The following is a 144,179-nucleotide window of genomic DNA, read 5'->3' as shown; positions in this document are numbered from 1 at the left end:
TAGTTTCCCTTTTTATCAGGTAGATAGGTTACATTTGTGGTTTTGGCTCCCTCCCTCTCAAAGACTTTGAAACCTCCTGCATTTGTTAAATTGTTCTTGATTAAAGTTGTATAGTGGGTTTTCTTTTCGAGTTTTTGGGGTTAAGGGTTGATCCTCACTACACACACACACACACACACACACACACATATACATATATAGCATCACAGCTTTTGAACCCAGAATTAATTGTTAACCCTAAGTAAATAGTGAGGAATGTGAAAAAAGGAAACCCAGGATTTTGTTTACCCGGGGTTTAGAGCGGCCCAGAGTGATTTATGTATTTATTTTTTTATAAATAAGTGAGTGAGTAAATATTAACATATATGTATACATAATTCATACAAGTCAAAGAATGAGTATATTATACATGAATATAATGTTACAGATTTGGTGTTCATAAAATGCCAATTTTGTTGAACTTCACGTTTCCTCATTGCCTTCTATTTTATCTGTGAGTTTTAAGGTGCAAAACACATTTTTAAATATTCATTTTCATGCTCATAGTACCTGCTTAATTGTTATCATCCAAAACCTCTGTGGCTTAAATTTGCGACCGCAAAGATTAACAAGAAAAAATGTGCTAATGCCACAAGATTTTTTTTTTTTAGGTCTGGCAGCTCAATGTCTCCGCCTCCTTCAGACTATATGTATACAGTGTTTTGTTGTGAGAGCTCACTGATTGTCTTCATGATGACCATCATCTCTCTGCTCCTGCTGGCCTCTCTGCTGCCACACCTGACCCTTCACTGGTGAGACTGACCAAAGTACTGAATTGATTAATCTGCTGAAAATTAGAACTAAACAGCACTCTCTTGTTCCCAGCTCAAGTGGATGTGGGTATAGTGAATGGCAGGGAAGCAAAACCCCACTCCAGACCTTACATGGTTTCTCTTCAATTGAATGGGCGACACATCTGTGGTGGATTCCCTCATTTCTAATCAGTGGGTCTTGACTGCTGCACATTGCTGGAAAGGGTAATAGTTTTGATTACTTTTAACTGAAACATTAAGTTAAAATCAGTTCTCACAGACAAAACACCTGCAGTGCAGCATACAAGGTTCATATGTAATAAATGAGCATCATGACTTCACAAATAATTTTTTCAAATACATTCTTTCAACAGAAATGTGATTTTGACGGTTGTTGTTGGTGCTCATGACTTAAGCAATAGTAAGAGTTCGGATTGAATCAGTGTAAAGAAGAACATACCGCATCCAGAATACAAAAGTTTAAGGAATGACATCATGCTTTTGATGGTAACCAACTCTGCTCATATTACTTTTTCAGACAATATCTGTACAGGAACAGATTTGAATAAATCTGTATGACTTTCTTGAGCATGAAAAAAATTCTTGCTAAAACATACAATACAACACAAGGGACTTACTTTCTAACCTATTGAAAATAACAAGTGCCTCTTTGAGTCTTTTTGCTACGTTATTTATTTATTACATATTGTAGAAAGAAAAATTGGCCAAAACCTAAGAAAATATAAAAAAGATAATTGGGAAATTTCTTGTGGTGTTATAAAAAACTGTCAAAAATCTAAAGTGCAGGAAATATACTTTAAGAGGCACAATAAAACATTTTTAATTCACCTTGGTTTTTGGGGCTTCTGTCCTAACCACAAGTACAGCAATAAAATCAGCCTTAAAAAAGATTATGTTTGTTATTAAAGGTTGTGCTTTTGTATTACAGCTACAAAAAAAAGTCAGACTAAACAAAAATTTTGGACTGATATCATTGCAAATGGGGATCCAGCTACTCGGCCTTAAAGATGATCTGTGTACATGGCGGTGGTGGATCCTGCAAAGTATGTAGAAAAACAAAACAATTCACAGACTTTATGATAATGTATGAACTGATTTTACTAGTGATGTGCTGATCTGTGTTTCTTAACAGGGAGATTCAGGAGGTCCTTTGGTTTGTGGAGACACTGCAGCTGGTGTCACATCTTTTGGTTACTCTAAACTCTGTAATTCAGCTGAGCGTCCTAATGTGTATACTAAGATTTCAGCATATGTTCCATGGATCCACCAAATCATTAGAAATGTTAAGTAACTTCATGGAAAACAAGGAAGAATTTGTATTTATTTTTTCTTGAATTCTTTCATGAACCTTCTGTCAATAAACGTACCACATGGAAAGCATCAATCAGTCGTAGTGTACTCATTGTCACCACAGATAATTATAGTAATACATATGAAAAATGTCCAAAGTCATTTCACATTAGTTACTTAGTTTCCATCTTAGTAATACACTCAATTTCCAGTCAACACCAAAAGGTAAATAAATCAATAATGTATCATAAATTACTGTTTTTAACTAAAATTTGTCAAACAGATAAAAATAAAATAAAACAAAATAAGGCCAGAAAACCCTGCAGGATTTAATATAAAAAAAAAAAAAAAAAAAAAAATTCATAATAAAAAAAAAAAAAAGAATAATAATAAAGAATAATTAGTTTAACATACTTAGAAGAAGAAGAATTAGAAGAAGAAGAAGATTTCCTTTAAAAGTATTTTAGTTCAGTTTTAACAAATTCATTTTAAGTGAAATATACTGGGTGTCTGTCTATAAAAACGCTCAACTTTAAGTTGTCAGGTGACTAATGTAAGGTTTTCGGAAACTTCTCAGTTGTATCAAACATGCAAACCACATTAAAAAGACCATTTAAGTGATTCTCCAGTTGAGTAAGTGTTACAATTATCAGGCTCACATGCATGTGCTGACATAACCAGAGAGACCACCACCGCATCAATAACTGCAATTACTGCAATAAAGCACTGAACAGTCTTAACGTTTCTAGACCAATCTTCAACCAAACCACAGGCTCTGCTCTCCATCACAATGCTAACACCCTCAAGATGTGGCGATAACAGAGACCCTTTTAAAACCAAACATAACAACATAAAAAATTAACAGCTCACTCTCTACGTTAACCTTAAGCAAAAACATATATAACAACTCCAAATTCACTCCTAGAGTCTGAAGCAAAGCATTCTGGGAACTAGAACTTTACAGAACTGTATACAAATCAAATAGTTTTCTGAGTAACAAAAGTGTAGTACACAAATATTACAGATTATTATTATTATTAAAATAGCATTAGATTATAATCAATAAATTGTTGTACATTAAGTAAAGTAAACTAAAAAGTGTGAGTTAGGACGTAGACCAATACCAAGATCCAGCCAAGTACAGGACGTCACTTCTCAGACATTTCAAGACCAGACAAACAGTTTGGTGCAATGTAACATTCATCATGTTCAGTTGATTAAAACAAGCACCGACCAATGCCAACAGATGTTACACACTTATCAGAAAAAACACAACAAACCTGTCTGTTACTCTTTTTTAGTGTCACTAAGTGAAGTGTTAATCAGCCTTAAGAGATCTAACCACATAGACACGGTGATTCAGTTCTTCTAACCTCTTGATCTCCCACATCTAATTTGACAAGAAACAATAGGAATAGATTACATTATACATGGGGTAGAATATTCTCTCTCATTAACCATGATAAGGCCTATCTTTTCTACTTCAGTGCAAAATGAAAGCCACATCAAGGTGCGATAAAGAAAGCATGATCTCTATTGGGTAGCTAAACCAGCCCATTTTGAATTAAATACCACCATCAACACTGAGGAGATTGTGGCATTTGGACCAATCAGATACATACTGCTATAAAAATCGACTCTTCTCTAATTAATTCATAGAAAAACCTTACTTTGAATGAACACACACATACTTCAAGTAATTGTGTATGCTGTTGCTGTTCTTGTACATTGTCTTTTTGTATTGTGTACTGTTTTATGCATGCTTATGATATGAACCACTTTTTCATGTAATCTTACCATGTTTAGTATCTATGAATTAATCTTCTGATTAACTAAATGAGAGTGTATATTATATTTTGTTACCTATGCAACATATCAGTGTTCTAAGAATCCTTGTTAGTTTGTATATCAACTTCTGATCCAGTTACTTATGCAAATTACCAGGCTTTCATACAAAGGGGTTGTAAAACTCCCCAGTATTTCCAAACTCCTGCTTGGAATTTCAGCCTTTCTCAATGGACAAGCCCTTCCTAAGAAGTGTGAACCGTCTTAGTGTAACCCCTCTGTCCTGGGTCCTCTCTGACGCTCCTCGCACTCGTCTGTCGCTAGTGCGTCTCTTGAGATCGGGGAGTGAGGTTTACCTGCACAGCACTACTCGCTGGCCTCCGTTACATTAGACTGCTTAGTCTTAGTCTTAAAAGGCTCACACTCAGTTACGCCCTATCTTCGATCTCGTTTCCTTTCTTCTGCTAATAGAATGTGAGCTAGAACTCTCTTGGACCCCTAAGTTTGTGCCAGGCCTCGTGCCTTGACTTTCCATTCACCAAAGATCTTAGGATCTCAGCTGATGTCTCTTTCAGCTCTTTTCACTTTCCACTGGGAAGGAACTCACAATCACCATAGAGTTAGAACATCTTTGGAATGCATCACTCTTCAAAACCGGAAGAACGTGATTGCGACTCCTACACCACCGAACCTCCATTTCATCAAGATGTCATCAGAATCTTGTGCACACATAACATGAGTTACTGTTAATGTCCCTTTATGATTCCGATTTTGCTAAATGCATGAAAATATTTTCTGTGGCCACAGAAATATCCTTTCTTAGAGTTGATATGAAATGACGCTAAGGGTTCGCTGGACGAACCGATTAGTCGATGGCAATTTAATTCTGCTACAGTTAGATACTACTGGCAGCTCATATAAATAAATGTAATTAATAATAATTAATTGTAATTATTTATATGCATTTCCCTTTTGAGCTTAATTTGCTACAAGATATTCAGCACTCCAGAGAAACCTGCCAGGAACAGCATCTATTGCATTATGTCTTTTATATGTATGAAAACTGTGTAATTTTAATGTTCATATTATGGACTGTTTGCTCTATAAGTTGATCTGAAAGAACATTTAGTAGAGTCTACTTTTAATTTAACCAACCTACACTAATTTTTATCTTTCCTTTCTTAGCATCTGTGCAAGGGGGTATAGGAAATGGTACAGAAGCCAAACCTCATTCCAGACCAGACATGGTTTAAATAAAAAAAAATAAAAAAATAAAAACACAAATGCGGTGGCTTCCTTGTATCTGAACAGCTTGTCATGACTGCTGCGCACTGCTTTGAATAATACGTTTTTTTTTTTTGCTTATTGGGGTGGGGGGTGGTAGTCTGAGCCAAAGATAGACCCATACTGCTGCAAAAGGGTCTTAACTTTGTAAATGGCACAATCTATAACAGTATGCAAACAAATGGGTCCACGACTCCAAAAATCAAAAAAAAAAAAAAAAAAAAAAAGATCCTTATTGGCATTGATATGGAACATTTCTTTGCACAGAAGGTTTCTTTAGATTATTAAAAAAGTCTTCACAAGAAAAAAATATCTATTTTAAAACTGTACACTGAAGGGTTCTTTGGGGAACCAAAAATGGCTCTTCAAATGCAACGCTTTTGAAATCAAGTTTAGGGAATCTGACAAAAGTTTTTGAACACAAAATGTGCTTTAACTTAAGCCAAAGTTACGAGCTAAAGTTGAGCTTTGAGCATGAGCTAAAGCTTGTGGCTTTGCAATGGAAGCATCATAGCAAAATATAAACTTACATTAGCATGATTTCAAATACATATTGTTTTCAAACCTAAAATGTCTTCATTTATGCATGTTTTCTTCCTTATCTTGACAGAGGAGAGAAGCTGACAGTTGTGGTTGGTTTCTATCACATCCACCCTGGGTATGAGTCTAAAAGTCTGCTAAATTACATCATGCTACTTCAGGTAAATGACTCAGCTAGGCTTTGCAGAGCAAACAGAAATAAAACAATGGTTTTCATATCATTAAGCAAAACTAAATTATTAGGAACCGAAAAGTATCATGAATGTCATACTCCCTTGGGCTTTGTTAACATTGTGCACACAATGATGATTTAGTTTCACATATGATAATAACGACTGACAGGTCAGTTCATTTTGCAAGTGATAAAATACTTTAATTCAATCAGTGCTGTCAGTATCTGGTGTACATTGTCTCCCACACTAACAAAGTGATTCAAAAGCTACTTGAAACCTGATTTGACTGTTCAGACTGAGATACATTGTGGATTTTATTTGGATTTCGCAACGCATACGGGTGCTTCTCAATGAAATAGAATGTCGAGGAAAAATTCATTTATTTCAGTAATTCAACTCAAATTGTGAAATAAATTAAATGCACACAGACTGAAGTAGCTTTGGTACTTTTAATTGTGATGATTTTGGCTCACATTTAACAAAAACACAACAATTCACTTTCTCAACAAATTAGAATACATGATAAGACCAATAATAAAATAATTGTAAAAAAAAAATTAGTGAATTGATGGTCTTCTGGAAAGTATGTTAGATTACTGTACATGTACTCAATACTTGGTAGGGGCTCATTTTGCTTTAATTACTGCCTCAATTCAGCGTGGCTTGGAGGTGATCAGTTTGTGCACTGCTGAGGTGGTATGAAGACCAGGTTTCTTTGATAGTGGCCTTCAGCTCATCTGCGTTTTGTGGTTTCTCATTTTCCTCTTGACCATACCCCATAGATTATCTATGGGGTTCAGGTCTGGTGAGTTTGTTGGCCAGTCAAAGCCAACTTTTGATGGTTTTGGCAGTGTGGGAAGGTGCCAAATCATGCTGGAAAATGAAATCAGCACCTTCAAAAAGCTGTTCAGCAGAAGGAAACGTGAAGTGCTCCAAAATTTCTTATAAACAGGTGCTGTGGCTTTGGTTTTTCATAAAACACAATGGACCAACACCAGCAGATGACATTGCACCCCAAATCATTACAGACTGTGAAAACTAAACACTGGACTTCAAGCAACTTGAGTTTCAACTCCACCCTTCACCAGACTCTAGGATTTGGTTTCCAAAAGAAATGCAAAACTTGCCATCATCTGAATAAAGAACTTTGGACCAATGGCAACAGTCCATTTGTTCTCCTTAGCCCAGGTAAGATGTCATCAACTGGATCTCTATGCCAAAGAAAAATAAGGACATCAAAACCAAGGTAAAATGCAGTATTGCAGGTAGGAAACCACCAAATGTGCAGCAAGTGCTAAGCTTATGAAAGTGGATGTCACCATCATTAATGTAATTGAGTGAAGTGTCCGATGGTGACCCATACTCAGAATTTGTGCACTGTACATGCACTCCCCCCACCTACAATTCCTGCCAGCTCGAGACTCGAACTCACAACCCTTGGATTGCAAGTCCAACTCTCTAACCATAAGAACACATTGTTCTTACTTCCCACGTAAGAAGTACTGATGTGTGCAGGTTGCAGCGGAGGATTTTGTCAGGTGGAAAGAATGTTCTGGACAGATCAAAACATTTCATTCATAGCCTGTAACTTTTAGAACTTTTGTCAGGTAGATTCTGGAGGACCCTTGGTGTGCAATAATGTCGGTGTCATTTTAATTCAACAAGCTAAACAACTGTAACTTACCTAAACGACCAAATGTCTACACCAAGATTTCCACATTTCTAAGTTGGTTTAAAGCTATTCTTGAAGATGTGAAGCAAGAACTTGATTAATAAACATTTTATCTAAACTATGTAGTCTGTTGATCATATGTGTGGTTTCATTATGAATTTATTGAAAAGATTAAGAAAGATGGTTTTGTTCCTTCTCTGCAGCCTTGGTTTCCTGTGGGGGCTGAGCTCATCACACGTGGTCAGAGACCCTGTGAGAAACGGTCTGGTTTGCAGAGACATTTTAAATAAAATTATGATGCAAGTTTATGAGATTCATCACAGCCTCTCTTCATATGCCATTGGTCAGCCAGCTCTGTCCAAACTCACACCATTGGTTGAACCACTGTTGCTATGCCCAGCTGGTCAGGGTTTTCAAAGCAAGTGAGCAATGTTTTAGAAAAACAAAACAAAAGTGTGTGTACCTTCCAGATAAATCCACCTAAAAATGTACCATTTATAGAATTGAATGGAAAATTCACTAAATAAATGTAATTTACTGACCCTTGTGACTTTTTCTTTCTGTGGAAATTGTCTATACAATGGACAATGGGGGCAGTCATGGCCCAATGGTTAGGGAGCCGGATTTGTAACCCAAAGGTAAAAAAAAATAACCCTTTTTTGTTACATAAAATAAAAAAGTTATACAGGTTTGGAACAACTTGAGGGATAGTAAAAGATGACCTTTTTCATTTTAGGGTAAATGACTAGGAAACCACATTTTAATATAATAACATTCACATTTTACATTTAATGAGCAGAAGAAACATCCAGAAAATGTTGTGGTTTTCTCTGAAGGGAGGCCTGCTCTGTTACTTTGAGTAGTTTAAAAGTCAGTGACACATTTTCAATGTTCCAGTAACACAATGACACACTTCACGATTCTGCTCACCACAGCCGTGACCACACTGCTCATCACAGGTAGCTTCTTTCATTAGCAATCCTTAATCCTTAATGCAATGAATTTGGAGGATTTCTGATATCTCCTCAATATGTTCTTACAGCTGGACATTTGACAAGGTAAGTTGTTATAAATAAAAAAGTAGCCATAGCCATCTTGTAGCCATATTCATCACTGAATGAAATATACAGGAGGACAAGCTAAATGGGCATTACCGCCGCGGCAGTGACAATGATGGTTTTTAAACGAAGATGAAAGGACAAGTAAAACATCAAACATCAATAGCATTATATTATAACATGTTAACATCCTTAAAAACCATTTTAAAATTTAGACCTTTACACAAAGTCTTACTCCATGCTATTGTCATTAAACAGTCATTACTAGGTGTATGTACATATATATATACATATATATAAACAACCCAGAAATTTTTTTTTACGTTCTAATCCGTGTGTGTGTGTGTGTGTGTGTGTGTGTGTTCCTATATATACATGAGCAGCGGTCTACTGTGGCATATTCTTACTCATTATAATATTTTTCCATCGATACTGAAACATGTGAACCACAAAGCCTATTTTACCTAATAAATAATAGTGTAGCTGCTAATACGCAACATCACGAATATGGAAACGTTTGGATGTGTCCAGAATAAGAGGAACCAAGGTAAGGATATTTATTTATTTACTTATTTATTTCGTATTTATCCAATTTTTTTCATTGCATATGAAAATTTAAGAATAAAATAATCCTCCTACGGTGACGATCGTGCACCAGGAAAACACGAGGAGAGGGAGAGATCCAATAGCAGGTACGTTTATTTGACAAAAAGGGTAATCCAACATAAACAGTCCAAGGAGACAAACAAAACAAAAGAGGGAACCGGATGGAACGGAACGGGAACTCGGAGGACGAGAAGGCAAGGGTAAGTCTCGGGAGATGAGAACATTAGTAACACGAAGGGTAAGGACTCCATACAAACAACAGGGAAAGACAGGTATTTATAAGGAGACTAATGACAATAGATTGCCTGGACCTGGTGCAATTAATTGGAGTGCAATTACTGTGAAGACAGGAGCAGACTAGAGGAATTATAGTGCCTATGGTGAAGTGCCTAAGGAGAAGTGAGCTCACTAGTGGACACCCAGGAAAACAGAGACTGACAGCGTGACATTACCCCCTCCTCCACGGAGCAGCTGCCAGATGCTCCACCTAAAACCAAGGGAAAACCAACAGATAAAGACACTAGGAGGGAGGTGGAGTGGCGGAGGACTAGGGGGAGGGACGGAGGGCCAGAAAACATGATACACAGAGACAGGAGAACCAGGTAGAATGGGGAAACAGAGACAAAACAACCAGGTAAAATGGGGATGTTAGAGAAAATATAAGCACAGGCTCAGGCACAGGCTTGACATTTATCCTGCTTGAATTTGTTCTAACAAATGGACATAACTTCATAAATACCAAACTTTCGTCTGTGGATATTAAATATTAAATATATTAATATTTTAACTACAGTGTTTTTCTTTCATTTTCCCTGACTGAAGCCATCAAATCTAACACATCAGAGAAAAATGTGCTCTGATGCGCTTGTTTGATAACTTGTGTATAAAGCGCCACTCATCGGTCAAAGGCTGCAAATGCACTTTATACGGTACGTGGTATGTGCGGCGGTAAAAAGGGCCTTTTGAATGTCTACCTGTTGTATAAGCTGTTGTTCCACCGGAGGAAAAAAAAAAGTCTGACTGGAATGAGTTAATAATGATTGATGATTGAACAATTCAGGGAAATTAGTTCGACTCCCCTAAAAATCTAAAAAGATATGATGTGATTCACAAATTTATACTAAAAACATAAAAAATGCGGCAATGACATAATGCTTCTAAAGGTAAAGAAACACCTGTTTAGTTGTGGAAAAAAAGCATCACAACACTTCCACCAGTGCTGGATGATATAAACTGAATGTAGGAGTGTGTTTGGTAATAAATGTACAAAAGAGACACGGGCAGGTTGTCACAATTTCTTAAGTGCATAAACTATAAGAGGTTTTATGACAATTGAGAAATATAGTGTGTGACAACTAGCTCCAGTCTCATCTTCATATAAACATAGTTTTGTTTATTTTTATTAGGGATGTTCCATTGTTCTATTAAACCTCATATTTACATATATTCTTGCAGGGTGATTCTGGAGGTCCGCTGGTGTGCGATTCAATAGCGTTGGGCATCGTCTGCTTCAGCACAAAGTGGTGTAAATATCATGATGTACCAAATATAAGAGTTTTGTGTTCACAGCACTTGCAAATTATGCTTAAACATATTAAACATTAAACAATACGGACCAAATAAAATGGTTTTGATGAAGACTTGTGTCTGTATTTTCACAATGACCCTTTCTGGATGCATGCAGATTGTTGTTTTTGAGAAAAACTACCTCAAAATGTCCATGATTTTGTGTAAATTATGAGTTACAATAATAATGCATTAATTCAAGGACACAATACAATATCAGTCCCTGGCTCGGTTGGAAGAGGTGAGCAAGAGCGGGGTTCAGTTATATATAGATCAGTGAGTGTGAGCGCTAACCGCTCCAGAGTGCAGATCCTAAACGTCCTATACGAGCTTATTGCGTTCTTTTCTGTTAAAAATAACAGTGGACAGTGGTTTATGAAAGCTGATGCTTAGCCTAAATAATTTGTCTGTTTGTGTATTCAGAGCCAGTGAGCAATGGACTTTCATAATAATAATAATAACAATAAACTGTGTTAAAATAATTAGAGGCATTAATTAATGCTTTAACGTGATAATAATGCATATATTTACATATACATCTATGCACTTAACAAAATCGTAAAGGCAACACTTTTTTATTCCCAATTTTTCATGTGCTCAACGCACAGATCAACGCATATTAGCCCTGTTCTGTCTACAGTGCACTGGCTCCCTATTAAACATTGTATAAATGTTTCATACGAAGACTTCCATAGGAACTATGTTTTTTTGACAGGAAAATACAACAAAGAATATTGTTTAAATGTAGCACGTAAATTCTCTCTCTCTCTCTGTCTGTGTGAGAGAGAAAGCGACGGCGATTTGTGCGCCTTCACACTAGAGTTTACGGTACATCAAATACAGGTGCGCTGCGCATCCACGGAGATGAACTGAGAAATATCACAGATTGCTTGAGAGAGAATGAACTCTGAAGCGTTCAATCAGAGAGTGTTTGTGAGTGAAAATATATCTGTGCTAAACTTACACTTAGCCTCCAAATTAACACACTGGCGAGATAAATCTACATCATTAGAAGAATGGCATCTACGTTAATATTAGTCTGTTTTACTCTTATTCCTTGCAGTCACCTGGATCAAGTACATTTCCAGACCAGATGGTGGATCAGCACCTAGAAAGGACCTCTACATCCCCGAAAGACAGCGGAGACCAGGACAACTAGAGCCCCAGATACAGATCCTCTGTAAAGACCTTGTCTCAGACGACTACAAGGACAAGACCACAGGAAACAGATGATTCTTCTGCACAATCTGACTTTGCTGCAGCCTGGACTTGAACTGCTGGTTTCGTCTGGTCAGAAGAGAACTGGCCCCCCAACTGAGCTTGGTTTTTCCCACTCCCATTTTTTTCTCCATTGTGTCACCGATGGAGTTTTGGTTCCTTGCCGCTGTCGCCTCTGGCTTGCTAAGTTGGGGTCACTTTACAGCGATATCATTGACTTGATTGCAAATGACTGCACAGATACTATTTAAACTGAATTCAATGATGGACAGTGATGGGAATAACGGCGTTATAAATAACGGCGTTACTAACGGCATTACTTTTTCCAGTAACGAGTAATCTAATTGATTACTCTTCTCATCTTAATAACGCCGTTACCGTTACTGCCAAAAAATGCGGCGCGTTACTATAACTGATGATGAAGCTGTTCTTTTTTTTCATCAGACCAACTAGATCTCTGAGCGAGAGGCAAATACTTTTTTTTTTACTGTTCTTCCTTGGTTAGTGGGCAGAGCACGAGACAAGCGCATAAATACTGACGATTGGCTGAGGTAGAGTAAAATTTCATTGTAAGCCAATCAGAGGTAGAGTTGGGCGGGTGTTCGAAAGCACGCATAGTAGTGATGGGAATTCGGCTCTTTTGACTCAGCTCACTGAAAAGAGCCAGCTCTTTGGCTCACAAACGGCTCTTTAAATGACTTTGACTATAATATTTCCATTTTTATTACATAATTATTTAATTTCTATAGGCTAAATTTGAAAAAATAGAGTCTGCTCTTCAGATATGCGAGCCAGCTCCCGAAGTTCAACTAAAAGAGCCGGCTCTTAGAGTCGGCTCATTCGCGAATCGCGAACGACTCATCAAAAGCTCATTCGCGAACGAGTCGATCCATCATCACTAACGCTCATTCGCGAACGACCCATCATCACTAACGCTCATGAATTACGAACAACCCATCATAACTCATAGTCGGACAGGACAGGACACACAAGGAACAACACAAGCCAGTCAGTCAACGAGAGACAGGTATGGCGACGAGCCCAAATAATCCAACAGTAGCCTTCTCTAAATAGAAGTATACATTACTTTTTCCTTCAAGAAATTAAAGAAACAATAAAAGGAAATATCAAAAGTTCCCAAAAATCTATCGTGTTATTTGCATTGATCCACTATATAAACATAATATCTACATCCATGGCATTTGATTGGAGGCTAGTCTCACTTCAGATGTGTGTACAATGTTTCATGTTTCTGTTAATAATGTATTGTATTAAGTGTCCATTTCATTATACTATTCAGATTTATCATAAATAATTGAACATGCACATGTATTTTAAGTTCCTTTAAAGAGGGGTAGAGGTGGGGTCACATTTGAGCATTTTAGGGGTGCTCCGATCATGATCGGCCGATCGTTAATGCGCATCTTGTCAGTAAAGCCGGTTTTCTAATCAGCGGTTAATTCCATCAGGTGCGTGATTTCACATAGAGCAGCTGTTACTACACAGAGCCGTTGTTAACTGAGAAGATGCGCCAATAAACACTGAAAATGAAGTGGATTTGTGCATCTTCTCTATTAACAACGGCTCTGTGTAGTAACAGCTGCTCTATGTGAAATCAGGCACCTGATGGAATTAACCGCTGATTAAATAACCGGCTTTACTGACGAGATGCGCATAACGATCGGCCGATCACGATCGGAGCACCCCTAGAGCATTTAAAATTTAATTTTACTTGAAAGTAACGCAATAGTTACTTTCTTAAGTAACTAGTTACTTTTAAAATTTGTAACTGAGTAACTAATTTAGTTACTTTTTGGAAGAAGTAACTAGTAACTGTAACTAATTACTTTTTAAAAGTAACTTGCCCAACACTGATGATGGACTGCCTTTAACTGTCATTTTGCATTATTGACACACTGTTTTTTTCTAATTAATGTTGTTCAGTTGCTTTGACGCAATCCTTTGTTTGAAATTTGTTAAAAGCGCTATAAAAATAAAGGTGACTTGCCTTGACTTTTTCTATGTACATAAAAGGCCTATTGCTCTCAAATATTGTTCACAAATCTGTCTAAATCTTTGTTAGTGAGCAATTCTTCTTTGCCGAGATAATCCTTCCACCTCACAGGTGTGACATATCAAGATGCTGATTACACAGTATGAATATTGCTCTGGTAGACACTGGACATTCCTGCCATCAGCATGCAAATTGCATGTTTCCTCAAAACTTGAGACATCTGTGGCATTGTACTATGAGATAAAACTGCACATTTTAGAGTGACCTTTGATGTGGCCAGCCTAATGGGGCACTCACACTGCACTTTTCTCTCCATTGACTTCCATTCATAAGCATGCGAATGCGTCAGACCGGAAACGCAAGCTTATGCGGAAAATTTCGCATTTCGCTGCGTTCCAAAGTTCAAGTTTGGTGAACTCTGACCTGCAAATTCGCATCACGTGAAGATGTGGGACCAGTAGAAGATCGATACATCACTGCGTGACCTCTCTGTACAGAAATTCAAAAATGAAGGAAGCGCTATATAACTTAAGCTGTAGAGCAGCGTCCTATTTATATAATACATATTTAAAAGATGATATATATATATATATATATATATATATATATATATATATATATATATATATATATATATATAAGAAGATGCATGGTTTGTAGTGTCAACAGGAACTGTTGATACATTTGAATGAGGACGTTTTATACATTTTTATTGCTTAGGGTGTATATATTTATATAGAGAGAGATACAGAGAGTACAATATAAGACGCTTTCGACGCCGTCCCAAAAGACACAGTACAAGCACATATTAATCCATGTTGTGATAATTGAGGAGAGACCGTTTTATCTTGCTCCCGCCCATATTCGCAGCGGCGTCCGAAATAATTACGCACATTTAAAGTCTAGTGTGACCGCGCCTTAAGGCACACCTGTGCAATAATCATGCTGTCTAATCAGCATCTTGATATGCCACACCTGTGAGGTGGGTGGATTATCTCGGCAAAGGAGAAGTGCTCACTAACACAGATTTAGACAGATTTGTGAACAGTATTTGAGAGAAATAGGCCTGTAACGTAGAAAAAGTCTTAGATCTTAGTATAGTGTGTGTATATATATATATATATATATATATATATATATATATATATATATATATATATATACACCAATATATGCTGGAGAAGATCTTGTATTGAAAGAATATAGTGTTCCTGTAGCTCAACTGGTAGAGCACTGCGCTAGCAAGCAAGCGCAAGGTTGGGGGTTCGATTCCCCAGGAACATGATATGTAAAAATTGATAGCCTGAATGCACTGTAAGTCGCTTTGGATAAAAGCGTCTGCTAAATGCATAAATTTAAAGAAAGTAAAGTAGCAAGTTCTGCATCTTGCGTCATCACTGAATGTCAGGATGTGTCTTGTGGTAGAGAGCTGTATAAATGACTGGTGGTCGTAACAGCAGCGTGTTATGAAGATGAGTGCGGCGCATGGCCTGTTGCTCTCAGTTGCACTGACGAGCTTTATACTGACTGGTTAGTAAAATCATGCTTAACTAATTATAAAATGATAACTGAATTGATTTCTTGTTATCTCAAACATGCATCTTTATTTGCTTAGGCACATTTGGAGCTGATATCATCAATGGCAAAAAAGCCAAGAAGAACTCCATGCTGTACATGGCATCAGTGCAGATTAATAAAACACACACATGTGGAGGATTCCTGATCAACCCAAGCTATGTGCTCACAGCCGCACACTGCGATAAAAGGTAAAGCCAACTGTTAACCTGGAATATGTGGTGTTCAACTAAATGGTTTACTAATATGCAATTATGTTCATGCTATGAATAAAGTGGTAACATGACTGTGATCCTGGGCACCCACAACATCAGTCCACAAGGAGCAAATCTGAAAAGATATCCAGTGCAAAATAGACATAAGCACCCATCCTACGAAACTGCCAAAACTGGGAATGACATCATGCTTCTGAAGGTACACTGTTCATCCATAAATTGTAATGTATTATAAAATATAACAATCTTATTATTTACATATAAATGTATGATTAAATACTAGCATTTTACTTTAAAATGTAATAATACATAGTTACATTTTAATTATAAATTAAGTAATTAGATTAAACAAACCATTAACGGTAAACACAAAAACAGCACTTTTCATTTGTGAAATTTTAGCTGTTCAAGAAACTGAAAACCGGCAAAGGTGTGAAAACCATCAAAATACCGAGCAAAGACAAACCCCTGAAGTCAAAGACCAAGTGCCAAGTTGCAGGATGGGGTCAAACTGAACAGGAAAATGTGGTGAACGATCTGCTGGTGACAGATGTGTCACCTATCAACTCCTCCACCTGCCAGACAATGTGGAAAAACAGTAATCTCCCCAACAATGTCCTGTGTGCTGGGGGTTACAAGACCAAAAGCGGTGGTTGTCATGTACGTCTAAAGCAATATTTTAGAGAAAGTTCCTATTCTGTGAATCTATATTGTTCTGAACTCAATAAAAATGTGCCTGGAATCAATCTCAAATTGTTTGTCATTACAGGGTGATATGGGTGGACCGTTGGTGTGCAGTGGGACAGCAGTGGGAATTTTCTCTTTCGACAAAGGACGCTGTGACTACCCACATATTCTCAATGTTTACACTGAAATTTCTAAATTCAGAGGCTGGATCAAGGAGGTGATTAAAGGAGGTGCTTGATGCTATGAAAATGCATTGTTTTGTTGTGCAGTATGTCAAGCTCAGCTTTTAAGATGTCTTGTAAATGCTAGCTGTCAGACCTTTCAATAAAATGGAGAAAAGAAAAACAAAAAAACAATAAGCAATGGCATTTATTTCTTTCTAAAGCGCCACTTTAGATAGAGTGAAACCTGTTAAAGGGGCAGTTTAATTCGCGACCAGTGCTAAAGTTCACCATCACATCCAAGTTAGACAACAAAATTATAAAAATCCAGAGCAAACGCAAACCCCTGAAGACAAAAATCAAGTGCCAGTTTGCAGGATGGGTTCAAACTGAACACCACATCCTAAGTTACACAACAAAAATATACGTAGCACTGCGGGGGGGGGGGGGATTACGTGAGAGAGAGAAGAAATACATTTCTTCATAAAGAGCATCTGCCATCACATTAGTTACTCTACAATAAAAGGTCTCATTGTGGGTGACGATTTCATTGTGTCTCATTGTGGGTGAAGATCTCAATCGATCTTTAAGACGTCTACAACCTACTTTTCAGATGAATCATAGAGATAGTGACCTTTTATGTCCTATAAATGTGTCCTGTTTATTTTTGAGTGTAAATATATCTGGTCAGCTTTCAAAGGCACCTTTTTCAAAGACAGCACAATCCAGAATCATAGATAAATAAGAAACTAAAGAGTTTCTTCTTTCTGTGCGCGAGCTCCGAGCAGAACTGGGACTTGCAAAGTATATTTTGGACTTCAGGTGCATCCGTAAATGGTCAAACACACAATAAAATATTTTTAAATATTTTTGTCATCACAAGTCAGTTATGTCTTTGTGAATGTAAACAGTTGGCAGAAAATAAGAGGTGTGTCAGTATATTAGACAGGTGCCCTCTTGTAAACTTGAGAAACTTTTTACTTGTAGCAGTTATGCTAGTGGGGCATACTAGTTTTAGCTGCTCGGTAACTTGCAAAACGTTCTGCAAAACCAACAGGAAATGCACAAAACAAAATATGTTTCCAAGCACATACATGTTCTTTAATTAACATGTTCTGGTAAGATGACACGTGGCCACTGCAAAACTTTCAAAATGAGTCAAGACATGCAGAAAAGTGTTTGGGGTCTATCTTGACATGAAAACAGCACTGCTCTGTGGTAAAGCTGAAAAGTGTTACTAAGTAAAGCTTTCATGTGGTTAGACTGACTCCAAGCGTTATCTAGTCTTAACAAGCTTTAAACAAATAGTAGTTGTTAGCAAACACATTCACGCAGAAGGACTTCATCAAATATTTGACATGATTTATTTTACATTAGACAGAGCTACATGGGACTCTAAACTATACAAAACTCAGTTGCAGTCCTTTTGTGTCTATATAAAAAGGGTGAATTTTTGGATGGATCGAGGGGAAGATCAATGACAAAACAGAACATTTCCAGAAAGAGATTTATCAGATAAATAAAAGAGCTGAATAACAATATACATATAGAACACACTTCTGTTATGATCTTCAAAATATTTTTGATTCATCTCAATGCTTTACAACTGTATTTTTCTGTTACCAAAAAAAAAATTTGGTTTGCACCATCACTATCCTCATAATAATTCAATTTTTTGTTCCACAATGGAATTTAGTCTATGATATAAATGCAAGGGAAAAGTTTCTCCAAGTGTGTTAGTATTATCATCCACTGAAATATTTCAAGAGCATCTTGTACTAACTTTAAAGTTCTAAATGCTCATTTTGTGAGGTCTTTAACATATTGGAGGCCTTGTTTGGTGTAGTCACTAACTGTAGACGGGGCGATCGATAGGGCATGGATAGACTTCTGGACCCCTGAGTGAAAAAAAAAAAAAAACGGAGCGATCACAAAACTACATTATATTCATACGATATATATATTTTATTCACATCATCGAACAGATAATATACAAGAATTTTCACCAAATATACTTTACCTGAGTTCCATGCATCCAGTGGTGAAAACTCAATTTTGGGTGTGGCAGGAAGCTAAAATATAGTACCAAACCACAACAAAAACACTTTATGATAAACTGACTTGAAACAACACAGGAAAATACTACACGGACACCACCATAAGAAGTATTCTGGTCAGCATTACACATCAGTCACAAAATTACACATTCAAAAGTTTGTGGTCGGTACGATTTTTATTACGCTTTTAAAGTCTATTTCGGTCACCAAGGCCGCATTTACAAAATACGGTAAGAATTATTGTGGATGTGTTTATAATTTAACTATATAATTATAATTTAACTGTTTTCCTATCTGTTTGTATTATAAAATGTCATTTATTCCTGTGATGCTAATATGCTGATTTGCTGCTCAAGAAACATTTCTGCTGCTACATTTTATTTATGTATTTTTTGTATGTTTTTTACACGGTCATATATTTTTCATGATTCCTTGATAAAAAGTTCAAAAGAATTTTGAAAAAGAAATCTTTTTTTATCATTTTAAATGATTTTCCTCTCAATTTTGATCAATTTAACACATCCTTGCTGAATAAAAGTATCAATTTATAATTTAATTGTAACTTTTGAATTGTAATGTACTCATTTCTCACAGCTTTTTAAATAAATGTAATGTATGGTTTGGTTGATGACTTAAGTGATGTCATCTATCTTTTTTTAAATAGCAGTCACAGAGTCACAGGTTCTACTTTTGGTTATATTAATACTCCCAGTTTTAGGACTTTTCATACCTCAAAGCCAAAGTACTTCACCCACTCCTCCACAGCAGGTGGGATGGCAGCTTTAGCTCGACCCAGTGTGACAGATCCCTCTTTGCCATCTCCAAGAAGACCTGAATCATACGCGACATATATAGCGCCACCTGCGATGGTCACTTTTGTTGCAAGCCTGAAACACACATCAACACAAATACAGCCATTCAAAGTCAAAAGACCACATTGAGATAAACAGCAGTTATTTACAAAATACTTGGCTTATAATGACAAACGATTATCATTTTAATTAAACTTAGATTCGAAACACAAAGCCAATATTTCATATTTACGTTACACAGCTAGCAAATTAAGTTAGCTCCTCTTAATCTAGCATGAAGATAGCAATTCAAAAACATGATAATTTAATTTATAACTAATATAAAAATTATGAAGCTGCACAAATATGTCATTCAGCATAACTCCCAAGTCCAAACAGACAACTGTAAGCTAACTGCTAATTAGCTCCAACGCAAAAACATTTTACGTACTTCACTACAGGCAAAATCTTGGCAGCCATGGTCCTAAAAGCAATAGTATGCTATTAAGCACAAAACTGTGAAATAAAACCCTACTTTACAATAGGTTTTTGCCCTAACTTGACAGCGAACTTCACTGACAAGGGCATTAGCGCCTGCAGGACGAGCTGAAAGCAATAAAGCTCGTTTTGAATGCGGTAAGTTAATAGTTTCAGAATCCGCACTTTCGACAAATAAACGTCGGAAATATAAGGTTTTTTTATATGTGTTATATGTAGTTTAAAAATTCAGAATAATTAAAAGTAAACGATTGCAAGTGTTACTTTAATAGAAAGTTGGTATTATTTATTCGATGAATGTGCCGCCATAATTACTCATTGCTGTCAGTCGTTTGTGGTTTGTTTCAGTATCATCAAAGTCCATCTAAGTATTCTATAATCTTTGGTATTATTAATTGTATTCATCAATAAAAATACTAAATTTAATGTAACGTAATACTGAGTAAACAGGATATCTTTTTAACTAAAATAACAAGTCACTCACCCATTTGATCGTTTAAATTAATCTAATAACCATGACTTATTTATTTATTTATTTATTTTTCTAGCCATCATGTCATTGTGTGACACACATACACACACACGACAGAAAAATCCCAACCTTATTAAAACATAATTTGAAATAAAACAAAAACGACTGCTAATACCCAGGACAGAGCGTATTTATTGCTCCACATAAATCGGATTGTACTTTGATATGGCTCCGCCTTTTTCACACACATGATTCGGTTCTGCTGGTTCTGTAGTTGATCAGTTCAACTTCGTATTTCTGTAAGCTGTGCTTCTTCGTCTTCAACAGATTTCCTCAAATGAATCTTTTTGGCAAGTTCTTGTTGCTGTGCAGCATAAGCGTCGCTTTTATCGCGGTTCGATGGAGCGCTCCGTCATTTAATGAAGGTGAGTAAGACCTCCTTTCTGTTTATCCACGTGTGCTGTAATGAAAATCTATATTAATATTATCTATAATACCACATAAAGACACGTGCAATTCCGATGATTAGTCAAACCAGGATTTAGGGGAAGACTAAAATAAAATAAAATTATATATATATATATATATATATATATATATATATATATATATATACACACACACACATACATATATATATATATATATATATATATATATATATATATATATATATATATATATATATATATATATGTATGTGTGTGTGTGTGTGTGTGTGTGTGTATGTGTGTGTCTTCAAATGCATAATACTACTTAAAATAGTTTTTGAAGTAAACTTTAAATTCTACGCTTATACATTTCATCACTTTAATAGGATCAATATATATATATATATATATATATATATATATATATATATATATATATATATATATATATATATATATATATATATATTTTTAAAAAAAACACACAAACTGACCTCCATGAATTGGTCCATTCATAAGTCTTAAAATAGAGTTGATTTTTGCACTTCATCTCTCATTAAGGTCATTGGAAATTGATTTTCTGCATTTGGCAATGTGATCGAAAATCCTTGATGTCTAACATGAACTTGCAAGTTGCAAGATGATTATCACCACATATTTGTTCATGTACAGTATGTATAAATACTGAATATTGTTGCCAAAACCCCCACCAAGAATCAGTCAAGGTTTTAATTTATCACGCCACAATGGCATTTATGCAATTAAGTAAGTCTGACGAGCAAAAAGAGCATCTCTGCCCTGCAGTAGTTGTACTACAAACCTTGTTTTAACCTCAAATAATTACTGTCACCGCAGAGCCTTTGGTGGTGTACAGAGATACAGTTTAATATGACTTTCTACCCACAATGGATGTGACTAATGGGAGAAGGCCATACATAAAATGTTTTTACAAACTGGTAAATTGGGACAACCCTAGAAAGCTTAAAATACAGGATTTGTCATATGACCTTTATGAACATTAAAAACACCATTATAGCATTGTGAGACACTTTTATGCAATAACTAGGCTAGACTCCATTGCAGCTTTCAATGGCCAAGGATTTCCCAAGAGGCTACCTGAACCTTTTGTTCAGCATCATGTTAAGTGGCATTAAAATGTTAGTCGTGTCCCTACAATGAACTTCACATACTTTTGAAAATCCAGCTTTAGTTGATCCTACAAGCACTCGTTTTTACAGTTGTAAACAGAATGGCTTTGTTCCTCCACAAGGAGGTTTGTAGTCACAACGACTTTGTTTCCAGGCCATTAAAGATACACACATCTCTTGGAAATCCTGTAGAATTCAACCAATAAGATGACTTTCGATTTTTGGGCATGATACTGCATTCTAAAAATGTGGTGCTCAACTTGAGACCTTTTTTCCCCCCGTTCTGGGTGAATGGCCTCATAGTCAACATCATACTATGAATTGTGTCTCTTTTAGAGTCCTTGAAAGGTGCCAGGGTGCTGGTGACCGGTGCCAGTACTGGCATAGGTGAGCAGTTGGCGTATCACTATGCCCGTTTAGGAGCCCAACTGGTTATCACAGCGAGGAGAGGAAATGTCCTAGAACAGGTCAGTTGGGTTTCTCTTCTTTCATTCATCATTCACATGATTCGAGGATATATGAGTGCTTCACATGAGTCATCTCAATTCAGGTTGTGAGCAAGTGCTTGGAAATGGGGGCTCAAAGGGCATTGTTCGTCCCTGCGGACATGGCAAGACCGTCCGATGCTGACCATGTGGTGCAGTACGCCATCGAACAGCTTGGGGGTCTGGATTACCTGGTTCTGAACCACATCGGGCCCAGTCCATACGGAATGTGGGATGGAAATGTTGAGCACACACGATGGCTGCTAGAGGTACCGAATCACAATGAAAACCATTTGTATTGACAATAGGATATTTGATCCAAAATCAACATTCTGTCGTCCTTTCAAAACTTTTATCTTTTACACTTGTAGCCTATTTCCAAAAATGACACATCAAGATTTTACAGATTTATTCCAATTTTTGGGTGAACTATACCTGCTAGTTTTGATGCCATATGGTGTAAAACCCAAAAATATATATATAACTGATGAATCACTCATTCGTTTCTCCTATAGGTGAATTTTCTCAGTTATGCAGAGATGACGCAAAAAGCTTTGCCAGCCCTTGAAAAGAGTAAAGGGTCAATAGTTGTTGTTTCCTCCCTGCTGGGTGATTTAAAATCTGACACCTTCCACACAATTGTCACTGGTTTAACAGATGCTGGAATAACACTTAACTGTTTTCCACAGGAAAAATATGTGGGCCCTTTGCTTTGCCGTATGCCGCAACTAAGTTTGCACTGAACGGTTTCTTTGGAGGCCTCCAGCATGAGCTAGCAATGCAAAAAAGCAATGTGTCCATAACCATCTGCACACTGGGCCTGATCGACACAGATAGCGCCATGGAGAAAATCAAGTAAGAGCAAGCTAACATCAAGATCTTTGGTTGTTTATGCTGTAGAATGCACTACAAATCAATTAAAAGTGGACTCGGTTTCTGCTAATGAAATGCTTTGACAGAAAGAAATGAACAGCAGGTCTGAGAAATATAGAGGAGGGGTCATTTAATGGGATTTAATATAAAAATGTTATTTTATGAGTGACACAGTTGAAAAGGAATACAACGAGATAATGAAGCGACAGAAATTAATGAATAAACTTCATTCCTCCAGGCCAAAAGATGTCAGTAAGTGCATACATACCTATAAACAAACATGTGAAATGTGAAAAAAAAACAGACTGCATTATCAAATTTAGTAGTGTTTAAAACTGTAAAGTTTAAGTTTTTGTCTAGTGGAACTAGCTCAGCGCTAGTCTCTAAAGAGCATAATGTCAGACAAAGTCTAATTTGTGGTCATAAACAGCACTTATGCAACTCAAACATTCCATATCACTCATGACCTCTCAAGTTGCAGATAAAAGGCTGTTTCTTCATATCTCTGATGTGCTTAATGCAGAGATTACATCAACATAACCGCCTACCCTGCACACGAAGCCGCCTGGCACATTATCAAAGCTGGAGCGTCTCGCCAGTCTGAGGCCTTTTACCCCTGGTACACATTCTACGCCTGTCTCTTCAGGGATTGGTTCCCATACTTCAGGGATCAAGCGATTCAAAACTCCTACACATATGATCCTCAAGTTAATAAGGATGTAGTTACTGGAAGCTGAAAGTTTCATGGATCTATGTGTTGAGCAGAGCATTAGCGGTTAAAGCATGTGCTCTGACACACCAAACCCTGGTGCTCGGAGTGAGAGTTCTCACCAAAAATAAAGCTTTATAATGAAACAGGTTAACATTCAACCTGCTGAGAAACATTTTATGGAGCACTTTATCAATACCATTTGCTGATCTCAAGAATTAAAGAGTTTAAACACTTTGTATTTTATGTCTGTTCACAAACAACCAGCACGTTTTTTGGCAGAAACTGTTTGCAAAGTGTGTTAAAACAATGGTTCATGTTATTATTTAGTATGTGAAACAGCAGATGTCTTGTCTGTGTAGACTAAACTACCTCTGTAAAGCACTGTGAACTTACCTCATGTTTTCTTATCAGTGACTAGCGCTAACGATATTTCTACGCGACCTGTTGTCAGACTCACTCAACAATAAAGATGTTCAGATAAAAGCTTGTCTCTTGAGTTTTATTGATGATAAAATCTAACATTTACAGCGTTAGATAATGTGAGGTTTCAAGACATTTTAATGATTTAGACAGAGTTCTGTTTAGCGTAAGCGTCTGAGTTGTAGCACTAAAGGAATTCTGCAAATCATGTACCTGAAGAACACAAAATCTGTGCTGATTAACAAACTACTATCACACTTCTTAGTGTATTATCACAATCCCTAAGTTAAGTTTAACCTCTAAAGAATATGACTATTTGCACCAAACTGAATAAATTTGGATGTTGTAACACAACATGTCCGACAGAGGGCAGCAGTCTCTTGATAGTAGCGACAACAAACCCTTTCACCGTCTCAAAAGTTTGACCAGTAGGTGGTTTTGATAATATGACCGCCAAGATTAAGAATTTTCTCATCTGAGTGAGTCCTTCATTAGAGAGATACTCCACATTAATTCTCTGAAATTATCATGGGTGGGTCATAATATACCAAATTCACTGGAGAGCTACATGAACTGAAATCACGCCAGGCTGTATCAATTCCCATGTACTTGACTGGATTTAAGAGGAGAAATCCAAGCCAGAACCTCCTCCTGCTTGACAAGGACTGCCTTACACATTACACTTACACTATCTCTTTTTACTCACACTTTCCCCTTCTCTCAGACACAGACACACACCCACACATACCCGCATACACTCTCGTGATGGGGCCTCCACGGGGAAGGAACGGGCCCGTCTGGCTGGGATAGCAGCCAGGAACACCTGCAACAGATTAGAGCTCCTAATGCTGAGCAATAAATCCCCCACACTCTCCAGCATCACCATGAACATGAACTGAACTGAACTATCTATCTATCTATCTATCTATCTATCTATCTATCTATCTATCTATCTATCTATCCAGCAATGACTGATTTGAGGAATAATTGTTCTTATGAGTCAGATCTTGTAATGAATCACTCGATCCAGGTCATGAAAACAATCTGAACAGTATAATGATTCATTCACAAATCATATTAAACCATTCTTGATTCAACACACCATCTAACTAGGCATCGATTTAGTTAGATTTGTTAGACAAAAACATTTCCATGTTATCCAAAAGTCTTCAAAATAAAATCGTAAGAAAAAACTTTGAAAGGGTGATACGTGCCCTTTTTTTCCAGACACATCCTGGCAAGGATTTCTATATTGACTAAAATACCCAGGTTTTGGCTTAGTTTGCACTGCACAGACCGATCAGTGTTATGACATCAAAGTACCATGATCACACCTTCTCACGTGCCACGATTGGCCGATCATGTACAATGGCTGCACGTTATTGGTCAAACTGCTTTTCGATCAGTATTCGAACATTAAGTATGAAAACTAGAAAAATAACCAGTGGGTCTGGACCCAGATTTCCTGTTCACTGCATGTGAGAAAGCACTAGTCAAGCGATTATATGCTGGAGGGTGTGTGTGCAGTTAGATGAAAAGGGTGTGTTAGCCCACCCTCTAGCCTCCTAACCTCCCTCTCTCCATGCTTTTCAAAAAGCACACAATGGTTGACACCTGTGTCCTTTCAGAGCGGCCACTGTTATTGTTTGCCCACACAGAGGGGAGGAAGAGGCCACAAGAGCTGCGAAGCGGACCAATGTCGCAGCCATTTACCTCCCTCCTACTAATTAGGACAATTCACCCAGACCCACCCACACACACACACGGAGCAGTGGGCAGCCATTTATGCTGCGGCGCCCGGGGAGCAGTTGGGGATTCGGTGCCTTGCTCAAAGACACCTCAGTCAATGCATTGAAGGTGGAGAGAGAGTGCTGTACATTCCTTCGCCCCACCTACAATTCCCGCCAGCCTGAGACTCGAACTCATAACCCTTGGATTGCAAGTCCAACACTCTAACCGTTAAGCCACGACTTCCCCATCCACCCTATACAACAAAACTATTGTTGTAATGAGTCTTTACAAAGAATCATTTGAACCAGTTCACAAAAACATTCCGAATGAGGCATTAATTGTCTATTCATCCATCCATCTATTTACCTATCTATCTATGTGGACATAATATTTGGGTTTATTGGTTTTGTTTAGGTTTCCTGCTTGCTACATGAATCATTTGTTTGGCTGTCTGTTGGCTTGTATTTGTGGTGATGTATTGATTAAATAATTAGGGGGCATCTGCCCTGAGTCTGAATGTGTTTGTGGGCATTATTTCGGCATGTTTTCTCCCTGTTTCTGAGCTTAATGAAGACCCATGAAAAAAGACAAATCTTTTTGTACCCTAGCCCTTCTCTTTCCCCCCTGTTTTGGAGGTAAATGGGTGGCAGGGTGGGGGTTAGATGAATTCTTCTTTCTCTCCTCGTCTCTTTTTCTCTATAAAGGAGAAAGACCAATTAACAAAGGATAAGAAATGAACCGTAAATACCCTCAACAAGGCCCAGCAAGAACAAGAACTGGCTTTCTCTCTTTATCTCTCTCTCTTTTCCCCCATCTCCTATCCCCTCCACCTTTCACAAAGGGAAGGCTCGGAGCTTACAAAGTGCCAATTAACACTGAATGTTTGGCCCTTGCGCTTCCCTTTCAAAGCCGCTGACAGCGATGGTGTCTGGGTTAATACCGAAGGCCTGCAAAGAATTATAATTCTCCTCTTTTGCCCCCCAACCTGCCCTCTCCTCCCATCCTCAATCCTTTTATTTTGTTTCCAGTGGGGTGGTTTTACAGTTCAATGCACGTTCAAAAGGTGATATAAGATGACTTTTCAAAGAATTTTGTTTGGAGCAGAAGAGAGGGGAAGAGTAGGGGTTGCCATTGCAGTGGGGTGATTGGTTAAATGATGACGTTCAAAATGTTTTCCAGTAAATGTTTTGCAGTAAATTACCATTAAGAGATCATGTGTAATCTGGACATTAAAAAAATAGAGGTAAATTTGTTGTAACATGACAAATGTTCCAGTGCACTGGAAGGATTTTACGATAGAGACAGGCCTTAAATTGGCCGACTACCTGATCAGTGCCCTGACTACAGAGCTAGGGAGCTGATTGAAACACACCCGAGATGAGCACCGGTATGAGCACATGAGTTCAGAATGCTCTGACGTAAGACATTTAACATTTAACCATACCATTTAACAGACGTTTTACCATAACATTCTGATGCAGATGACGCATTTACACAGAGGTGTGCAGTTCGGTTTGAAGTCGTCTATGGCCCTGTCCAAAATGGTACACTTCATGTGCACTATATATATATATATATATATATCTTTTTACCAATGTATATATATATATTCAGTAGCACATATCTGATGCAGGCTTCCATGGGCGTGACCCTGGTTTGGGTCATTTTGGTCTGGGTCGCATAGCAGTGGCATGGCTGTTTCTCTTCTTTGCCTGGTCTCATAAATCAACAGGCTAAATAAAAGAGAGGGCAAATGGGGTTAAACCCTTAAACATGCCCACGTCTCCAGTCTGGACATCCTTCGCAGTCAATGTGGGATCAGTTGATCATCAATGAAGATCACAGTATAAAAGAAAAGTGTGACCTTAAATCAACCTAGTCTAGTCTTGGTTCTAAACGCATTACGTTTTTGACACTGACAGTGAACTGCAGAGTCTGTAATTGTGGTGATCATGACCAAAATGAAAAGGCAATTGCTTTAGGTTATACTTTATCGGGTGAATACTTATAATGTAGAACACCTAAAAGGATTTTTCAGAGATACTCATACTTTTAAAATATTAAACTTGAAAGCTTGTGCTCAGTGAATAAATGTAAATATCTCATTATATACTCTATATTTTTAAAACTAGCATTCTTAACATATGACAGGGACGACTAGGTCTTCAGTGCTGGCTTCAAAGAGACAAAATGTGCATTTTTCCCTCCTCTTGCATCTGTTTTTGTCCCAGGGTGGAATTTCCCAAGTGTGTGTTGTGTGAAGAGCTGTGTCTGCTTGTCTGGGGCCTAGCTGACCTCTTCAGGAAGGTGACGAGAAGACAGAAAGAGGCTGAGAGAAAGACAAAGCTACAGCCAGACAAAGAGGTTGGCCGACAAGTGTAGTTTGGTGTAGTGAATCATGAGACAGTATAAAAGGGTGATGTGAAGGTCAGGCAGAGAAGAAAACTCACGAAGATTGTGAAGAATGGGTCGCTAATTTATTTACTCAATACATAACTAATCTATCAAAGTATTCTCATAGTTCTACATAGCTTTATCTTCACATATGATTTAGAGGCAGACAAAGAGATGGTCGGTTGAAGACAGCGTGTCAGATCACACAGCGCGAGAGGGGACCAAAGGAAATGATTAATGGAAATATTCAACATCTGGGAGCGATTCCCCCCAGAAGACGAATTTCAAAGTCTATGCAAACGACAGCGTAAAAAGCAATTGCACAGGATCTATCAATTCGGTATCTTATTCACATCTTGTTCCATGACTTCTGACCGCATGTATTCATACATTTATGCATGAAAGCACTGTGACCCACACACACACACTCAAACCTTTCACGGGCAACCTGTTGTTTTCCTAAAGATGAGCCTGAAATTGTTTAGACTGCAGTGGATCCACTGCCATTGGATTTGGACTTGTACAAAAGGCAGCTGTGAACTGATTTATGATGATGTGCGAGATAATTATGCGAACATTTTGGGAGTAAAACCTTAGACGAAAAACAGCAGAACATATGTAAGTTAAGCTCGAACATGTCGTTGATTACAACCTAAAAATAATCGAGGGAGAAAGGCATTGCAAAATTTTAGGCACATGACTTAAACATAATATTTTACCATGGAATAATCTCATAAATAAGCTTACTGACCTTATAAGTTCATGTTTCCATAAATATCCACTTTTTATCAAACATTTTAAGATTGCCTCCTACTGATGAGCATAACAAAACTTTAAAAAGCACTTCCATGCAGAGTCCACTTCTTATAGGGAAAGTGAACCAAAAATTGAAGATATTTCGAAAAACAACAAAAACTAATTTACACAACAATGATGTACTAAAAAGAGAAAGGATTTTCCATTGCGTTTTTGAAAAGTTTTGCTTACAGATGACAATGTTTCAAATGTTACGTGAAAATGTATAAAACGTAGTATTATGCATGACAGGACAGAAGTTAGCGATGTTACCTTATAAGGAAACACTACGCGAATACAAAACGTTATACACACAAATATTAGCAAATTTGCATTTTTTTTAGTCAACACAGAGATGATAACAGTATCGTTTTCAAAACCTTGCACTCTGAAATTTGTTCTCAAAAGTTTGCGCATTCTGGCCCCCAAAAGGTATAAAACGTTTTTTTCATTTTTAGTTAAAAATGGTGTTGTGTAAATGCATCAATGTTGTTTGGTTACCAGTGTTCTTCAAAATATGGTAGAAAGAAAATCCTACGAGTTTGGATCGACATGTATGTTGTTTTCATTATAATTAGCATATTTGCTAATATATAACAATAGGAATTTCCAAAAATGGATTCTTCACGAAGAAAATTTAATGAGCATTTTAGAATTTCCAGTTCCATTGTCTAGCAAATAATTGGTCCTTTTTTATTTTTATTTATTTTTATTTATTTTTTTGAATGGGTTTGTAGTTAAATGTTCACAAAAGCTCAAGATATTTTCATGTTTAATTCTATAACACAAAATACATCAGTAATAACCCCTTTTGAGTCAGAAGGGTTTCCTTTAATATGTGGAATCTGAAGTACTGCAAATAACTATTACAAAACAAAAACAATCTGATCACCAACTTCTTTACCAATGATATGACATATATACACTCCATCTCTGCTGTGGCTTTGATGGCGGCACAGTAGCAGGGTAATCTCTCTACACAGTAGCTACTGTTCCGCTCCATCCACCCCCTCTCTATGCCCCAATCTCCCCCACCTCTGGTCTCCCCTTCACAGCTTGCTGTGACCCATCTTGCACCTCCCGGAGTCCACAACAGACGCTTGGTGTGTGAAGAGGGTCAGGAGTTCAGTGCACGTCTCCGTCCGTCCCCCATCTCTGTACAGTGACCCCTTACAAGGTTTATAATTATCTGCTGCTGGCATCCAGGGCAGGTTCAAGCACAGTGCAGTGCTGGAGAGAGAGAGAGAGAGAGAGAGAGAGAGATGTGTCTTAATAAACAGTCACGGATTAGATGACTAATTGACAGGGCCTTGTTTTTACTCTTCTTTTCCCAGCTTTATCTTCCTTCCTTCCTTTCCAACAGACATAAACACACCTCCGTCTGTTCAGTGTGTCCTTGTTATTCATCCTCTCTTCCCAGAATATGACAATTCACATTGCTGTTGCTGAACGGTATATTTATACATTAATTAAGGTGTATCTTTATATGTTGGTTGTCAATTGGCTTGTTAAATGTTCACCTGTAACCATCATCTAAATAAAGACTTCAGATGCAAAAACCTCCAAGACAGTCTAAAATTTTGGTTTAGTAATTTCACTTTCATGACAAAGAAAAGGTTATAAAACCTTTTAAGGTTAGACAAATCTTAGACTGGCTTAAAGGGTTTTGCATCAGAAGTTCATCAGAAGTGCATCATCAAGACGTATATTTTCATAAACGTATCTGAAATATAAAAATGCAAAAAACTTGTTATTATTATTATTATTATCATTATTATTATTATTTTATTTCAGCATTCATTTTGTGATCACATTTATATATGGATATTTAACAAATAACATTTTAACATTTTTTTTTTATTAGTTTTTTAGGAGCAAACAATGACATTTGAAAGTTATAGTTAATATATATATATATATATATATATATATATATATATATATATATATATATATATATATATATATATATATATATATATATTATTTTGTGACCCCATTTATATTTGGATATTAAATAAATAAAAATTAAACAAAACAATAAAAAAATTATCATTTGAAATATTTAGGTAATTGAGGGTGCAAAAATTATGATATTTGAAATTCTACATTTAATGTCAATATTTTTATAAAGCTTTTGGCAAAAAAATATGATGGTTTTTTGTAATGTTGTATGTCGAAATTATTGGTCATATTAAAGTGAATTATTATACATATTGTAGAGAAATATGCCAAATCAGTTGAGAAACAATTTCTTCTACGTACAGCATCAGGAGAAAATTAACAATTAATTTTGCTATTTGTAAAAAAAAAAAGGTCAAAATTAGTTAAGTAATCATTTATGTTTTGTTGCAATGCATTTGACTTCCTGACATTTCAGTTGAACTTCCCATGGGGCGTGGCCAATTTGTTTTAAATTACAACATCTCTGGGTAAAATCTGGGCATAATTGGGATTATTGACATCGACATTAGAGAGAAGGTAAGAAAAGTGGAGTGATTGCTGTTCTGAAATGTATAAAAAATACTGGTTTTTATACGCAAGTCTTAAGAAAAAGTAAAGTAATAGTGGCCTACAACTTCAAAGACAGAAATATAAGAAGTGAACAAAAAAAAAAAACTATATCCATAAGGCATTCTCAAACTTATTACATGAACCATTTTTATCCTGCCATCTACCTAACTGAATCAGGAAATGAAAGAATGCCATGGTTCAATTCTAATCCATAGGCAACGTGTCATTAGTGTCTCGCAAGCCTGAAAAAGAGTGTGCACACGCTGCAAAAAACGAGAGCGGTAAGTGTAAAAATACAAGAGAGAGAAGTGTAACAGCAGTACAGCAGATGTGGCTGGAGTGCAGCCAAATTCATCCTCTCTGTAGTCCATAACCCTCATCTCAGGAGAACGCTGTGGAGACAATAAGAGCCAACCAAAGGATCAGAGAGAAAGCCCAAATCTTTCATCTCCTTCCATACTTGTTCCGTCACCCGAGCGTGTCCTGATGAACTCGTTGTTTATAAAACTCGCATATATTTCTTAGAGCAACCTTATTCACAGACAAAACTTTTTTTGTCGTCGCTTTTGAGTCACTGACTTTCGGCATGACCTAGTTTTCCTGCAAGCAGTCGGTTCGGACTGATTGCTAAATCAATAAATCAACCAAAGAATGAGTTTCCACATTTAACGCTTTCAGATGAACGGCAAGGAGATGACACAATTGGGCAGCTGCCATGTTCTGATGTGGACTTTCTCAGGCGAGTGTTTGGTCTTTGGAGAGCGGCCGTGAACATCCATCTGCAGATGGCCAACACATTGCATTCCAGACAGGCCCTTGTGTCTGGACTGGACCAGGAATGGCGTAAATCCGGCTTCATGGCTCTCTGGGGCCACATGGAGCGGTATCTCCCTCTTAAGCAACACTCGCAAGATCTTGTGTGTGTCACAGCGCAGTTTTTCCATCACTCTAGAACAGGGCCGTGAACATCAGGTCGCACCTTCTCGGTGCATGTGAGCACGTGCTTCATCATGTTGCCTAAAAAAACAACAGTCACAAAGTCATAAAATATTGTAACATGAAAACGCCACTCAGCAAAATTCTGGTTTGGCATGTACTTGTTAAAAATGCGGTGATGGCTAGCAGACGACCTCTATGAGTAAGGCTCAGCTGTGCAACCAAGAGATCATAGTATATGTTTTGGCTAGTTAGACCTTGTCTAACCAAAATATGACCTTTCAAAAGTTGTCAGGAAGAGGTCCATCAGCCAAACCAATCCTTCAAAACTCCTCCTTGGTATAATTTTAATGAACAGATTGCACCAAAAGAATGAAGGCATATTGGATTTGAAGACATATTGGATTTTTGCCATGTATATGCTGAGAACTTTCACAGCATTCCAGCCAGTTTACACGAAAAGACACTGGGAACTTGAGATTTGCCAGTCAGAGTCACAATTTGCTCGATTCGTTCCAGATTATATTCCTGTTGACACATCTCGGTCCAAATGCTCTGACGATGAGACCATTTGAAGAAAAAGAGATCTTTGTTACATGCGCCATATTCTTTCGTTGAGATGGAGATGGTTCCAAGTAGCATCTGCACGGCTTAAACGGACCAGATGTGTCTCTGGCTCCACGGCCAAGTCTTTAAGCAGAAGGGAACCATGCCTGCTGCCTCCCTGGGGTGCGTGGAATAAAAGCACAACTTTTAACAGGTAGCCCCGTCCATGCCTGACGCCCCTTATAGACTGCACATGTGAACAGACGGAATTGTTGAGGTCTGCCGAAATAAACAAAGAAGCAGATGAGAAGAATCGTCAGCTTCCTGACAAAAAGATTCACTCAATCCTTCTACTCCAGACGTAGACTCCGCCAGCCCAGCCCCCTCAACTTCGACGAGTTATTTTCATAACCTCTTTTTAATGCAAATAAAACTCCCGGGGAAAAGGATCTGGACCAAATTTGTCTTTTACACCAAGAGAGATCGCCGGAGGGGGATCACAGGGATTGGAATGTTTGACTCCCATCCTCCCAAAGATCAAGGGGGGTCTTAAGCTACTCAACCAGAACTGTAAGGATTATTGGCTTTTTACGAGGAGGCCACTTGTGTTATCTGAAAGACTGAGCTCGTTAGCTTCCCTTTCTGCTCTCAAGTCCAAAAAGTCACACTTTCCAAGCATTCTGAGAGAACTTGGGTCACTGATGTGATGTCTTATGATTTATTAAAAATGCATTTAAAAAGCATTCATACAAACGATGACTTGAATACACTTCTTCTATAATAAACATTCTTTTAAAATTGGCATGACATTCAAATCCGCTCTTCACCCATCTATTTTGTAAATGCAGGTTATCCATCTTATTGTGAACGATTCATCCATGTATATGTTTTGCTTCAGCAAACAGCTCCCCCCTTTTCGCCCATTTTCGATTATCATGACGTGCGGTGCCAAGATGCCGATGGCCCCCTCCGCCCACTTTGAGCTTCAAAACCGCTCTTCAGAAACCTATGTGTGACGTGACGGACATTATGTCTATGTTTTTATACGTGTATGACCCTCATGATTGTGTGTCAGTCTTAAAATATTAGATTTTTTATGACCTTTTTATGACGAACCAATGTTAGCTGTAAAATGTCAAGTGGTACATCCCCTCCAAAAAACAATACTAATTACGATTTATGCTAATTAATTCATGACATTAAATAATGTTTATATTTAAATACATACATATTTTTTAAATATTAAAATGTAAATGCATGTTTACTTGATGGTTACACCACATGACATTTTTAGAACTACATTAAAACTATTCTGGGAATAAACGTTTTTCAAAACCACAACTTGTCGCGTTTTTTAAACTAGGTTTTCCTTCATTTTCGTTATCACAGACACTCTTTTACATCACTGACCTGCTAAACAAAAATTAACATTAAATACAGACCATTGGAACAAACATTTCATACTCCATCATGACACTTTAATCCTTTGGTGGAGAACTAGCACTTATAAATAAAGCAGCGCAAAGAGATAATTAGCAATTTAGTTCAAACGCATACCAGTTTGAGAACAAAAACTGTCATGAAATCCAAGAGGTGAGAGAAAGCTCAGTTTAGCGTTGAAAGAACACAAGTCATCATTCAACTGCCCGTGTTTTCAAAGAAAAGGCCTTTGAAAAACATGCTAGAAGCTAGTGAAAGACATGTCATACTGTTACAACACCAAACAGTGCTTAGGCTCCCCACCTTGGCTGCTGGCAGTCGGCCTTTTATCGACTATACACACCTGATGATGCGGAACATGTATTTTATAACTCAAAAGGAGATGACACAGCAGCTTAAAAACAAAAAGCGCAAAAACAACTGTATAGAAAGTGAACAGGCATGAAAATACACATGTAATGAATGTCTTTCACCTCTGATGGCCCGTCATGCATTTCTGTTTAAAAAAGCCAGGGCAGTGAGAGGCCAGTTTATATGTGTTGTTCTTTCTTTCCTTCCTTCTTTGTTTTGGTTTCCTCCTCCCAAGCTGCAAGTCTTTAGTCAAAGTCTTGCTTTGACAGGTGAAGATCAACCGTCACTATTGGCAACCATGTGGGACTGAAGGGAAAAGGTCGTAGTGGGGTCACCGGAGGCTCAGTCATTCTATACCTTTTCAATAATAGTCCCCACCCCCACCAGGTCAAAGGTCCCACACAACATACCTTACCCAAAGTTCTCCAATTAGCCCTGGATCACAATGTTAGAGGGGATTGGAGAAATGCATGCTGGTCTTTTTTTATTATTCATCCATCATTACTGAGAGAGAGAGATAAAGCTTATTGAGCTGATGTTTAAAATGCATTTAAGTGCTTAAGAAGTTATTTGTCATAATCCAGAAGATACAAAATGGAAAATACAGTAGATTGAAATGGATTCTGACACTATTCTAATAATATCAACAAATGGAAACTTTGAAAAGAAAAAACAACAAATCTGAGGCAATTTCCAGAGGAATTACAATGAGGCCCATTTCACCTGTCAAAGATGAAAAATTTCATTGGAAAAAGTAAAGTATACTTAACAAGGCTGTACTAAACACTGGCAATTTAGCAGCAATTAACATTTAATGCCTAGCACATGGGTTTTAGCAACTTTTTTTTTTTTTCAATTTACTCCTTTTCACAATGTACGCTTCACTACAGTCTGAATGAATTTTTTGTAACTGCATTTTGGATTCTATAAACTCTGGTGGAGACTTATTAAACGTGTATTATGTAAAGAATCACATACAAACCTGCCTAATCATTCAGTGCTTCTTTAAGAGTGATTGGTTGATTAATCAATATCGCAATCCCTAACTTAACTCACAAGATATAATATAATACAATAAAACATTAGAACACATTAAAATTGAACTGAATTTGGAAATCAACACCAACTATGATTTCAAGTATAAAGTCGTTACATTTTGAGAATTCATTCTACTTCAATATCGCAATTTTGACATTATTCTCGTAATAATATAACTTAATCTTGTAATTCTACAATTTTATTCTCAAAAAAGGGTCTATTATGAGATTGTTTTAACGTCATGACTTTTACTTGGCCCTAAAACATGGCCTTTATAAATTAGAGATTGTGTTTATGTCAAAAACTAGATTCAAGACATGGCAGCAGACAACTTGCATTCAAGTAAACCTGAATTCGACCAACGCAACAAACTTTCCATCAAGGCACAATATGGGAAAGGCGTTAAAGAAAAGGGGGGCTTCACAACCCAAGAAATCCCACCATCTTTGCTTTCTTTATGCCAAACTCTTCACCTCCCCCAATCGTAGTGTTTTTCAAAAAGTGCCCTGGAATTCCACTTGAGGGACAGACACAGATAATTGGTCGCGATTCTTTATTGGCAGGATACAAAGGGACTCCTATCCTCCCCAACGCAGCTGTCCCATTCACACCCTGCAACCGACCTCTCATGCATCTTCTCCCCCACAGGGTCTACACAAACTAGGCCTCGAACACGACCCCTTTCCTTGGCATAATGAAGGCCTCGGATGCATCCTGACCCTGACCCTCAGACCCTTCCTCTACCACCCCACAGATCTATCAACTCGAGCGAAATGCCCCAAGCTACTATTTGTCCAGCCTTTGATATTGTGAGAGCCATCAATTAGAGATCCCATGGTGCGCTTTGGAGATGCACCTGTTGGATGAGTTGCAATTCGATCTATGACTGTTGGTGACGAGGGTCGTGTTGACCTGATTATATTTGCAGTTGTAGCATGACTTCTTTGATGGAAAGAGACCTCCTGCGATTTTTGTAACCTTTGGAATGCTGCTGTCTGTTTTTCTCGAAGAACTCTGATCTAGATACTTGACATCAATTTTGAGGTCATCTAGAACACACCAAGAGCTGAGTGGCCATCTGTTGGATTAGTTGATTGATAGGACAAAGAAGACATCAAGAATCTGTTCATTTTTGTTTATCTTTCAATTAGAAAATGCTATTTCGCAATTAATTCATACTGTAGGTACTATTCTAACAGGAGTTGTAATATATGACATTGCAATGTTTTTTCAGATTAATTTTGTTTTTTTAAGAATTTGAAAGAAAATATTAAATTACACAGTTACATGGTTTTGAGAGTTTAAAGTGGGAAAAAGTGTAAGTCACCTGTGAAAAGTGATACATTTCCAGTAGGAATCTGCGCAGTCAAGAATTTTGGTTAAGAGTGAAACATTTCCTCACACAGATTTCGCATCGGGTTCAAGTTCTTCACGAAAAATGTGAAACACAGACCAACTGAATGCTGGTTGGTTTAAAAGTAACTTCTGTATGAGTGATGTTTCAAGAAATAGACCTTTTTGCCTGCAAAGTTGCATTTAAAATTTGTTGAGGTGAACAGAATTTTTTCGAACATTTATCTAACCTATTCACAATAGTACTATGTACTATTTACTAAACTTTTTAGTTACCATCCCTTACGAAAAATAACCATGGTTTTATTATAGTAAAACTGTAGTAACCCATGGTTTTTTGGCGTATTGACTGCCATTTGTAAAACCACAGATTTACTACAAATACCATGGTAAAACTATGGTTAATATAGCAAAACCATGGTTAATTTGTGGTTACCATGGTTTAACTACAGTAACCATGGTTTTTTGGTTTTATTTGTAGTAAAACCATGGTTAATTTTCGTAAGGGATTGACACTACAAAAGCATACACTTCTCGTTATTTATATTAAATAATCATTTAAGAAAATAGCGGACAACAAAAACAGTTGCTAAGGCAGAATTTGTCCATAATGTCTTTTAGGGCAGGGTTTAAGTAACCTCTTTTTTTTTTTATGTAAGAGCAAAGACGGCCATTTCTAACTTTATGTGGGAGTCTTCCTGTGTCATGTGCTTCCAGTTATTTTACTTGTACAAAAACAGTCTGTTATGCTGCTATATATTGCAAATTGGTAATTTATTATTTTATTTATAAACACACTGGTTTGTAGTGCAAATAGTTTTACCCTTTATTGCATACATTTATTTCCATTTTGCGGCCAATAAATCAGAAATCTCACACATTTAGGGGTGTTTAAACAGAAAACCTTTTATATGTTTGGGCCATTTTGACCAACGGTATTTTGGGGGCCTGAAAGTGCAATAAAAAAAAAAAAAAAGGTTTCAAAATGCAAGTTTTTGTAAACCTTTATCGTCTCTGCGTAAACTACACAACTGTGAATTTGTGAAAATGGAGACGTCATGCGCATGCGTAACCTGTTCAATCTAGTGATGTGCACAGGCGCATAGTGTTTTGTTTTATTTACAAAGTGGCATCGCCAACTACTGGCCTGGCATGAATAATACAGCAATTTCAGTTGTTTTCACAGATCTGCATGAACGGGAATCGTTTTAACAAAGCTGTTGTCTGTACGCAAAACTTTTCAAAAACGTAAAGGATAAACTTTTCAGTTGTTTAGTACATCGCTGTTGTGTAAACATACCCTTAAAGAAAACAGATTACTTTGGGAATGGAAAATAAAATGAATAGAGAACAGGATTTCAATTCTTCACCCATTTGTCCACTATCAGTGGTTGACTGATGCAGTGCCTTATTCAAAATCCTATAACTGAAGTATGATTTGTATCACTAGGAAGTACAATCTAATCGACAGGCGATCTGATGGGACCACAAAAGATTCTAGTACAACTAGAGCAATTTGAAATCACTGAATGCATGATGTGTTTATATGAAAATAAAAGCAGAAGGCATTCATCTGTCCCTGTCATTACTTGACATCCAAAACGTGTTTTATATATATGCTCAAAAATCATACTGTGAGGAAGTAGTTGGGGTCAGTGGGGACACTCTGCCTCTGGAAACAGTTGAAAAGGGGGTAACACGTTTTCAGAAAGACTGTTTCCTGTGCTTTCTCCTGGCTCTACCTTAATGGATCACATGTGTTGAAATAATGTATTGCACAGAGAAACAAAGCGTCGCAAAACTACACAAGGACTACAAATGGCAGAAAAGATCCCTCTTTGCGAAAGTCATGAAGACAATGGGTGGAATTTTCGGGGGAAATGTAAGATGGAAAGTGATTGTTATACCAGTCACAGAGAGTCTGGCTGTGCGCTGTGAAGTTAGATCTCTTTTGCAGCCTGACTTGGCCGTCTCAAGAGACTTTCGAGAGGCCGGAGGTCAACCACCCCTTTCCCGACGTGCCATATGTTAAAGGAATTTGCCAGTGCATTGTGGGAGTTAGACCCCCACAACTTTAAAATTACTAACACATACAGCCCCATGCCTTCCCAGCCAATCTCTCTTTTCTGCCAAAAATAAAAAATCCCTTCTTTATAGTCGTCCAGAGCTCAGCTGCTCTGAACAGCTTAATTATTACTGGCAGTGAATACTAATACCAGTACTAACATTAGTATCCATATTAATATAAGAGTGTTTCATTTATAATAGATACAATTTATATAAAAGTGATTTATAAAATAAAATGAGAGGTTTAAAAATCAAAATGTATATATATATATATATATATATATATATATATATATATATATTATAAATACTAATATTAATAAACTAATATAATGAATAAACATAATATATTTTATACATATTTAAAATATATATTTTATATATATTTTATACAATATATAAATTATATTTAAATAATTCATGATGTTTAATATATTTACATATTTTATCTTAGGCCATTTCTAGGTACATATGTGCATGGCATATTCCCATAAATATGAATAGAATGTTTCCATTATTCAGAGACATCATGCAGAAAGTAAAGGAAAGTAAAGTGAAGGAATCCAGTGAAGTTAGATCCAGTAAAAGAGTAGAGAAGACTTCAGCCATAGTGGGTCTTTTGTTTCCTTGACTGTTCCCTCCCCCTTCCTGTTTTTCAGAGAAACTCTCTGACAAGCCTAATTAACTGTTATTAGTAATCATACCCTCTCGTTATAGGTGGCGGCTGTCGGTTACGCTAGTCAGCGTGAGAGGCGGAGGCCGAGAAGCTAATACAGACGAGGTGGTTGTGCTGCTAATAAGATAAATCACAGAGAAATTACATGGTAATATGTTGTTACTCAAGATAAGGCTAGTTTAGCAGTAAATTAGATAAACTGGAAAACAACATATAGGCTGCTCCCCTCAAAACATCTTTTTACAAATGGCCGTAAAATATTTTGAAATGACGTAAACCGGCTAAGATGATATATGTCTGTCAGCCAGCATGTGGAAACAAACCTTTGGAGGTTATAGACCAACCAATTCACGTTAAGATTCGGGACGTCTATTGACAAGGACATGCCAGGCCATAATTTAAAATCATTTGCCATTGCGACAGTGACGACAGCCTTGAAAACAGTCTAAGATGGGCGAAGTGGTGAATGGGATAAGTGGGCAATTAGACGGGCCTTGAAGCAACAGTGGCTAGCGGGAATCTCATGCCACAGATGGTACACGTCATCTGCTCTCGGCCCTCATGGACACAGTGGTATGCAAACTCAAACAAATGAAGGTATGTTCTTCACATTCTGCCCAGTGTTTACCCGCAAGGACGCATGACCACACACATCTTATGAAGTCATGCTTGGCCAACACCTACAGACACAAGTTCTTTTGTCTGTGAAACACAAAGCCTGTCTATGCATGTCCAGGATCAACAGTGCAAGGATGGCCAAAACAAAGTCCCTCAGTCAGAAGTGAGCTATGGACTCAAAGTACACCGAAAACATTCCTTATGGTATAAACATGAACAACTTTGTGGAAAAAGGTTGTAGGACTTATTCTCACACTTACTCAATCCCTGGTACAACCTACTGCATTTACAGTGCAATAAATCCAGTGAAAGCACATATTATAAAGAATATGAGGTGTAGCGCGGGGTATTTTCATGATCAGAAATTTCATTTAGTATGCATATTCAAACTGCATTTATAGCACATGACCACACAGCAAACAGTTACACAGGACACAAAAATGAAACCTTGTTACTTTGAACTTGGAACTGCTTTGCCAAAAGATTTGATATATTTTTTCAAATTACACATTTTTAACATTGATAACACCAATGACTTTAAAAAAGTTAATAATAATAATCTGTTAATAATTTATCAGTAATTTATTGTGGTTTTCTTTTTAACATACTAAAGTTTTTACAATAATAATAATAATAAAAATAAAAAGAATTTAATAACATAATTCATTTAAAAAATACAACAAATCATGAAACGAAATAAAAACACAATACAATGTTACGATTTCATTATTTATTTTTTTCACATACGTAAAGGCTTTATGATTATGATTCACCAGAAAAAAAGAAAAAACTATGAAACAACAAACAGGACAAAATATTGCCTCTTTTTGCTCATTCACCTGACAATGTGGGAATTATAGACCAAAGTTACATTTCTTGAAAATAATTTTGTGGACTGATTATGTAAGCAGTGGAATATAGTGAGCGTGTGTGGCAAAAATCCTTTAAAGGCCAAAAATTTGAGGCTGGATTTACGACGTGCCAGCAGAGGGATTAACTTGCTGTCGCTCATGTTTATTTATTCAAATGTTTGTTTTGGTTCAAGGCTTTTTTTCTTTTTTCTTTTTTTTTTTTCTTTTTTTTTTTTTGCGCGAATGTGCCCTGTGATGGATTTAAAGCGTGTGAAGACTGTGCAGATTTCAACATCTTCACTCCACCGGGACACAGACCGAGGGAAAAGATGATGAATATTTGAGATTATGCAGGCTCAATGATTCACTTCATGGCCTTGTCTTGTCACTGAATGAGCAACTGGGCAGCAGATTGGCTCTCCGGGGGGTGCCGGAGTGTTTCAAATTATTGCATGGGCGTGGATTTTATTTGTCTATCAGGTGGTATTGGGGGTGAACCCTTAAATCTGACAAATTGCTGAAAATTGCAGACATGCACTCATTCCTGTTTGGACGCTCTTGGCACCATCTGGTTGTGATCTTGGCACAAAGGCTCTTCTGCAGAAGCCCCCATAAGCCCCACCTTCCTTCACAGCTCATTGCCATACTTTCCCCCCAACCCTTGAGAGAAGAAAGAAGATGCTCTCCGTTTTCTCACCATTTTGAGATGGGGGTTTCGTGCCCTCTCCGATGTGATGTTTGCAGATGTTCCACAGTGAGCATTCCTCTTCGTTCCTCTCAGCTTATGAGCAGTGGGTTTTAATTGAGAACTCGGGAGATGAATGAAGCACTGTGACACCGCGGCACATTTCAAAGGGTCTCCGAATCTGGCGGCTGTAAACAGAGCAGATAAAAAGATAAATTGTATTGCGCTGGGCCCATGCACAAATGATTAGTTGCCTACTTCAAAAGCGCCAAGTTGGGGGGCTCCAAATGCTTTGCATGGCCCATTGGGTATTAGGCTTTACCGAATGTGCTAGTTTACTTAATTTCCTGTGCTCCTACAGCTCATATACTGTAGCTTTTAAGAGTGAACTACCCTTATGCATAGATAATGATTTTTTAAGTGCAGTTGGAATTAAACAAAGAGGCTTGAAAGCAGTTTCGTATGTTTTTTCTTAAGCCTCCATGGAGGCGGTTTAAGTTTAATAGACTGTTCTTTCTAGTAACTGAAAAAAAACACCTAGCCACAGCAATTTATATGTGGTTCTTTATAGTACTTGTATTTTGGGGGGGACAAAAAATGGAGTTTGACAAGATTCCAAACAAATACACAATATTAAATGAGATGTGCAGGTCACTTCCAGCTCCACATTGTTCGCTAAATCTTTCGAACATAGCTGCTGAGTTCCTGAGCTCTCAAATTCCTTCTTTCTCGGTTTCCTGCCCTGGAACCAGCTGACCCCCTAACAGACCCCACCAACAACCCCCTCCCGAATGAGCCCGTTTGCAAAATGATGATGTCACCACTGCTCAGTTTTCCTTAATTCTTGCACTTCCATTGTTTTTAAATATTAACAGGTGCTTGCAGGGTCCTTTTTTCCCAGCCGCCTCGGATCCTATCACATCTGCTTCAGTTTGGACTGTCCCTTTGTGTATTTGTTAACATGCATTTGTGTTTCTTCTACCCACAGATTGAGACATAATTAGACATTAATGCCTTTGGCCCTTGCTTTGTTTCCTGAGCATTTAGACCAGTGTTTTTTTGCATTGGGGTAGGGGGGTTGGCTGGGTTCCCTTTAGACTCAAGCAGATAAGCCTATTAAATATTGAGTTTTCCCTTAAACGTTGCAATTTAATGTAGTTTCTGGATGGATGGATGATAAGTACGTAAATATAGATGGATGGATAACACAAAAAGAGTATGTTTTTGATTACTTTCCATTGAATGTTGTAAAATGCAACTGATAAACTTTGGAAACCATGTTGGGGGGCTTGAATCACTCTGCTTTAACTTAAGAGCGCAGAATTCAACAAGTGTTGAAAAGACATGAAGCTCAAAACTGCTGGACGGGTCCCAATGGGGTTTAACAAGCCAGAGGAAACAAATAAGGCATTATCTAGAATTGTCATGAACGCTTTGTTTTGCAGCTGTGGCCTAGCATTACACAAAGCAGAAAGAACAAGATACAAATTTCCAGTCACATCGTAGGAGGGAGCACATAGCTCTAACAATAGCAATTCTGTTCTCTGAAAAAGCCACGCCCACTCCAACCCTGTCCCTCAAGGTCCACCCTACACCTGCTGCTTGCAGTGAGGGCAAAGAACAGCTGGGGGCACGTTGGGTGTGCATGCGTGCGAATGCATATGTTTGTGCTGATGTATGTGCATGTGTTACGCTTTACGTGTACGTTTTTCTGTTATTGCATGTAGACATGCCCATGTGGAGATCGGCATGAAGCGCTTTCTGTCGCCACAGAGGCTTTGGTCGGATGGATTCTTCTCATACAGAGAGATATGGAAAAAATGTGTTGCGAGTGAGAGATTACATGGCTCCTAGAAGCTTCTCCGTCCAACAGCATCTCAAATCCAATGGTGCCATGATGCTGCTGTTTAGGCCCCTTTAGTCTGTAGAAGTGTGATGCATTGGCGCTATAACATGCATCAAATTTCGTCATTGGATTCATCAATGGATAAGACCGCTCGAGGCTGTTTTTGTGCACAGGAACATGTGCATGATACCAAGGATTACTTGTTGAAACAGCAATGGATCAACTCGAAGACAACACTGGTTTGATTTGTAATCACTGCCGTCTGAATGAAAGGCCTGAGCAGCTGTCTGTTAGAACAGCTGCTTGTGCAAAACATTTTTTTTTTACCGAAACGAAAAAGTTAAATCCTTGGTAAAAGTTGGACAAAGTTAAAAACAGTGACGCAGTTTGACTTGTATGGTGTTAAACTACACGTTTATAGAAGCACATTGCATATAGTGGATATTCGAAAGCCATTAATAAGAACTTTGATTAAACTGATCAAATCTAATGTAATTTATAATATATATATATATATATATATATATATATATATATATATATATATATATATATATATATATATATATATATATATATATATTATTAAATAATATATAATATAAATAATATAATATAAAAAAATAACTGTATTTGATTGCAGATCAGATTGATTGCAGATTTGATTGCAGATATTTTTCATCTAATGAAAATCATTTTAAGTTGTGACTAAAATGTCCAAATAGTTTTTGGACCCGCTATACATTTGCTGTAAGCCTCTTGCCTTACTACAGACCGCACTGTGTGAATGACCATTGTAGAATATGGGATACTGGCCAAAGACGACATATGTTGTCAAATCCGTTGAATGCGTATAATTGTGTATGTGTGTGTGTGTGCGTGCTAGTGTGTTCTGGATTTTCTTGTCTTTTTTCCTACCCGCCCTTCTCTGATATGTAGGAATTAGCGATCATTGCTTAACTATAAACCAACCCTAATCAAAGTGCCGAATCCTTAAAAAGACAGCTGTTGTCATGTGCTTTAATTCACAGCTATCTCCCTTTGTCAAGCAAAGCTGGACACAGTTGTCTGGTAGAGACAGCTAGGGAACAGGGGTTAACAGACTTCTCTCAGTGAAATGGTCTTTTACACATCCATGCCACATGCCCATCAGTCACAAAAATCAGAGGTAAGTTCCATTTCATCTTTCTGCCATTCGCTTTGGGCCTAGCAATGCCATTACTCATGTCATTTGATACTTACTGACCCTTAAAGTGAACTCTCGGTTGTTAAAACTAAAAGTACTACAGTAAAGCCGGTTTGCTTGGTGCTGCTTTGTGGTTTTAAGCCTCAAATGTCTCTATTATGCATTTTTAAGTTTAGACAACAAACAGTTTGAATGTAATGTTAATTTTGATTGCTTGTAGAGGAGTTTATGCAGTTTTAAGAGTTTATGCAGTTAGAGTATGGAGCTAATGTGGTTTCCTGCGATCTTACAGTCATAACCTTACTGATTTATGATCAGTAATGTGAAATTACAAGCGGATATTAAAAAATGTACTATAATAATGAATATTACTATAATTAAAGATTTAAAGTAAAAAAAAAAATGTACAAATCTTCAATAAACATTTAGAGTTATATCATGTTATAGTAATATGTTTACCCCCAAATTACAATTCTGTTTTTATCTTACATGGTCGCTCTTTTCAATATAATGAAATGAGGACTAAAGCTGTTAGGCTTCAAAACATCAAAAAGCATCATTAATGTATCACACGTAGTCTGCATGATGTGTGTGATATATTAACGCTTTTCTGAAGTCATATGATAACTCGTAAAACATATTGAATTTTTCACTAAAACTTGTATATGTTCATAAGAGCAGCTATGTCAGATTTGTGAACTAGATGTTCTCCTGTGTTCAAATTTTTCAATGAATCAGTTTTTTATGACTGATTCAATTCTTGAATTGACCTAACTGAATTGCTATTTGGTTGCAATGGTTAACAGCTCAATGGAGGAGACAATTATCGGTAAATAACTACTTAAACTGATTCTTACTGTCCACAGAACCACAGAAAACTTGGAATATAGAGTTGTACCACTTTTTAAAGTTGGAAAAAAAAGGTCATGTAAATGTTAGCAATGTTATTTTTAGGGTGAACTACAAAAATACATTTTGCAGCATCAAAGGCTACAAGTCTACAGTTATATGTCACAGAAGGGAGGTTTGTCCATTTTCAAACATTGTGAATGGAGGACACAGCTGGCATCCAATGAGATGACGCTGATCAGGGTGTAAAACTGCATTTCAGGCTATTGAAAAATCATCGGTAGAGGCCAAAATTCTCAAAAGATTACTAGTAAGCTCAGGGCGATAGGCTTTGTTGCACTCTACTGAATGTATTGTTTTCCTGATGGCTTGAGCTCGGACTGGCTGGACTTGGAGGTCTGGGAGCGGTTGTCACGTTTGATTCCACAGATGTATTTGCTCGTAGAATGCTCCCACAGCTGAGAGGTTTGAAACGAGAGCCTGAGCAGGTGTTGTTGTGTGAGCGAGAGAGAGAGCGGGAGAACTTTGGGAGTTTTCATTGCTTCTCTCTCGCATTCTTCCCTTCTCACATCAGTTATTGTGCGGTGTATACTTCAGCAAAAATGTTTGAAAAGACAATATGCATCTCCTTTTTTTTTTTAGTCATTTTCGCAATTCCAAATGAATCAAATAGGTGGACATTTTTAGAATGGTTACTACTTTTAGCGGTTATTTCAGTCATACGACTTGACCATGGTAACGTTATACAGTATATTATGAGACTACACTCTATGTTTACATGCACCCAAATAATCTGTTAGCAGCTGGATTGATAATCCTTCATGTAAACACCTGAATCCAAGTTAAATTTCAATAGGATAGACCTGAAGTAATCCAATCGTAGTAAAAAGCTAAGCATGTAGTTTGAACACCTGAATTAAACTATTTTCTCAATTTCATTCAAAAATACTTTGCACAAAACATGCAGCTCATGACTGTCATTGTACGGACAAAAATGGTTCTGCAAAATATTTTCTTTAAATCAAGAGACCTTACATCTTATACGATTAAATACTGTTTGAAAATAGGACACATATCAGACCACACCTTCTAGTAAGTTGCTTGAACTTACACCAAAACGTGTTTGAGTTAGATAAAACATCTTGATCGGAGTCACTTTGAAATGTTTTACGCTGTGTATGTTCCTGTTAATCGGAAACCTTAAGTTCAACAACAAAGTCTCTTGGATTCACCTTTTGTCAGGTATGGATGGCAGCAGCTCGACGTTGATCTCACGGATTGCTTTTGCTTAAGCTTAGCCTTTCTTAGTGAGGAGATCTAAGGCTTCTCCTCATTATGCCTTTGTTTACTTCCATTATCTTTCTTCACCAAAATGAGAAGACCCCATGACCCTGAATCTAAGGTTACTTGTGTGTTTATCTTTTTAAAAAGGACTGAGCTTGACACTATGTCAACGGCATCTCTTGAGTAGAAGGAAATAGATCTAAGGAGCAGTGAGGAAAAAAGCATTTTGTGTTTGCAAACCAATTACCTGAAGAAGCAGACAATGCTAGCATCTAAAATTAGGCGTAAATGCTTACTATATTCAGTTGATCAAATCTATTAAGCCCAACAATGTCTGTACACAGAATCTCTTTCCAAATGCAACTTCGTTTTCCAATGCAATTTAACGTTCCTCATGTGCAATCATTACAAATGAATACCTAACAACTCTCAAGATAGAAAGCAATCTACTTAGATCGTCTCTTTTTGTACCCTGAGTTCAGTTGGGCATCAATCAAGGTAGTTAAGTGGGATCCTTGAGCAGAGATGGTATCAGTGGCAGTCTCTTACAAGCACACACTTCTGTCCCTGTTATGTATGGTGATTGCTCTGAGTCTCTGTCACCAGGGAAGTAAATCTCTCATCTCTGACTCAAATGCACTACTAAGAAAAGTTTCGTTTTAGCTCGGCAGTGTGGGGGTAAACACATTTTAAGCCCTCATTTCTCACAGTTAAATTTAAGGACACTTTACTTAAAAGCTATAGGGCTTGTAAAGAAGCAAAATCAGTGATATTTGTATACTATTATAGTATTTATTAATATTTAGAAATAGTTTTTATTTTAAAATTTTGATTAAATTTTTTTTTTTTAACATTAAGCTTTATTTTTTTATTTTTATGTAGTTAAATTTTTTTGTCTAGTTTTAGTTATTTTAGAACTTATTTTATTGCAGTTAGCTGACAAGGCATTTTTCATCTGACATTTATCATTTATTTTTATTTAAATGAGCAAAAACTGTTATTTTTAGATATATACACACACATACATATATATAAACAAAAACAGCACTGACTGAGAACCACTGGGCAAGACCTGTCAGAGGCCCAATATTCCAGTGCCCTCCATACCGAAATGTGATGGGCCTAATAACAAAAACAAGCAGCACGGTGTGGAGCTGCTCCCACAGAGTAAGCACCTTAATGAGGACCATATGGAGCTGCCCAGACATACAGTCAGTGGAAACCCAATTCCTCTTCCTTTTTTTTTTTCTTCCCTCTCTTACTCTCCTTTAGTCACTTCCCTGCTTCTCTGTCTCTCACTCTTGCATCCACCTTTGAATTTATAGCATGAATAAAACTTCAGGCGATTGTTTTCCTAAAGCTGAAGTGTGTGTCGTTTTTTTTCGCTGGTAACTTAATATGCAGAGACAACTGAAAGTTTCTACGTTCATTCCCCCCCGAGGAGTGAAAACATTCTGTGGGATTACAAAAACATTGTTTGAGCATTGCGACCGGCCTGACAACAGCAACAGCAGCTCAACAAATGGCATGAGCCTGAGGTGTCGTCAGATGAGAGGAGTCTGCAGGAAACCTGTTTGAAAACAATCATTATTCCAATATTCAGTTCGTTTTTTTTTCTTTCTTTACTTTTCTGGACTTTTAGCAATGAAACTTTTAGCAAATCTATTCTCTTCACTTCATCGCTGTCAAAAAAAAAAAAAAAAAATGTAGGCTAGTCTCTTTATTTCTTGTTCCTCAGATGGCGACTCTGTCCCCTCTCACTGGCCTGGCATTCAGTCCTGCCATGAAGCGGATGGCTAATTTTACCAGACTGACCTCATTCCACTATTGTATAAGAACAAGCGAGTCAGTGTCGGGAGAAATGTACTGGCTTATCCCTTCGTTTCCGTTCTTTCTCTTCTCTCTTTTTTTGAACCTGATTCTTCTCTGTAATTGACTCGCTCCCTTCTTGTTTCGACCAGAGTTATATGTATATTCACCGGGTCATGCAATGTAATATGCTCACAAATGTGGGGCGAAATAAAGAACCCTTTCTGCGCCCATCAGCCTTGTCAAGTCGTCTCCTGCAGGAGGTGCTTGTAAGGGGCTCACTGATCCATCCACCCGAGTGAATGAAGTATTTGCTCCAGTGGCCAGATTCTGAATGATGCCTCTGTGGTATCAGTACCACTATGGGGGCAGCCGGCTTTCCAATAGTATTTAGGTAATTACTATTACCATTGACTACATTAGTGCACATATTATTGTGCAGGAGAATGAAAAGTAGTTTTAAGTCAAGTGATCAACCAATGTGTGATGATACAAGGACACAATATGATCATATATCTATATATTAATAGTAATTATATAATATCTATGTTTTTTATTATATATTGTATTATATACCAATGTGTGTGAGTGTGTGTGTGTGTGTGTATTATGTATTGAAATTAATGCATACATTTTGTGTTTACCCCAAGGATACAGTCTCCATGGATCCACAAAATAATTTTGATCGGTAAGCATTATCTTGTTCTTTTCCGCCAAAAAGATGCAATTTATGACAGTTTGTTCCCATGTTTGTTTTGGCACGTTCAATTTAGCACTTCATGTCGCGGTCAAAAATGCAAAAGTAGTTGGAATTTACGGCAGAAAACTACTAAAAACGACTAAAGACTAATCAAATATGAACAAAACAACATTCATGCAACCTAAAAAATGTCCCTTCATAGACAGAATCGTTTATTATTTATGTGCAATAATTTTGCTCTGTACAACTTAAAGAAGTGACTGATCACTTGCCGTTATTCATGGGAAGGGCTGGCGAATAGAAGCTCCTCCCATGCAAAGCTTTTCAGCACTTTTGGTTTGAATGACAGTGGCTGGGGAAGGGAATGAAAAAGTTGTGTGATTTCTCTCAGCACCAACAGCGATGAGCAGCAGTTGGAGAACTGCAATCGAACTGAATGGATTGGCATGGGGAGAAGCGACACTTTCAACCTGGCTAAGCGGCAGCTTTGGAACTGGATCTGTCTTTTAGTGGTTTCTACGTGCCTGTTACTCCGACCAGGTAAATCGTTTTGCTCGTATTCATCGCTCGTATTTGCATGCACCCATCCCGGAGAGAGAGATAGAGCTGCCTGGAAAACATATACGTTAACGTTACCCTGTCGTTTGGAGAGAAGTTTTCAATCAAAATCTCTAAAAAGTGTTTTAAAACATTAAACGTACTACAATTGCCAATCGCTCACATTAATGTGCTGTCAATTTAATACGCATTTAGTTCTTCTGTAGGCCAGAGTTGTGCAGCTAGCTCGCTAGCAAATTAGCACCGTGTTTGCGAAAAGATTTAAACCCAGTAACGTTACGTTATATTCCTTTTAAAGGATTGTAGTGGTAACCATGTATTATACTTACATTCTGAAATTATGTTTGAAGTTAATACTCACTGTTTGATGTTATTGCTTAGTTTAGTAAGGTATTTTATTAGTTTGGCAAAACTTTCTCTAACCTGACTAACGTTAGCCGTTCACTTCGAAAGCCCCTGACTGTTGAAGAAGAAAGTGGGACTTTAAATGTAACTCATCATTTGTGTTAACTAAATATAAATAAATAAACTTTTTTTTAGTTAAAATGCGTAAAGTCTTTGCTGCGTGTTCTGAATATGATTGAAAATGTTTTTTTGTGTTTTTTCAACAGATTGATAATTTTTATGTCATTATCCTATACAGGGTGCATAGTGAATATTTTAATTTTGTAATTAATATTTAAACGTATTCATATATGTATATATATATATATATATATATATATATATATATATATATATATATATATATGAAGTAAACTCCTAAACAAGTATCGTTAAAATCCATTTGAAACTCCTCTCGTTATTTGAACAGTTAAGGTATTGTTTATATTTCCGTATGATAACCCACAAATTCACTAAATACCCATACTTTGTGAGGAAAGCGACATCAAATACTCCAGCTGATCTGAACTATTAACGTTTTCATAACATGTCACTAATTGCATATTGGCAGGCCATTCTTTTACCATGTTTTTACCATGTGCAATACATGTGTCCCACAAATATGTCTGTTAGGCTCTGTCTTATCACAGATGTCACATTCTGAGTTGTCATATAGAACGGTTTATGAAAAATAGTATGTTATTCTAAAAAAGTACATATTAATCCCATATTATTATTATTATCATCAACTAAGTATTAAATAACTTAATTTACCTTTGTACGCCGCTGCTTCCATGCCATTGTGCAGTATTTTGAGTCATTACTCTTACACCACTCATGGAAATGCATTGGTCAGAATTTGTGGAAACCCTGTAAAATACAATTGCCATGTCCTGGCAACTGAGTTTTTTTTTTATATCTTGTGCTTGCCAAATTCAGTCACATTTGTTATTGTTGGGCCTGTGTTCAAAACAGTTAAAAGCCATCATATCCAATATCTCCTGTGTGAACTTGAATTTTGAACATCTCCATCACCAACTAACCAATAAATGGTGATTCTCTCACAGTTTTAAATGCATCTCAATAATGCCTGATTCTTCTTGATTCTAAACAGTGTGCTGCCAGAAATGTCGAATTCAGCGCTGTAATGCGGAGTACGTGGCCTCGTTCTCACCCTCCGGTGGCTTGCAAGAGGAGGTGCTTCCAGAAGTAGACTACTGCATCGCTCTGAGGGCCTACTCGTTGTGTACGCGCCGCACAGCTCATGGATGTAGAGGGGACTTGGTGTACCACTCCGCTGTATTCCGTATTAAAGAGCTCTTTGCACAACACAACTGCTCCAGTGATGGCCCAACATCATCGGCCAAAGCACCCAGCACTTCCAAGCCGCCAGTAGTGGACGTCTGCAACTATGAAAGCACGGTGCTCGCATTGGGCCCGGCGGCCCAACAGAAAAAGTACGGACATTGTGGATTATTCGGTGATCCTCACTTACGGACCTTTCGGGATGAGTTCCAGACATGTAGGGTTGAAGGGGCCTGGCCACTCATCCACAACCGATACCTTTCAGTTCAAGTCACAAATGTACCAGTGGTCGAAGGATCCAGTGCTACAGCAACCAACAAGGTTAGTTGTACAAATTGCATATGTGTTAAGAATATTTTTGATATTTTAACTTTTTGTCTATACAATGAGTCAATGGTGTCCACAACCAAACATTTGTATCCAATGACTTTGTAAAGACAAAAACGCAGGCATTTAAAAATATATTCAAAGAAAGTTGGTATTGGACCCTATTAACTTTCAATGTATGGACAAAAATTCTTCAAAATATAAGCTGTTTATTTGTTCTTTGCAGAAGAGTGAAAGTCACATAGGTTTGGATGACATTTTTTGGTGAACTTTTCCTTTGATACTGTATAAAACTGTTTGACAAAGTATATGGATTTTATTATATAATATTAAAATAAACTACCACATAAATTTAACTGAAACTAAGGATTTGGGGGGGGGGGGGAAATGGACCATGTTTTATGTTCTCGCAAGAAACCAATCAAAACAAGGTCTTGAGAGACAGCAGTCAGCCCAAACACTGATGTCATTAGTGGTGACATTTTTTCTCTTCTATTAAGGGATGTGGATATAAACTTTTGAGCCGTGGTAACAATGCAGGACCAAAAGACTATAATAGATTAATCTAGCTGTTTCACAAAGAGTGGGGGAGACACAAAAAGAAGGAATGGAAAATAAATTATTCAAACTATAGTTACGAACTGGTTGATTTCTGGAAGGTTACCGGACATGAAGTATGACTGAAACATGGAATAACAATGTCTGTGGAATTTTTTCAAAGGAGGGAAAGTAATATAATACCTGAGGACATAAAACTCAAGTATTAATGAGAATACTTGTTTAAAGATTTCTCATTAATTTCTCATTTTGTCCAAGAAGAGCTCGTGATAATGTTTCTAAATTCACACAAAACATTGCATCAGTGCTACATATTTAGCTTTAAATGTAGTGGATGTGCTTGGATTAATCATTAAGAATATGAGCTAATTTTACTGAAAGTTGATGGTTAACAGCTGCATGGTTTGATCAGAGTTTGATAAAAATGTGCCATTGGATGTTCCATTGATTAGTCATCGAGTTTGGTTTAGATTAGATATTAGGAGCTCCCAAGTGGTCCATTCTGGTTTTTCTCTGGTCCTCTACTGCCATCAAGTGCTGACACCTGTTATTTATTTATTTTCTCAGGCTCTATGTTAGGGTTCCTCGAATCTTGTCCTGGAGGGCCAATGTGCTGCAGAGTTTAGCTCCAACCTGTGATTTTCTAATGATCCTCAAGACATTGATTAGCATGCTCAGGTGTGTTTGATTAGGGTTAGAGCTAAACTCTGCAGGAAAATGGATCTCGTGGGCCAGATTTGAGGATACCTGCCCTAGGTGTTTGGCCCTAGCATGCTCTCTTCCAGTTTTATTTTAGTATTAGTTTGTTTTTATTCATACTTTTAATTTGTTGATATTTTTGGCAATTTTACTATGTGCTTTTGTCTCTTTTTTTTGTCTTGTTTTTTTTTTGTTGTTTTTTCCTGTAGTTATTGTATTGATTCAAATTAAACTTATTTCAGTCATTTGCCAACATTTTTTATTTAATCTGTTTATATTATTATATATATATTATATTATATGTTTTCAGTTATTTTCTTATCCACATTACATAATTTTCCTCATCATATTTAGTTAATATATTTGGCCTTTAAGAAAGAATTAATAAGAAATAATAATTAAAACTGAAATAATAATAATTAACAAATAATTTGTCTGTCCACCACTGATGGGTAAAAGGTGCACGCTGTGAGACAACCACATCCAATCAGAACATTTTTGATGTTTAAAATAGTTATATTGCAAAATGTAATAATGTGATGGAGGATTTTGTACCAGTGAGAATCTTGTTGATTTGGTTCAATGTTATTAATGTTGACCGGAAAAAATAAATAAAATAAAAATATTCGATAACTGAAATAAAATGTAAATAGTATGTACAAAACTAAAACAAAAATTAAATTTGTGCCTTGCCAGCTAACTGAAATACGTTTCAGTACTAAAACTGAAATGAAAATAAAGCAAAATAGAAATATTGCAAAGAAAACCCATGACAAAAGCACATAACAAAATGACTAAAACCTAACCTAAAATTCAAATAAAAGCAAAAAATATACATTAAATTAAAAAATTAAATTTAAGCATTTAGCAGACGCTTTTTATCCAAAGCATTCAGGCTAACATTTTTGACCTAACATATGTTCCCTGGGAAGCGAACCCACAACCTTCTGCGCTGCTAATGCAATGCTCTACCACTGAGCCACAGGAACACTATAAATATATAAAAACAGAAAATAAATATTATTACAGTATCTAAATGATACTAAAACACCACTGACCTGTTGGTTAAGACACGTTCCGACATATAGTTTTTAAAGCAAAAATCAGGCTGCACAAAAACACAATGTTGAAACGATCCTCTAGTCAATTGAAAGCAATTTCACTTATTATTGATTTTCAGTGTGAGCTATTACTCACCGTTTCCCGTTTGATCTTCCCTTTAGATAACCGTCATCTTCAAGTCCTACCATGACTGCACCGAGCAGAAGGTGTACCAGGCCACCACCGAGGACCTGCCGTCGGCATTCCAGGACGGCACACGAAGCGGTGGGAAAGGAGAGAGCCTGTGGATCGTGGAGGGTAGTGGAGGTCTAGGTATACGGCAAGTGAAGATCCACGCTCGCTACCTAGGCACGTCCATCATTGTGCGACAAGTGGGTCGCTACCTTACGTTTGCCATCCGCATGCCTGAGGACTTAGCAGAGGAGAACGGGGGCCTGCAGCTGTGTCTGCACGGCTGCCCGAGCAGTGAGGTCATCAAAGCCCACGTGCTCAACCGGCAGCAGACCCTGCGTCCGCCTCGACTCGTGGCCGGCTGGTACGGGGAGAACGACGGCGGCGGCGGCGAGCTGCAGCAAGGCCTCTCATCGCACGTGGACATGCTGGAACATGCGACCACAAAGTGTCGAGAGATGCTCCAGGTGGAGGACGTTTATTTCCAGTCGTGCGTGTTCGATCTCCTCACGACGGGAGATCCGGAGTTCTCCATGGCTGCGTATGGAGCCCTGGAGGACCTTAAGGCGCTTCCGCCAAGCACTCTGAAACAAAGCTCACCCAGGACTCCACACACTTATAGCAGAGGAACAGTAGTTACACCGTCTGTTTTCACAGCTCTGGTTCTTATGCTGCTTTTGAACTGAAGGAGCTGGTCTAGACGCCAGCTTGAGAATGGATCCCCACCAGCCAGACTGTTCTTCAAGCATGAAACCCTCCTGGAAAAACAATCAAACTGACTTCAAACCGTCTGCAAGTGAGAGACGGATCCAAACGGACTCATTTCCATTGAAACCTGCAGTGTTTTACACTCCAGGCTCTCCGAACGTGAAATCGACAATCGCTCGAATCTGGAAACGATGAAGGCAGCTAATCGGCAGAGCTTCAAGGGTGTCACCGATTAAAGAATGGAGACTGTTGATACAGACGTGACATTATTGGATGAAATTAGCGTAAAAAGACACATAGAATGTCCTCACTTCTTCCTGAATCCCACAAGTTCAAACTTTCTACTCCAATATCAAAAGATATGTTATCTACACAGGATCCAACAACTACATGAAATGCTACCTATCCATATTCATTTGATTCTGGGCCCATACATCCACACACTAAGCTGCTTATTAAGGAAAAAAGAAAACAAATTCTTTATATAATAATATATTGAAAGAGTGTATATATGTGTGTGTGTTTTATATGTGTACATTAATTTGTGTATAGATGTTTTAAATGTGATGTTTTGAAGCCGTTTCATCTAGTTAGATATCTTTCTTAGTTTGTATATAACTAATATTTGCTGTATTGCGTAGTCTGTTGTTTTCCATATTAAAAAAAAGTTGACTATCTCAAGTAATTTTTTTTTCCTGACTTCTAAAGCTTTGTCTCGCAATCGAGGGTGCTATAGAGTTGCAGGTTTGAGTAATTCGACATTGGTCTTTTGTCTCCATTTCATTATACCAGGTGATTTGCGGGACTGTGTTTTTAGCTGCAGTTATGTAAGTGTAGTACAGTCTACATACCTGACAAGGTGATTAGTGCCTTGCTTATTACACCGCTACTTACCAAATAAACAAATAACTTGGCATTATTTATTCATAAATTTCCTTACGTGAGAAGAAAATGGCAGCAGACTAATGCGAGAGACTACCCTATTTGCACGCATACATCAAGAAGACATCTATTTGACGTCTGCATTTACACCTGCAAGATATATTTTTTAGTGTTTGCTCATCATCAAATAGACTTTTAGAAAATCTAAATCTTAAAGACGTCTATTAGATGTTTGTACACAGCAGATGCTTTCCAGATGAAGCGATCTTTAGACATCTTGCAGATGTACCTGTTCTATTTAGAAACATTTTAGGAAATAAGTTGCTTATGAAGGTTATAATACAGACTGAATGCTTCAATTGACCAATCAGAATCAAGTAATAAATTGACTGACACATTGCCAACCAATCAGAAGGCACGATTTCAACAGTTGAGCAGTAAAAGCATAAATAGTACAAAAGTCAACCTCCAGTATAAAGTTTTTGGCCATTTTTAGGTGATAGACTGAATATTGTTTTTATTTATTTTTTTGTACACACAAAAAATCGAGTTCTGACCGCTTAGCCATGAAAGCAGTTGACGTTTGCCCTTCACTTTCTCCAGCAGTGTTGTTTGTACGTCCTCGGGTGGCAACTGCTCTGATATGACGGGTGTCGCGTGACAGAGATTAAAATGTCGCCAGTTTTACCACATTCATCATGCTAAACTGAGCATTTTCCAACACTGCCCTTCTCTTGCACTTTGCAGCTCTCGGCACTCCGTCACTCTCAAGTTTACACTGTGTCCGATGTGAAGGGAAGAAAAAAGGCAAGTTCATCATGCTAAGAGCTGTCAGAAATCATCTTGTACATATAGCGCTGGCCTGTAGTTAACCTGCTGACAGATATATGCTTCCCTTACTCCAGTACAGCGCCTGGTTTTATAGCACTTTTTATGCGTTTTGTCTCGCTACCGTCCTTCCGCGTTCCAGACGTTTAATTGGAGCTATTATGCTCTTGGCCAACTCTGTTCTAGATATGTAGCCTATATAATGAGGTATATAAACAAATTTGTTAAAAAGGACAATCCGCTTTGTTCCTTGTTCACTTTGATCTAATAAACAAGGACAATTATTAGGGTAATGAATTGAAATAAGCCTCTAGACTGATTAATATTCACAGTGGAAATCTTAATTTGACATTAATAGGGTATTTGGGAAGATAAATAGACAGCGTTGGACATCTCCGTGCGTTGATTGATAAATTGATAGATGGATGGCTCTATTTAAACAAATGCCTTTTTAATTAATTAATCAATTAGAAACCATATCCACAAGCAGTTATAGTTTTACTGGATACATTAAAGCTGTTAATTGATTTTTATTTGGCATACCTTGCATAAAATGCCAAGATTAAATGACGTATATTGCTAAGGGAGGTACCTGAGGTGTTAAAAGACTTTGCAAACAGCAAATAAGAATTTGACCGACACGCTCGATTCAGCCAATCAGAAAATTCGGCTTGGGTTTGGGGCGGGGCTTCATTTATGTATTGTTTGGGAAACCATTTAAATAATTTTCAGTGACTTTCAAGTCAACACAGAATAAAACTGACCATGTTAATAACTTTTTTTCTCGTTGAAATTGTAGCTTCATCTGGAAATATCTTTTTACTCAAATAAAATTTGCTACATAGGCCTATGCAGTTCCATATTGATTTATTCCTTTTTTTTCTTTATTGCATTAGCAAGTTCTTAACTATTTTACTCTGTAGACAAAATCTAGCATTCGCACAGGTCATGTCTACACTCTCAGATCTACAAACCTGCATCTTTCATACGCAATGCGCTGCATTTAGGTTCCGCATTGTATATTCGTTAATAAGTCTTGCGCTATAGAACTTTTTAACGAATGGCCCCTCTACACCTCCAAGCCTGGAAATTAGGCATCTGTATCATAAATCTTGGAAAGTTATGATAATTTGCAATTCACTCCCTAATCAAATGCAATATTACCCTAATTTATTATCTTCCTGCGTGTGAGGCGCTCAGAGGCCGTGGAGATAAGAGTCTATCAGGAGGAGGATTGATTTTCATTAACAGATTGTAATAAAGATGAACTGCTCGGCCCGCACACTGACCAAGAGCCACACTTTATTATAATTGGGCCAATTTATTTCATGAGCCACTGCCTCCACTTTTTTTCGGCTCTCCCCTTTCTTTTCTCCCTCGGTACAGGACACAAACAGGCTGGATATCGTGAACTGGTATTTGTTATCATATTATTTTAATCAATTATCATAATCATAAAACACTGGTTGGATGTGCTAATAGTTTTACTATTTACTGCAGTTAGATTTTCAATGCGTCACTTATAGCAATTGGACGTTTTGCACATTTAAAGAAAATAGATTATTTCCATGTTTCAAAATAAGGTGGGTAAAACCCAAAGAATTCCACTGAAGGACTCAAATTGGGGAATCCTTTTTTACATATGAGAACCATTCAGGACGAGCCGATTGTTTAGATAAATCCAACATATTCAGCATCAGTTTCAGTGTCATGTTAAAAAGAGCACTTTGTACTTACCTTTTCACAGCACCACAGGTTTCATGCTCACTACAGTTAGTTAAGAACCAAAGACAAACGGACTTCATATTTAAATGTAAAATTTTATTGTAAAATTGAAAAAAAGAGAGAGAAAGAGAGAAGCCCATTAAGCGTTTCTTTTCGATGCATACATTTCTCTAAACATAACCAATAAATAGGCGATTCATCAACAGATTTTTGTCAGGAATAAATAAATAAATAAATAAACATGTTCATAAATTAACTGGCAAATCATTAGATGAGTAGGCATAACCGTAAAACAATGTAAGCAGCAAGTATTTGAGAAATGTCAACAGGATGCTTGGTTTCTCAGGCATTTATCTTAGACATATCTTCTCTGTCTCAAAAAAAGAAAGAAAAGAAAAGAAAATTAATTAACAGGAACACTGTCCATTTCAGTTGTTCATGCCACACCAATCGCATCGCAGAGATAGATGTTGCACCTCTTGTCTTCTTTTCTCAAAAAATATCAAACGAAAAAAAATAAATAAATAACAAGAAAACCAAAAAACAACTGTAAACAGCATTGTCTCATCCAGGCTTTAAGAACAGTGCAGGGAGTGCCTGGCTCTCCCACTGCACATTTCACACAGCAAAAACAATACTCTTGATATATATTTCCTTACACTTTGTGCTGAGAAAACCAAAACTTAAACATGATCTTTATAAAGCAAAAAAAAAACCCACCCCACCCTGAAACCCACCCGCCCACCGACTACTTTCCCCATAGAATCTGAGAAATGTGCTGCTGTTCCCTAATATACAGATTTCATATCTATAATAAGCTACTTTCCTTAGCATACAAACCATAGTTAAAGAATCATATTGTTAATATGAGTAGTACCTTTATAACACTTTAACCCCCCCGAAAGTTTCCCACCTTTTCCCCCCTTGAGCATGCTCACAGATCAAAGTTCGGCATGAAGATCTTGAGGAACGAAACGTGAACGTGGTGTGAATGAGAAGAAAGCAAGTATGAAATGCTGGTGGTCTGGTTTCTTTAGAAATACCTGTTGTGCAAAACACTCCTCCCCACCCCGCCATTTCTGATGCAAATGCAATTTGTGTTAACACCGTCGATTCATCTTTCAACACAACACGTTTCATTTTATATGCTTTTCCAATCATTTTTTTTTCTTCTCAAGCTGTAATGATATCATCCTTCAAACTTATTAAACTTCAGGCACTAGTTGCCATTTTTAATTTGTATTACACTTGCTTTTACATGTAGGCCCAATTTAATTTGATTTGAATAATTCACATCTGGCATGGAGAGATTCTGTGAGGAAGGCAACATGAGGTTATTAGAGCGCCGATGCCCGAGGGCTTGCGTGTCTGTATATCACCACGTTCTGATATGTCACCACAGGACAGGAGAGAGAAGATGAAATGGAGAGAGTTCCCGCAGAAAAAGGCCATTAGAACCTGTGAATCGAATGCGATCCGTTTCAGCACGACCTGAGGCTTATAAAACAGCTGTTATATACGTGTGACGTTTATGTTTTTCGTCGAAACTTATTTCTGACGTCTGCAAGATTAAACATCCACAGTGGAAATCAAATGAGGTCAAAACATGTGCTTTTCTTTCCTATCTAGTGTAGATTCTAGAGCTCTGTTTTTTTTTTTACTATTTCTGTTTATTTGTGCACTCTGGAGGACCTGAACTTCTTGTACTTAGATGTGTAGTTTTGGTATTTCTATGAAAGCGGTGTGGAATTGGCATGTTGGTAAATGGCAAAAGGAGTGTAACGGAAATGTAGATAGAACGTAAAGTAACAAGCTCAATTGGTAGAGCATTGCGCTATCAAGCGCAAGGTTAGGGGTTCGATTCCCCGGTAAAAATTGATAGCCTGAATGCACTGTAAGTCGCTTTGGATAAAAGCGTCTGCTAAATGCATAAATGTAATTTAATTTAATTTAACGTAAAAACGTTTGAAAAACTTTCACCGCAAACAACCTGCTTCAAGAATACTGTCCGTTTAACAGTTAAAGTCCCTGCGAAATCATTTGATGAGTTTTGTGTTGATGCATTTCCTCTTGAAACAGGAATCTGGTGCATGACAACTTATTTTAAATAACAAAAAACCTTTATATTATAATACTGCCTACTCTTAGCATTGTGTCTAGATTTCCATTTAAAATATCTAAAAATAAATATTTGATGAGTGTTACGGCCTAAGCCTTCTGAGTGTTGTATCTGTGTTTGTTTGTGATCTAATTAGTCTTTTCTCTTCTGAGTGTTAGGCTCCGCCCCTGCACACCTGTGTCCTGTTGCTCTGATGGCTCAACTAGAGTATATAAGAGAAGTGTGAACCAGAATGAAGCATGCAGCAGTGAATTCCATGCAGTGGTGAATTTTGCGTGCATCATGCTGTCCAGCCAGCCTCCGAAGAAAGCTGTGTTCTATTTGATGTTTATTTGGTTTGATCTATTTGTCAGTGTCTGTTAAGTATATTCTTTGACTTTGGTATAGTTTAATTGTTATTGTTACATGTGGAGAGTTGAGGTGAATGAGAGATGTGAGATTGCGTAATCGTTTATTAGTCCAAAAATAAATGGTTAAATTGCTGTTGGCCTCATGTCTCCTCTTATGTTGTGGACCCCTTTCTCAATGAGCATTTTTATAACAGGGGTTCGTAACATAAATGGGGGCTCGTCCCGGATTTTGTCCTGATTTTTCTTTTAAGGTTGATTTGATCCTGAATTGGATTCTGTGGAGCAGATTGGGGGTGATCCTGCGTATTCTCCGGTTAGAAAGAGTGAGCCAGCAGGGCTGTGTCTAGCGCCAGTCCTGACGACGGTTTGCTGTTTATTGTTTTCTTTATTATTTTAGTTTGTTGTTTTTGGAGGTATTCCGGGGGAGAGAGTAATCTCTTAATCGGTACCCTCTGAAGACTAGTTAGGTTATAGTTAGCTTGATGGTTAGGTAAGTAGGACCGGAGTGCGTTGGTTTATTCCTTATACATTGGGTTTTCTTTTGTCTTTTCGTAAAGATGGCAACCTTTGAGTTGAGTAAATTTATAGATCAACCTAGTGTTGAAGTATTAGAGACATGTCGGAAAAATGATTTGTTTCTCATTGCTCAACATTATGAGATTTCTATCTCTAGAACACTGCGTAAAGAAGCGTTAAAAGCTTGTTTGGTGGCTAGTTTGACTAATAAGGGGGTATTTCCTTCTATGGAAACTGTTTCTGTTGCAGCAGCGGAGTTGGCGGCACCGGCTGCAGGAAGTCCTCCCTTACGTGTGTTGACTGGTGATCCAGTCACTCCATTGATTGAGGTTGGTGTGGAGGTAGGTCCGTCGTCTTCAATGCCTAAATTTGAACCTCTTTCACTTTCTACACAGTCGTCACCAGTAGTTAGTTCAGATTCACGTTTAAAGTTACGTTTAGCACGGTTACAATGGGAGACTCAGGATAGAGCTCAGGCGAGACAAGATGATTTGAAGCGTCAGATCGAGATGTATCGAATTGATGCAGATACAAAAGTGCGACTGCGGGAGTTGGAGTTGCAGGCTGTAGCAGAGGTACCTAAAAAATCTACTTTTAAAACATCTAGTTTGAAGGGTAATTCTGAGACACCAGCAGGTCCATCAAATTCGAGTATTAATTCTGTCTCAACTGATACCGCATCGGAATCTGTAGTAGCGCCGTTTTCAACTCATTTTGATGTTGTTAAAAATATCTCTATTGTTCCACCCTTCCGTGAGAAGGAAGTTGAAGCGTATTTTCAAGCTTTTGAACGAGTTGCAGTTGCTTTAAGATGGCCAAACGAAGTTTGGGCACTAATGTTACAGTGTAAACTATCGGGTAAGGCGCAAGAGGTGTGTGCATCTCTCTCGTTAGAGGAAAGCGTACAGTACGATGCCGTGAAAACCGCAATTCTACGGGCATATGAATTGGTGCCTGAGCATTATCGACAGCGATTTCGTACCACAAAGAAGGCAGTGTCTCAAACTTATGTCGAGTTTGTTCGTGAAAAGGGAATTTTATTTGATCGGTGGATCAAGCGAGAGGGTAAGACACAGAAAGAAATTCTGGGCTGTTCCCAGAGTGCTGTATCAAGGCACCTCAATGGGAAGTCTGTGGGAAGGTGTTGATTTTATCATGGGCAACGACATAGCTGGAGGTAAGGTAATGCCGGTAGTGCAAGTGACTGATGTTCCGTGTAATGATTCGCAGGCTGATGTACTTGCTGAAAAATTGCCAGATGTGTTTAGTGCTGTTGTGACGCGAGCACAAGCGAAGCATGATTATCAAGAAAGTAATATTCTCTGCGATTCTGTCTTCTCAAAGATTTTGAGAGATGATCTTATTTCTGAATCCTCAGAAGCGTCCAAAGTGACTTTGAATTCATCCTTCTGCTTTGATCTGGCTGCTGATTTGCCCGTCTCGCGGGAAACTCTGATTGAAGCTCAGAGAAATGATTCCTCATTAAACAAATGTCGTGCGAGTGTTGAAAATAAGACCACGTCGTTACGTAACCAACAGTATTACTGGAATGATAATGTGCTCATGCGTAAATGGAGTAGATCGCTAAATCCTGAGCAGCGGGAAGACTGGAATTCGGTGCAACAAATTGTGGTACCTTTGAGATTTCGACTACATGTTTTAAGTCTGGCCCATGACCATCCTTGGTCTGGACACCTTGGGATAACTAAGACCTATAACCGGGTGCTCCAACATTTCTTTTGGCCAGGGTTGAAATCTGATGTTGCAAAGCACTGTAAGACATGCCATATTTGTCAGGTCAGTGGAAAACCTAATCAGGTAGTACCGCTTGCTCCTCTCTGCCCTATTCCTGCAGTCGGCGAACCATTTGAGCGTGTTTTAGTGGATTGTGTGGGCCCACTTCCTCGGGCTAAGTCTGGTTGTCAATATTTATTGACAATCATGTGCGTGGCAACACGTTTTCCAGAAGCCATCCCGTTACGGAACATAACTGCTAAGACTGTAACTAAAGCTTTAACGAAGTTTTTTACAACTTTCGGGTTGCCGAAAACTGTTCAAACTGACCAGGGTTCAAATTTCATGTCTCGCGTGTTTCGTAACTCGTTAAAAGCTCTTGGAGTGTCTCATGTTGTGTCGAGTGCCTATCACCCTGAGTCGCAAGGGGCTTTGGAGAGATGGCATCAAACATTAAAATCGGCACTGCGCAAGTATTGTATAGAGACTGGGAATGAGTGGGACGATGGAGTTCCATTAGTCTTATTTGCTGTGCGTGAGGCCCGACAGGACTCGCTTGGGTTTAGTCCGTCAGAGCTTGTGTTTGGTCATAATGTCCGTGGACCCTTAAATATGTTGAAAGAGGAATTCCTTTCTACAGGTTCATTTGCGAAGACTAATGTCCTTGATTTTGTATCACGTACTCGTGAGCGTTTGCGTAACGCGTGTACTGTGGCGAAAGAAGCACTGTCTCTTTCACAAAAGAAAATGAAGAAACGCTTTGATCGAAAGGCAGTTGTGCGTAATTTTCTGCCAGGAGAGAAAGTTTTAGTACTACTCCCCATTCCTGGGTCCACACTCTCTGCGCGTTTTTCTGGCCCCTATGTGATCAAAAGTAAGTTGAGTGAAACTGATTACATCTTATATACTCCTGAGAGGAGACGAAAAACTCGCTTATGTCACGTCAATATGTTGAAACCATATTTATGTCGTGTTGAACCAAAAGAGAACACCACTGAGGGTTTGGCATGTGAACCGGTGACTGAGTTAACCACTGAGCATATTTCCTTACTAACTTATACCTTGCCTACCGACACTGAGGATGATGGGTTGAATATCCCTATGGAAGCTTTACAAGGAGGATGTTTTGAAAACTCAGAAGTTTTATCTTTGCTTTCCTCTCAGCTCTCCTATTTAACGATCGAACAGCGAGGAGACATAATGAAGTTGATAGAAAGTTTTCGGAGTTTATTCTATGACGTTCCTCCTGGTACTAATGTCATCCAGCATGACATCGAGGTCGGCAGTGCATTACCCCTCAAGCAACATGCTTATCGCTGTCCAATAGGTAAACGAGAGGCAATGAAGAACGAAGTGAAATATTTATTGCAGAATGGTTTTGCTGTTCCGAGCAATAGTCCCTGGAGCTCGCCGTGCGTTCTAGTACCAAAGGCTGATGGGTCTTTTCGCTTTTGTACCGACTTCAGGAAAGTCAATTCTGTCACTGTGGCTGATGCTTTTCCCTTACCGCGTATTGATGATTGTATTGACAATCTTGGGGGCGCAAAATATATCACTAAGTTAGACCTGCTGAAAGGCTATTGGCAGGTGCCTCTCACTAAACGTGCTTCTGAGGTCTCCGCGTTTGTTACCCCTGACGCTTTCCTACAATATACGCGAATGGCGTTCGGCCTGCGAAACGCACCGGCAACGTTTCAGCGTTTGATGTCAACTGTCTTAGGTGAGGTTCCTAATTGCAATATTTATTTGGATGATGTAGTCATCTATTCATCTACATGGGATGAACACCTGTCGACCTTACATGACGTGTTTCAGCGTTTAGCAGATGCTTCCTTAACGCTAAACCTTAAGAAATGTGAATTTGTTAAGGCTTCTGTCACCTATTTAGGGAAGCAGGTGGGGAATGGTCAGGTACGGCCATTGGATGGAAAAGTGGCCGCTGTCCTTAGCTATCCAGTACCTACTACGAGGAGAGAGTTGCGTAGATTCCTGGGCATGGTTGGATACTACCGGTGTTTTTGCAAAAATTTCTCAAGTGTTGTTGCCCCCTTAACTCAACTGTGTAGTCCTAAAGTTTGTTTCAGTTGGACTGATGAGTGCCAGCAAGCTTTTCTCTCTGCAAAATCTCTTCTTTGCAGTGCACCTGTGCTGTCTGCCCCAGATATGACTCGCCCGTTCCAGCTTGAGGTGGACGCTAGTGCAGTGGGAATAGGAGCTGTCCTGCTACAGGAGGGTGCTGATGGAATCGGCCACCCAGTGTCATACTTTTCAGCTAAGTTTAACCGTCATCAGTTGAATTACTCCACTATTGAAAAAGAAACTTTAGCTATGTTGTTGGCATTGCAACATTTTGATGTTTATGTGGGGTCCAGCTCTTGTCCAGTCGCTGTTTATACGGATCATAATCCGTTGGTATTTCTGCATAAAATGTATAACCATAATCAACGATTGATGCGTTGGGCTTTGATGGTTCAGCCGTATAACTTGAAGATCCATCACAAAAGAGGATCTGACAATGTGGTGGCCGACGCTTTGTCTCGCGGTTTGGTTTAGGTTTTGGTATGGTTTCATTCAGAATTATTTTTTCCTTGTCCTTTTAAGGAAGGAAAGAGAAAAGTCAAATTCTTCCTTTAGGGGGAGAAGTGTTACGGCCTAAGCCTTCTGAGTGTTGTATCTGTGTTTGTTTGTGATCTAATTAGTCTTTTCTCTTCTGAGTGTTAGGCTCCGCCCCTGCACACCTGTGTCCTGTTGCTCTGATGGCTCAACTAGAGTATATAAGAGAAGTGTGAACCAGAATGAAGCATGCAGCAGTGAATTCCATGCAGTGGTGAATTTTGCGTGCATCATGCTGTCCAGCCAGCCTCCGAAGAAAGCTGTGTTCTATTTGATGTTTATTTGGTTTGATCTATTTGTCAGTGTCTGTTAAGTATATTCTTTGACTTTGGTATAGTTTAATTGTTATTGTTACATGTGGAGAGTTGAGGTGAATGAGAGATGTGAGATTGCGTAATCGTTTATTAGTCCAAAAATAAATGGTTAAATTGCTGTTGGCCTCATGTCTCCTCTTATGTTGTGGACCCCTTTCTCAATGAGCATTTTTATAACAGGGGTTCGTAACAATGAGACATAATATACATATTAAAGATACAATTTCTGAAAACAGGTCTTCATCTATATATTTTTAAGATATTTTTAGCTGGAAAATAAGTAAAAAAGGACCAAGCATTTTGCTGTGTAGTTAATTGAAGGTACAGCAGTATTAGCAAAAGGGACTTTCTAACTCCAGAGCATCTGATTGGACAAAAATTGGTAGTGCATGATAAGTAAGTATTTTTTGGTCCGTTGCAAGTAAAGAAAAACTTACTGCTCTAAAAACTAGTACACTCGTGTACACTAGAACTGACATCAAAGCTAACAAATGTCCACCAGCTCTTACTTCATTCCAGAGCTTTTGATTGGACAAAAATTTGTAGTCATTAATATTTAGTTCGACTTTACAAATAGCCTGTGCATTTCAGATTGTGGTGTTGTTTTGTCAGCTAGCATTAGCCTCAGAGCTAACACACAAACTAAGCACCACAAAACTCCAATTTTGATTTGATTTCATGGGGTATTTAAGATTCTTGTCAAGCGCTTTAGAGTGGTGTATATTTGCGACTTTTCTGAGAGCAAAGCAACAGCTGTGGTTACGTACACCAAAATGTCAGACTCGGTGGCTTTTTTTAATTGATGGATCAGTTTGCTCCAACTGTAACCCCCATGGCTGCTATTTGCAAGCTGTTCATGAGCTCTTTAGAGGCTGCTCATTAGACCCTTGCAAACAGTTAGCGTCAAGCTAATCCATACCAGCCTGAGAAGCGTATTCTTAGAAATATGGGTTATCTGCAGATCCCACGATTCGTCCCCCGGCGTTTTCTATATCTTAAACTCATCTATTAGCGAAATGAACGTTAAGGTGGAATTGATTGTGCAGGTTTCCGAAGCTAAATTTGATTCTTTTATTTGATGCTAGGTCCCTGAAAAAAATTCTGATGTGCTTCAGAAGTTGTAAGCAAAAACAAGTTTGTCCCTTCGGAAGGTCTGTAAAGAACCTCATTTTGTGGCTTGTGTAAGGGTTTATTAAGGCTTGGTATCTTTGTAACTGCTTAGCTTACTTACCAATGTGCTTTGTCAGTTGATATTCAGCATTTGGCACAACTGTTAGATGAGTATGTTCTTGAAAGATGAATAAAATGGATGATATGAAAATGGTTAATGGTAAAGTTGAGCGTTACTTCGCGCTGCATGATCGTAGACCTGATGAATCAAACTAGAACTGCTTCAGTTGAAAAAGTACACAAATAAATAAATAAATAAATCCCTGTCAAGCGTTAACTGTGTTTTCTGTGAATTATAGCTGTTATATTGCGGATAGTTTGAAGCCACAGGTACTTATTCTGCTTGATAAGTAAAGCTTTCATCGGATAAATATGGTTGTTTATGTGTACTGAATAACTGCCCAAGGCTTCACTAAACCAGCATCGCTTCGCACATGCATATATAGTAATACTTAGCATTTGTTCTTTGGAATGTGGGCCTATTTTTGACATCCAAGGAACCTCAGAGCAAAAAATAAATAAATAAATAAATAAACAATGGAAAATGGACAGCCCCCCCCCCCTCTTTTTTTTCTTCATGGATAAAAATGGCTGAACATGCTCCTAACAATCTCTAATCCACATATTCTACTCCATTAAAATAGTATAGCTTTTAAAATACTGTTTTTTCTTCTCCTTTTTTTCTTATTTTGTTTAAATATTCTGAAACCCAGTAGCTATAAATGTAAAAGGAAAAGAACTCAAAATCCCTTTCCTCTTCCGACCTGAAGCGAATATTTATGCTTTTTTTTTCTTTTCTTTAAACTTATGTTGTTAGTAGTAGTTTGTAGTATTAGTATTGTTATTAATACCATATATTTCTGTTGAGGAATAAAAATGTTTGGTCCTTTGGTCCCTTTGGGGTGAAAGATTTATCAGTTTCACTGAGGGCATGGAAGCCTCTGTGAACACAGAAAGTCCTGCGTTTGCTGAAAGACGACGACAGAAGAAAAGGTAAGAGGAAAAGAGAAAGAAAGTCCACTAGCGGGACAAGAAGAGCTTCTTTTTTTCCACTGCATTTTTCCTCGGTGTTCAAGTTTAACCCTCATTTGTCCAGTGTAATAAAAGCCATAAGCGCCTCTTCCTTTAAATAGCATATGTGTGTATAATATGTATACAGAAATTGAAGTTGTTCTCACTCGTTTTTTTCTTTTTTCTTTTTGTTTGTTGCTTGACTGATGGTGCTTTGCCCAGAGAGAGACAGGTCATGTCGAGTTCTCTGTCTTTAGAGAGATCTTCCACTTGTCTTTCGTGCACTGTGCCGAGTGTGGTTTGTCCACGGGTGCCGGTTCACCTGCAACCCCTCCTCTGTACCGAACATCTTCCGAAAATAAACGCCGAAATGTCTTCAAAAAAATCCCTTCATGTTGTTCTTGTTTGTTTTGAAAGAAAAAGTTAAATTCCTTTTGAGATTTCACTCTTCTAATCCTGTAAAAGAAAATGAAACAACAAATAATATCATATAAAAGTTATTTACAATTAAATTATATACTGTAAATTAATATAAAACAATTATTATAATTGTATTTGATATATCAAATAAAATATATATTGAAGTACTATAACACATATAACAATACAATAATCATATCTAAAACAATCCATTTAAATTAATATTAAATATATTGAATATTTATTTTCTATCACAAAATATACTAATAATATATTTAATTAGTTTTTATGAATATCAGTTTTATATATATAGTTATTATGAAGAAAAGTAACAATAAGAATAAAATAAATAATGTATTTAAATGTATTTTATGAATATTAAATATATTAAATATTTATTTTCTATCAAAAATATTTACTAATAATATGCTGAAATGTATTTTTATGAATATCAGTAATTATATATATATATATATATATATATATATATATATATATATATATATATATATAAAACTAAGAATGAAATAAATAATGCATTTAAATTATTTTTATGAATATTAAATATATTGAATTTTAAATTAAGATTAAATGTATTTAATAATAAAAGCATAAATACTTGTAAATGTTTTACTATAAATACTACATATTTTGAAAATTTTATATATGAAAGAAACAATTCTCAAGTTTTCAGGTTAATTGTCTTGTGTCTTGTTGTTAAAAATCGTGTCTGTTGTCCAAAAGTGCTACCTGTGCGGTTGCTGAGAGCCGTGTGTGGGTCGGGCCCTGTCAGTACGGGCGGCTCGCATCCTTTGGCCGTTTTAACTGCACTTTCAACCTCTTCATGCCGATCTGAAAGCCGTTCATGGACTGGATAGCGGCCTGTGCACTTGCTGGGTTGTCGAAGCTCACGAAGCCTGCAAGAGAGCACGAGAACAGACGTGAACCAAGTCCTCCGGATACTAAAATTGATTACATGGCTTCATATTAAAGCAAGGTGTCCAACAAGTAAAAAATGGCTCTTTTATGAACTTATTTCAACTTCGATCTCTGGAAAATCACCATATATGCATCCGTGCGGGCTCCTTTGAGCATATATAAGCCACTGGTGGTATAGAACAGGGACAAATCGCCCCACAGGACTCCCACAGCATGCAAACCACATTCATGCATGACAACCCCAGCTTCCTGTCCAAACCCATAGGCTTTTAAAAGCCAGCGACCAAAAAGCTCAAATATAGTGAGGATGCACTTTCGCCAGCATTGCGAGTGTCATCAGGAACCGGCAGTGAACTGTGAAAAACAGCGGGCGCTTTCATCGGCTATCAACCACCTGGGAGCAGAGTGGCCTTGGCGCCTAACCGTCCCTGGAACTAACCCCCATTTCAAGGCTTGTATCTACAAGATGAGAGGGTCCGCATGAAGGTGACGTGGGGGATAAAGCCACAAGGCTGCTTAAGCGAATCTATATGTATGTCAGTGCTCCCAGCCAAATCCCATCGGCCCATCTCAAGTCGCGGCCCCCACCGCAGATTAATTACTCTTCCGAGCGCCTGTTACCCAGACCTGACATTATGCAGTAAATGCATAGTGTATAAGTCAATACCGCAAATAGGCCCTACTTCACAAATGTATATCTTATTAACCTCCTCCAGGAGACTGGAGATGCTATTAATTGAGGCTTGGGAAATGTCTCCCCCTGGAGCGGGAACAGATGTTGATCCATAATGGGCCTTTTTGCTTCACTTAGGACTTTTTTTTTCTGGCTCAGGGGTTTTTAAAAGGCAGCGCTCCGGTTCGTGGCTTGACACAGAATACAGAATGGAGTTCACATTGTGAAACGGACAGAGATCGATTGTAGGTTGTTTTGGGGTGGGCTGTAATTCACTTACTCAATACTTGTTCTACAGTTATCCACATTTATCATGTTGTAATCCAATATTTTTACTTTTTTGTGACTTTTCACTGATATTTAAGTTTAAAACTGATGCTGGAATCAGGCTAATTTAGGTTAATTGGCTGCTAATTAGCTATTTTGAGATCACTGTCATCTAGTACTGTTACCAAAACGTAGAAATGAATATGCATGCTGATTTGTCTCACCAAAACATTTGCTCTGGTTGGTGGCTCTGTCCATGAAGACCTTGGAGGAGATGACTGTACCAAATGGAAGGAACATCTGCATGAGCTCGTTGTCGCCAAATTCCTGCGGTAGATGGTAGATGAAGAGGTTGCAGCCCTCTGGTCCTGCAACACAAATACGTCGTTATTCAATATAATTATATTTAAATAATATGTTTAACTTCATGCCTTGGTGCCCCTTTGTTTTAGAATGCAATGTTGTTACAAGTACTTTTTATCATAATGCTAACACGTGCTTAAAAAAATTGCCTAACATTTAGAGAAATGAAAGAAACACTTTACTTATAACAAATATTTTATGGCGTAAAAAGAGTTACAGGGATAATTCACCCAAAAATTTAAATGTACGCATCCTCAGGCAATCCAAGATGTAGATGAGTTTGTTTAGGCCCAATCCCAATTCTACCCCTAAGCCTTTCCTGTTTACCCTACCCCCTCCGTTTCGTGCATTCACGTGAAGGGGTAGGGGTGTCTCGATTATCTTTTGGTTGGAGGGGAACAGGTAAGGGGAAGGGCCAGATAGCCCTTCAAACAAAGATTTTTCGGGACCACACTTCAAACGAAGAGGTATGAATTATCTCGGAAACATGGCTGCTACAGCGAACAAAACGACACATAAATGTAAGCTTTTTTGGCATAAATAAAGATTTTAACGAAAAAGTAATCATTTGTTTTATGTTACATTCAATTTGTGACTTCATATTAACGGTCATGTTACTCAAAGACATATTTGCAAAAAATCGCTAATATTTGCTAACGTCATATCATTAAAGACTGCGTGATGGTGCCACAGCATATGTCTGATCAGGGCTATAACTGTCGTAGACAATTATCCCCCCAATAATTAGAAATTGCTAAACCATTTTCTCAAATATTTCCTATGCGAGAGAGAGAGAGAGAGAGAGAGAGAGAGAGAGAGAGAATTGGAAGTTGCATGTTTTCACGTCTGTGCGTTTATCTTTTTAGAGTGAGTTTACTTAAAACCAGCGATTGTATTCTCTCGAAGCTGGAAAATATAATGTAGCGATTCAGTATTTAAACTGTATTTAATAAAAGTCGTGGGGCAGCGTTGACCAGGTTATTTTCTCCTGGATGTGTGAGCTGCGTGATTTCTAATATGTGTGTCTGCAGCTCATTAATACAGAACGATAATTAAAGGCTCTAATGCACACCAGCACACCAGTATATGTGTGTATTGTAAGAGCTAGACGACGAATGATGGCGTGTGACGGCATAGTAGTGGTGTCCCAATCCTTAGGGGGATATTTTCTCAGGGGAATATATAAAAAAGGAATTGGGATTGGGCCTTAATAAACTGATTTGGAGAAGTTTAGCAACTTTCTCGTCAGTTGATCTGTCAGAATATCCAATAGTCTAAACAGCTGATAGAAACATCACAATAATCCACATGACTCCAGTCTATCAATTAACGTCTTGTGAAATAAAAAGCTGTGTGTTTGTAAGGTGAAAAAAAAGAAATGTTAATTTTAAGCCATCACTTCTGGTCAAGATATGAGTCAATAATATATGAGAAACGATGCCTCCAGTGGAAATGTCCGTTCCCTGTTGTCCTCTTAAGTCAGAAATCAACTTGTTTAGAACTGTTCTGAATTGTTTTTGCTTGTCTGTGGATATTTCTCTCCTGATTCACACAAGGTGACATTTTCACTGGAGAAAGCAATATTATGCATAGAGGACTCGTATTTGAGCCGGAAGCAATATTTATGTTAAAATGCCTTGATGGATTTATTTCTTACAAACACTTTTCAGTTTCTTGATACGTTAATTTATCGACGGAAGTGGTGTGGATTATTGTGATGTTTTTATCAGCTGTTTGGACTCTCATTCTGATGGCACCAATTCACTAGAGAGCATCCATTGGTGAGCCAGTGATGTAATGCTGCATTTCTCCAAATCTGTTCCAACAAAGAAACAAACATTTCTGCATCTTGGATGCCCTGCGGGTGCATAAATCAGCAAATTTTCATTTATTTGACTGAACTATAACTTTAATGGAAGATGCTATTTGCAATTATTTCAGCATAATGAACTATTCACTCATCATCATGCACGTAGTATTGATCCTTATGCCAAAACAAATGAAAAATCTCTCACCCTCACCTTCTCTCTGCTGCTGCTGTTGAATGACTTGTGGTGGCTGTGGCAGGCTTTGGCCGATAGGGGTCAGTGTGGTCGCTGGGTAGATGGCTGTGCGCGCAAAGAAAAATTTGTGTGATAACAGCTTGGATTTATGCGATACAGCATTGAACAAGGGTACTCAAAAAAAAGAAGAAGAAAATACAAACTGGCACACGGTTGGTCAAAAACAGCCATCCAATTTTAAGTAAGCAGCACAAAAGTTTCTATGGTTTATATGTGTATATATATATATATATATATATATATATATATATATATATATATATATATATATATATAGGAGGCGGATTGAGGTAATGAACCTGTATATTGCTGCACCCCTGTGAAGGCCTGTTGTAGGGTGTCTGCAGCCGTGGGGCTTTGGGTAGAATAAGGGGTCAGTCCGTTGGTGTACATGGCCTCGACCGTAGGGTGTCCGTTGGGCTGGTGAGGGATGCTGGTAAAGCCGTTGACGATAGGAGTGACAATGCTGGGGACGGCTGATGTGGTGATGTTGGCAGGCGGTGAGCTGAGGCCTGCCGAGCCAGGAAAACAAACACAGACAGCACATTGTACATTGGGACAGTTTCCAAAAACAAAGTGTGCAAAAAGTCTGCAATTTCATATCAGAGCATAAAACATGTATATGCTTACATATAAAGAGAATGCTGTTGATAACTAGCTAAAATCTATCTATCTATCTGTCTATCTACTAGAAAAATGTTTTGTGAACATCTGTAAGTGAATCGTTTAATTGACCCTTGCTAGCATAAGTCGTTGTTCAATCCCAAGCCTTGATCATTTCTGAGCCGCGGCTGTTTATCGGTAGAAACTAGAAAACGGTTCCCATAGGATACCTTTTCAATCTATACCCACGAAAACAATGCTGGACATAGAGGCCGGTCGTCATGGAAACCCCCAGCATGCCTCAATTACAATGTGGCAAAAGACCATATAGAAAAGTCTTTTTAGAATCATGACTGATCCGATGGATTCAAACCGGCTACAGTGTTGTCTGCCCAGCGGAACCAGGCTCGTATCGAACCTAAAGGTTCCCAAAACTTGCACTCAAGCCTCGCACTGCTGTAACCTGGGGGAATTCCAGTGGGACAAACTCTTGTTTGTGCTATTTCCTGTTCCTAAGCATTTTCGCGATTGTTTGCTTCCCACGCGGAACATTGATGAATTAGTTAAAGCCTGTGTCCCATTCTTCTCAGAGCCCAGGAGACCAGGTGCGTTCGGGGATGTCCAACAGGCAGCCTCAGCCGAACCGACCACACGTGCAGGGCCGAGCGACAGCTGCATGCTGTTCTAATGTTGAGAATCTATCATTGTGATGTGACAGTTTCGAAAAGCTGAACACTGACGGGAGGATCCAGCCGGCAGGAAGGTTAGGAAACAGACTGTGCTAGTCACGGAAACTCAGATCATGTTCTGGTTGAGGAATAAGACTTCAGTAGGCATACAAAAAAAAATCTAGTAAGACAAGATAAATGACTCAGGGTACACAGCATAGCTAGGAAAAAGCAGATAGTTCATACAGGACACGTTTTTGGATTCCACCATACTGCTTTTCCATCGTTCTCTACAATAAACATTAGGGGTGTAACAGTTCACAAAATTCACGGTTCGGTTCGATACGATACACTGATGTCACGGTTCGGTACGGTACGGTACAGTACGTTTTAGATAAAGCAAAATGTAAAAACATCTCAACTTTTCAGAATGCCGCAAGCGCACCGCGGGTCATGTGAAAAGAAATAACCAATCAGCTTCATCCTTTCCCATAACAACGTTGAAAGCTCAGCCAAAATGAAGGAACAGCTGATCATAGTTGTATATGGATTGCAATTTTGAAATAAATTTAGTAGCAGAGCTAGCCTACTGCAAGCGATTTTTAGAGCTGCAAATCCATTTATCCTTTGCTGAAATTTCCGCGTCTCATGGAGAGAGTACGTCATTGTAGCTTAGCAAAGGCAGACGCCTCAGGGGCGCTTCTGCCCGAACGCTTTGGAAAGGAGGAGAAAGATGCGCCTAGCGTTTTCCACACATTTTTAGCCGCGATGTGAGCGGCCCCTAAGGCGCTCGCTCACTCAGCACACGCAGAAGGCTCGTTGCAAAATGTCTAATGCATTTAACAGACCAGAAATAGAAGATCCTCCGATAACCAACAGGTCTGGTGTTTGGGTGCACTTTGGATTCCCTGTAAGTTATAATGGTGATGATAGAATGAATGGTAAATAGTAAGGTCTCATATCCACGGCTATAATGTAAATGTAACGTAAATGAAGCCTACCAATCGCCGCGGTGATGTCTTTTGCCCTGTTTGAGTCCGTCGGAAATGTCTGTCTAAATGCTGTGGGCATAGTTTGTTGCGTGTATGTTTCTCCTTTTTTCGTCTTTTCCCAGATACTGACACACTAAGGTGATGTCGGCGTAAATGAGTTGACATGTTTCAAGTATTCCCGCTTACAGGGAATCCAAAGTGCACCCAAACACCAGGCTACCTGGTTGAACGCATCATTATATTTCACTTTTTTTTTTTTCAAATATAATTAATTAGTCCAACGAACCGTTCGATACATAATGCGTACCGCGTACCAAACCAAAAGCCTCGTACCGAACGGTTCAATACGAATACGCGTATCGTTACACCCCTAATAAACATGCATTAAAGTGAAGTAAAGTAACATGACATGTAGCAAAGTATGGTGTCCCATGCTCAGAATTTGTGCTCTGCATTTTTCCTATCCAAGTGCACACACACACAGCAGTTAGCAGAGAGCAGTGAACACACACACACACACGGAGCAGTGGGCAGCCATATTGCAGCAGTGCCCAGGGAGCAGTTGGGGGTTTGGTGCCTTGCTCAAGGGATCATCTCCGTCATGGTACTGAGGGTGGAAGAGAGGGCTGGTCATTCACCCCACGACCTTTGGGTCACAAGTTCGACTCTCTAACCATTAGGCCACAACTGCCCATGGACATGTCACTGCATTCGAGTTTTGCGCATGGAGGGCGTTCTAAAAACCCAACTCTCTAGTAAAATGAACTAGACATTTTTCACTTCACGTGAAAATAGTCCCCAGCAACTCTGTTATTGCTGCAACTACACAAACTAGCTGGAAACTATTTTTAGGTGCTGAGTAATATCACTGAGCCTGCTGCACCCATTATATGGCAGCAAAGTTCCTTGATTATTACGCCGGAATGAGAGTATAGTTTCTAGCCATATTGGCATAGAAAATTGCAACTTGAAATTTTCTGTTATTCTTAGTACACGATGTAACTACAGAAGAGTCAAGTTTTAAATAGGAAAAATATAAAAACTCTTTGGTCTTTTTTGAACAAGATGCTAACAGTCTAATCTGATTCAATGATCTATGCTAAGCTAAGCTAAAAGTGTTACCACCAGACCCGGAGATCGGCTGAATGGATTCGAAAACGGTAAAACTCAACTGTATATCAAAAAGTGTAGTGTTCCTTTAAGAGTTTTGTTTTTTGTAAACTGCTGTCGTGTTAACATACCTTGTTACTCATTAATGTAACTTGTTTTGATGAACAAATGGCTTTGTGACTTGATTTCAATAGGATTTGATGTTAGCATGTTGCTAAGATAATACTGGAATTAAATGCGATTTAGCCGTTTTTAATGTTTCTTTTTGTTACTGAATGAAATATATAAGTTCAACAAGTCATCAATAAAATGTTTTCCTTATGTTGGGAGAATGGTCCAATAACGTTCCTCTACCATCTTTATTCCAAAATCTTTCTACCCTGCTATAAGTCATGCTGTTTTCATAGACAAATAATGCACTTCACGTAAAACTCTCGTCACTTCATTTCAGTAGATCTTGATTTCATCAAGTTGCCAAGCTAATGATCAGTCTGTCAGGCATAAATTTGAGACGCCTGCCTTAAATGAGGCAATGCCTATAAAAAGATGACAAAAATAATTTATCAGCAGTTTCTTGAACTGGATAAAATACTAATTATACGCATATCGCTGACATGACTCTATGTCCAAGACTTTGGATTTATCTTTTCTCTGGTCATTGCATGGAAATCTGGTGTTACATTCTATATAAAAATGTACATAATGACTAGGTTTAAGAGCTAATCTTCATAATCTTAAAAACCGTGTTGTGAAAATAAAGCAATATGTCTATAAGTTTACTATAGCTTGCAGTGGTCCCATACTGACGTATGCCATGCAGTTCACATCAGAAGAATCAATAGATGGTTATTAGTGTAAATCCAAGTGTGCACTGTATCATCCTTTCCCTTTGTGGTTCTGTGTGGTCCATATCACAGAAATATGTTTCAGACGGAGTCTATTTTGGCATCCACTTCCAAAAGTCCAGAATGAATCCATCTGTTATTAAACAAATCTTTTATCTGTCAACCCTGTTAGTATGTTTAGCACTACGAGATGTCGAGGATTTTGCAAATACTGTTATTTCAAGAGGGAAGTGTATTTGGATTTACATTACTGCAATCTGCCCTCTGTGCACCATGCTGATTGCACCTGATGGTGACTACAATGAGGAACCGCTTACCATATGCACCAAAAGGATTTATTATGCAAATTATACACTGAAATCAACAAGGAGCACTGGAACTGTATCGGTTGGCACTGCAGCCCAACCAATCACAATGACTAACTCCCATTACATCCATATTTTAATGCAGAGCCTGGCTTATGTTTATTTACACTTGAATTCATAAAGAGGTTTGCAATGGAATTATGTAAAGCAATGAGAATCTTTACGCTAGTCCACAAATGCACAGCTATGATACTTTATGACAAAATTGGATATACTAAATCGTCCATCTGGCCACAACACATTGGATCACAATTCACTCTTAATGCTAATTCAGTAATTTTTCACTCATCCTCAGGTCTTTCCAAACCTGTATGACTGACTTTCTTCCATCAAACACAACATCATGGAGCTTCTATGGTCATTTGTGGAGCTGCAGTCCTCATTCACTTGCAAAGGTTCAGAATAACAAGGTAAAATATGACAGAAATGTAAGTTTTGAACAAACTATTCCTTTAATCACAGAGACCAACTTTAGACACTTTAACGCTATATATCATAGCAATACGTCTGGCATGAAATAATTTACTATCTCCCAGCATGCCACAAAACACAATTTCTGCCTGCTGACACCACTTGGGACTGTTTTGCAAGTTTGGAGACAGAAAAACGGCACCACACCAGAAGAAATGTAAATCAGTGTGAATATGAGACTATTTTGTGTTGCAGAAATGCAACAGCAGGTCTTAGCGTTCAAACATTTTTAAAGTTATTATATCAGTAAATGACAGATAAATGACTCCAGATGATCTTTAGTGCAGCCTAATGAAACTTTGAAACAGCATTTTAATATCTTAAACAGACGTCAATGCAGCTCTAGCCCTCTAAACATGCATTATCAAGTACTTAACAAAACATAATATCCATAATCACCATGATTTTTTACAACCAGTGATTTCCTAAAACAGAAAAACAGCATCTCTGAGGGCACCGGCATGCGACACAACTTGTGCGTACGAGAGCAATCTCTATTTTTCAGCCCCGAGAGACCGAGAACAAAGTCAATGGGTTTTATGACCCTGACGGCACACAAGGTGAACTCAACCGTCCCCATCATGTTCCGCGCCTCCTGGATGGCTCGCAAATGCTGCGCCTGACACCTCATTAACTTCGTCCGGTGCTTGAAACACAACAGAAACATCCGACATATGCAGCCTCTCATCTGTCTGTGGCACATCTCCATTTAAACAGGAAAAGAGCAGGACGGTGGCTTTGCAAAACCTATCAAGTCTGTGTCAGGGTATGAACTTTAGGGCAGAGACGAATAACGCAACAAGCCTGGCTGCACAGTTTCAAGCCATTTAATCCCACCGCTGACTATTAGACTACCATTCCGTTGACTTTGATCTGTTTGTAGCTCAAGAGCTTGCACCTGCTATACATTACTCTTATAAAAAAGAAATAAAATAGGGGTAAACATCACCATGCATCATGGTATCGATACATCCTCTAATAGAGGGCGCCATCTGGCTGAGAGTGCACGCACCATCGCGCTTAAGTACTTTACATCTGTTAATAGAGGGCCGTGCCATTGTTTTCAGCAAGCACTCTTAACCCCTCTGTTGCTCTCCCAAACGCTGAGTGCACCGCAGAATGTGGATGCCTCTGGATGATGACGTCCAGGTTTCCTAGGTTACTCCTGATGATGAAACCACACATAACAGTACATGCTGTTGCACTAGTGTGGCATTAAATCTTCTTAGCTGTAAGTAAGTTTACTATCTGTTATTTTCTTTTTTTCTTTTTCGGACAGAGTGCCATGGTAATGCTTTATTTCTGAAATCCTTGGGAGACGAGGTAAATAACATGTTTATGAATATGCAAGTCATCCACCGTGGTATTCAGTGGGTATGGCAAATTATCAGATGTTGTCTATTTTGTAATCCAATTTTGCCCATCCTTTCTCTGTTGCTCCACTTAAGCACAATGAGATGTTCAGCTATTACTCTGGAACCTCACGTTATTTCTAACGCTAGGGATATTTGGCTTTAATAATACTCTGCGCTTGTGCATTAACTAAAAGATGGAGATCTGAAAGCAGCCTCAGATGATGTGACAGCTGTTCTGCCGTTCAACTGTGGTCTTGCCAGATGTCTTCAAATTGCAGCCCAATTCCCTAAAAAACACTTTATGATGAATTGAAGTTAGAAGGCTTTTTTTTTTTTCCCGTCACAATTAGGTTACCATCTAAAAACACAGAAATTGAAATATTTTTCTGAAAACATTAGCACTTAATATCCAATCAGATTCCAGTATCCCTCTTATTTTTCCCATAAGAGCATAACATGGTTCCACAATGCTCTACACACACGTCATAACCAATAAGAATATGTGTGTGTGTGTGTACGCGCGCACAGGCAGATGTATTGAATAAACCAGAGGTGCTGTGCCTCCCAGGGAGATGCAAATGATAGAATGAACTAGAAATAAAAAATAGAAAAAAGTATGAATATCTTATTTATTGTAGTCCTCTGAATATTTTTAACGCCATCCGTTCTACCTTGCCCAGGATTAATAATGCAACAGATTCCAATAGGTTCAATAATGGAAGGCAATCAGTAGAGCAGAGCTCACCCGCGCACACAGGAGCGTGTCCAACGCTGTGCATATTTCAGCACATCCCGCGTCCACAGGAGATCCGCGCAGCTCCGCCAGTCTCTTTCAATTAAGTCAGTGTAAGAGAGGCCGATATTCACCCCAGCAGCTGCACTGCATGTTAATATGACACTGATCCCAGTCAAAGAGGATAAAACGCAAACATATGAGCGCGGTTGTTTTACAAAGAGATGGATCATTTTTGAACGTCCAAAAAAAAACAAAAAAAACTTAGCACCAGTACTATATGTTATTACATATATAAAATAGCATGCTTTTATAGATCTTTGCCATGGTCACACTATGAGTTGTGACATTTACCATGGCAATATTGTGGTTTCATGAACAATTACCATGGTGTATCTACGGTTTAATGAAAATTTACTATGTGTTGTGACTTTTATTAAGGTAATAGGGTGGTTTCATGAGTATTTATCATGGTAATACTATGCTTTTGTAACATTTTACCATAATGGCTTACCATTGACATTTGTTACATTATTTCTATGGTTTGTGACACCATGGCCTTGCTATAGTTTCATGGACATTAGCGATAGTATTATTACGTTTAAGTGACATTATCATAGTTTCATGGACATCAGTAAGTATTGGCATTCATAACCAGTGAAAAAGTCAACTATGCAGTAGTATCGACATGTAATTTTTCAATATAACCGTGTCAGTCTTGCAGCCCTGTGAATTTTAGGACTGCTAATACAACGGGTGCTGCTAAAACAAACATGCGGTGAGTGATGGATGATCCCGGGTGGAAAAAAGTGTATGTTTTGCATTGTCTTGACAAAACATTTGACTAACCGTCCTGTCTGTCTGCCTTAATATTTGAAGTAGCAAGTAAGTACATTTGCATGTAATGCCACACATGGATAACCTCAGCCTCACAGAAGAGGAATGTTGCTTGACAGCTCTGGAGCTTTAATTGGATGAGGCTTTTATAGGACTGGATGGCGGCTTGTAAAAGATGGAACCGTATTAAATCTATATTGTATGTGATGCCAGGGGGGCGTCTTCTTGTTCCAGCCCCTCAGGTAATCAAGCTTGTGTTTTAACTTTGCATAAGAACACAAATGTTTTGTCATTCTAAGGTAAGTCAATTAGCCAGGAAACTAAAAATGTGCTTTGAAATGAGCCGGCCAGTTCGCTGCAAGTTACTCAATGACAAATGATATTGTCCGGTGTCGTGGTGTATAGTGTAAATTGGTACAGCAGTGCTGTTGACAAAAGAGGAATGAGCTTTGTTAAAGCTGAGCATGATTCACTCGATGGCATGTTTTCAGAAGGGGTTGGAAAAGTGCAATACCGCTGCATAAGCAAATGCTGTAAGGTGGCCATTATCCAAAAAGATCTCCTGTTTGTTTAGATTGTGTGATAACGGGGGGGTTGGGAATGACAATCAGACCAATCGTGTCCTGATTATCAAAGCTGCATGAGGATGCAATTTTGTCATGCCATTTAGGAAATGTCAGCATGAGCGTTTTTGTAACTTCAAATGTGACACGAGATGAGCTGATTTGAGAAATGGGCTTGTTTTGGAATGTCATAGTATATTCCAACAAATCTCCCATGTGAAACTGCAATTCCATGTCTGCCCATGTGACGGTCATCTCGCGTAGGTCGATTTTTTTTGACTATCGGCAGCTCAATTATGGACGAGCTCAAACACAGCACATTTGGTTTAGGTTACATGATCTAGAAGCAATTTTGCATCAATTATCGAAATAGTTAATATCACATAAAAAAACTTCATTATTATTATTATTATTATTTTTATTGTGGTATCAGAACAAATCCTCAAAAACTATTTACACATCTGTTTAACAATAATAATAAAAAACATTCTGCGAAATTCGTTTTTGTGCTTTCATTCTATTAATCCAAAAGTAAAAAGTAATGCATGCTAATTTTTTAATAACAGAATTTGCTATTCACACGCTAATTATTATTATTATTTGGTTTCAAACATAGTTGTAAAAATAAAGAAATTCATGCAGATGTAAACCGTTTTGTGCTTTGCTTCTACCCATAAACCTACGTGTACTGACTTTTTTAATTACAGAAAACTACACTATTCATACTCCTGCTAATGTTTCTGCAGTTTAACGTAACTGATTGGACAAGATTGGACAACTATTTTTGTGCTTTTGTTCTGTCCAAAAGTATTGCGCACTGACTTTTTAACACTATGTAAATGTACGTTTACATGTGCAGTTACAATGCAGGTTTTTATTGTAGTATCAATCATTCAGAAGAAAATCGCAAATACTATTCACATTTGCGCTAACTTTTTCAGTGTTTTTAGTGTTTAAAAGAAAACTATCTTTTTAAAAAATTACGTTACTGTGTACATTTTTGTGCTTTTTGTATACAATTACACTTGCAGTACATGCACAGTTACAATCAAGCTAAAGTGGGGTTTTGCGTAGTCAAACTACAGTCCATCCAAGTATACATAATAAGTGTGCACTCGAACACTTAATACATTAAATAAACATCTCGCTTCACCAATTTTTAGAGTTGACACACAACGTATGGCCAATTTATGTGTGATTAACAGGCTGGGTGAAGCAATTGTGTTATCTAGATCGTCTAGAATGTTCATTTTCTGTTCATGTTCCATAGCTTTAGTCCGACTGAAATCTAACTTATAAAGTACATTTGAGTTCGAGACTGACTATGTCAGTCTGACTAATGCAACGGTAACACTCAGACCCCACCCCGAAAGAGAGGAAATGAAGCACTGTTGCTCACCCAGTGTCTGATGAAACTCACCCGACACCGGGGTCATGGGGGTGGGTGGCAGGCTGTTGATATTGAGCGCCCCCATCTGGTGGATCTGGGTGGTGGGGAAGGCCACGCTGGGTGCCAGGTAGCCACCGTGACTAGCAGCCATGAGGGCCGCTTGCTGCTGCATCAGCTGCCGGATAGATACAGAGAAAAAACAGAAAGCAGAGAGGGAGAAAAAGAGAGAAAGGTTACTAAAAGCACACAGGCTACATGGGGGCATGATGGATAGGAAGTGCTTCACAGAGTAGAGGAGAAAGTAGAGCGGAAAAGAGAAAAAATGTGTCAACCTATGTTTAGTGAAAGCGTCCATCTTCCCAGTCAGAGGGCTGTCACAAGCCCCCTCGAAACATTTCAATAGCTGTCGGTCTGGCTCATTCTAATGGAGGGATAGACGCACATATTATTGTAGTCCTTAAGGAACCTGGGAGTTCAGAGTAAAAAAATAAAAAATGGAATTGTATTCATTTTTTCCCTTTCAAACTTTAAGGTGATGCTTTCTTCATGATGCTTGACAGTGCAACTTCTTTTCCCTCCCCCACTTTCTTTTACAGTGTGACAGCTATCAAGGCTGAATTTATCACCGTTATTCTGAAGCAGATATTCTTAGATCCAGAATTTACCTCATGCATACATGCTAGCTTACATGTACCCTAGACGTTTTTTCTAATAATGTCACTTGTGCAATCCACTTTTGTCAGAATAGATGCCATATTCAGTTTGTTGGGAATAAAATTAGCTATTAAGGAATATACAAATACAACGATGAAATATGTATATATATATACATATATATGTACACAAGAACAATGCTTCTATAAATCGTGGTCGGCATCAAAATATTCTCGTCCAGTTAAACAATAATGCAACTAATGAAACAACATTCCTGTACATGACAGCATGCAGTCCCCAAAGAGGAAAAAAAGGCCAAAAGTAATATGCTACATCATGCAATAATCATCGAGCTGCCACCCTTCATTTGAATACTGAAGATGATATTGTTCAGGTAGACTTTGCTCTCTGCCGCTCTTTCATCTCTGAATAGTAGAAAGGCAATCATATTTTCTATCTGGCCTTGTCACTGATCCTGAAATATGCCGTACACCCACAAAACTAATCTATAAGCCTTGCAAGCATTACTATCTATAAACTCCTCCTTTCATTTGCATAATTCCATCAACAAACTGCTGAGGACCATCTATTATCCTACAGGCAAAATCCACAGTTTTAGGAAAACAAGGAGCATAAATATGTTAAATGAATATAAATAATATCTCAGCACAAATATGCTGAGTAAGTAAACTAAAAAGCTCAGCATTGCTTAATTGTACACTGGGAACATTTGAAGAGAAATATTTAATTCAGAGGTATTGGAAATTAATTGAGGTTTCCAACGTTTACATTTTTGCAACACTGCTTAATATTTGAACACTTAGGGCACTATTTTAACGATCTAAATGCAAAGTGTAAAGCGCACAGAGCAGTTACACTCAGGGTGTGTTCAAATCCACTTTTGCTATTTTAACGACAGAAAAACGGTTGTCCCTATTCTCTTAATGAGTGATGGGCGTAAAGTTCAATAAACCAATCAGAGTGTCATCTCCCATTTCCTTTAAGAGCGAGATGCGCTCATCGTGCCACGGCAGATGGATATTTACATGGCGGAATTTGTTGGTGGAAAAGCTGAATGCTTCTCAAGCGAAAAAACCGTTCTGCTCGTATGCGAAGTAAAAGCGCGCGAGCAGATCATCTACGGGACAAGCAGAAATCCACCAAAGCTCCGTGCGATGAGTCAGTTAATATATATGTGTGTGTATTGGCACGAATGTTCAATTAATTCGCCAATTTCATTCATAATTATAAGTAGTAATAGGCGGAATTGCAAATAGGTATAGTCTAATTCTAATACATGCAATGACTATCAATCATTACATTTTTATATTTATGTAGCCTACACAATAATATTATTTTACACTGTAATCCTTTTATTTTTAATATTTGGCATGTTTGTGTGATGCACATCCCTGTGTGTATTAAGCAAAGTCAACGCGCACTGTGGATCCGCCCAGAGGCGCATTTTCTACCACCGTGCTCTTTAGACCAGGTTTGAGTTGGTCTATGGTGCAGTCTATTTTCAGCTCCTTAAAATAGCAATGCGCCTGAACACACCTCTTTTTTAGACCAGAACGCCCATGGGCGCACAAATGGGCACAAATGCATTTGCTAATTAAATGACGTGGTGCTGGGCGGAAAATGCGAACGGTGCTGGACTGAAACTAGCAAACACACTTGCGCTGCGCCTTGCGTCGCATTGCGCCGGGTGTATGATAGGGCCCTTATTATTGAATGGGTTTTTTTAGAGAATCTTCCTTTAACAGGAATGTCTTACTGCAATGTCAGATAAGTTTTATTTGTATTTTTAATTTTTTACGTATAGCTAAATTGTTACTTGGGTGAGTTTGCAAGTATTTGGAAACTTAAAAATGGGTCACAGGCCACTGGTTTAATGCATTTGTCAACCTTCACGTAAGGGTGGGACGAGACAGTCTAGCCTCTCTCCGCCTTGTAATAGCCACGCCACAGTAATCAGGCGCTTTTGTGCCAATCTCGCGACCTCTTCCTTCCTGCTGAATGGGACATCAGAGTTAAGCTGGCTGGCTCTCACCGGGTGACAGTTTGCTAATGCCCTTTAAAAGCCAGAGGGACAGGCTTTGGGCAGAGCATAGTGCGGTGAGTTGAAGACTTCCATATTGTAATTTCCCTCCATGAACGGCTCAGATAATGTCGCCTTTCATGGCTGCCACCAGATTGCCTCAGATAACGATGTGGCATTCAGTTCTGCTCTTTAGGAATTAAAACAGAAAATTGGAGGCCCAAGCATGTAATTATGTTGGGGAGAAGTGAGCAACATCAATTTGTTCTTGAAAGGGGGTGGAGGGGAGACAAGGAGGGGGGGAAAAAAGAAAAGAAAAAACAAGGTCCTTTGGCTGTCGACTGCAAATGAGACAATTAAAAAAACATCTTGTGTTTCTCTGTTATTCTTATTCAAAGAGATAGTTCAGCAAAAAAAATTTAAAAATATTTTACCCTCCCATTTGTCATTGCAAATGCTTCTGACTTTATTTCTTGCTTAGAATATAAAAGGACAAGTTTAGCAGAATGTCCAAGCTGCTCTTTTCCATCCCATCAAAGTGAATGGTGACCAAGATTTTAGGTGTTTAAACTGATTTTATTATTATTATTATTATTTTTACTGACATAAACAAATTGCATGACTTCCAAAGACTTGGAATAAAGAGCAAGAGTTGAATTGCGGACTTATGTTGATGTTATGGCAATTTTGTGCTGTTTTAAGAAATTGTGGTCACTACAAGCTACTGGAATGAGATGCATAAGAAAATCTTCAATAGATAAAAACATTATACCCAATTACTAACACTGTGTTATTATTTACTCATGCATTTGCGATTCCAAACCCTTGCATAGAATATAAAAGGAGATATTCAGTGGAATTTCCAAGCAGCTCTTTTCTTTTAAGTGAATGGTGACCAAGATTTTATAAATAAATAAAATGTGTACAATTTACCAACATAAAAGTATCATTCAGCTTCCGAAAACTTGGGCTACTGTCCAAGAGTTGTGTCTGACCAGCTTTTAAGTTGATTTTATTATATTTTTGCATAGACTTGACAGCTGTCTTCTCAGACAGATTATTAAGAAGAGCTTTGTAAGTAATCTGGAATAAAACAGTTCACCCAAAAATGTATTCTGTTGTGTTTTCTGTTTAATGTTTTCTCATTAATTACTCACACATTTGTCATTCCAAACCTAATTGATTTATTTATTTTGCGCAGAATATAAAAACAGATGTTTAGTGGAATGTCCAAGCTGCTCTTTCTCATTTAATGACAATTAAATGAAAGATTTTCAGTGTTTAAACTGAATAATTTAAAAGAAATGGTTATGAAAGAATCACATGACTTTTGATTTTAAGTGATTTTTAGATATTTGTTATGTCGTTTTAAGATCTGAGATGAGGCATTGGGAAAACAGGAACTGTGTAAAAAATCAAAAAAGAAAATTACCGCCAAAAAACTTGGCATAGAAGTTTGTAATGACATGAGAGTGAAATAATAATTACAAATAATTACAACAATTAAACAGGGAAAACTGTTCCTGAACATTTCTAAACCAAAACTTTACCCAGCATCTTGAATAGACAGGTAGCATTCAGGTGCAGGCAAAAGGAACCAAATTGCCTTCAGCGAAGTCTTCATCACTGAGGTCATAACCTTTTCTTCCTTCAAAATGGGAAAAAAACAGCAACGGGAAGAAGTTGCCCTGGCGACGGCATTCGTTTAGTGTCAGGCATGTGGTTTTTTTTATGGCTTGCCGATGGCATTAGTCTCCCTTGGTGCCATCAGGCAATCACCTCTTTATCACTTGGCAATTATCTATCCAGAGCTGCCCTGTGTCTCTGCCTACCTCTGCCTGCATCACACATGACCTCTTATAGTCGGTCTGGCCCTGCTGCAGCACAGGGAGAATGGCGTGATGAGTGGAGAGATATTTATAGAGAGAAGAGAAATGGAGTGAGCTGAATGCGAGGACCCCGGTTATTAAGGTCCCTGGCCCTGTAAGATTGCCTGAAACGGCCTCGCTCCTTTTTCTTCTGTTTGCTAAAGCACATCTTCAGGACTAAGCACAGAGACGGTGCAAACGTAGTTTTGGCTCTTCCAGAACTTGATTTAAGCCCTAAACAATATGAAAGAATGTAAGCCCAGACATTAATGCTTGGGACTAATTAACATTTTCTAAAGTAGTATTTTGTCTTGTTTAAGTTAAAAGAAATATATGGGATATCCGAAAACGTCCAAACAATATACTGTATCATAATATATATATATATACAATTTAACTAACTTTAGCAACCTCACTCAAAACGCATTTTAAACTGTTGCTCCACCATGACAGTACTTGACCCTGAATAAGAAACATGTAAGCAGACAGAGTCATTTTACACTAACGCCCACTATAGAGAATGAAACATGCGTTTGTATTGCTTTATGAATTACGTTTCACAATGCAACCAAAATCAAACTTGCTTAGCTTGCATGGCATTTGAACTCGCATACCTGCGTAAAATATAAAATATGTTTTGGGTCTGAGTGCGCTTCAATTTGGATGTTTCTGTGTCATGTTTCATATGTACAGTATATAGCTATCATGTTTCTATAAAGTGTCCATATATGACTAGAAACACATTTTGAGAAAATCATACAACACTATATTTCTATACAATACATCAACCTTGTTGTCTATTTATAAATGCTCCATAAGAAAATGTGCTTTCAAACAATGCTTAAAAGATTTTTGCGAATAGCCGACACTTATATTTCTCAACAATAGGGGGCAATGTAGGTCAAAAGCAGAACGGGTGCCCCCCTCCTCAGAGCCCTCCGCCCAAAAATACCCAGGCAAACATTCCCCTCATTAATGTTGGCTTCAGAACATTCTAAAGTGCTTTCAAGCAATTTGTGCGTCGTATTAATCTAATGCACCATCTCTGGTGATTGGCATCAAGTAAAAGAGATCTCTCTGGCTTTCCATCAACAGCCGCGCTTTTATTCATCTTCCAAAAGTTGAAAATGAAGATGACTCCGCTCAGAAAATTGAAAGAAAAGATCAAACACGAGGCAACGGGAGAAAAAGACAGATAAAAGATGTTCGGCTTGTATTGACAAGAGCGTCTGAAAGAAAATTAATGTTTCTCGCTTTCTTCGCGTGTTTTGTGTCACACCCCTCCATTCCACCCCAGAGACGAAGACAAGGCCGCATCGGATATTTCCAGCATCTTCATGTTTATTTAGGAGATTAAGGAGTTAGATGTACCTTTTTTTAAAACAACGCATCTGTCTTTTGCCACGATGTTGTCAGCACTATTACCCCTCCAATTTGCGCTCAGATGCCCCCCTCCTCTACTCTGACTAAAATCCAATTTACTGGCTGTCAGCTCAACCCAGTAATCCTCTGCACAGCTGTGTTTGTGGAAAGAGCCTCTTAATTTGCTCGTCCTCCACATTTCTAAATGTACCATTGCCATATCTGAAGCGAAACGTTAGCTTAATGTGTTTTTTTTTTTTTTTTGACTGTTTATGAAGGTGCTATGAATGCCTATTGGAGACCCTTTCAGGTTCTGCTCAGCTGAGGAGGTGAGTAAACAGTAGAACATGGGAAATAAGCTAGCTGCTATGCTAGTTCATTGCTAGGTGGTTCTGGCTGTTTGCTGGATGGCTACTTACTAGCCCAGGCTGAAGAGGGTTTAGCATTTGTTTCAGCATTATGAGGCAATGTGAAATGTGACTGACATGACCCATAAATTATATAAATAAACAAATAATAATAATGCACTGTTTTATCTGCCGCCAGGTGAAAAGTCAAATCTAACCTCTACTGAACATGCTGCACAATTTGAGGTAGGCTATCATTTGTGCTAGCATTTAACACTTAGCATTAGGCGACTGCTCAGAGTAAATAAACAAACCTAGCAGAAAATCATGTATTGGGTGAAAAAATACTCGGAGTATCTTTTTAAAAGGCCCACTCTTTTTGTCTGGTTATGTAGACAATATCATCCCTGCATTATATTGACACCTAGTGGTGTGGAAGTATTACACAAAAAGTTGCAACAGTGACAATGTCTTAACAGTGAACTCAAAATATTAATTAATAATGTAACATTCCATAAGTAATTCTAAAATAATAATAACACATTAAAACATATATAGAGTTAATATAGGCATGATTAAGTTATTCCACTATCAACAGTGTTCAATAATAATCAATTTAGGATTGCATTATAGTGGCTGGTCATGTGATCTTAATAAGGTGGCTCTCATGAGGTGACAAGCGCTACGTAAAATGAAACAGCTTCATTAGGCTACTAATATGACCCGGAATCATCATCTCATGTGATGCACATATAACTTTTTATTTTTTTATTCCTATTAATTTCTTCATGTATAAAAAAAAAATTACAAATTAAAAAATAGTGAGTGCCCCTTTAAATGGGTTTCTGTATCATGTTTAAAATAACACTTCCCTTGATTAGTCAAAAAGATGACCTAATAAAAAGTCACAAACTTTGCCACATGTTGCATGCACTGTAAAGCAGTCGGTTTCGGCATGTGTGGCTTGGGTTTGAACAGTGAATTATAGAGACTGTGTCATTCCCAGCGAGCGGCACGCTGCACCATCTCTGACACAGGAGATAAAAGCCACTGCCAACCTGTGGGAGCAACGGCAGCCGCCCTGCCTGCCTTCCCGCACGCCGCTCTCGGACCATTTGCATTTCCTGCGGACGCTCCGCATCTCATGAATGCCAATGAGGGCGTATTTTTCCTGCGTACTGGCCTGGCAGTTACTGTGAGATTGTCCGTACGCACATCTTCCGCTGTCCCCCGCACGTCTGTGATATGAAAATGAGTGTGAATGATAAGCCCCGAGGGGCCGGGTCGACTCTAACAATTAATCCTGGCATTTACGAGAAATATTCGCCTATGCCTATCAGTACATGAATATATGTATATCTGTCTACTCCATATGGAGGAACTAACTAGAAACTAACTGTTTTTTTAGTGTCTCTCATGAATGAATATTAGGCACCAACTCAGCCTCTCGACTGCCTTTCAACCTCCCCGAGGTACCGAAGCACCCGATGCAAGCTATTAATAACCAAGTGAAGATTTTCCTATGGAATATTCTGAGTCAGTCTGGGCACATGAGTGAGGATGTTTGGGCATGCAGGAATGAGGCAATGAGATCATCGAAATTGGAAAGTGTTGGGTCCAGAGTCGCCAAGTCCCCCAGAGGGGAGGAAGGGTACTCACCGCGTGCGCGTAGGTGCTGTAGGTGCTAAAGGGCAGGGCAATGGCAGGGTTGAAGATGCCAAACTGGCCCACCATCTGCTGCATGCGGCGGACGGTGCGCTCCTTGTCCGTGTCGGCAAACTTGACCACCAGACTGGACGACGCGCCCTGAGGGAGGAGAGAATCGGAGCCAGTCTGAGGAGAGAGGGCAGGCTGCGTTTAACCTCCCGCTTTGCAAGCGAGAACGTCAACAACCACAGGAAATACAATTCAAAATGTTCTTGATTTAAAAGTTTGAGCTATTCAATGCTGGGTGGATTATGATCGTCAATGTTTTTAGCATTCAAAATTGTTCTCAAAATGACCCAAACCATATAATTACTTGTTATAGTTGTGGTGTGGACATTGCTATTCTCATTCTTAGTGTATACAGACCTTTACTAATTGTCATGTTCTTTCAAACCTGTAAGACTCCATGTAACACAAATGAATATCCCAAATGACCCAAAAAGGCACAAAATAACCACCAAATATAAATAAATAGATAGACAGACAGACAGACAGACAGACAATAGTTAATACATACAAACTGGTCAATACAAATTGATTCTATATTAGTCATTCTTTTGTGAATGATTCCGTCCTTTGACTTTTGAATCAGATCCTTTCATGGAATCCAGTTCACAAAACCTGCCTGAAAGATTCGTTCATCAGTTGGACTGAACCAATTCTCAACTCACTGATTCAGTGATCTGGTTGCAGCTCACTGGAGATGGTTTTTAGATATTTTCACCCAGTCATGACTTATATTTTGGACTGTCAAATCACATCATATAACACCAAACAACTTGAAATATGAGTCGAATGAATTACATTTATGATGCTTTGTGGACTTTTTATGCAAAAGAGCATTTCAGACACTCCTTATTTGTGTTCAAACAGAAGACAGTATGCCACCCAGGATTGGAACAACATTAGAGTGAATACAATGACTGAGTTATTTTGGGGTGAACTGTCCCTTTAAGAATGATCAAAACCTTAAAGTGCTCCTATTATTCCATTTCGAATATTGCCTTTCATGCAGTGTATAATGTACCAATTTGTGAATGTAAACAGTCTACAAAGTTTGCAAAGCCAAAAGTGCATGCTAAATAAAGTTATTGTCTCTCAAAAGAAAGATCTGAGTCTGAACAGCCTAAATGAGTCATCAGTACTTTCGTGAAGTGGTAACACATTTGTATAATATCACCATAATACTCTGGCCAGCCATGAACAACTTGACCTGCCCTCAAAAACACAGTCGCTTCTTCGTGTGGTTAACATCATGTCAAGAAGACAATGTGAAAGTTTATTTGTTTTCACTTCCAAATGAAGAGGTTGCAGAGATGCAGTGGTTCAAATTCTTCTTCTTTGTTTTTTTATTTATTGTATTTTTTTTCACTTTACCACTGCAACCCCAATCTTTTTTTGTGTTCCCCTCACTGACAACTTCTTCTATAATCTCAGGGAGTTCAATGTGCGATTCACAAAACACTTGCTCTTGAAAGACGGATCAGTGCCCGTTTGACCTCCACTGGATCACAAGCTGTAAGTAAGATAAATAAAAGATGTTTATATTTTATATTTAGCGTTCAAAATATGGAACTATGGCAATGGGCATATTGTTTCTGACATGCACTGTACGTGGTAGACCAGTCACAACAGACTGGGCCATCTGACCAATCAGAGCAGAGTAAGGCTCATGGAAGGGAGGGATTTAGAGAGACTGAATCGTAGGAATGCTTCAAATGAATCGTTTGAGAATTGCTGTAAAATGAGGTGACATTAAATGCGTATTTTGAGGAAACAAAAGCGTTTTCTGACCTTGGATTAAGGTAAACCCATTGTAGGAGACTACCAAAACAATATTAGAAACTAAAAAAAAAAATAATAATAGGGGCACTTTAAGTTCCTATGTGAATGGCATATGTGAATCTATCATGACTTTTTCACTTCAACTTTGCACCAAACACAAGGTGGTTGGATGCATATTCAAAACAACAATTCAGCTTTTTGCCCAAGAAGAAGAAAAAGAAAGTATTATGAGTTTCTACAAACTCTCAAAATCAACCCTCATGCAGTCAAACAAATACATCTACAAAACTGTTAGTGGCATCAGTAGATTGACATGAGCCTTGGCAGCTTGACCATTACATAACAAAATCTATCTCGGATTTCGCTATTTGATAGGTTATGAAATATCAAAAGGATTAGATGGAAAAACCTGGGTTTGATATTGACAAGGCCACCAATGATTATGGTCTGACCTTGGGTGTGTGGGTTTCTAAGTCTGGCTCACTCATTCTCTCCCGTACCGTGGTAATGAAACACCTGCCGTGAGAGCCGCGCTCACATTCATTATGAATCTCTCAATGATTCGATGCTACACTTGACCTTTATCAGCCCATAACATCCCCCTGTTACAGTACTATACGGTTCGAATAAAAAAATAAAAATAAAGCTACGGAATCGATTTCGGGAAAAAGGCCAAAATATGACTGTGATCTGACAGTAGAGAAAGGTTGTGCATCAGCCAAGATAAGAGGCTAGCTGAAATTGACATGAAAATGTTGATAAGCAGCCACAATATGGGGTGAAATCAGGTGAGGCCACAAGCCAACGGGGGAGTGTGTTTTAGGTCCACAACTGGTGGGTCTTGTTCCAAAATGGGTTGTACTGTAGGTCTACATCTCAGCAGAAGGGAAAAACAATGCTAAATGGCAACATGAAGCAACTAATCACATAATCGTTCATATTTTGTGCAGAAAGCAATGTGCATTGTGCAGTGCATTATTCACTTCAATTTAGTCACTAAACATATAACAATAAATACATAATAAGGTTTGATTATCAGAACATTTTTATTTAAAAATATTTCAAAAGTATTTATTTATTTATTAATTATTCATTTTTAACTAATGACTGATTAAAACATGTTCAAAAAACGAACTAAATCTTAATTTCAGAATTAATTTTGGAAAAAAAAAATGGCTCAAAAGAGATCGCATCCATGCCTCCCATGAAGCCCTGCAAAGTTTACTTATATACTGCAATATCATTTTGCAGATGCAAAAGCCTCAAGTGCTGTCTGAAGGTTTCTTCTAAAATGAATCACTCTCGTATATTTATGTTTAGTTATTTCACTTTAATTGCATAGGAAAATTACCCATTCATTGCCATTAGAGTAAAAATTACAGAACCTAAACATAGGAGCTTGATAAAAATTGTTATTTTAGATGAAAATTTCAGACGCCACTTTGAGGCTTTTGTTTGCATCTGAACTCTTCATATATTATATATATCCAAACATTTTACACATCATTTTCTAATTTTTTTTTTTTTTTACTTTAAATCAAATGTTTTAATTTGCATCAGAAATGTTTGATACCAAATACAAGTCTTTATCAAATAACTTTTCAAAAAGCCTATGGTGAATGAAAAAATAAATCAAATAAATAATAATAATAATAATAATCATAATAATAATAATAATAAATCAAATCCAGAACCAATGCTTTTGAAAAAAAAATGTGTGTTCACTATTGTTCTCTGTATTGCTGTCGGAATGCTTAGAGAGGGCCAAGTTCAAAGCAATCAGTTTGCACATTCAAGCTCGACAACTCTGGTTCTAGGCATATGGCACTCATGTAGGCGTCTGAAGGAGTGGCCAGAAAAACAACCAAAACATTCACTGGGGAAGATAAATGTAGATTTGATTTTCGATTTCACTCTGTTTGAACCTTCATGCCCTTATCCTTTTCAGAACTGTTTTATTGTTTTGTTTGCTTAACTGCTTAGTAAGGATATCATTACCGAAGGCATTATCAGTGCATTCAGTCACTGCTCATTAGTTGTGCTGCACGACTATACATAATGCACTTTTGCAGGTCAAGAGAAGTACCACAAAATGCACAAGCGGAAGACAGCACAAAGCTGCAATCTTAAAAAAAAGGGTCTTATCTTGTATCCCTTCAGGGTTTTTATCACCAAAGTAGTTACAATTATTTCTGGGTAAAACATCAAGGGAGTTACAGACGTCTATGGACTGGAATAAAAACATTTGGTGTTTACTAAAGATTGTTGAGATACCCTAAAAGTTTGCAGAATCATTTTTTCCATTGATTAAAGCGATAGTTCGGCCAAAAATGACAATTTAGTTATTTGTTATTTGTTCCAAACCTCTAGCGCTTTTGTTTCTTTTGTGGAACTCAAAAGGAGATATTTTCCAGAATGTCCAAGCTGCTCTTTTTCAAACAATGAAAGGGAACGGTGGCAATGTAAAAATGTAAATTTCAAACAAACTTATTGGATGAATTCAGAAGTTTTCACTAAAATAAATGAAAGAAATAAAACAGTATTGGATTTACATTAAACAATTTTCACTGTCAGTAAATAAAATATGATATGATAATATAATAATGAATTAAGAAATTGAATTATATGGGAAATAGAAAAACTGAAATATTATATATATATATATATATATTATATATATATATATATATATATATATATATATATATATATATATATATATATATATATATATATAGTACTCTCATAATCTTTGTTTTATTTACAACTTAAAAAAATCTATAGTGTTGGAATATGGAGTGTAAGCCAATTTTACTATTTCTTTTATGTTTTTATAGTGCTTAAATGTAGTTTTGGTCCCTTGGTCACCTTCCTACAGCCCGTTTCTAAAAAAATGTAAAAAACTTTTATCTCAGAATCGCAAATCTAAATTATGAACTCTGAAAATATTTGAATCCTCAGATAAACATCAGAATTGCAGTATATAACTTGGAACTTCCTTAAGAGTTCTGAGTTTACATCGTGTGATTTTATTTTATTATTATTTATTTTATTTTTTATCATGAGATAAAAAGCTGCAGCTACCTTTTTAAATGTTTTTATTGGTAGCAAAACATGCTTCCGTACCATCCACTTTTATTAAAGATAACTTTTTTTGTGTTCCCTAGAAGAAAGTAGGAGTAAATGATTAAAGAACATTCATTTTTGTGTTGAACTAAACCTTTAACTTCTTGAACTTGTCTTATTAAGTTGTATGCAGACTGTCGGCCTACACTGGCATTTTAATCTTAACCTCAAATGCGATTATCTGCAGTGCTCAGACTGTTTCTTGAAAACCTAGACGTTCTGCACACCACCTTGAGCTATTACGAAGGAGAACAAAATATTTACTGTGCGTTATGAAAGTTCTTTGGCGAAGCTAATAAAAGAAGAAATCCAATGTTCCTTTAGTCCTAAATTTTGGAGCGTTCAGAATTCTCTGAATGTGTTGATGGTATTTGTCCAATCTTTTCTTGACTGTTTGTTTGCTTCAGCTCGGAGACATTCAGCGAATTATCAGGGCCGAGGGCTTGTTGGTCCAGGAAGATATAGGCTATGCATTTGTAAGAGAAAGTGATGGGAGAGAGAGAGAGAGAAAGAGCGGTGGTTGATCTGTGAAGTAAAACTCTCATTAAATTTTAAGCCGCCAAGCACCCGGGAATTCCCATAGGTCCAGTACCCAGTGAAATGGATTCAGGAGAGAGAGTAAAACTGTGGGAATAAAAAGTGCTGCTGTTCTACAGAGGAAAAAGAAGAGGAAAACGAGGCTCTGGAATCAAAGTGAAGGCTGCATCTTTACAGGAACTTGGTGCTTTCCCGATTCGTGAGGTTTCTGTTGGAACGTGGACCATGAAGACACTAACTAAGCTATACTGTACATCTGATGTAACTCTAACCCTACACATCTGAGCCTGTTGCTACTTCTTGTAGCTTTCAGCTGTGAAAAAAAGGGGTTTACCAATTTGAATGATCTTTTTTAATGTTTAATGCCTTTTAATCACTGCACTTATATATTTTATTTTCATAATGCATGCAAACTTTTTGGTCAATGCTTTTTAATCAATCCATTTTCCAAAAAAAAAAAAAAAAAAAAAAAAAACTTGAAAATACACACACACACACACGCACGCACACACACACACACACACACACACACACACACACACATAAAGAATGTATAAAATATGTATGTTTAAACTTTTCTTACTGAATTTGTAGTATTACAGCTCTACATCTAAATATATAAATGTAAATAGTAATATGCACTTTATTTATTTCAATTTATTAAGATATTTCAAATATAATTATGTATATAGTAACAAATTGAAATATATAAATATATAAAATAGAGTAGTAAACTATAGAATATATAGTTCTAAATCCAAATATACAGTATAATAATAAATTGTGCTAATATATTCAAATATATTCTACAAATAACTATTTTCGAGTAGCTAATATTTCAAATAAGATAATAAGAGATATTATATAAAAGAGAGATAAAAACGCATGTAAACCGCTAGCATCACGTTTAAAGGCTGTTTGCAGTCAAACATTACGGTTTGACTACGGCTGCAGTTTTGGGCCAGTATTTCTTCCGTAGTTGTTGCTCAGATATCCACACAGTCATGAGGAAATGAAAACCCAGCTGTACGCATTGCCATTCAACCATAGACAGTGGCAATCGGTCGGTGGCACAAACTCTCCTAAACCAAGGAGATTGTAATATCAGATAGCAGCGGCAGTTTCATTTTCCTGTATTGGTTGAAATACGCTCAATCCCTGGCATACACATTCGGGTGGAAATGAGACGGAAGTGGAGGGGCTAGAGTTCCTTGACCCCTCCCAACCTTCGGCGGGTGTGATTTCATCCCTGGTTTTCCGTAGTACAATGTCTTGCTGAAGTCTGCTTTACCACACAACGGTGTACATTTTTAATTGCCACACGACAAAAACCCTTCTTCAAACCTGCATGCACTAATTTGATGTGTGTACACGTGCTCTTCGTATTTATGTATTGTTCAGACAGGAAAATGCATTCAGTCCGAGCTTCTGGAGCTGTAAAATTAGATCAGAGTATGTAGCTGTGACCTCATGGTTATGCTATGTATGCTTGCATGCATATGCGTGCATTAAGATAATGCACTGACTGCCATGAGCCGGGCCGATTTGAGTCTAATATAAGATTGGATCGATTATAAGCATTGAGCAGTTCTGCAGTAAGGCCAGTTTCTTGCTGCCCAGGAGAACGTCATTAGCTGACCGTTTTATGCATGCGTATTGAAAATGAACTAACACTCGTTTCTTTACTGGACTCCTTACTGTAGTAATTATAAGCTGCGTTTGGTTCTTTGAGAGCGAACTGAGGTTGTAAGAGGGGCTGGTTGGTGTATTTGTGCAACCCAATAAAGAAAAATAATGCGTTTGTGAGTTTTGGTCTTAAACAGCCAAAAATGCGATACAAAATTAAACATTTTGTCGGTTTATTGGTTTCTATTTCTGTACACTAAAATCTCATCGGTCCCAAAAAATTCTTTTTGTAGTAACTATTATTAACTATACTGTACACTAATATTTCACCGGTCCAAATTATTATTTTTTTAAAATGGCTGTATACTTGCTGTAGCAAGCATAAAGAACATTTGGCTGTGATTTTATTACCTAAAGAAAAAATATCATTAAAGATCATATTTGTTAAGTTTCATAACACTAAATCATCAAGCAGCTACACAGTTTTCCCACCTGCCCTAAAATCTCATTTGTCGAAAACACAATTTGAGTTACATATTTTACTAAGAAAGACTGACTTTGAATTAGAATTGTATTTATGCACAGTATTTAACTTTAATTAATTTCAAAAGTTGCTTTTGTTGTTACCTTTCCCAAATCAGGCGAAACACAAAGCAAGTGATATTTTTCTTATTTTCAGTCTCATCCACAGTTATAATTTTATTTTATTTTATTTTCAAATAGCTGTATATTAACCCTTTAACTGCCCCACCAAGAAAAAAAGCATTTTTTGTTTGCATTTCTTATCTCCTTATGTCATTAGTTACCACACTCAATGTATTTTTTTTCCAACACGTCCCATAATTTTTAAAACATTAGCTTAGCTTTTCTACGTTTACCATAAAGTGACAAATCAACCATTTGGTTGAGCACGTTTTTGAAAAATTATTGAAAACATACTAAAGTTTTTTCATGGCACCAAGTAAAATAATTTTGTAAAGTTAGGGCTCTTACAGTGTAATATGTCAAAAAAATATGCTTACCTTGCAAAATTTCACCAAAAACAGTTTACATGGCAGGAGTGATTTCTTTCTCTCTGACATCCATCAAAGAAGAAGTGTTGTGACAAATGCTGTTGATTTTTTTTGGCTTAACATACCTCTACCAGATGGTAAAGATGGCTCAATCAGCTTGAATTAAGTTAGGTACTCCTCTCAATAAAATATAGTGACTCAAAATGTGCTCAACCATTTGGTCGAGCGGCAGTTAAAGGGTTAAATATCAAATATTTTCTTATAGGTTATTTCGTTTAGCAATGTACTTTTAGTCTGGACAAACAGATGACTACATCACACCACACTTTCTTCTGCCATATTTTTTATTAGAATCCCCGTATTTATTAGGTAGTATTTATAGGCTAATAAATTATAATTTTATTCTTAAGGCATTATAATGAATGCATATTCATAACAGTTTTAATATATTAAAATAGTTACTTATTTGTGGTTAAAGCTTTTAAGAGTATGATGATTTATAACGCAATGAACAAGTTGCATCCACTTTTACAACAGATTATATTTCTCATAGTTATAATGTATTATAAGTCTCATATCTTGCCATTTTTCTGATGCTACTTTACTTAAAGTGGTCAAAGACCACTTATAAGTAGTAGTAGTAGTAGTAGTAGTAGTAATAAAAATAATAACTTTTTTCTCTATCAGATCAGATGAATGTGTAATATGACACATTTGCTTTGAACTATTTGTATTGTAATATTAGTTTGATTATTTTGATGGTACCCTTTAGACAGCTGTTGATAAGTAAATCTGCAACTACATGTCAACTAGCAGTCTTAAACTTATAAGCACAATTACGTAAGTATTATGATGTATCATAATTGTGTTTTGATTATTCATGAATTAATATAACATATTATACGTTTTTAAATGCATTATGCATTCATTATAATGCCTCAAAAATCCCCTTATAATGTATTATAAATACGGGCTTTATAGAAAATGTTACCGAATCCCCTCACGCATTTTAGCCCCGCCCACACAGAAATCTAATTTTTTATAAATGAAACATCAAAAATGTTCTGATTGGTTGTCATTTTGATTAGCATTGTGCATTAGTCCAGGCAAACAAATTACTTAACGCTGTAAATTTGTTGCATCACACCTATTTCTGACACGATTTCTATTTCAATCACCTCATGCTAAATAGCCCCGCCCACACGGAAATTGCATCACATGATTTAGCTCCTCCTACAGTGACATTTCATTAATTTAAAGTCTTGTTTTTCCATAAATTTTAACCCAAATATTCTCTAATTGTTTGTCATTTTGTTTGGTATTGTACTTCAGTCCAGACTTGTCAAATCACAAATGCTTATGCTATCTATTCCAGTCACTTCACACAATGTAGAAGTCCTGTTTGTTGTTAAATGAAAGATCAAATATGTTCTGACTGGTTGAAATAAAAGTGTATCACTTATACAATGATATATTTGTCATATCATGTCTGGTGCTAGTGTTACTTTAATAACTGTGAACTGCTGGTGGCCCGAGGGCGTGAGAGGCTTGTGGGTGTTCGGCAAGTTCACCATCGCTTCTTTTGTAGAGTCTGTAGATGGATGAGTGCTTCACCAAGCTCTGCCTTGAGAAGAGCTCCATTATCTCAGCGAAACATCTCACTTTGGCACCAGGGAGCCACGCGAGTCATGACCCCTCCCTCTACAACTTCAGACTCAAGAGATTGGAGGCCGGTAAGGTTTTCCATAATCAATTTACCTACCGAGATGACTATAAACCTTTTCCATCCCTCTCCCATGAGCTTCCTCCACTCTTCCCCTGTCTCTCGACCTCTCTCTTTCTACTTTTCTATCTTGCGTTCCTTCCTGCTCTCTCTCTCTTTCTCTCCTCCACTCCTACCTCAGTACATGCCAATGAATAATTCACCAGTCAATGTGGTGAAAGGTGAGGTAAACAAGTCTATTGCCTAATGTCCCGCGAGGATGGCGGGAAGGAGAGAGGAAAGGATGTCTGAGCGCGTGTGTGAGGTGAAGATTTTAAGACTGTGGTTTACATTTCACTGTGTCTGAATCATTTGCACCTCGGTTGACCCTAAAGGTTATACAGAGAGCGGATCACAACACAGATCCATCTCGTCGTGCTTCTTCTCTACGCATTTATTTCTCTTAAAGTGATAGTTCACCAAAAAAGTATTTGTAATGAATAATATGTCTAGAACATTCTTCAAAACATCTCCTTTTGTGTTCCACAGAGGAAAGTTGTATAGGTTTGGAATCACACTGTAAAAAAAATAAATAAATAAATAAATAAATTATATATATATGTATATATATTACTGTTTCTTTAAAAATGTCACTGCACTGTGAAAAACACACACACACATGCACACACGCACACAATGCATTTCAACAGTCTATAACTTCTCTTTTAGCAAATAAAACATCAATATGACTACTTCTGAGAGCCGAGTTATGCATGTGTGAATTAATAACTGTGTGATTCAGACAGATTGTGCTACATAGGTGGCTCTTTATGGCTCAGCATCCAGTCATCGAGAAAAAATGCAGCTATTCAACAAAACAATATGGCCAAATATGCAGTTCATAAGTTGAAGTGACTTATTTGTTATTTGTTTGACATTGAGTTGATTGCCTGGTTCACTACAACTACTAAAACAAAACAACAACAATGACAACAACAACAACAACAACAACAACAAAACATCTGCTTATTGATTGTTTATATTTGAAAAACCTTTGTCTGACAAGAATTCATGTGGTTCGACCAACGAAACAAACAAACAACACAAAATCATTGTTGGTCACACCGCATGACTTCAGTTTGGCGAGCAAATGAGTAAATGTTACATATATACATCCCTGCAATTTCACTAATAATTATCGTAAAAATACGATAATTTAGAAAATATATTCAAAAACATTTAAAGAAAACTTTAAGATGTAAGAAAAACGTTTTTACTCTTTAATTGATAGTTACTCCTCATGACATTTTAAATAAATATAAGCTTTTAAATACAACTTTTTTGTTTGGAGAAACCACATATTACCTAAAGAATACTAAGGATACATTTTTAAGAACTAAAAACAAGATTAAAAGATCTTAATTATACAGTGACCTCAGAATGTACAGAACATACAACCTCTGATTGCAGGAGGAACATCAAAGTAGAAAGTACAAAGCAAAAATGCAACACTGAAAATAAGAGGTTTATGTGTGTGTGTGTGTGTGTGTGTTATAGAGGAGTGTGTACTCACTGGCATGGTTTGACTGCCATGCAGGGCGCTGATTGCAGACTGTGCTTCAGCGTGTGTGGAGAACTTTACAAAGGCACAGCCTGAGAGAAAAAAGACACACATACAAAGGCACACAAATGCTTTAACCACAGTGTAGAGAGGCACGTTAAAACACTCTCCAAGTTGAGCCTCCAACAGTAAGCAAGCGGCTCCTCTAGAGACTGTACTGATGTGAAAAGCGTGCTATTTACTGCCACATGCCCATCTATGCAAACAAAACACCAAATACAGGATAACTGATATCTTTTTAAACACTGTCACAGATATTCATCAGGAGAATTCAAACCCATTTAAGATTCAAGAGCAGTCGTATTGCAAGCCGTTGAAGAAGCTGTCAAAATATTAAGGATAGGTCTTAATGTGCCTTATACAAGCGTAACATATTTAATTCCGTTTTTATTTAAGAATTAAGCTCATTTTTGGCAGGAGCGGAGTTTGAAATAAAACACATTAAGAGCTAAATTAAATGTAGCTTCCTTGTCTCATCATACAGGGAGTGTTTTGACATCTATTCTTTTCGTCCATAAGACAGGATATATTCAGAGATCCACCCCCTAAGTAGCAGAAATAATCCTACAGCAAATTTCGTAACACTGGCAAGGGGAAAACTTGCACTCCCACAGTGCTTTTCCAAATGCCAGGCTGTATTAGCGTCTTACAGTGTCCCTAAAGCCTCGGTGGGCAAGCAATGAAGTCTATAAAAAGTTTCAAGCCCAAATATGTGCTTTTTCTCCGTCTCTCTCTTAAACTTTACATTTGAACATTATATTTAACAAAACCCAAAGAGAGAATAAGAAAAAAAAACACATAGGCAAGGGTTTGATATTATCTTCCGAAATTTATTGGATTTCTTGCTGACTGATAATAAAATGTCATATATAAAAAAAGTAACATAATTTCACCTTTACTATTTCCATCCGGACCTCTTAGCACCGTACACTCCTCGATGACTCCATAGGGCTCGAAAAGACGGTACACGTCCTCCTCCGTCTGCTGTTTGTTCAGCATCCCGACGAACAGCTTCCTGTCTTCTGAAGCAAAGAAAAACAGAGCGAATGCAATGACTGGCGTAACCTCTCACCTTCCAATTACCCACATACATTACTATTGTAAGCACAGCCCAAATACTACTCAGACTTTTGGTCCTTGGCCAGCATGGGCAAACAGGGACTGCTTTTGCTTGGCCCATTTAGCATGTGGAATGGAGTCGCAGCAGTAATTGTTCCCCATGCCAAGTCTGTTCATTTTAATTTGGGGGATAATTGGGTTCAACCCCATGTTGGAAATGGTGGGTAGGCCTGAGGTGATAGCACTAAGCTGTCGTGCTTAGAGGCCTGGTTTAATAGGAAGTAGCAGACTGCGAAGAGATGCCGCTTTCTACGAAATTTCTGGAGGGTGTAGATAGACCGAGAGTGCCGCTACCGCTGACCTGGAATTCAAATGAATGCGAGCTGTTTGTGTTCTGTTCTGTGTTTGGTTTATGGCAACTGGGTGTATTCACAGATAATACTTTCTTTGACTGAGCTGAAATCTTGAATGTTTTATAAATATGATTCTCCCAAATCATTTTTAAAACCTGATGACTTTTGCGAGAGAATCGCAGTGGCATATTCTATTGAATATTATAAGGGTTAAAAGCATCGTGCCTATTCAAATTTATTATCATTTACCATTAAAAATGGTAACCATGAAAACCCAATTTGGATGGATGGACGGATGGATGGATGGGTGATAGGTAAGATAAACAGAGAACATGCAGCTGCATTTTGTCCCTGAATCAAGCAGTGTTTCGAACGAATCGACTGACTAAATGATACTAAAGGAACACTTGGCTCTGTTGCTGAATGAATAAGTGAATGAATGAATCTGCTGATGAAATGAAATGATTTAATGCCTCACTTGTTCTGCTCCTAAATGTATCCGTGCTCGCTTGACTAAATGATTCAATGTTCAATTCAATGTTTTGTTCATAAACAGAGTTACGTCTCACTATTTAACAGAAAGAATCACTTGAATTAAGGCAAGACACCCTTGGTGAAACGTAAGGTTTGGTTTATATAAGTGCACTGCAAACAAAGTAGAGATGTATTGCTTAAAAAAACTCATTTTGATAAAACAGCCTTTAAAGATATGAAACAAAATTTTATTCTAGAGTCACAAATGGATAAATTAGCATTTCGGTATTTCGGATGTTTTCTTTACACCAATCTGAAATAACATTATGAAAAGCCGAAATCTCTAAATTGACCAATGAATTATGAAGCACTTAAGTATTATACTGTCAGTTTTTTCTTCTCCCCAAAAACTAAGGTTGTGGGGAAAACAGGAAGTGAAGTGTATTGAGGCGTCAACAGATTAAGTGCAAGCCAACTAAATGTACAACTTTATCATTGCATCGATCTTTCTTAATATATGTCAGTCAACGGAATGGCTGTGTCTATGGAGTCTCCTTCAGTCCGCGGATGCCACAGTGACTCCGACACGCACGTATTGATATTCCTTGATTCGCTCTGGAACATGGCCGGCTTCGTGTCTCGCCACGGTCGTGACGCGCTCTAAAATAATCACAAGTGTCAGCACGTTGTCTGGGCCCCGTGCGCTCTTTATCGTTTGTGGCAGGATCAGAGGGTATGTATCAAAACAGAGGCGATGCATTGTGACATCTGTCACGTTACATCGGAGAGCATTTATCTGCAAAAAAAGAAGGCCCTGAACTGGAAAATAAAAGGGCAGGATGGGCCTTTGACAACGCCTGAGGGGGATCTCGCAATCCGGAGGTGGGCTGGTAACGTTCCTGGACGAATTCGCATAGATTTGGCCTTAAGGTCTCGCCGTGCTTCTAGTGATGTCTCATCTCAGGCAAACGGGTGATGGGACTCTGTCCGGGCTGGATTGATGTATGAAGCTGACCTGTATGAATTTAATACCGCGTGTGCTTCACCTCAATATTTATGCCACAAGCTCTGCTGTGTAACACGCTTTAAAATACACCCTTGCGACTGTCGACGTCTGACAGCTGAATGGAATGATACTTATGTGCGGAAAAAGTCTAACAGTAACACACACTGGAAATCAGATTATTGCATGGAGACAATGCAGCTTCAAAGAATAGTTCATCCAAAATGTAAATTCTCATGTCATTTCAAACATGTTGACTGTGCCGGTCGATCTTGTCTACGCAGTTACAATAAATGAAGACTGGAAGCTTTAAGCTCTCAGAAATGACACAAAAGCACCATGAAATTATCATAAATGTTATGAAAAATTTAAGCTTCTATTCACTGAAAATCTTGACATCTGCACTATATTGTGGTCAATCGCAATAAAAGTATTCAAACTTTTCATTCAAACACAAAACTTTGTAAACAAATAATTATTTTGAGTACTGGTAAAATCTTTTAATTAAACCACAAAATGACTTTTCTGATTTGCAAACTGTTCGTTTTTTTTTCACCAAATCTTTTCATTGACCCACAACACTGATCTAAATGAGTCACATCTTTTTATTGAACCATAAAAATGTATCAAATGAATCAAATCTTTTCATTCAATCACAAAACCGGTCTGAATGATTTCTCTGATTTGTCAACAATTCATTCTTCCGAGTCAAATCTTTTAACTGAATCGCAGAAGAACAGGCCTACATTTTTTTTTTTTTGATTTTGACAAATCATTCTTTTGAGTCAGATCTTTTCATTGAATCACAAAAACAGCATGAACGATTTTGTCTAATTTGTGAACAAATCATTCCTTTGACTCAAATTTTTTTTTATTAATCACACATCCTCTAAATCTTCAGATATTTTCTTTAGCAATTTAGCTGTACTGCTGTTTTTCCATGATTCAATAAGGTGCAAAAGCTCCAAGCGATTTATAAAATAAATCAGCCAGAGAATGTTTTCATCACTCTTTCTGACAAGGATGAGGGATAAAGCATCACCACGGGGCCGCCGTAAAAAATAAAAACAGACGCTGTGACTGACAACACACATTATGAGAAAAGTAAACCACACACACATTTCTTTCTAAAACACACACGATCCATTATAGAAAATATTGGAATACAATACAGACTGCATTGCTTTATACTACCTACATATAAAGGAACGTATGAAATAGCATCACAATCTAGCATTATTCAACTTTCTCTGTCTACTCAGACGCCAAAAGCTCATGAGAATCGACTGCAGTCAGTAATGCAGTTGCAGTCCATAAATAAACAGGCAAAGTGAGTTTAACGACAGTATAACCGCAACAGATTCATTAAAAGGCATCAGACTAGAACACATGCTGTACAGTATCTTATTTATTTGTAATATAATGTGGACTTTGATAGACTGTTCAATCACTACAGTGCTATTAAGGTGCTTCTCATCGCACGTTTAATTGATTAGCGCACTTGATATTTGCATAGTTTACTCCCCCCGTGTCCTTCACACCGGGTCCGGCCCCAACAGCTGTGATGCTGCCTCAAAAAATGACTCCCATCAAGCTTCATCAACTTCAGCGGCTGGAAAGAGTTTTGTTTTGTTCATCACAAATTAAGCCGCACAACGACAAGCGGAAAACAAGATTGCTAGCTCCACGTCTAAGGGAATTTATGTCCTTGTGATATGACTGAAGTTCTTATTTGTGTCATATCATGACTGATATTTGTTATCTTTATTATGAAAGGGAGAGTCAATGCTCTTATGCCTTGAATATAACCGGGTGTTTGTTTGTAAAAAATCTCGTGCATTAAGTAAAGAGGATAGAACAGCCTGGGGGGGGTGGAGTACAAACTTTTTTTGTATTTACATTTTCGTTTTTAATTTTAGTTTAATTTAAGCAATTTTATCATAGATTTTATATATTATACAATGTGTGTATATAATTATTAAACACGAAATAACACATATATATATAAATAAAAGTTTATATTTCTATTTCTTATTGTTAAAAAACTATGGTTTTTCAATTGAGTAAAATAATCAAAATTGATCTCCATCCACTTGCTCTCTAGCATACTGTTTTTGGCCATATGAGTGTCCCACAGTTTGTGAACCCCTAGTATATTCCATCTACTGAGGCCCAAAAATTAACTGGACACTTGAGGCCTACAAAAACAATTATTATATTTGACAAAAATTCATTATATAGATACTAATCATCTTGAATAGGAGATATGGACGCTACACTGACAACAGGTTATTATCCTAATGCAAATGATCTCCCACTAAACCCTAAAAGCGATAAGCCTGATGCTGAATTACAATTGCGTTTTCACAATGTGGATCCTAGTTGTTGTTTTGTCCGCAAAAGGCATCCTCGGAGGGTCTCTAAACATGCAAACGGTGTCCTGGCTCGCAGGAGGAGATCCTGCAGCCTCCGATAAGCCGGGACGAATGCGAGAGTGAGCGGTCGAGTTTGTAAATCATTGTCCTGAGAGAGCCGGACGATAGTGAATCATCACTTTTGGAGCTCTTTTGCTTCCGTGCAGGAACGAGAGCCTGTGGAAGTTGCCATGACAACCGGCTGTCAATCAAGCCTAAATGGGGCTGGGGGAAAGCGGAGGGTCATTCCTTAATCTGCTGCCGGGCGTGCAGTGTAAATTCCATTGTCTGAGGCAGCGATAAGGAGAAATGATGAACAATATTAGCATCTTGATAAAAAGCAACATACGAATGAACAAACACATTAACAGGGAATTACCGGGTGGGTGATTATTCAACCGGAGACCGAGCAAACCAAGAGAAAAGTGTTCAGGTTCACCATGCAGATAAGTGATGCAGACAGATAGGATGGGCTGAGATAGATTTTGCTGCGATTTCCACTCGGGACACCAGAATCGAGTCTTTGAAAGCGGTGCGCGGCCCCCGAACACTAATTAAAAACAACACAACAATTACCGCATGAATCAAAACACAACCTCAACAAACAGACAGAGAGGGTTCAAGTAATTAACCTACAGAACAAACCCGGTAGATTTTGATCCAATTCATTATTTATAACATATCTTGTTTCGTACGAACGCCGATGGAGTATCCACATCCGTCGGGATCTCGATCTGGCAGCGATGATCGGGGCCTTCGAGGTCTATATGCTGCTGTCAAACTTGAGACAGTTCTAGGAGGTCTACATACCTCCCGTGAGTTCATCTAAAACAATCGGCCTCTAATTAGTTCACAGAGGGTTTGGGCAAATAGATTAATCTACAATAGATACAGCCACAGACGTTTGGCAGATTCTAGAAAACAGGCGTCAAAATTTGATCAAGGGAAGTAAAAAAGAAGTCAACAACTTCATTTCCATAACATCGTGTGCCAGAGTTACATAAACCTAAACCGTTTATGTAACTTTGGCACAGAAATCATTGCAAAGAATTAGTTTATGCCACCAAGCAGGCCTGCTTGTACAGTTTATGACAAAGTTGACAAAATATTGAGTTTTTTCCTTCATGTAAATGTATTCAAAAAAACTTTTGTTTTGATTACAAAAGTGTTGTAAATGTTAATCGGCATTTCGAAATCGAATTTAGTATATATACAAATTACCCCATAAAGTGTGACAACATGCCCCAAAATAGAAATATTTTTATTTGTTTATTTTATTCATTTATTAATTGAAAGTGTTTTATGGTACGTGTCTACGCAGAAAATGAAACCTAAATACGTAAACAAGAACAAATAATGTTTAATGATTTAATAATAATATGTACTTAAATAAACAATGTTTGAACCAACTGTTTACCATTTTTTTAACTCAAAGCTGCACTAAATCCTTCTAGCGGTGAACCGAAAGGCAACATGGCGTAAAATAAATAGATTTGCGGTATTCCAGTTTCTCCTGCAGTTAACTGTTAGGTCAACACATAAAATAAAAACAGCCAGCTGCAGAGGTGGCCTTCAGACAGCATTTAAAAATCACTGGGAGACCTGAAGAAAATTTACAACACATTTTCCATTTCACCATTCACAAATGACGTTAAAAAGAAGAAAAATATCTGTGTGCGCTAATAGCGCTCTCTGATGGCTTATGGCTCTCCTGTAAGCATCTATTTTAACTCCGAAACAGAGAAGCGAGGGAGGTATAAATGCAGAAAATTCTAAAAAGGTGTAATCAGTTTTTCCCTGGTTGACGCGTCATTCCCATCCAGCTACGGTGGGAGACCTTGAACATATTATAACTGACCGCGTACATACAAAACCTCTCGTGTGTAGGAGTTTCAAAGATAATATTTGTTCTCAAATGAGGACACGGGGGAGGAGACAGTAGAAGAAACGGCTTAAAATATTTTATCTCCACTGTATAGTTCACGGAAAATTTACACTCGATATGTTAAAACATGTGAAATATGACCTGCTACCTTGCGTCGGCTTCAACGTATTACAGCGGCGCCCATAAATCTCCAGCCGTATAACAGGATGTCCACGAGAGCTATAGTAAATAAACATTTACAATATTGCAGGGCCATTTATACTGTCTGCCTCCATAATGCCATTCTCTGGGCTCTTTGGAGTCAGTTATGATATGGATTTTGTTTTGTTTCATTACATTTATGGGTGTTTCTATTACATATACACATACAGCTTCTTACAGTAGCAGTTGGTTAACGGTAGGCTACATAACACGGTTCCCAGCCGGATTTTAATTATTTTCTCATTGGCAAACGGACATTGATTCATAAGCTTCACATGGCACAAATAATTTCACGAGGCTGAAACCCAACCACACACTCACTCACAAGCCCCTCATCCACTTTATTTTCGGTTGGCTAATGATGGAGCCACATGCTGTAGTGCACTCAAATCATTAACCTGTCCTTTCTTTTACCTTTTCGGAGGATGCAATAGACTACAGGCATGGGACAACAAACTTCATTAAGAGGTTAAAAGCAAGCAGGCATGAGTCTCACCATCACTCATAAAAGCGACAGAGTGAAGAGGTCGCTCTGGCCTTCTGGGATTCTTCAAGGAGCAAAGTGAAACTGAAGAGGAGAACAAGAGGTGAGTGAATGAGACTGCTAACTGATAAATAATGGGGAAAGACAGCATGGAAACAGATGCTGGACAACCTTAAAGCGATTAGTAAATTACCTTTCATTTATTAATTTTTCTGACCAAAATCTGTCATTATTTTTGAAACTGCAAAAAATATACACTCCCCCTTATATATATATATATATATATATATATATATATATATATATATATATATATATATATATATATATATATATATATATATATATATATATATATATATATATATATTTTACACTTCCCAACATTGAATTTAAAACCTCTCAGAATATGCCTACTACTTTACCATATGCGAAAACTGGTCAAATGAGATGTCCAAATACTTGTCCCAATACCAACAAATACCTGTGTCCAATTAAGCGAATTTGGTCTTCATCAAATGTACTAGCTACTCAGAAGGTATGCAATTGTGTTGCGAAGTTTGTTCATAATCAGATGTAATACATATGTAGACAGTATACGATTTCGATTACGAAGTTCTTTCCCCATTAGTAGCTACTCAGAAAGTATACGAATTTGGTCATGAAGTTCGTTCCTCATTGAATGTAGTAGCTACTCAGAAAGTCTGTGATTGTGTTGCGAAGTTCATTTTTCATCAAACTTAATAGCTTCTCAGACAGTATGCAATTTTGTTTGCGAAGTTTGTTCTTCATCAAATGTACTAGCTACTCAGAAAGTATGCAATTGTGTTGCAAAGTTTGTTCATAATCAGATGTAATACCTATATAGACAGTATTCGATTTCAATCACAAAGTCTTTCCCCTATAGTAGCTACTCAGAAAGTATACGAATTTGATCATGAAATTTGTTGCTCATTAAATGTAGCAGCTACTAAAAAGTATACGATTTTGGTTACAAAGATTGTTCCTTATCAAACATAGCACCTACTCTGACAGTATGTGATTTTGATTGAGAAGTTTGTTCCTCATCAAATGTAGTACAGTACCTGCACAGACAGAATGCAATTTCAGACGCACTATATAACTGAAAAATACAGCATCAAATGAAATATGCTCTCATGTCATACTTTGAACTGTATCCACTCAGACATTCTGACTCATTCCTATGTCATTGTAGACAGATTTTATTGATACATAATAGAGATTATTTCTATGGACTAGTCAGGTTAGGGGTGAGACTGTATTTTCACAATCATCATTACATGCAAGGTCAGAGCATCCTAGGTGCATCTTTTAATCCATATTCATTCTGAAATCCCGGTGTGTGTTTGTGAGATGCTCTGTGCAGTGCTTTGACTTCCAAATCTGCAGAGTTACCAGTTTACAGATGGGAAAAATGCTGGATAAGGTAAAGTGGAAAGTACATAAATAAAAACATTAGCCCCGAAAGCTAGTCTCATATCTCGGTGATTTCATAATAATGCTAGTTGATTTCCCCTGTACAGTATACAGGCAAAAATTACAGTGTGCTGCAAACTGATAAACCTTGAACTCCTCGCCTCCTCTCTCATTGCCATGCTGTTTAATGCAGTCTGGAGGAAACTAGGATATTGGCTTAGGATAGTGCAGTAGCTGAGAGACCCGTAGGCCTGCCATTGACTTTGAGCAGATACATCTTCACTCTCCGTGTGGGGTGTGTAATATAGAAGTAAATGGGAAAACTCAGCTTGACAGAAACATCCTGACTCAGTCATGCCATTTAAAGCTTATTAGGATCAAGTCCAAAATAAAAATAAATCATAAATAACATATATGTGTGGTCAGAAAGAGATCTAACATAACCTGAGGGAATTTCAACCATATTAGATTATTCAAGCACTGCATTTTTAGTGGATGAGCCAATTACAGGTGACTTCATCTCAATCTGCATAAGATTCATGTTTGTAATTTAAACCTGAAATATTTTGGCAAAATGGGTATTGCAGTGTCCAATGTGCATACTTAATAAAATAATACATTTCTGATATATATGCATTAAGAAATGTCTCAAAAGCAAGATTTTGTTCTGACAAGATGATTTATTCAGATTTATACAGCAGTTTGATATAGCCTAGTTATAATTCAGTAAATTACATATTATTATTTTTTTTCAATTTTCAAAGCCAAAGCAGAACCATTGAGCAGCAAAACACAACAGCATTCCTGAGTGAATCTTTTTTGTACGAATCATCTGAATAAATGATTTGCTGACACATTCATGGAGAGAGACACTCCTGAAAGAATCAGTTTTTAAGGAATTAGTTGATTGAATGTTTCAATGACTTTCTTAAAAAAGGTTTGTTTTGTTTCTGATTGAATCAGCTGATTTAATGATTCATCCACTCACTCACTCACTCAATAAAAAAGCCAACTGTTTAGTTCCTGAATGAATCAGTGTTTTTCTAACAAGTAAGTTAAGTGAATTATTCAATGACTCACTCAAAAATACTTTTTGAATGAATCAGCTGAATTAATGACGCAACAATATATCACCCCTTTATTTCTGTATTCATTTGGTTTAATATTTAATGTAATGCAAAGACCTTTCTATATTTCTAACTTTGACATAAGCGTCCAAATATTTTTGGTCCATGACAATGCAGTACTGGCCATCATTGTTGAGTTAAGTAACATAATCTGTGCATTTCCCTCAAAATTTGTGCCACACATTATAACTATGGACTTCAAACAGCTGTACTCTGGCCCTACACACACACACACACACACACACACACACACATTTTCAACCACTGGACTTTACAGCAGCTAGGTTATGGTGGAGAGGTTCTTTGCTGCCTCAGTCTTGTGGGGGTTTTAACTAGCAAGAGTGGAACTTCAATCCCAGTGCTCCAGGGTTGCCCTTCCCCTAAAACTTATTAAAAATAGATTTGAGAGAGAGAGAATCTTTCTCCCCCTTGTCATCCTAGGCTTTATCTGCAAGCTTTGACAGACCCATTTGTTTGGATTTTTAAGATGCTGTGCTTGATACTTAATCAAATACTGTAACTATCTTTACATTGACCGAGATGTTGGTTAAAGTGGCTATAATCTGTCATTGGCTGTCATTTCTCACCACTGCTTTGCCTGTGGTAGTTTAATGACATCTGTAGTCCCAGTATGGGAAAGTATTTTCTCATAAGCAACTGTCATTACGATTTTCAGTGTAGTCCTACCTGAAAGTTTTCAATCTATAATAATTAAATAAAAGAGTATGTATTTCTTCTTTATGGTAAAAACAGGATTTTTTTTTGCTCATGAGGATAAATGCGGTATTACATCGAAATATGTGATCCATCACAATCCACAGCCTACAGTCTCATGATCCTTCAGAAATTTGTCTGTTATGCTGATTTGCTGCTGTATTATTTTGTGCAACAAAACTGAATAAAAAAAGGAACAGAATAGAAATCTTTGGTAACAACACAAGTCTTTACTGTCACTTTTGATCAATGTAATGCATCCTTGCTTAAAGTATTAATAATAATAATAATAAAAACTAATCCACTTCAACAGACCAAAAACACCATAATTTTTGTCCAATCAAATGCTGTCTAGAGATGCCCTATAAATACAGAATCAAAATTCATGTGTGATGAAACTAAACATTAGCAAAAATTCTGAATAAGAACAATTTTACCCAGCAGAAGTTCTTTAGCCTCATCTAACCTTAACATAGCAAGATTTGCTATTGCTCATGGCAAGCTCAGCCGATTCTCATGATAGCACTCTGCAGGTCATTATGAGTAGCCCACAATAAGCGTATGATGAAATAACAGGGAAATTCTCAGAATGTAGCACATTTCAGACTGAGAAACAGTGATTATGCATCTGCCTAGTGGATACAAGTCATCGAATTTTACATATTTGCTCGAGATTTTCAGCCGCTGAGCCTCCAGGGGCTCTTTTTTATTGATATTGTCCTTCAATGTTCCCAGAAATTCTGATTAAAGTCTTAATATCCCATTAAAGTCAGATATTCAACATCTCTGCACCGTGAAGCTGGCTAAATTGGACAAGAAGAACCTCTCTGTCCAATAGCTCATTGCCCATTAGCCTCTGGGGAGAAAAATTTCACATTATTAGTGCTGTTGGATTTAAAAATGCTAAACTGCGGTAAAAATACAAACGATTATGTGGATAGGATAAAGTAAAAAATAAAAATAAAAAAAAAACACTTAACTTAACCTTTAACAATGATCTATTATTTTTAAGTGTGTGCGAATGTGTGGAGGTTTGTTGAATGGTAATAGATTGGGGAAAGTTTTAATCTTTGCAGCGCACAGTCAGCGCCTCATTATGAATTGCACCTCTTTAGCTGCAGAAGGGATACTGAGATGACTGACAGGGAGCAGAACGAGGGGCGTCTTGTATTTCAAATATCAATTGGCGGCGTCAGCGTTGCCGGGTAACATGAGGGATTATCTGAAATTAGTTCAGTCAATTCATCATTACAAAGAGCAGTCCCTCCACTGCTGATTAGTTATTGTACACACTTGTCAATTAAAGCTCTCTGGAGAGCACCAAACAGAACAGGCTGTCATACAGCACAGAGAAAGGAAGGAAACAGAGAGAAAAGGTAAAGAACAGGGAGAACGATGGGGAATTTTCTCATTTACATTCTTTTTTTTTTTTTTAAAGGTGGGGAGAAACTCTATGGCAACATGTAAACAAATTAAAAAATACTGCTGGAGAGAATGTATTTATATACACATACTGTACTCTATCAGATTCTAACAAGTGCATGTTTAACATCCATAGGTGACAGCTTAAACTGACATTTCTATAGCATGACAGCTAATGTAATCAACATCATGCAACAATAATGATAACAAGCTATGTGTGTGGCACAAAAAGTCACATCACTGTTTCTAATGTCACATTGCAAAACCGATTAAATAATAAAACATGTTCAATATTTAAAAGATATTACCTCCTTGCATAGCGTCAATGTAGTTAGCTAGGCTAGTAGTAAAAAGAAGCTAACTACGTTGAAGCTACTAAAGGGGGAGATATCTTTTTCAATATTCAACTATGCAATGATACAATCTGCAACTCAAACAGAGCCTAAAAACATTCTATAAAAAGGTATTGCCCCCTTACATAGATTTAATGTAGTTAGCTACACAACTAACTAGTAACAGCTAAGGGCTAAGAGCAGTGTAAGGTATAATTAACTTGTAGCTTAGCAAGTTTCAAATTTAAAAATAGCACCCAAGGAACTTGTACCCACCATATTGGATGAGTTAAAATTGTGCACCATATAACATATCAACGAAAAATACTGGGGTTCTATGGTCATTTATTCTTGCATTCTATGCTCTCACCTTCTTGGTAAGCAATGGATGCCCTTTCTCTATATTTGCTCTAAAACTCAGCAAGCCGCTCAGCAAGCCCCTCAACTCAATATCACCAATATTTTTTTCCCCTTTCACTCAGAAGTGGTGATGCTCCCATGAGTGGGAGAGGGGAGAGAAGCTAGACTTCTATAAAGGCATAATGATGTGCTCTAAAACCGCAGGGGTGAGCGTAACCTTTCGCTTCGGAGGACGGCATTATTAGACGAGGCAAAGTCAGCGCAGTCGTTTAAGTGTGTCCTGACGGTAACTGCTATTCCCATTAGTTCCTCTGCTGTCTGTTGAAATGCCGGTACTGGGACTTGGGGGGGGGGGGGTTGGGGTGTAAGGGTGTGGGGAGGGAGGGGATGATGAAAAAAAATAAATGCCAACAGAACAAGAAATAATAGACCTCTGTTTCCTACTATTTCCAATTCAATTTCCAGCCAGTGACCTGAGGTAAGGAGAGGAAATCAATGTGAGTTGGAGGGGGGTGAAAGATTGGGTGTAAGGGGGAAGAGGCAGGCCCTTCTCTTTACCTCACAGCACATCCATCAGCCTGCAATGTCAAAGTGACAATCCTGCTTGTCTGATCCCAATGCACCACATCCTCTTTCAACGTAAATTAAACCTTTGAACCGTGGAGTTACCTGTGATTAATATATGCTCCATGAGAGCAAGAGGTGTGAAAGCCTTGATTGATCCCATACTGCTGCAGTTCGGATGGGAACAAAAGGGTGGGGTGATTCCCGACTGACCCTTCTTGACAGGGGCTAGAAGAGCAGGTCTTCCAGCCCTTCAGAAGAAAACGAAGACTGACTAGCAGGACTCCAATCCACACTTTAATCAGTTCATTAAATGCCTCTGTCTGACGAGTAGCCTGGTTTATGGGCCACGAGGGTGCAGACTGGCTAGAGTCGTAGCAATTAACTGAAAGTATGAGTTAAGAAAGCAAGATGTTGCTCTAAAATCTACATACCCTGGGTTGATGAGATGAATCTTGAAGCCAAGGGCGTCTGCGAATCAGTGCAGGTGATGGTTGAGGTACATTGGCTAATGATGAGAGCATCTACAGAGTTAGCTAGCCTAATGGGGCCTTGTTCATGGAAATGTAGACGAATGTTTTTAATGAGCGAAAGCAGTCTGCAGGATGCATGCGGCAAGACTCCAAAAGCTTCCGAGTACTGTGCTTACCTTGAAAAGTTTCAAACTATCCAATATTGGCGATATATGAAGGTTGTCACTGCATCTTCATGCTCAAACTCTCAGTGTATATGCATTCATCACTGGGGCAGGTGACAGAGGCATTAAAACCCTTGAGGGCATTTGAGGGGCCTCAGCGGTAGAAAACAAAAAAGACATGGCTTGGAGGCTGCGTAGCATGGCAGCAGTGGCTCAGTCTAAATATGGATTCTTCTGTCTGTCGCTTTTATCTTCAAACAAGGCTTTCAAATGTCTATTGTTTGAGGCGGTCAAAGCCAAGAGACCCCTGGCTCTAAAGTGGCAGTAAAGAAAAATGGAGGGAAATTCACAAGAAGGCACGAGATTGGGAAAGAACAGCAGAAGGGCCAAACATCTAAAGGATAAAAGGCTTGGGATTTGCTTCCTTGTATATATATCCTTTAAAAAAGAAAGTAAACGAAAGGCTCTGGATTGTGCAATGATATTTGTTGTGTTTTTATTACTCGTTCTTTCTCAAGTTGCCGGGAACTTTACTAGAGTAACCCGACCTTCTCTAGTCTGAGGTTTGTATAGTTGTCTGCTCTGACTAAAGACCTAGAAAGAGTGTAACTTGCCATTGGCTGCAGAATGTCTTTGTTGTTCTCTCCCACTGTACAACTATTATAGATCTTGAAAACTAACTTTGAGGAGTTTGTATTCCCCTAGATGCCCTTTCTGCATAACAGAGAGCAAGAATGTCCCTAAGTAGACTTGAGATTGAGCACATGTGTGTGCATGCTTGGATTAGGTGGATCCCTGCTGTTACTAATCGGCAGCATCTTGGCTTTGAGAGGCACACCACTGTCTCGGAAACCAGAGAAATGGTAAAGAATATCAGTTGCTGGGATACGGCAGCAGTCTGCAGCTGAGAACACACTCTTAAGACCAAAACCAAATGGCCCATAGAGACAGCTGTAAGAGCCATCTCCTGATTGGTTTTGATACTCTTTCCACGGCGTCAACCCTGTTAAGCAAGTTGAGCATGCTCAAATTGTTGCTTCCCTGTAAGTCTAATAATCCCTGTTCCTGATATGAATCCTGCTCTGCTTGCTCATCAGTGAACAGTCATAGACCTTTTGCCAATTAAGACATCTATTGGTCATGTGCATATTTAAGATCTCAGATCAGATGTGAGACGCTTCTGATACTGGCCAAAAGAAGAGATATTTGATATTTAAATAAAAGGCTCTGACGTGGTATTCCTCCTTACCATGAGACAATTTAGGCTTGTCCTTGACTCATGGGCAGCAATACTTTAAACATATTTAGATTTGGCGCTAACATCAAAGAGACCCACTGCTTACTTTCAAGTAGTTTGCACCCAGAGGCAAAAACACGGGTTGTGAGGCTGCTACGCCCTGTAAAGAGTTTTGCTTTCAGGGCTCAGGCACCATGTGAATTTCATTCCAGCCTCCTCCTCTCCTGCCTGCTCGCTGCGATCACCCAGAGGTGCCATGGGAAAATCGCCTCACGTAATAGACCTGACGATTACTTTGTAATGGCTTCGATCAGTAGCCAGGAATCCAAAGTGTTGCTGCTTCAAAGCACAGCAGAGCTCGGGCTGAAACAGATGAAGACTCTGGACAACAAGTGAACAGAATTAGTATGTATTTGATTTTACGAAGTCAACATACATCATGTGATTAGTAATAATATCAAAACAATTCCTTTTTATGGCTAGAGATATGGAAGCGTAAGCGTAAGTTCTATTAGGAAGACTAAATGGCACGTCACATTCCAATTAAGGTCTAAACCAATCGGATCTCAACACGAGGTATATAAAAAGGCACTACTTGCATCTCATTGTGTCTGCAGATACCGCCGCTGTCGTTCCCCTCCATCCTCCCCACCACCATCAGGTCGGCCCTGTCCATGCGGGGTGTAGGCTCCGCCCTGCCTTCGTCTTCGGCAGGATTAGCTTGTATCTACAATCTTCAGATCCACGCTACGGATGGGGCCTACGCCAAATTAATTCTGTTTTTTATGTTTTGTAAATAAATACTTCAGTCTCATCTACACCTCCTGAGTCTTTCTGGTAGAACTGTGTAGCTACAACTACCACTTGAATTGTCATTGTATTACTAGTCCACTCTCAAATAAATACTCATTTAATTTGTGCCGAAAGCACCAATCATAACGCAAATAGCACAATATTACCGAGCCGTAAATAGAATTACTTCTTCTGCATCTGAACAATAACAAACTGTCCTAACATATTAATATTGACTTGGGGCTTCTAAATTAAGTTATTCTGTTCATCTATTTAGAATAGGGTCCATTTAGCTTTCATGTCATTAAAGATAATTCAAAATTAAATAAATACCAACATGAAGGAGTAGCTAATTCCTCCCGCAGGCATGCACACACAGACCCGGTCCATGAATAAGCGTGCCCTTTCAAGGAAATGTTTTTACTCTTCATATTCCCACATATCACACTGCATTAGTGTTGAACAAATTTCAGTTAATTACAAAGCAAAATGTTCAAAATGCTCCCTAAATCTTTTCAATTCCTGTTTAGCATGCTCAGCAGGAACCTGAATATTTACTAGAGTAGCACAACTACATCATCACGGTTTCATGCATTTATGTCCCACAAACCTTAAGCAACACTTGTTTCTCCTATCTTAACTTTGACCAATACCAAGGCGGCCATACTGGAACTTTAATGAAAGATTTTGCAACGATGCATCCTCTGCTTGGTTGTTCTAATGAGATCCCTAACTGTTCCTGCCATCTGCCAAGCTGAAGTCATGACATTAGCGATGCAGCCAGTCTGGATTCATCCATTTTTGTACACTCTTTTCTCTTAAGTCAACAAAAGCCAAGGAACAGACTTAGCAGTCTGTGTGCCAAACAAAAGACCAGCATTTTTCCTTATTTATCATTGCAACATAAGGTCATCAGTTCTGTAGACAAATGCACATTCTTTCCTCCCCAACGTTGACTTTTTTACATTTCCAAAAGGTTTGTACCTCCCAAAAAACATCCTAGTGTACAAGATGAAGATGTATTTCTGTGTTTAGCAAGTGTGTGGATATACATAGAGCTAGACATTTCAGCTTTATGGGGTCACATTATTTCATAATTTTCAACTATAAGACACAAACCCTAACTAGCTCTTAAAAAGTAGTGATTTAGAAACATTAGTGGTTGTGTTTCTTTACACCAAAATCTTAGATAACCTCATCTAACTATGGTCTCCCATTGAAGATGGGAAGCCAAAAAGAAGCTATTTTTCAGTAGCATGTAGCCAGGATGTTCCTCCTATAACTCTAAATAAACATGCGTCCTTCATAAGAATAGAGCTGACAAAGGCCATGTAGGATCATATATTGTTTAGCCATTAGCATTAGCACCTTCCATGCTTACCTCATACACTTTAATGGTGTCCCTTAGCTCTGGATTACCTGTTTCTTTCGTCTCTGTTTATTCATTTGTTTGGTTGGTTGCCGTTTTTGGATTGGCACTCTCAAAATCCTCTTATCAAAGAGCACTCAAATGAAAGCTTAAGGTAGCACATGCTAAAGTTTCCACTCGTCCCTCATAAGACTTCGATCCCTGTTCCCACTGGAGAGAATATTGAGAGAGAAAAAAAAGCAGTGCACCCATCAGAGATGGGATTAGGCTCTTTTCTCCCAACATGCTTAAATTGCTGTAATCTCCTATGCAGATCACATCTGCAGCTAATTGATGGATTTGCTAGAAGATCTGAGAGCGGCTCATTTCAGTGTGTACTCGTGTTTATTTAGTCCCTAGAGAGGTGGTTTGATAGTGGGGAGTGTTCTTCGTCTGTAGACCGCTCTTTTGTTGAAAGGGGCTGATCAGTGGTGACCTGCTTGTCAAAGTATCTCCAGACACTTCCCCAGGCCTGTACATAATTACAATGTTTGTGTGTGCTCTTCTGTGTGCATGTTGGTTTTGCATGAATAATGCAATGGATGCTTGAGTACAGCGGGCATATTGTTGTCACCCGTACAGAGCGGATTGCCGGCCACCTTAGAGTGCACCCGTAGGTGAAATGCAGAACGAGGCACGGCAGCCAGTGAAATGGGTCCGATATACTTCTTATATATATGAATCTTATGAAGAGTTACTAGCTGACAACTGCATTTTCTACATGTGCTGTGTTTGCTATTATAAGGTGATATGGGTATGTGGTTCAAAATGGAGTGATTGGGTATAAAAATTTCCCTTAAAGCAGAACACTCTCAACATAAAGAGGCTTTTAGGCATCAGAGCTTGTGCTTATTGAGCCAGTTGGTGGGAGAAATTTTGAGCAAGTAATACATTTTATATAGTTTTCATGGGATTGTGGATTTGAGGTTGGCTTGGGTATGTCCCAATCCCATTCCCAGTCTCTCTTCTTGAACTTCTCTGTCGGTTCTGTATAGTTTGTATTCAATATTATTGACTTGTTTTGCAGAAGAAAAAATATATATATTTAAAAATCCTTAAATCAAGATGAATTTTCTTGGAAATATATATAAAACTGCATAGACTTTACTTGTCCATAAATGGCAAATATGTACACCAAGAGGGTTGGGGTTTGTGTACAAGGAGTATATGTTGAAAAAGTACAAATGAAAGTTGGGGAGGTGCTTGTGTTTGTGGGCAATGATCTATTTTTTCCCCATTATCCGGGCTGCATACGTGGGGCTCATTTACATTCATGGTTATCCAGATAATGAAGCTTTCAATCCAGGGGATCCTGTGGTGAGAACAATGAACCCAATTACCTCCTGCCGCCTGCGAGATGGGATGGCAGACTCTGAGACAGATGGGAGAGGCTGCGGTCGGACAGGTATCCAATCACATTTATCTCACTCTCCTGTTTCTCCCCCATCCCCCATAACTGCCCCTGCCCAACCTTCCTCCATCCGTGCTCACATCGCAACTTATCAACCGGCCAAGGCCAAAGCCCCAGGATCAGTATGCAGAACTAGCCACCTCCCCAATGCCAAAAACCTACAGCCTTGAGGAAATGCCCAGGTCAAGCCTCTATACGGTTCACTACTACCTCCGGGACAATTTTTAGACTTCAAATACTTGTTGATATACAGAAAGTCAACTTCATATAAAATGACTTACATTCTACTACATACTAAAAGTCTACTTACATTCATAATAAACATTCCTGGGCATATTGTGAATAATTTATTGTTGCACATTACTTAAATTATAAAACTCGCCCCAAACTCATTTTTGTATAAAACACGAAAGATGGTGTTTTGTGTTACTTTTGTTTTATGAATAAGGTAAAAACTATGCACTGCATTAAATCAATAAAAGTAAATGTATCTTATTTTAAGCACTTTTTAGTTACAAAAAAATGCTAATTAATAAATTAATGCTTATAGAAAAATGCTATGATGCATTTTCTATACTAGTAAAACATGAAAGCTCGTGCTCCCATATTCTCCATCGGTAACTTCTAGCCATTTTTGACAAACCATTTATAGCACTGACCAATACTGGCACCAAAAAGCAACAAATCATGTTACAACACTAATATTTCATAACAAACGCCACCTATTTACGTTAAACACTCCATTACACCTTCCAAGTGGATCGTTAAAACCTCTTAAGTCTCCTCCGTATTATTGCAGCGTCCCATGTGAGTTCCTAATGTTTGGCTAGAACTGTTTCCGGCTTCACCTGTTATTTCATCACAAAAGCATTGTTTATTACACTACACTTATTCTCCACGGCTGATGACAGCTGACTGGAACAAAGAATAAATATAGCCGAGAGAGTGGATGGAAAAGGGCCCAAACAGCAGTTTCCTGGCAGCACCAGTAGGCAGCCGAGACTTGGAGGAGATGACAGAAGCCAGAGGATTAATGGTCCCATGGGAAGCCAAGGTAAAGCACGCCGCTCCATCCTGACATCTTTGTACTTGTAAGAGCACACAAATTAACCAGGCGACATGGTGAATAATGGTCAGGCCATCAGGCTTCCATCAGTCCTATTTAACAATGCATGCAAAAGCTCTAAATGCGTTTTGGGAGAATGCTGGTTGGGGGGCGACGCAGGACAAGAAATATAGAACAGTGAGAGGTTGATGTATGCGAGTCCCATGTGGAGTTGTAAAATCATTGAGCCTATAAATACTGAGCACTCTCTATATGACCTATTAGTGACTGCAAACAATTTGCTATGTTGGTTGGTTGATTAAAAAGATTTAAAAAATTGTTTTAAATAACTAAATCTTGCTTTTTTTATGTGTCTGTGAACACAGCAAATGATCATGGCCGTAAGAATATTTTTAATGTGAGTACTCTGAATGCAAGCCATTAGTGAGAGAGGCAGTTTACCGTAAAGAAAACACATCAGATGTGCGATGTACTCCGCTGTCTGATGCATTTAAGCAATATATGAACTGTGCTAAAGTAAAAAGACAGCTAGGATAGGTTAATTTAGCTTCTAGCCCATGTAAAAGCCTCGGGTCTTCTGGGGGGTTGCCAGATACTCTTCTCCTGGTAGACACTAGGCTGATTTGCATATTCTCTGTCTTTAAATTTGAGGTTAGGTCTCTCTTGTTCTTTAGTTTCTGATGATTATAATTGTCTGATAATATGAACTCTAAATACCGAAGAATGGCCAACCAAATCATACAAGTTTATCCAAAAAAGTCCAGCCAAAAAAAAAAAAAAAATCAGTTGACAATTTCTATGAATAGGATACAAAATGGGCCTGTACAAATATTTATATTAGGTGTTATATGTAAAAAAAAAATATAAGAATAATTAAAATTTTCAATGCAGGCTCAGGGAAAAGAGGAACTTAACCTTTAGAAAATATTGAATATCAAGATTTTAATTCATTTTGTGAATTTATTTTATATTAAGATTATATTAGTGTTTATTTTAAGTTTCAACTCAGTTACTAAAATATCTTTAGCTATATATATATATATATATATATATATATATATATATATATATATAATAGACTTCAAACGCAGGTATTAACAGGTATTTTGGTTTTAAATAAATTAATAAATGGATAGAAATCCTTTAAAATGACATTTTCAGAAGCAACAGTGCATAAGAAACCTCTTTTTATATATTTTATAACTATAATAAAATGATCATTCAAATAAAAGGGAATATCATTTGTCTTACAATTAACAAAGTTGACTGTGTAAAAAAACAAATAGAAGATGAGATTAGTTTTTGTTTTTAATTTTGAGATGAATTAAATGTTGTTGGTTATTTGAATATTTTACATTATGTTTTTTAGTTTTAACCACTGAATATGAATTTTACAGAATATATTACAATTATGGCATTGCAAACTTTCAAATGGTGGATACAGGTTAAAATCCACTGACTAAATAAATAGTAACTAACTAAATAAATTGTACTTCTTGTTCAATTAAAAAAAGTCATGAGATTGTAGAAAGTGGCAGATCTCCGAATCTTTCTCTAGTTTCTGTGGTTTTCTCTCTTCAGCTAGTGACCCAAACAACATGGCTAACTACCAGCGCTCAAAGTAGCATCTGGCTAGGTGCAAACAATTGGAAGAGAAACTTTACCCAGGGTTTGCAGCTGTTTGCAGATGTGTCATTGTTCCGGAGCATGTTGCTTCACTCACTGTGTCTCCCACTAATGACCAGGAGGTCTGAATCCACCTGGTCCCTATGGGGAGACAGCTGCCGCCCCACACCATTCCTCTCCGGGACGTCTGTCGAGCTGCGTCGCTAGATGTGATCCTGCCTGAACGAACTGACGATCTGCTGTATTGTGCCAGCATGGTGGCTAAACCCATCGAAAGCCTGTCCAACCAATTTATTCCTCCCAGAATACCTAGCAGTCTGTAATGGGGACACTGGGGACCAGAAGCACTGGGATCTTCTCACAGACAGGGGGCTATGCATTACAGAAAGAGCACTGCCCACCCCCGAGAGACAGCACTTCAGCTTTATTAGGCTACAATACGGACTGTATGAAACTTGGACAAACACATCGATGGCAATTTTGTTGTTGGAAGTTGCCAGGCCACTGAACTTTTGGTCACAATCTTGCCGGTAGATTCACCCATCTTAGGGTGTGTGTCCACCAAAAAACACCTAGCTGTGAGCACTTGAGAGAGAACGCTTCTGCGGCGCAGTGGATGATATGGCATATCCGCTAAAGTGATATGACAGATGCATAATGGATAAAATGTTTCTCCAAGCATTGTTTTTCATAACAAAATTGTGGTAGTCTGGGAATTCCATCTGGTGAAGACATGAATACTCTGAGACAAGCAAAATGAATTTCTCCTAGGCTGTTTGTTCAGTTGTAGTTCAAGCAGGGTGTGACGGTTGGTCTGTGTGATATTAGTCCCGTCCATCTTCTACTCTGATTGGTTAGCTGTCTAAAAAGTGACAGTGATGAGTTAAACATTGAACATTGAACATTGAACACGCAGTGCTCAGAGTGTTATAAATGCTCAGGGCCTCGTAATGCTCCTTGCGTTTTAAAAACTGCTGTGCTCCCATTGAAAACAAATGAAAAAATATGCCTCGGGAAAAAACACTGTGGTGGACACAGGCCTTAATGTTGAGGCAAACCTGTTTTACTTTCTTGTTTGTTTGTTTGTTTGTTTTTTGTCCATATAATTATGGATATGACAATTTGCTTAACTTACGATGTGTAATATGATTAACAATACGATTTCACAATTATTATTTTTTATTATTTTTTTACAAAATGAAATTTCAGACTAATTATAAATGGAAAGGTGTCCTTCTATTACTTATAAAATGCTGCACATTTCTTTGTGAAATTGAAATATGTCAAATAAAACTAAATAAATAATCCAAAACCAAATAAATATTACAAATAAACAAAATCTCTTCATATAAACAAAGGCTTTGTCTGTGCTCTTTCCATTTACAATTCGAGGTAACCGCTGAATTTTAACCAAAGATGCTGCATACATGCAGCCAGACCAGTTTTTGATTCAAATTTAATTGTATAATAAAATAAAAAAGAAATATAAATAAATAAGCAAAATCAGCAGACGGGCTGAATGAGAACGCAAGTTCACTCTCCGACAGTAGGTGGCACTAATGGAACTGCAGCAATAAATCATTTCCTTGGTTACTGCCGAAAACAAAGCAGTGCTATGCTTATAAACACTACTTTAAAATAAATTATACAAAGGTGATATGAAATTAAAAAATACCATCTAAACTTTTCTGATCATATAAACCCCCACAACAGCCAATTGTATCGCGATTCCTTAAACATCTGGACCGACTTCAATCGTCACATAATTTTATTGATTTTCTACAGGCTCAGGGTTAATTGTTACATCCCTCCATATAATGGAGGTCAGTAGGGTCCAAAACTAAAACACTTGGACCACACTGACTTTCATTGTATTGACAAAAACAGACATTTTTCAAAATATCTTATTTTTTCTTCCAAAGAAGAAAGTCAATAATACTGGCTTGGAACAAAATGAGAGAGTAAATGATGGCAAAATGAACATTTTTGAGGGGTCACTTCCTACCATTAATGGTTGCAGCTATTGCAAAATTAATCATATCATAATCCCCCCCCCCCCCCCCCCCCCCCAAAAAAAAAAAACAATACCACCATTTTAGGTTTAATTTTTTTTTTTTTTTTTTTTTTTTTAACAGGGTAATGCTAATATACTATACAAATGAATTAAAAGAAATTATACTGCACAAAAGGATGTGTTTCAGATGAGGAAATGCGATCTAGACTAAAACTGAAGTTGGTATTTTGACATAAAGCTCTTATTTTACATTTGCAGCGCAGCTACTACTGAACTTCTTTTGTTGAACTACCGAATCATGCAAGTCACGTACAGGCTTCTGATAAGCAAAGTGCCTTCAGAAATGTTTAGACTAATAGTGAACACTCTCTAACTGTGCTAATTTGCAGCAGACTGGCAGTGCTTTCACACCAGTTAGAGACGCACTTTAGATTTCAGCAAGGTGAGTATGTTTTTTATTAGCTGCAATAGTTTCATACTTTGCCTGATGATTTTTTTTATTTGCTTAAATAAATCGCCGGGGAACAGAAAATATAAGGAAGTCATAATTAATGCCAGCCTGATAAATTTATACAAATAAGCTCACCTTACAAAATAAAAGTTGTTTTTAGGATGCATTTATCATCGCAAGTGTTTTTGAATTCATCTCCTGCACACTTTCAAAACATAGAAAAGGCTAAAAAAACATCATCTGACCTTTGCTTATGACCCCATTTGACATCTTAACACTGCAGATGGTCTTAAAGGCTCTTCATCTGTGTTAACACGCGACTTGTAAGTGTATCTGCACCAGTGCCAATCTCAGGTTGGCACAGGTTTGTGCCAGAAAGCTGTTTTGTGGCATGTCTGGCACACCTAATCCAGCTGGTTTCATCCAGAGCATGCCAACATCTCCTGTTTCCAAACACGCCTCTTCTGATAGGTGGAGAAAACCCCAGGCAACACCTGGCTAGTGTACATACTAGTGCAATATGCATGTGAAGTTACTGTTGTATTTAAATGTATGGCCATATTAGCTTTGCATGGCATATACAATTATCAATTTAGAAAACTGAAAATTGTACTTTTTAATTATAATTTACAATACTATTATGAATTATGAATTGTATTTTTTATCTAATAATACTTATAAATGAATAATGTTCTAAATTATATATATATATAATTTAGAACATTATTCATTTATAAGTATTATTAGATAAAAATTACAATTCATTATACATAATAGTATTGTAAATTATAATTAAAAAGTACAATATATATCATATTTTTTAGATATTAAAATCCATTGTAATTAAATATATATAATAAATTTATATATTAGATTTTTTGTGATCATATACAGTATTTCGGATAATGTAATAGTTTGTATTATACAGGTAAAACTGTTTTATTCTTTAAATGTACTCTTGGTAAAACAAAATATTGTTATTTTACACTTATATATACATTATATACATATAATTTGTAAAAGATAAGGAATTATAATTATAGTAAAACATTAATAGACACTTAATAAATAATATATACATAATAAAAGTTTTTATGATTATAATGTATAATGTATATTTACAATGCATTTGATTAATTTGTAATCATATATTTCTAATAATAGTTATGCTAATTTATATGAAATATTCATAATTTATAATACATATTCAACTCTACAAAAGATTCTTTAAATGCTCTGATTTAAGACTCTTTTTTCGGTTCATCATGCAAAATAAGATTCAAAGATTGTTCTGAAAAACAAACTGTTAACAAATACAGTATAAAACACATGATATTTGAAAAAAGAGAAAAAAAAAGAAATTATCAAAATGTAATTTGGATAAAATATTAAAACAACTTCCATTTCATATGATTTGACATAAAAAAAATTTTTTTTCTTATTTTTCATCATAATATGTAATAACCAAATTTCACAACCTATAAAAATAATTTTATTAAATATATTTTTTAATTTCCCATTCGGTATTGCATTGGAATTTAGAAATATTGACAATATGTCAGATTACAGACATTAAATTGGTTTGGAGTCGCTGCAGGTTGCTTAAACAAGGTCACATAGTGGCTTATCGTTTATTAAAGGAAGGTGGATCTTCTTCTTATTCTTTTTTTCCTGTAGCTACATGTCTTATTTAGCTGTAGAGGAGAATAAATTCAGTGTTATGGAAGTGAGATGAATGTAGACCTGAACGCTGTCGACAGAACATCGGCGACTGAGGAAGGTCCCGTTTGGAGGATGCATCCGCAACAAGAGCAAAATATTGTCATCTGTGACTACCTCCCTTTCACATTTCATTACTGTCATCCAGATAGGGGCCGAACAGAGAGCCACATCCCTCCTGCAGTGAGAACGGGACACAGTTCTGCTGTGAAACACCTCAGATGATCCTGAGGCAAATCAAGAAATACTAAAAAATAAATTCCCACAATGGAGAAGCCGTTGGACACCTGACTCGTCTGCCAACTAGCAGACCTCTTTTCTGTGTCTGCACAGTTAAACCCAATAGTAGAGATGAAGATCAAAATCAAGAATGCAGATTGTACCAAAACTACCTCTAGAAAAGCAGTGGACACATGACCTGACAGCTGCCAAAGGGAACTGCCATTAGATTTTAGGGTGGTAACTGGCAAGACACTGGCGTTTCACAGCTAGGAGTTTCCACTCAGCCTGGGACAGGAACAGTCCCACTAAAGCTTTTAGCATTGCCTCAGAGTTTTAAAGCAGCCAGGACGTTTCAGTCCTCGGAGCTTGATTTGATAGATCACAGTTTGATGCTTGTTGTCAGTAGCTGTGAGTTACAGCAGGCGTGTGGTGTGGATTAAAAAGCCTCTCCAGATTGCATTGGCCTTGCCCATTACTGCTCCAGCAGAGACTTCAAGGTTTTGTGTTAACATTCTGAATCAGTCCCTGCATTCCCCTAAATTAATTCTCCTTTAAGCATATTTTGCTTCTCCCTTAGTCCCTCACAACATTAATAGGAGACAGATGTCCATAATGGAGTCTATGCAATGCATTAAAGAGATTTTTGGGGCTTTTTTTCCCCTTCAGAATCTCAGGTGAAAATAAAACAAAATACTACCGAACTACTCTATCCATGTGGATGATAGACATGAAGAACTAGAAAATGCAATTCTGTTTCTCTTAAATGAACTGGAGGGGAAAAAAATGATTGTTTCAAAAAACTTTCAAACCAATTTATTACAGAATAATGTTGTGCCATCTGTTGAAAACATATTTTAATTTATGGATATTTACTTAATCCCTAACCCTCTTAATTATGCAACAATATGGAGTTTTGTTTTTTTAACTAGGGCTGGGAATTCAGAATTGGTTACATTTTAAAATAAATACTTAAACAGAAGAAAAAAAATTTTTTAGCATGAAATCAAAGTTAACTATTTATCACGTGAAAGAAACAAAAACACAATTGAGAGGCATAAACTTTATAGAAAGAAAAAAAAAAATTTTTTTTGAGAAAGTCAGAATTCTGAGTGCAAGTCCAAATTGAGAGACATAAACACATAAGGTGTACAGATAAAAGTCTGAATTGTGAGAAAAAGTCACAATTACCATTTTTAGCATGTGACAGAAATATTTTCCTTTATGAATGACTCTTATGAGTCAGTTGTATCAATGAATCATTTTAAATGACCTCTTAAATGATTCATAAACCTTACAAATAAAATCTCAAATGCGGTGTTCCTATAGCATACTGTGCTTACTATTTCTGTCGAAACTACACATAAGAATAGGATTTTCGGTACCACGGACCATTGGCATACGTCTCTAATGCATACGAAACACAAAAGTGGAAACAGTTTCAAAGTCATCATCGGACTGGTAGAATTACCGTATTTTTTGGACTGTAAGTCGCATCAGTCCAAAAATAATCATGACGAGGAAAAAAACATATATAAGTCGCACTGGACTATAAATCGCATTTATTTAAAACCAAGAGAAAACATTACAGTCTACATTACCTCTCGCGGCTGTAGACGGTAATGTTTTCTCTTGATTCATTTTTTATTCATTTCTCTTGGTTCATGTCAAATTAATTTTGATAAATAAGTCACACCTGACTATAAGTCGCAGGACCAGCCAAACTATGAAAAAAAGTGCGACTTATAGTCCGGAACATACAGTATACACGATTTCCGCGAGATGTGAGTTTGTGTTCTTTAACGTCCTGCCAAAGATTCCGCCAAAGATGCCATGCCGCCAAACCCCCTTACGAAAGAATAAAGCCTTCGTGTTCACAACTGCGACAACGAGCGCTTATCAGGATCAACTAAACGATGGATTCTCAACAGTATGTAAAATACTGAAAGTTCACAGGATCCTTAAAATACGTCCGAGAGCTTTACACACTGGTCTGTTATTGTGGTGGCATTTCCTGGCCCAGAAACGTTCCGCTAAACGAAACAAACTGTGATTGGTTGTTTGACATGTCGGTCAAACAGCCTCATGGGAGGGCCTTGGGCAATGAAAGCTGCATGTGGCCATAAGCATTGATTCTTCAACGGATCACATATGCTAAGTCCTTTCCAAGACTGAGATCCTGGTACCTTTTTATGCCAGTGCATCTCTGTTATTAGTCATGAGCTCACATCAGAGAAGCTAATCTGAAGTGAAAAGCCATTACCAATCAGCCTTCCCTGCCATCAAGTGCCCTTTGAAGTTCATGCTCTCCAGACAGATTGGTTCAGGTGTCAGGTCAGAGTTCCTGTAGCCAAAGGTAACTGCAAGCATTTGAAGCCTTATTCCAATACCTTCATGTTCTTCCCTGTCCCATCATGTTTATTACAAGGAGAACGAGCTTAGTTCTGGGACAAGATGTTTCTTCAAGAATTTGAGAGACCTTGTTATCGGAGCAAGTAAAAACACATAAGCTTGGATTAGACGATGTTTTAAATCACAAAGTGAACCTTATGCAATTTTTGTCTTTTGAAATGTCAAAAAAATAGAATAATATAAATGGACAATAAGCTTCTGAACTTAAGCTTGTATAGGCACTGATTAGCATTAACACTTTATTGCTGTTACTTAATGTTTCATGTTATGTACATATCTTTTTATGCTTTGCAAATGTGAAATGATGGCTTTCTGTTATGCACTGAACATTAAAATGTTATCAAATCACTGCAATAGGAACTATCAGAAAATAATAATAATGATAGTGATATGGATTTGGAGTATATCTGTATAATTTTCAGCTACTGTTGGATAAAAAAGTATTAATGAAATACATACGAATATGAATGTAATTATAATACATAGAATTTATAAATGAATAGTAAAACATAAAATAATAATAGCTGTTGTAAATGTATTTAATTAATTGATTGATTGAAAAATTAAGAATTTATAGAATTTAGTAATAATACTAAATTATATCATAATGATATTATTATTCATATAATTTAAATGTATTAATAAATAAATGAATAAATAAAAGTTTGTATGCACTGTTAGTGAATAAATTATTTTAAAACCTAATTAATTATTGTGGTAATAATAATTTGCACATATATATTTTTTTATTAAATATAAAATTAAAACATACATGTTATATATAGAGAAATTAGTCTTTTGATACAAATTAATATTAAAAAGATAAAAAAACTAATAAAAAAATCTGTTGCTAAAAAAACACATGCCTTTAAATGCCATATTACAACAAAATAGAACCATAGAACCATAGACAAAAAAAGAGTATAATAAAAATAGGATACTTAAAATAATTTTATATATATATATATATATATATATATATATATATATATATATATATATATATATATATATATATATATATATATATATATATATATATATATATATATATATATATATATGTATGTATCATTTTGTTTATTTATTTATTTATTTTTTCAATGAAAATACTGGCAGAACAAGTAATAAATCTGAATTGCTGGCCCAACCGTATCAACGATAAAAATCCTAATTGTTGAGCACTAGTAAGTGTGACAAACTCTCTTCACAGCATGCCAGTATGAGAAAATCCACAGGTACATAACGCGAGAGCACAGTTATCGATGCTAATGTGCTGGACGTTTTGTTCACGCTTCACAGCAAAGGTTACAGATCTTCTAACTGCGAGGCTTTTACAACCAACTAGTGAGCACTTCTTTCTCCATTACCTGCACTCTCATTTGCCTTGCCTGGCGGGGTAATCAGCAGCCCATGCCGGACAACATGACACGCACACACACACACTCAGACTCACACACACACGGTTCTAGCGAGCAGGCGTTGTTTAAAGGCTTTTTGCTCTGCCTTCTGAAACAGCATGGGCTCTCTTTAATGGTGCATGAGAGTCCCCGCAGTTCCCATGTGTATCTGCCAAGGTCTGGTGTCTGTCTGCTGCTGGGGTATTTTAGGAGGTGTGGTGAGCATCATAAATAATGTACCTGTAAATGATACGCGTCTGGTCTAGCTGACAAATAGAGCAAAAAGGAGTGGGGGGAAAGCTATTTGAAAGGGCAAACACCATCAAGACATTTTCGCCCTTTAGGAAGAAGAATTGCGCTGAATTTTGTATTTGCGGCACAAAGCTGCACAGAACAGCGGCGAGCATCTTTTCTCTAGTCTAGTCAAGAATCACATTATAGCAGCGAACCGGTGCCAATTTCAGAAATGATGGGGGATGAACTAACAAATTACACACACACATATATATATATATATATATATATATATATATATATATATATATATATATATTAGTGCTGGGCAACGATAATTATTTTCTTAATCGCGATTAATCACATTGTTATGCATAAAATTAATAATGCATTCAAAAGTAGTGTATTGTGCACTTTTTTCATTTAAAAGTACTGCTATATGAACAAAAGTGCAATAACATTTGGTTCGCACACTCTTTAAACAATTATTTAAATTGTTTATTTTCTTATTTAAACAAATAAGGTGCTTTTTCACAGCAGTATTCCTTTTTACATAGTAGCAATTAAAATATTGATTGTAAATCTTAACTTATAACATTAATGCAATTAAATTAATAAATAGTTTAGCAGTCCCTGGCTCGGTTGAAAGAGGTGGGCAAGAGCGCAGTTCAGTTAGGGGAAGTCGTGGCCAAGTGGTTAGAGATTTTGACTCCTAACCATTGGGTTGTGGGTTCGAATCTCGGGCCGGCAATACCATGACTTAGGTGCCCTTGAGAAAGGCACAAACCCCCAACTGCTCCCCAGGCGCCACAGAATAAATGATGCCCACTGTTCCGGGTGTGTGTGTGTGTGTGTTCACTGCTGTGTGTGTGCACTTAAATGCAGAGCACGAATTCTGAATATAGGTCAACATACTTGGCTGAATGTCACGTCATTTTTTTTTTCACTTTTAGTTTCTTTACATTGTGACATCAATCCAAGGTGCAAGAAAATAGAGTTGAAAATAGTGTACAAATGCAAGGCAAATACAGAAAAAATAAACAAGGGTTTTTAAATGCAACACGCCGACTAAATCTGAATTCTGACTCGTATTATGTCTAAGGATGGCTGTGCTGTAATCCATCCCTGGATTTTGCATGTAATATTCATCAGGCTGAGTATGCTCACTTGCCACGGAAAAGGTATATTCAGGCCTGCCAAAAAGTGTGTCTGCGTGTGTGATGTAAGACTCGCAAGCAGTGTGTAAGGATGAGCTGTGTCTCAAAGTAGTTCTGTCCTAATCTCCTCCCATCTGCTAAAGGAGCTGCTCTCCCCACACAGCGCCCGGCTCTGGCCCGCCCCATCTGGACTTTTCGGACACTCCAATGCACTACCCTGTACTGTGTGGACACTGCACTACTTCTGTTTGTGTTTGTCGGCATTACTGTGTCTGTAATATTGTTTTATAAAGAACATTTCTCAATTTTATGAGTGTGTCTAGGTCAGGTTTTACCTACGTTGTGGGGATCAAATACACCCACAATGATCTTAAAACTTACATGGGGCAAAGCTGAGAAATTGTTAAATAAACATTATAAATATACCTTAATGACAATAAAAAAGCAGAAAGGTTTGAATAATTTCGAATTGTATAAACAATTAACTACATATTGATAATATTACAATATTGCAAATCTCATTTATTTATACATATTTCAAAATAATAATAATATAACACTATTTGTGTGTGTATATATATTTACACACACACACACACACACACACACATATATCTAATAAATAATATATTGCAATTAAACTAATAATTTCATTCTGGCAGATAAAACATTGACTAGACGTTATTGTTTATTACAACAGAACATTATTTTCTTCTAAATTAAGAGCACTATATGAACTCAATCTATTAAATATTTAACAATTTAATAATGTATCTATCAAAAAAAAAAACCGAATAATATGTCCACATATGGAAGCCATGTATATCTGTGTGTGTGTGTGTGTGTGTGTGTGTGTGTGTGTGCATGTGTGTGTAAAGTGGATCCCCAAATCTATCTTGCCCTTCATGTGTAAGAAGGTGAAACTGACCGTTTTTTTATTTTTTTATTTTTTTGTGGCATGCTTTTGACATTTAAGATGAAATATGTCCTCATGTGTCCTAAATATGCCAGACGTATTGTGTGCGTGCATGAGTGTGTGTGGCGCTGGAGAACATGATAGCTTTAATGAGATGGCCACATATGAAGGACTGTCATTAGTGTTGAGAGAGGCAGCAGGCTGGTGATTGCAGTGATTCGACCTCGCTTTTTTTTGGCCTGTCTGACCAATCAGAACACCTCAAGAGCTCGCTTCAGATCCCATGCAATCAACCACCACATTGGCCCACTTAGCAACAGCCGCCCGATAACACTGAGTATACATGTAAGAACAATGTTCTCAAGCAATCATATGCAACAGATGCTTCATATGATGATGAGTAATCTTGACAGAATCTTCTTTTTTTTTCACACGGATGGCTGAACTGTCGCTTTAAACAACCTAGAAGCAATACCAGTGATTCTATGTAGTGTTAATGGTTGGTGTGAAAAGAGAAAACACAAATAGCAACATCCACGCTATTCAATCTGACTTGTGTTTTCCAAACTCTTTAGTCTGAGATAGAGGAAAACAAGTTCCATCAACCTATCTTCATTCTTCCCGCTTGATCCAGGCAGATAAACCATTATAAGAATGGCAGGCTGAAACCCTGTCACCTCTTTGTCCATGCCTTTCTCTAAGGAAAAAGCAAGAAGAGTTTGTTTCTCAAGGTGATTGTAGCAGTGATAAGGGAGCAGTTCTTATTAGGGGTGACAGCAAAGGGGCTGTGGCGGCATTACTGACTGGATAACCTTGTGCCTGCTCGCCCTTCTGCGCCAGGCTCCTCTGCCTTGCCTCGGCGGGGACACAATCTGCTGGTTGGAATTACCTCGCAGCTGGAGGAAAACTAAACATGATTTCTGACCTTTACTTCTTGTGTTCAACAGTAACCTTTGGTGGTCCGCGTGCACAGGCGGGCTGAAATGAATTTCCGACCATCGCGCGTGCGATTAAGTGCATGTTGAGACAGAGTATGACGAGAAAATCAGCAGTTGAAAGATGTTCCTTGAGGTGCCCGTCCTCTTTCTGGGAACCTGCCGGCTTGAAATGTTAATTGAAGTCAAATTGCTTCTACAATGTTTGGAAACCTTAAGATACAAAGTACCTCGTTTCTGATCCCCCAAATGTAGACGCTAAAGCTAATGCAAACTAAAAATACAGATTATCATTTATTAAGTTATAAATATGGATATTTTTCTACATAAATGCCTTTATTTCCCCAACGGAGCTGTGTGGAGCATTTTTTATGATGGATGGATGGATGGATTGATGAATGCATTTTTTGGGCTTCAAAATCTCAACAACCATTCACTGCCATTATAAAGCTTGAAGAGCCAGAACTCAGATTGTATTCGTCTGAAAGAAGAAAGTCATACACACCTCTAGAATGGCTTGAGGGTGAGTAAATCTTTGGGTCATTTCCATGTTTGGGTGAAAACTATATATTTACAGAGCACATGCCATTACTGTATCCATCTTGAGCTACTTTATTTCTGCTGTGCCAAATGTAGTTGTTAATGCTACTGCAAACATTGATACTCTGATAGAAATGCTATGTGAATATATCTTGAAGCTAACCTTTATTCTTAGTCCAGGTGTATAGATGACTCATAGAATACTCACAGCTATGTGGATGGGGTTTTAAACATGCAACGTAGCCAATGTTTGTGTGTGAAGATGATTAGCATATATTTGTCAGAAATATGAACCAGCAAACTGTAATTGAAAGAAGTAATCTGGAACCCTTTTTTCTCTTTTCTGAGAAAAAGCTATAATTACTTCTGCCGTTATTGTCCTTTTGTGCTTATTACAAGCTTATTTCACCAACAACTTCTTTTAGCATGCAAGCTAGCACGCATGTGCATGTTGAAAGAGGGGTCCTTCCGATGAACTCATTATTCCGCAGAGCTCACCCCACTCATTGACACACTCCACATCTACCCCTGACTGACACATTCGAGCAAATTTATGCAATCATGCCCACTATCCCTTAGACTGAAGATAATGCAGGCATGGTGAAGTGCAGCTAAATCTTAACCACGAGTGGAACCTAGCAGTTAGTCAAGGCGCTGAGAGGAAAATTGACCTGTTCCATTTTATCTGAGAGGTTGAGCATGTGCATGTTTTTCCATATGTGTTGAAGCGCAAGACTGTGGCAAAATGTTCATTTGACATTGAATTGGAATTGAATTCCAAATGTAAGGCAGGATTCTTAATATGTCAGTTATATGCACAAGAACATGCACAGAATACATGTGATTAAGGGGAAATGGAGGATCACCCGCACGTATCAATAACTTTTTCCATGAACTGAGTTTTGGAAAATCCATATACTGTACTGACTGGCCTATGTGTAGTAATTCTATGTTATTTCTAGGCTAGGAGGGAAAATTAAGACATGAAACCCATGAATGAGATGATCCCATTAAAAAAGGCAAGATGGTTGGTGTAGGGGTATTTACTCAAATGGGTGGGACTATGGGGGGTAGAAGATCAAAGTGACTAAAGCTAATTTATCCTGTGTTAGGGCTCAAATGCCTCTGAGAGGCATTGAACAGCCCTTCAAAAAGCAATAGCAGCCACCTTTATATCCAGCCTGTGCCAGTCATCAGGCCTGCATGTGAAGCAAAATCAATCTGTTTCATATCAGAGATACCAGGGGAGAGGGAGAGGGAGAGCGGGTGTGTATGTGAGCGTACAATCTGTCCCCAAAGCTCTTTTAATGACACATGCTGCATAACAGAGCAAGGATAGAAAAGTGTTCAATAAGGCAAACATGCTGTTATCTGGAGATGAGGACTAATATAAAAAGGCTCAGATGGTACAGAGGGAGTTGTCAATCAAACCCACTTTAATTTCTATTTTCAAATTCCCTTCCTTTTCTGCTCAGCATGGACACACTTGCTTGGGCAGAAGTCCTTTAAATTTTTGCTAACAAAACAGCCTTGGTACAAGAACCACCCAAACAGCAAGGCATGAAATATTAGCTCATGGCCAAAAGCATGTGGTTTGCAATGGTTACAACCACTCAAGACATCCTCATGAATTCAAAAATACTCACTTTTATCAGGCAGTACACTGTTCTTTTAATGATAACCCACAATATTATTTTAACTAGGCAGCATGTCAAGTAACCCATCCAGGGGATTCCTTCTAAACCATACAGATTGTATTGATTTATAAAAAAAATAAAAACATCTAGAAGAACAATTTAATCACATTAGCTCTATAGCCTTAATAACCACTGAGAGAAAGCCCTCGTGGGGAAGGTTCCATGAGGTTTAGAAGGTCTTTCCTTTGTTTTTCTTTGAACAGGTGTGGTGACCTTTCAACCACTTAATGAGATTATGAGCATAATTAGAACTGGAGCCACTGAGGGTCCCAAAAGTCAACCCACTTGAACCCGAGGGAATAACCAGTGTCCATCCGGGTGCCACCTCGAATTAGAGAAAGTAACATAATTAAGTTCTAACGCATGGATCCTCCTCTACCTTAGGGACTAGAGGACATGAAGAAAAAGGCAGCATTGATGCATATAGCTACAGTAGCAAGCACTGCCTAAAGCAGTAGCAAGTCTTCAAAGCAGGACCCTCTAGGATTGGCCTAGGGTTGGGAAAGAAATCCCTGGAAACCATTAAAGTCACAATGGTGTTGGATTGGTCCTGGGGTGCTACTCTGAACTGTTCATTTAGGATGATGTGCAACTATTGGGCCTGACCTAAGCACATTCTCCATCTCCAGCATGGCCACTGAGAGGAAGACAATAAGGGACCCAAGGAAACCCAGTGGGTGTCTAGGGAGCGCTAAGACTGGCCACTCACAGGGAAGTCCAAAGACAGCAAAGTGCCAGCGTCAATGCGAGCACACACCTCTTTAATGGCAAAATCGATGGGGTTTTATGATGCATCAATCTCCTCTACAAAGGCCTGCTTGTCTACTGCTGGGATGGACCATTTGGATGTGGGACTTTGACATTTAACATTTTCCAAAAATTGCAAGTGAAAACTTTTTGAGAATTTGTTGACCCATGCCTGATGGTTTACGTCATTCCCTTAAATATTCTTTTGTCTGCAACTCTATTTTCAGAGGGCCGCTGCCTTGCAGATTTTAGTTTCCAAATCTAATCAAGCACACCTAATTTTTTACTAATCCTGAAGGGATTGTTCTGCTGTGTTTGATTAGGGCTTGATCTAAAATCTGCGGGGAGAGTGGTCCCACAGGTGAAGAGTTGTCAATGCATGGTTTAGACCATCAGAATAAGAATAAAAAACTTTCAAGTTCAATAAATCCTCCACCACAGGATGTTTGTGTGAGTTATAAATGGATCTATTTACAGTAAACAGCAGATCACATGCTAGAGACCCAGAGTTAAGGGTCTTGGCAAGTGTCCTGCAATATAATTGATTGTTAGGCAAGTTGTGCATCCTTGGCCAACCTTTCTTTACCTTCCCCCCAACATCTATCCCTATGGCATTTACACCTTTTGTTTACAATATGCACCTTGATTTGACCATACATCGAGTTGGGGGTCTGGGGCTAAGGGCTCCCATTTCAATATCTAAGCTAATTACTTTTTAATTTACGGTGTGTCGGGTAATGGGTTTGGCAGGGGGAGCAAGGTTAGATAGGCAGCAGAAGCCACTTCCCTTCCGTTTACTAGCACTACGGCCTCCTTAATTAAACTAAATAATCTGGGCATCCATCAGATAGATGGAGAGAGAGCTAGAGAAAGAGAATTGTAAAGATAGGAAGGTAGGTGAGTAAAAGCCCTGCTGAAAAGACCCCATGCAAAGTTTTCGACCAACACGATCCTTTTGGAACTAATAAAAGTCTAAATGCCTGGTAGGTTCATCAGTACACAAAGATCTCATTATTGGGACCAGCATCCAAAACACAACACAAACACAACACTGGTGGGCAGATTTGCTGATATATTCAGCAGGGAGAAAGGTGAGTAAAGTTCATGAACGTTCATACAAAAGATACATCAAGAAAAAAAATAAAAGAACAAGACAACCTACCTCCACGGCTCTCGCTGTCAGCTGGCTTCACCTGGATGGGGCGAGTCATCTAGAAGAAGAAAAACAGTACAGAAAAGACAAGGGGTTTATTTCAGGCACAGGCAACCGCTCTCACCCCAATAAGACAACAACCTCAAACTATTGAGCCCATTGTCCGTCACAAAACTTACTAAGTTTTGATCAAATACAAATATCTACATGTCGGTTTGCAGGGTACATGGCATCCCTTAAACATTACAAAATACAAGAGTGGTGAATTGTACCATCAACTCTTCAGTTTACCTGCGCACTGTTTCTATTTCTGACATGCTACTTCAGGTACAACTCTTGTTTTCTCCGTCTGAAATAGAAGCATTTACAAATATACTGTGTTTGCACTGAGTACCATTTTATTTAAGCATTCAATCAGTGCCAAGGCCTATGGGGACATGGGCAGGTTTCTAACTGTACCTCCAGACAAAACCCTAAAGGCGCCCCTGATTTTTATTACCTGGTCTCTTGTCAGGTAAAATTAGTTCACTCAGAAACCATATTGCTATTAATATGTCCAGCTACAGTAAGTGCAGCTCTCTTCTAGTTCCATAGGTAAAAACTGAAATCTCTAAAACCTTTGGCCGAAATTACACTTCCATGAGCAGGAAGTCTAAAATGACAGTCATAAAATTAGCTTCTTTAGTTTAAAGTACATCTGCCCTTAAAAAAAATCTATGGCCTAATCAGCAAGCCTTTTTGTGTTAACTTGGTTCCAGTCTCTAGTGATTGGTGGCAATGAGGAAGTGAAATGCAACAACATTAAAGTGGAGGCAGTCGTGCGACCACGCAAGAGAGAGAGAGAGAGAGAGAAAGAGGAGAGAGATCAATGAAGCCCTATTGATCTCCTGCCCCTTAGGCTGTGGAGAGTGTCTGGCAAGGAGGGATTGTGGGTAGAAGGCTCACGGTAATCTACTAAAGCCTGATAAGAATGGCATTTGTTGGATTAGATGCCTCTGGTCATCACAGTTTTTGTGTTCTGTATTTCGCTCAACAATTTTTTCCCATTCTCGACTTGGTTCTTATTCTACGAACTTGAGCAAACACAAAAGAAATACATCTATTTTTGTTTGTTTGTTTTTCTTCTTTTGCCATCGTTTAAGGCTTCAAACGATTTTGGTGCAGGGATCATGCTCAAACGGTTTTTCTATTCTCCATTTATTCCTACCTGAGGATGTAATGTAGAAAGAAATGCTGTAAATGTGGACATTGGAGCATTACAGCAACTTTATGAGGTGCACTAATATTTGATGTCCTTTGCCATTAGGGTTTGTGATAATATCAAAATAGAGCTTTAAACATATGTTTCATTAAAGTGTACTTTCTTAATTGTTGGAAAACAGGACAGATTCTGTATTAAAGGCCTATTTTACCCTATGACATCCATTCCCATGCATTGTAATCCAGTGGGAGCATTATATCGATCCAAAACAAAACTGCTAATAGCAACCAGCAGGCCCAGTTTGCATGAAAAAGGGCCAAGAGCTGTGCCCAGATTTGTGACGAGATTACCCAAATTTGCGAAGTGCCCTTTGCAGGCTCCCCAACCATCTGTAACCTGAAATTAAGCCTTTTGGAAATCTGGCAGCAACTTTCAATCTCGTGCGATGCCAAACTCAAGGGGGCCAGAGAAACGTTTGAGAGACGACAGGATCAACATTTTTCTCTTTTCTCCTCAACATATTTCTTTTACTGTCCAATTTGTGTCTGTGGGTGGGGGTGATTAAAACTGAAAAAAAGGTCAGTTTTAAAGACAGGCCAGTCCCATAAAAGCATGACTTGTTCAAGGAGAAACACCATAATGGGATTTTTAAAACGCCTTAATAACATGCTGATATATGAGGAAGAGGCCAGGCCAGATTCATTAAGTGTTAAATGTATCCATTTTCACCTGAGAACCGAATAACCTTCCTCTGAGAAATTTATTCCATAAATGTATCCATCGTAAATAATGACTAGGGTCTTGTGCGAAGGGGAAAAGGCAAAAGATGTAATTCTTCTGAAGGTCGGAGTTCAGTAGCTTTGTCTTACACTTCGGTTAAAGGAAAAGTTCAAAAATAAATAAAATTGTCTATTTGAAATACATTAACACACTACGATGGTGCTGCACTGCAAGTGTTTTCTCCATTGCAATCAACAGACTTTCTCAAGCATAAAGACAAGAACAATCCAGTAGACGTAATTGTGAGATATAACCATTACAAACAAATCATCTAACAAACACAACAGTGGCCCACATTAGACAAAACAGATGTTTTTAAAGATGCATTGCAATATGCATGCAACTCTGTAGATGCAATGACTGGTAATAAAGGAGATTCTGTTTATAAGTGAATGCATTTAGAACTACCTCATATCTGTAAACGCCATCAGTAAGATGTTTTTCTAGCACATTGGACTTCGTGTATGGTTTTATGGATTCACCTTTCTAACTAGTCACTGTCCTGGTCATAAAATGCTGGTGTAATGGTCCATTTGTTTTCCTAAGAGCAATGTGTTTCTCCCTTGTACATTTAGTATTGATGGAACTCAGTTTGTTGCATTTTTCTCACCTCTAATGGAATGGCATACACTTCAGGTACACACATTTAAACAGACACACAAGCGCACACACATGCATGCACACACACACACAAAGAATACTTTAATGTCATAGGTATAAATTATCAAGCTGTCAAATAAAATAAATATAATATATATAATATAATATAATTAATCCAAAATAAAACTTTAACTTGAACATGAAAACTGAAAATATGAAAATAAAAATCTAATTCAAACTATTAATTAATACTATAATATTTAACTTTTATTTATTTTTGTTTATTTTCATAAAAAAAAAAAAAAAAAACATGGAATTTTTTTTTTTTTAGTTAAATTTGTCCTCTGCTCAGCTTCCTAACTATTTGAGACAACATTTATTTCTGTCCAAGTATAAATAAAATAAATAAGATTACAAAATCAAGGATTTTTTAAAATCACATTTGGAATATGGATATGCATCACTTCAGCAAACAATTTCATAAAGTGGTGGGGACATAATCGACAAAGGCCATCCTATCCAAAAATGCCCTCTACGCTGTAAACACGCTCTTTTCACACACATTTACATGCACCAGAAACAAAACACCGGCAGCTGACAAACTCGTGCTGTCGACAGGAAAGCATTCATTTAGCTTCGGTCCTGAGAGAGTTTTCTGCACCTCTCTGCTGCTTTTGTGCCTTTATTGCCCAAGTGTTCTTTACTC

At 37.7% G+C, this 144,179-nt stretch overlaps 5 protein-coding genes across 11 annotated transcripts; 3 read left to right on the top strand and 2 right to left on the bottom strand.

Moving 5' to 3' along the window:
* Window positions 1-15,309: 15,309 nt before the first annotated feature.
* LOC113064904 (granzyme-like protein 1) lies at window positions 15,310-17,093 on the top strand. Its single transcript, XM_026235914.1, has 5 exons — window positions 15,310-15,548; window positions 15,634-15,784; window positions 15,869-16,007; window positions 16,211-16,468; window positions 16,578-17,093. The coding sequence occupies exons 1-5, from the start codon at window positions 15,485-15,487 to the stop codon at window positions 16,731-16,733; spliced, it is 768 nt and encodes a 255-aa protein (XP_026091699.1). The 5' UTR covers window positions 15,310-15,484; the 3' UTR covers window positions 16,734-17,093.
* Window positions 17,094-17,733: 640 nt separating this feature from the next.
* On the bottom strand, window positions 17,734-20,137 carry LOC113064908 (MICOS complex subunit MIC13). Its single transcript, XM_026235917.1, has 4 exons — window positions 19,956-20,137; window positions 19,444-19,600; window positions 18,677-18,728; window positions 17,734-18,554 (listed from the first exon to the last, which is right to left on the bottom strand). The coding sequence occupies exons 1-4, from the start codon at window positions 19,982-19,984 to the stop codon at window positions 18,457-18,459; spliced, it is 336 nt and encodes a 111-aa protein (XP_026091702.1). The 5' UTR covers window positions 19,985-20,137; the 3' UTR covers window positions 17,734-18,456.
* Window positions 20,138-20,692: 555 nt separating this feature from the next.
* On the top strand, window positions 20,693-24,606 carry LOC113064605 (hydroxysteroid 11-beta-dehydrogenase 1-like protein). The gene is made up of 6 exons (XM_026235442.1): window positions 20,693-20,899; window positions 22,390-22,520; window positions 22,604-22,807; window positions 23,054-23,147; window positions 23,228-23,393; window positions 23,935-24,606. The coding sequence occupies exons 1-6, from the start codon at window positions 20,812-20,814 to the stop codon at window positions 24,146-24,148; spliced, it is 897 nt and encodes a 298-aa protein (XP_026091227.1). The 5' UTR covers window positions 20,693-20,811; the 3' UTR covers window positions 24,149-24,606.
* Window positions 24,607-45,177: 20,571 nt separating this feature from the next.
* On the top strand, window positions 45,178-56,665 carry LOC113064902 (RGM domain family member B-like). Its single transcript, XM_026235906.1, has 5 exons — window positions 45,178-45,552; window positions 50,163-50,200; window positions 50,604-50,752; window positions 52,269-52,780; window positions 55,267-56,665. The coding sequence occupies exons 1-5, from the start codon at window positions 45,502-45,504 to the stop codon at window positions 55,960-55,962; spliced, it is 1,446 nt and encodes a 481-aa protein (XP_026091691.1). The 5' UTR covers window positions 45,178-45,501; the 3' UTR covers window positions 55,963-56,665.
* Window positions 56,666-68,920: 12,255 nt separating this feature from the next.
* On the bottom strand, window positions 68,921-140,965 carry LOC113064903 (CUGBP Elav-like family member 5). Of its 7 annotated transcripts, none has more exons than XM_026235907.1 (10): window positions 140,902-140,965; window positions 104,186-104,314; window positions 103,245-103,324; window positions 91,835-92,008; window positions 83,913-84,078; window positions 74,271-74,486; window positions 73,924-74,016; window positions 71,770-71,913; window positions 70,417-70,583; window positions 68,921-69,702 (listed from the first exon to the last, which is right to left on the bottom strand). In XM_026235907.1, the coding sequence occupies exons 1-9, from the start codon at window positions 140,948-140,950 to the stop codon at window positions 70,456-70,458; spliced, it is 1,179 nt and encodes a 392-aa protein (XP_026091692.1). In that variant the 5' UTR covers window positions 140,951-140,965; the 3' UTR covers window positions 68,921-69,702; window positions 70,417-70,455. The 7 variants fall into 7 exon arrangements, with proteins under 7 accessions (XP_026091692.1, XP_026091694.1, XP_026091693.1 ...); XM_026235909.1 differs by having other exon boundaries at window positions 73,930-74,016; XM_026235908.1 differs by having other exon boundaries at window positions 74,271-74,483.
* Between the last annotated feature and the right edge of the window lie 3,214 nt (window positions 140,966-144,179).

This window comes from Carassius auratus, chromosome 47, assembly GCF_003368295.1.
Source record: "Carassius auratus strain Wakin chromosome 47, ASM336829v1, whole genome shotgun sequence".
NCBI classification, from domain to species: domain Eukaryota; kingdom Metazoa; phylum Chordata; class Actinopteri; order Cypriniformes; family Cyprinidae; genus Carassius; species Carassius auratus.
The sequence above is the reverse complement of the archived record's forward strand: the minus strand, read 5'-3'. Positions and strand labels throughout refer to the sequence as shown.

Excerpts from the sequence above, each read along its gene's own strand:
- LOC113064904 (XM_026235914.1), top strand. The coding sequence starts at position 15,485 with ATGAAGATGAGTGCGGCGCATGGCCTGTTGCTCTCAGTTGCACTGACG. Across the intron at positions 15,549-15,633 it reads GACGAGCTTTATACTGACTG|GCACATTTGGAGCTGATATC; the intron begins GTTAGTAAAATC and ends TTATTTGCTTAG. Across the intron at positions 16,008-16,210 it reads ATGACATCATGCTTCTGAAG|CTGTTCAAGAAACTGAAAAC; the intron begins GTACACTGTTCA and ends GTGAAATTTTAG.
- LOC113064908 (XM_026235917.1), bottom strand. The coding sequence starts at position 19,984 with ATGGCTGCCAAGATTTTGCCTGTAGTGAA. Across the intron at positions 18,729-19,443 it reads TGAAGTACTTTGGCTTTGAG|CTTCCTGCCACACCCAAAAT; the intron begins GTATGAAAAGTC and ends ACTATATTTTAG. Across the intron at positions 18,555-18,676 it reads ACTGGATGCATGGAACTCAG|GGGTCCAGAAGTCTATCCAT; the intron begins GTAAAGTATATT and ends TTTTTCACTCAG.
- LOC113064605 (XM_026235442.1), top strand. The coding sequence starts at position 20,812 with ATGAATCTTTTTGGCAAGTTCTTGTTGCTGTGCAGCATAAGCGTCGCT. Across the intron at positions 22,521-22,603 it reads GAGGAAATGTCCTAGAACAG|GTTGTGAGCAAGTGCTTGGA; the intron begins GTCAGTTGGGTT and ends ATCTCAATTCAG. Across the intron at positions 23,394-23,934 it reads AGCGCCATGGAGAAAATCAA|AGATTACATCAACATAACCG; the intron begins GTAAGAGCAAGC and ends TGCTTAATGCAG.
- LOC113064902 (XM_026235906.1), top strand. The coding sequence starts at position 45,502 with ATGGTCTTTTACACATCCATGCCACATGCCCATCAGTCACAAAAATCA. Across the intron at positions 45,553-50,162 it reads ATCAGTCACAAAAATCAGAG|GATACAGTCTCCATGGATCC; the intron begins GTAAGTTCCATT and ends GTTTACCCCAAG. Across the intron at positions 52,781-55,266 it reads GTGCTACAGCAACCAACAAG|ATAACCGTCATCTTCAAGTC; the intron begins GTTAGTTGTACA and ends TCTTCCCTTTAG.
- LOC113064903 (XM_026235907.1), bottom strand. The coding sequence starts at position 140,950 with ATGACTCGCCCCATCCAGGTGAAGCCAGCTGACAGCGAGAGCCGTGGA. Across the intron at positions 92,009-103,244 it reads ATGGCAGTCAAACCATGCCA|ACTGGCTCCGATTCTCTCCT; the intron begins GTGAGTACACAC and ends CTCTCTCCTCAG. Across the intron at positions 71,914-73,923 it reads GCAGCAGAGAGAAGGTGAGG|GACCAGAGGGCTGCAACCTC; the intron begins GTGAGAGATTTT and ends TTTGTGTTGCAG.